At 36.4% G+C, this 103,676-nt stretch overlaps 2 protein-coding genes and 1 long non-coding RNA gene across 8 annotated transcripts; all 3 read right to left on the bottom strand.

Moving 5' to 3' along the window:
* Positions 1 to 8,011: 8,011 nt before the first annotated feature.
* On the bottom strand, positions 8,012 to 30,548 carry LOC102695202 (U2 snRNP-associated SURP motif-containing protein). 2 transcript variants are annotated; one of them, XM_069193437.1, is made up of 24 exons: positions 30,451 to 30,548; positions 29,078 to 29,162; positions 28,348 to 28,459; positions 27,764 to 27,876; positions 25,541 to 25,608; positions 24,776 to 24,873; positions 22,323 to 22,387; positions 21,423 to 21,588; positions 20,182 to 20,390; positions 19,699 to 19,742; positions 18,468 to 18,572; positions 18,316 to 18,382; positions 17,688 to 17,857; positions 17,139 to 17,301; positions 16,638 to 16,717; positions 15,274 to 15,361; positions 15,003 to 15,131; positions 14,072 to 14,249; positions 13,439 to 13,540; positions 12,946 to 13,009; positions 12,481 to 12,634; positions 10,954 to 11,064; positions 9,048 to 9,289; positions 8,012 to 8,495 (listed from the first exon to the last, which is right to left on the bottom strand). In XM_069193437.1, the coding sequence occupies exons 2-24, from the start codon at positions 29,153 to 29,155 to the stop codon at positions 8,369 to 8,371; spliced, it is 2,733 nt and encodes a 910-aa protein (XP_069049538.1). In that variant the 5' UTR covers positions 29,156 to 29,162; positions 30,451 to 30,548; the 3' UTR covers positions 8,012 to 8,368. The 2 variants fall into 2 exon arrangements, with proteins under 2 accessions (XP_069049538.1, XP_069049539.1); XM_069193438.1 differs by having other exon boundaries at positions 24,818 to 24,873.
* Positions 30,549 to 33,854: 3,306 nt separating this feature from the next.
* Positions 33,855 to 89,036, bottom strand: LOC102688655 (plastin-3). 4 transcript variants are annotated; one of them, XM_015351080.2, is made up of 17 exons: positions 88,931 to 89,036; positions 62,529 to 62,635; positions 60,249 to 60,412; positions 56,681 to 56,810; positions 53,057 to 53,189; positions 51,828 to 51,909; positions 50,858 to 51,023; positions 48,743 to 48,885; positions 45,685 to 45,711; positions 45,296 to 45,391; positions 41,748 to 41,943; positions 39,869 to 39,947; positions 39,141 to 39,255; positions 37,627 to 37,760; positions 35,999 to 36,122; positions 35,334 to 35,458; positions 33,855 to 34,977 (listed from the first exon to the last, which is right to left on the bottom strand). In XM_015351080.2, exons 2-17 carry the CDS (start codon positions 62,587 to 62,589, stop codon positions 34,845 to 34,847), a joined length of 1,908 nt encoding a protein of 635 aa, XP_015206566.1. In that variant the 5' UTR covers positions 62,590 to 62,635; positions 88,931 to 89,036; the 3' UTR covers positions 33,855 to 34,844. The 4 variants fall into 4 exon arrangements, with proteins under 4 accessions (XP_015206566.1, XP_006632667.3, XP_015206567.1 ...); XM_006632604.3 differs by lacking the exon at positions 88,931 to 89,036 and adding an exon at positions 86,017 to 86,156; XM_015351081.2 differs by lacking the exon at positions 88,931 to 89,036 and adding an exon at positions 72,597 to 72,706.
* Positions 89,037 to 91,515: 2,479 nt separating this feature from the next.
* Positions 91,516 to 98,402, bottom strand: LOC107077833 (uncharacterized). Of its 2 annotated transcripts, XR_011190254.1 has the most exons (5): positions 98,375 to 98,402; positions 94,935 to 95,028; positions 92,738 to 92,828; positions 92,113 to 92,221; positions 91,516 to 91,689 (listed from the first exon to the last, which is right to left on the bottom strand). It is a non-coding gene; the product is annotated as an uncharacterized lncRNA (long non-coding RNA). The 2 variants fall into 2 exon arrangements; XR_001478815.2 differs by having other exon boundaries at positions 91,516 to 92,221.
* Between the last annotated feature and the right edge of the window lie 5,274 nt (positions 98,403 to 103,676).

Below are 103,676 nucleotides of genomic sequence, written 5' to 3'. Positions count from 1 at the left end.
TAGTTTCTGAAATCTGACAAAACCAGACAAAAGGTTAACACTGCTGTCTAGGCACTCAAACTTTTAACAATATATCATATTGAAAAAGTAATATATCAATAATGCCTAAATTTCTGCTCAGTTGTGTTTAAGAATGGACTTCTAACTATAAAGATCTTTATAATTAGACAGCATTTTTAGCAAGTGTACTCTGGATTTGTTTTATGAAATAAAGACTGTCTTTGTTAGGGACTCAAGACAAGAGTATTGCAGAACATGTGTGTTAGGTGTTACGCCACATTCTTGGCTAAACTGCCAATTCAACACCCAGCTGTGCAACTAGCAGTCATAGACTCCAAGCTGCAAAGAAAAGGCTTTGATATCAAATTAGATCAGTTGGGATCCCTTGCAGCGCTCTACAAATGTAAAATAGACCTGTAATAACCAGACTCTTTAAAGCAGGACAGATTTTTAATGTTTCCTCTAAATCTGAAATAAGTGGTAATCTGGCTGTTAATTCTTTGCTGAATTGGCATTATTTCTTATTAATTCTAACGTGTATTAAAGAATTGTAATCCTAAGAAACAAAGGCAAAACAATGTATTTTATATAATTTCACTGTTTACAGTTACCCACATCATGAATTTTCTATTGTGATCATCCTATACCGTTGGAATTGATTAGCAGTTGGCATGGAAGATTGCAGCAGAAAGAAATGCAGAAAATTAGTCAGGTATGTTTGCAGTTATTTGCTCTATCATTTTTTGTTACTGTGTTCCGTGTGGTTATGATTGAATAAACTTGAAAAGTTTAATCTAATTTGCATGGTTATTTTATTATTTGATTATGGATTGACACTAAATTATTTTTGTTTAATTATTTCAGGTGGGTAGCTGCGTCTGCATGCGTAGGCTGCAAAGGACTAAGTAATACTGTAGGTTTATTCCATGCTGAAAAGATAATAAAGACAACATGACGTTTCGGCTGTGGAGCCTTCTTCAGGTGTGAAGAAGGCCTGAAGAAGGCTCACACCTGAAGAAGACTCCATGGCCGAAACGTTGTGTTTTCTTAATTATGTTTGGCCTTAATTATGGATGGATTGGCATTCCATCCAGGTTGTACCCCGCTTTGTGTCAGTTGCTTGCTGGGATAGGCACTGGCTCCCCCACCACCCTGAATTGGATGAAGCAGTTAGAAAATAGATGGATGTTGTTTAAATTTATAAGCAACATACCTATCCCATGGTGTCCTACTGACTCAAGCCCACTGACTATCCTCTGAATCATGCATATGAAAAACTAGGAAAGTTACAACACTTTGAGAAAACCATATTTTCCTTGCCTGTGACCATGGCAAACTGCCATAAGGAAGGGTCTGCATGGACAGTGTAATAATCAAGCCCTTTTTTACAGAGTGCTGCACTATATTCATGGAGCTTTCTGCTAACAGATGGCATGGAAAACATCTTTAAACAATGTCCAAAAAAAACAGAAAACAGGAAAACAACAAATCTCAAATCATCTGCACTCTGTCATCTTGGGAATAATGCAATGAGATGACTTTTCTCATCAATCCCTGGTGAGAAAATGACACCGTAAGAACCTCTTTTATACTACTGGTTCCGCTAAATTATCCTGAAATAAATGTGGTAACACTTATGAAGAGGCACTGCTACTACATCAGTACGTTAAGAATTATTGTGTTCTTAAAACACACTGCTAACAATTATAACAGTAGTGAAGTAGTGTAGTAGTAAACTAGAAACATTTATTATTATTATTATTATTATTATTATTATTATTATTATTATTATTATTATTATTATTATTATTGCAACGCTTACGGCCGACAGGCACTGTGTAAGAGCCGGCGTACCAGAGCAGGTGACGTCACCGCCCTTCCCTGCCTTCCCTGATCTCTCTTTGGCTCACCGGGCTGGGTCCCTGCTGAGTGACGTGGGAGTCCCAGGTTTGAGCCCCTGACGGTGGGGGGCCGACCTAATGTGGCAAGGGCGCCTGCCTGAGCCCCTGTTGCGTTACATTATTATTGTTATTATATAAAGCAGGTTTAATCAGTAATGGTTTCTCCAGAGAAAAATGCTTTAAAGATTATTTCTAATGAGCAATCAGTAAGTGCTCTAAGTAATTTTGTGTGACAATTCTGCCATTGCTAAGACATAGGACATTTGTGAGGATTGCTAAGAGATTCTGTGAAAATGCACAGCTGACAAAAATCTGTTTCCAAAAGTGATTAATTTGCTCAAAAAGCATGGACATTTCATCAGATTTTTACAGTATGGAGTTGTATGGAAGAGATGAGCTTGAAGGATCATCAGATTCATCATTTAATGTGTCAGTAAATCTTGATATGTTTCTCAATTATCAAAATAATGCTATTATTCCAATGATGTCTTTATTTGAGAAATGAATTAATAAATCTATCGTTCAAGTAGAAATCTCATAATTTTTTTCATAAATTACAAAACAAAACAGAACCACCCCATGTTACTTCCTTTACTCCATACGTCATCACACTTACAATACTTGATCAATGAATACAAGATTTTTAAAGGTGATACCATTAACAGTTAGCATTAATTCTTAAAGGTTTTGCCATCAACAGTTAGCATCAAAGTGCTTGATCCTTGTTTTTGTTCTATTTTGTCTGTGTTTCTCCCATACTAGTACAATATAGAACATAAAGTTTACAAACAAGGGGAGGTCAGCCTTTTGTCTCATTAATTACTCAAATGTCTCTACTTTAAAGGCATTTTTGGTATAACCAAAATTCCCCTACATGTAAAGTGGAAAATAAAGTTTCCTTGGAAAACTGGACAATATATTCATCTGTAGCAGGCTTTTAAAACATTTCCATTGGAGTTCAATTCATTTATTTTATTAATAGAACCCTTAACACACGTTATCTGTACAATCTTCTAATCAAAGTGACTATGGTAGCTTTTCATCAATGAGTGATGGCAATGTGGTGGTTATGAGAGAATTAGAAAGCACAAACTGGTAATTTATCCAGATGTTATGGAGCTCTATGAGAGATACTGTATGTAATAAAAATTAAAATAAGTTTGATTCCTTTATTTACCCAGATACGTCAAATGAGAATGAATTCTCAATTCAGTGGTTTTGTGAAACCCTAATTAAAATTTAGTTAATACTGAATGGAGAAGGTGTCTTATTGGAATAGAGAACTTTATTAGGGTAACTTTTTTGGCTAAGAATGATGTCCCATCTGTAAAGGAAGAGGCATGAGCCATCCATTTAGATTTAACCAAACTTCTGAATTATAATATTTGGAAAACTATCAGATTTCAAAGTCCATCTTTTATTTGTGACTTCTGCATTTTTTCACTAGCTGCAATGTGTTTCATTACCAATAATTTCAAAGCTCTTATGACTTGATACTGATCAGGCATCGTTGTCATCTGATTGCTACCATTGTCAAAGCAATTACTGCTAAATTACCATAATTACCCCTAGCAGCTGTATTAGGGTTCAGCACTTGGGAGACAGTGATGCATTTTGTATTTGTAAAATGTGTCTGAGAACACTTGGTTAAGAGAGATACTTAACCCTCATTTTAACTATAGATCATTTTAAGTACTTAATACTTAATATTATCATATAGTTTCTTCTTTAAACTTAAGCCAGTACAGTAAAAATATCTACTGTACAGGAGTGAAGGAACAGTCACAGAAGGGGTGATCAAAGAAGTCTACTGTAAGTATGAAAATGTTTACAATACATTAGACATCCACATATTCAAAGATAAACTATATCTATGATGTGTACTGTAGGATTATTAAAGAAAGCCTTACATATAATAATGTGCAACAGTTATTTTAACTAATGGAATAGGCAAAAGTTATTTAATTTCTAAAAGAGTCAGATGCTAAAACAAGAGACAGCTCCACAAGAAAATACGCTTGCTGACTAGTTGGTTCAGCAGTTAAACATTATTGGTAGTAGGAGGTTTCTCATTCAACTTGGCTGTGCCACTGGCTCTCTGAACAGCTTTTGTTCTGTCCTTTTGATGCGTCACACATCCAAGTGCTGTAAGAGACTCCTCTGCTGTTGCTTGTACTTCCTATTAGTCTAAATCATTTTCGAGGAGAACTTGTGCTAAATTACTTTATTGTTGTTATTATTGTCAAAAGCTAACTTGTGATGATAAGTAATACAGCATAAAGTGGAACGTGTGCAGCTATATAATCACTGCAGAGATGGTGTTGAACTGTTTCTTTTCAGGACAATATGTACAACTAAAACTCACATCCACTGAGATATTTTTGACTCAGCGTCCTAAGGGATATATAAAACTGATCCATCTGTTGTATCTATACAAATCCCTTGCTTCAACAGTACTAATTTATCCAACTTCTAGAGCAATAAAGTTGGACCATGGTGGGACCGGATATTGTACTGCAGTCATGGCTTTCCAACTCCTTTTTTGCATTAACCTTGCTGAAAGTCAGCTCCTAATAAATTGACAAAAAAATATTTTTAAGCCTCTGAAGTTTAATATGTTCATAAGGATATCTTACAGTAGAGTGAGTATTCTACTTATTTTTGTCAACTTAAATATGTGAATGTAAATAAAATAAAATATGTTTCCACAGCCCTTTCAATCTTAACTACTTTTAAATGCCCCCCTGCTGTTTCTGTTTTTAATTTAGCTTTGCATTAGATATTGAAGCCACAAATACTGGTGGTGAAGCTGTTTTATATGGAGGCTGCTTGGCAGTTTTACAGTACAGCTAAGCACTACAGAGCTGTGGAATTCAAGACGTTTGTAATTTGAAACCTCATCTAATTGTTAATTAAAAAAAACTAAAAACACTTAAATGCATCAGGCTTGAAATTGCTTCTGAACTATAACATATCCAATGAGCCAAGCTAAACAGAGCACTCTAACTTCTTTCACAGTTGTCAGATGTATTTGTCCTAAGGTTAATTGCTGCATGATTTAAGGTCTAGAGCATTCCAAACCTAATGAGCTTGATACAAAAGCAGTTTTCAGTTTACATGATTTTCTTAATATTTCCTTATATAAGGTAACTGCATAAACTAATGCATCAGCAATGTTTAATTCGTGAAGTGTTCCCCCTTATTCCGAGTGATGGTGATTATGATTGATCTGTATTAGGATTACAGATGTCTTAAACAGCACTTAATTATTGCTGTTAATTTGAAAATAATTAAACTTTTCATATACACACGCTTAAGTATATTGACACTTAAAGTCTATGTTAAGGCTTTCAAACACAAAAGAAGCATGGCAGGCATTCCATGAAATGAATGAAACAAATTTTTCTAAGTAAAATAAACGTAGACCCATCCTGAGCAATGCCGGTAAAGTAATGCTACAGTAAGTGAAATACAAAATTCTTGTTACCTATTTCCTCTGCAATAGTGAATATAAAATTCAAGGGATCTAAGTAGATTATCACATGGTAATGTACTAGTTATGATATCCACAGAGAATTTTAAACATGAGAAAAGTACAAAGTAACATGAGACAGAGTAGTTTTACACTGCTGTAATATACCCCATGCAGTCTGAAACCGTCTGTTTGTACTTAACTCTTCCCAAGTGAGCACAAACCCACGTAATACAATGTGTGAAAAGAATGAGCCATTGGTACTAAATTACACCATGACCATTTCTGGATGTATCCAAAATTATCCAAAGCCAAACTAGAATGCTACAGACAATACTCTGTACCAACCTACAGCAACTGCTTTATATAATTGCGTAATGTTTGTTCTTTAAAAATCACTGTACTTTTTGAACAGAATGTTCAATAAAAAAAACTCATTTTCTAATATAATTACCTCATTTTCCAATAAAGGAAATTGTGAAATCAGACTTGTTTAAGTAATATGACTGCAGTTGGTTTTACATACATTGCTTTCAGCTGAAAGTAGTTAAACTTGATCTACATAATATTTTTATGATGTCCAAAATTTACTCAGCATGTGTTTTCAGGAAGGAAAAAGAACAGGAAAGAAATGAAATGGAGAGTTCTTCGAAAATCTGCAATATTCCTTATGTAGTTGCCGGTGCCAGCTAACTCCTTCTAACATCGTACTGTATGTGAGAAACAGCTTTTTAATAACATAATAATAACAATAAAATAACATTTTTGTAACTATGGGTGATTTCATCTAAAGGAGTGAACAATGTGGTATTGCAAGATTCAATATAATCCCAACAATATAAACTTCTAAAGTTAAAAAGCAAACAGTAGATAATTGAAGGTGTATACTATATGTACTGTTTAATATCAGGTGATATTAACTAAGATTGTTGTGTTTAGAAAACATTCCAAACAAAAAAATGTGCAAATAAATAAATCAGGCCTGATTTCATTTGTACCACCTGCATTTTCACTTACCTGAACATCAGCTGAACTCACATGCTGCTGTGACATGAGCGACTGTAGATTGTGTAGTGAAGTTCGTGAAAAAAATACCCTTTTTTTAGCAGCTAAAATTTTAGAAGACAACTTCTGAAGACAAAGAGATAAAGAAATAGTAAATGATGCCCATGCTTATTATGTAAAGTTCACGATACAGTGTAGTGAAAAAGCTCTATCCCCATAAGATGTTATAGTTCAGCATGTTTAAACACATTTGACCTTTTCATAGTCCACACCACGTTCTAAGAGCAGATAATTTTTTTTCATTTGACAAACAGCAGATTAAAATTCTGTCATTATTTAAAAACAAACTGGCGGCACTCAGTGTCTTCCTGTGAAAAAGTGGACTCCTTGATTCAGTAACTTCTGTCACCCCATTCTTCTGACCAGTCTTTGTATCGCCTTGGAGGTATTTCAGCCCACTGACTACAGGAAAGTGTAAAGACTAAGAGGAATAGTACTAGTCTCGCTGTACACAGGGAATTGAGGAGTGCAGTGCTACAATTCTGAAACAAAAGATGTAAGAGGCAGTAGTACTGTAGTTTCTGCCTCCCAAGGAGGTGCTGGCGAGTTTAATTGATCATCTCTGATTTGTCCATAAGTGTGCACTGTGATGGACTATCATTCAATCCAAGAAATACGCCTGTCTACCAGGAATAAGCAGCTTTGATCACAAATTGGAGAATTTCTAGAAAACTATTGCCAGTGCATTTCAGATTAGATAAGAAAAGAGTCCCTGTGTATTGTGCAATCTTCTTCCATTTAAAAATTTGAATTAAAAACCAATAAGACAGCTATACCATGTTTAGAAACATGCATTAAGTTATTAATGCTTGTAAATATAATTTATTGGTCCAATAATAAGGGGGGAGTTTATCATCCTTCCCTATAAAAGCAATTTTGCACCTTGGCTTGGACTACTCATGTATTGACAAACTCCTAAGCATTTCTTCTTCTTGTGTAATTCAGTTGTCTAATTGAATTTATAAATCTTTATACAATAGGATGACAAGTAAAAAAGTGTGCTTAATTTTCACACATGAGCAGCCGTCTGGATTATTAAAAGAGTGTGCAGAAGTAGGAGTATTGTTTTTGATCTTCATCTGACCGAAGTAATGAAGAAATACCAAGATTGCTAAAGCAATCATAAATTTTAAAAGAGTATTTTAAAACATAAGGAAATGAGGTGCAGTTATCTTCTGGTATAAGGATAACGGGTACATTTCCCATTTTTACACTACATTGCCAACTGCTGAAGGTTAAAATGAAAGCCCCTGTAACCAAGCTAACTTACTCAATTTTTGGGGACTGTAATCCTATTTGCTACACAAATATACATACTCATGAATAATATATTCTATGCATTATAAAACTGACTGCCAGTCATCTTGGATATTGGAATCTCACAAAATAATAATAACAATAATAATACATTTTCTACCAAACATTTTGTTCTGTTGAGTGCTTGGCAAACAAAGAGAAATCTAGTAAAAAAAACTAATCAAAATCTGCACTAAGAAAATGCACTAAATTTAGGTTCATGACTGAATGAGATAGACCTATACACACAGAGAAGCAAAAAAAAAATCATATGAGCTTTGTCCGAGGCATTTGACATCACGAGAGTCATTTATTGTAAAGTTTTACAGACATATCGGAATTCTTGCAATAGCCAGCAAGATTTGAAAAGGGATAAAAAAACCACAAACACTGAAGCTGAATAAAAAAGGGAAGAACCAAACTAAGCATAAAAGGAAACATACAAACAAAAACTTTACAAAACTCATTTACAAAATGTACCAAACCTTTACTTAATCAGTTAAAGCACAGGTGGAACAAAAGTCTTGGAGAACAGAAACAGATTGTACATGTACATTAGAAAACCATGTCATGTTCCAGTCAGTAAAAGAAGTGGAAGGAGCAGTTTATGTACACCAGTTTACTGCCTCTGGGGTCAGTGTTTACTCTTCTTGGACTTTTTGTGGGAGCGGTGAGGCGACCTGGAACTTGACCTCCACGACCTTCGGCTGGGTGACGGTGACCGCGATCTCTTGGATTTCTTAGGGGACTTCGATTTCGCTCTTGGAAAAGAAGAAAATGAGAAAGAAGAATGAGTTACTCCTAACAGCAGAGGATGTCTGAATTGATCTAGTTTCTTAGGATCACAGCTCACAACTTTTATTTTTTCCAAGGTTCCACATAACGTGCAGTTAATAGCTTCATGATAGTTAATGCTAGATTTCACTTTCATGGAAAAAGTAATCAATTGTTCCCCCATTTGAAATCACTGGGGAAGCGAGCAGTAATAATGCAATTCTGACAAAGTGTTTCTTAAATAATGCAATTTTCTAACTAATAATACAGTGGCATTGACAACAGTAGGACCAGGAACTGAAATACAATGAACCAGTTTTGATTATCTAATTATTGCTGCAATTTGTCAGAGCTCTTCTTCTCTACAGAACACTACAGAGGTTTCAAAAGTAAAGTTAATACTCTTTCATTCACAAGGGCTAGTTTCCATGCGCCATCTAGTGGACATTGGTGGTGTTCTGATGTTGGCTACAACATTTTCAATCTAAGATTTATGTCATTTCAAGCAACTCAAAATGTTACTGAACACATTTTCTTACTTTGAAGGGGATGAGTAGCTGCCTCCTCGGTATCTGTCGGTGCGATCCCTGTTTTTCTCCTCATCCTCACTTCTCCCTCTGTTCTTTTCCCGGTCTTGAACCATTTCCTTACTCCTCTTTTTGTCTTTATCCTTCGATTTAGTCCTTTCTTCTGCTTTGTCCTTCTTTTCCTCTTTCTTGTTTCTCTCTTTTGTTTTTTGCATACCTTTTTCTCTTCTTTCCTGCTCATCTTTTTCACACTCCTGAAAAAGACACACTCTTTAAGATGACTCAAACATTGCTCTGTTAGCATTCTAGTGCATCTTGGGCAGAATTTCTGAAAGTGACTGACTGCAAAAAAGAAAATAAATTGTGGAAAGGGGTTGAAGGTTTCTGTAAATAAGTCAAATGTAATCACAGAAGTGACAGAAAACCTATGTGGATAACTTGGAAAATTAATTATATTATTTCCATGCATAAGAAAAAATATATATATTTTGGCATAGTCAGTAACATGCATTATTGTGTTACTTGTTGCACAAACTGATGCAAAAGTAAGACTAGTATCTTGTTCCTGTGCAGTGTGTTATCACTTGCTGGAAATGTGTCTCAAAGGTGCAGTTATAATTATTTTTAGGTGTGTGAACTTTATAAAAGGTCATCAGATAGCAAAATATGTGCCCTACAAGTTCTCTGTTTAGGTAACGCTGATAGAGACATTAGCACAAATTTAACAGATGCCCTCAATGCATGTCACTCCTCTAAATATAATGATTTTCTACACACATTTCCAAAAATGACAACAAAAGAATAAAGTGTCCACATTAAAGCAGCCACCTGCTTCAAATATTAAAACTCTTGGAAAAAAAATAGACAGAAGATACCCAGGCAAAAGTAATTACCATTAAATTACATTTTTTAATTGAAGATGAGTACATTTTACAAGCTTGAGCCTCGTTTTACACTGTCTAACAGGACGCTTAGGTCTGATACTGTTCTTCTAGAAATGTACAGTGTTGTATCATCTTAAATATCACTATCATTACAACTATTGCTATAAAATATTCTGCAGCAGCTATGTTTGATAAGTGTACAGTAGTATATACAAAATTATAGTATAGTAGAAACTGCTGGATTAGATCCTCAGATCAATTACCTGCTAGCAACCAAACAGGCTAAATGGGCCAAATGGCTTTCTTTGGCTTGTTCTCTGGCCTTTCCCTTCCCATTTCTTAATACTAAATCTTGATTGGGAAATCACTGGCTATCAGTATAACATAGAACAAAAACATCTGAAATGGCAAACTCTAATACTAAACAATTTGGTAAGACATGCACATTCCATGTGTTGGCAGTGTTGTACCCACTGATGCCAAGAAAACAAATGAAAAAGAAAAAAAAACTTCAGGAATTTCAAGTGCTGGACAAAGCCTTATTATAATGAATAAGACTGCACTTGCCAGAACATTGTTGTGAACTTTTGCCAAAGCACGAGAGCGTTTCAACAGACTTTCCTGTATTGCAACGAGCATAAGAATAGAAACACGCAGGAGGATATTTGGAACCTCTTCCTTATTTCCCAATTCCTGAATTCTCTTACTCAGTCATTCCTTTAAGTAATGAAAATTTGTAATGCATTTCAAACATCTTGTACAACAAAGTCTCTCCTATTTTCACAATCCCGACAACTGCTTGACTTTTATAATAACCATCCATTCCTTTCACTATGTTTGAGCTATGCAGCAGACCAGTTAAAGGAAGTAACCTAAATTTAGTATTGAACAGTAAAGGCTTCAAGGAAGTTAATTTATATATTTATGATCCTGAAATGTCTGGGAAAAAGTCAACTCTGATTACTATTTTAGGGCCATAAAAAGGTTGAAAGTGGAAACTTAAATCAAGGAAGACATATTACACAATGGTATACCTTCTGTATGAGTTTATTTCTGTAATGCTCCACTTGTTGCTGAACCGTCATGCCTGACTTCTTAGGCCTGTGCCCAGATTCAAGTTCATCTTGGAATTTCATGACTTTTAACTGCAAAGAAAACACAACAAGCCACTCACATAACATACATTTTCATTTGGGTATTCATCCTGATTGATTATAAAGTTGTATCTTATAAGTTTCGTAATTTTCTAAACTTACTTGGCAGATATCTTTATACCAGGCAACTTGCAAACAAAACAATAGTGCAAAAATATTTAAATATACCTAAAAAACACTTAGCAGTTCTCTATCTTGTGAATCCAAAACTATAAAATAGAACTGAAAACATCACAATTAATAATAATATTTTTTCAAGAAGAGTTCCAAAGCGCCTGAAGCTCTCCTAGCCTAAAAAAAAGAGTTGTGGGTCAGGAAATATAATAGCTCATGAAGAACTCCATCATCGTGAATCAAACTTTACTCTTTTATAATAAGAAGGTATGGTATTATCATATCTGATATACATAGATGTTAAAGCATGTAAATATAATCCAGTTAGACAAAGCTATAGCCTATACCCTACTATCGAGACTGCTGTATCAGGTTTTTTATCCATTACCAAAGAAATCTACATAAAAGGTAATCCTTTCCAAGTTCTTTGAATAGCTCTAAGAACATTTTTTGCTCCAGTTGTATTTTTTTCCATTGACACCAATTGTTTAGAGATCCATGTATAAAAATGCCAAAGCAATAGTTCAATATGAATAAATATTCCATACATTGCAGGCACAGATATGCTTTGCTGAAAGTCTGAAGAAAATGAAAAAAACAAGCTCAAATCTCAGTTATTGTACACTAAATCTAGTTTATTGCTATGAATATACTACGCAAAAGAACAAGCTTTTACTTTCTAAGCTATTTTCACATCTCATATACCGAGTCACTTAAATAAGAACCTGCTCATTGATAATGACACTCTCAGTATAAAGACTTATGTCGCACGTTAACACACACCGACGAAAAGCCACAATTTCATTGTCCATTAGTGATTCAGATTTCCTGGGAACACTCCAAGTAGCTTCCTGTAGTTAAACATAAGTAGAAGCCAGCCTCTACATCATAGATGTAGATGTTCCCCCATAAATAAGGACTGCTTAGGATTCTTCTTAAAAGAAACATAAAAATAGATTAAATATAAACCTTTCCTAGGATAATTTAACTGCATTTGTCACAATCTTCATATGGAATATAGACCCTGCATGTTTTTTTAAATGTTCAGTCAAACAGCACCAGACAGTGACCCCATGAGATTACTTCCACGAGTATAGTGCATAAGAGAGGATGAAAAGAAAATGTTTTCAGAAATTCACTACTTGTCATTTACACAGCCTCAAATTCTGTTGCATCTTCTTGGGTACCTTCCACCATGAAATCTAAACAATTAACAAATTAGATTACACTAATAATGCCGGCACAATGTACATTTTTGTTGCCAATATCAATACCATGATACGAGTGACTTGCCTCTAACTCCCGTAGTTTAGCTCTCTTTCCCTCCGATATGTCAAAACTGCTCAGGGATGTCTTTAAGTCAGCTGCATCATACTTGGAGGGACTGGAGGAGTCCATATCACTGCTGTCTTCCTCCGAATCCTCAGCAGCTTCCTTCGTGTCCTGGCTAAACACAGAGGGAAAATTTAACCATGAGACATCACAACCTTCACTTAAGAAAGTGTTACGACAAGGTAAGAAAACAACAGAACTGTTGTGAACTATACCAACTGTAAGCAAGCAACAATTCAAATACATTTACTAAAAACTCAAATTCATTCAATGGATAGCCTCTGGAAATCTATTTCTTTATTCTCAGAAAACTGAAGTTCTTGCCATATATGTGAGGTGCGCATTACTTTCTGACTGAAGGCAAAGGTAAAATTATATTCAGAAGTTGCAAAGACATTTTCAACAAGGCACATAAAAAGCCCTTACCCAACAATCGCATCTTCGTCTGAATTTTGATCCTCAAGATTATCCCATTTTGATTCAGTGTTTACTGTTGGAAAGAGGGACATTTAAGCTGGTAAAGGAGCTTCAAATAAGAGCGCGACAATTACAAATATTTCTAAGACTTCCGACTATATATATTTAGCAAACTACCACCTGAAAAACTTACATTCATCTGCAAGTGATTTTGAATTTTTACCTAATAAAATGCGATGTTAATATTTATGAAATACTAAAGATTTGTTGTTCTAACCTTTTTTAATGGACAGAAGCCTACCACTTAAAAATAGAAAGCCTATTATTTGTTTGCAAAATGATTTACCAATAATAATCACATAATATTTTCCACTTTCTAGAAATTAAGAGCACTATGGTATAAACATGCAAATTATGGTTATTTGCTGTGTTTAGATAAGGTTATCAGTTCTTTATGACACCTGACAACCTTACAGAGCATGAAAAGAGGTGTTCTCTTTACCCTGAGGGATAACCTCTGTGTCTTCAACAAGTTCCCACTTTGACAGAGTCAGTCTGGCATGAGGCAGTTTTTTCTCTTTTTCCGAAACTGACGATTCTTGCACTGAGAATAAAAAAATAAATAAATGGAACTTTCCCTTACGCCAAACAAAATGTACTTAAATGTAATGTTTCATAATACATTTCTGTCTTTCCAAGATCTCAACTGCTTGTCTGGGTCACATTAAATGAATATGGAACAAGAATATATTTATGACATTACAAATATTTATAATTTATTCCCTTAAATATGAATTCCAAAAAGACAAGAAAGCAAAAGCCAGAACGAAATCAATATCTCGAAAGCATGAGCAAAAGGAGTCCTTAACACCTGTTCCAGTAGTCTGACTTCAAAGAGTGGGGCCTTCTGGTCCTTTCTGAGACCCATGACATTCCAACATACAAATAACGCAAGTTAGAAACAGAGATCGATCATATAAAATATAAAACCACTCAAGTGACAGATGGTGAAAGTTTTCAGATTTAAATGGAAGAACACTGCCCCTTTCATTCACAAATCCTTAATTGATGAAAGACCTGATACTAGAAGGGTTAAAACCTTTTGAAGAGTAATCATTGTTAGAATGCAACCTACAAGGCATTCCATCGATGTCATCTACTGATGGAGCCAGCGGTACCCCATCAATATCATCAACTGGAGTCCCATCCAGTGAAGCCGGGTCCCATGGCAGGTTGGGCATGGGTGACCCATCCACATTCTCCAGGGGAACCCCATCTACGTCTTCAAGAGGTGCACCATCGAGGTCTGGGGACTGTGCCCAAACAACAGACTAGGTCATTTTGTACAGGACACTCACTGGAATATCTTTACACACCTTAACACACTCAATCCACAAAATACTAGAGGTCCCTAAGGAGACCTCAGAGTACAATTACTTCTCAATCTAATATCTTTACATTACAATGCAATGAGGAATCCCTTGTCAATCTTTTGCAATACAACCTATTCTCTTAATATACAAGTTATTTTTGTCTTCAGTTGCAGCACAAAAGCTGATCCACAATGTGCAGATTCTGTGTATAAAAAACAACTTCAGCCATAGGTGAGCTTTAGAAGAACCTACATGGTAGGTTCCACATGGGGATATCCACACTGTTTTCCTTTCTTTTTCCCAATTGTTCAATTGTTTGAGGAGTTTAAATCATTTACATAGCTATAAAGCTGTTAAAGTATCACCACTCAATTCATATTATCTTAGGAAAGAAATGGAGCACATAAACAAATAAGAAGTTAAATAAAAGTAAATGTTTTAACCATTGTCATAACCCTCCTCAGATGACCTTTTAGATCACACAAAAAATAGCACACAATATACACCACACATCACTTTCCCTACATTTTTATTTTGTTCCTGAAAACTACAGCTATCAAGTGGGAGCTTATGAAAAGCATAAATCTGGAAGTTATATTTTTGGATTATTTTACTGTGGTGTGTGCCTTCCAAATAAGACAGGCTAAAGTTTAAATTATTCAGGAAATCAAGATCCTGTAAGGAAACACGAACCTCAGACCTGTCCAACACTTCTTCTCCTGGCTTCACCAAGCCAAGGAAAATATTCTGCAAATGAATCAGATATGATTCAGGATAGATGGCCCAGTCTTCCCAAGCTCTGAAGCAAGACATTATCTTTTGCTGTGAAGAAAAGAAAAGTTGAGAATTAACATGCAATGTAAATATATGCGTACATGCATATAGAGAACTCTTCAACTATGACTCAACAGCCAGGCATGCAAACAAATATGTAGTCAAATTATTCAGTGTTGTACCATCTCACCTTGAACTGTTCAGCTTGAAGTCTGGCTTGTATGTTTCTGTACGCTTCACCAATATCACCAAATATCTGGGGAAGTTTTGCTTCAAAGCTAAAAATAAGGACAAACCCTTTTGAGCTTTACACAAGAAAAATTAATGTGAAACCTATTGCAGAAGTTTATTTACATAAACTTCTGCAATGTATACATTATATACAAAGAACCTTTTCTAAAAAGAAAAATCTGGTTATTGTTCATTCTACACCCCAATATCAAAAATATCAGAATCCCCCGAATGAATAACACATTAGTCTTCTGCAAAAAGCAAAATCTACTTAAACACGTCACAATATTTTTAAATATTTACATCCCAAACCCAGCCTGTGTTAAGAAGAGAATCTCTATTTTTGAGACTGCCACATACTTTATTACATTCTTATACTCATATTTACCTAGCACTTATGCTCCTTAAAGCTGTATAAAATGTTAAAGGTTCTAACAGTTTAAAAGCTGAAAGCAATTAAGATGACTTAAATTACTTAGATTTCGATTTATTTGAGAGTACAGCTGGAACAAAAAAGTCTAACAGACTCATTGGGGAGAACAGGTGGAACCAGTAGCATGTGCATTTCCAGATTATACACTATTAACCTCATTACAACCTCAAGTGAAGGTGATCCTATGACATAAAAAGGCATCAACAGGGATTCAGATATTTTAAACTTAAGTGGAAGACAATCGAGGAGCAGATATTTATTCACTAATTGAGATCTCAGCAATAGGGGTCCTGAAAAAGTCTATCAAGCCTCTTTGCATGGCAATGCTACAAGACAAACAGCGGAGCAAAGTATCTGACGAATGACTAAGTCTCATTGATAACTTTGCAAGTCAACAGTACCCACACCTTTATCTGTAATGAAGTAGATTTATGAACTGAAATGCACTCCAGTCCCAGTTGTGAACCATTTCCCAAAAGCTTTCTTTTGCAGTCAGTTAATGAAAGCGGTGACCTCTGAACTAACTTGTTCCCCAAAAGAAAAGGCGTGTAAGTTATTGGTTAAGTCAATTACAATTTTTAACTAATAGAAAGTTTTAGGGTTGAGCTGAGCCTCACTATTATAGCCTAACTATTGAAATACTTATGAATGTTCAGTGATCAGGATGAACTGAAAGAACTAAAAACCAGGATATAAGATTGCATGAGACAGACTCAATTCTACAATATAATCCATAATATAAAATGGTAACTGGTAATTGGCTAAGATCTGACCAATACACTCTGTAAATGTCTAATTTTAAAGTATATACATTTCTGATTTCAAAGTATATCTAACAGGGCAGATCACACATTTCATACCCATAAAAATATAGGAGAAACACTACTTACTATTTTCTGTAGTATGATGCATTGGCAACTTTGGCACAGGAGTTATATAAAATATCTGAAACCAAATATAATCTCGCAATCTGTAAGAAAGAGAAAAATATTAAATTTGAATAATTTAAAACATAGAGAATAACAACTTGGTGAAAAAACTTGAATTCAATTATATTGACTTTAAAAATTGATCATATCCTGAACACACAGTTAAGCAAATAAACTGCCACCTTTTGTGCTTCTTAAAGAATTGTACCTTCTTTAAAAAAAAAGATACAGCCAAATGTAATAATGTAATGCATAGTTAAGCCAAGCCCCAGTATGGAAAAGAGGGGTGTACTGTTTCACAAGCAAACCAGATTTTATTAAACTTTAGTTTAGGTCAACCGTAATCTTTAAGCATTTTCCTTCATAAAAGCTTTCCTATGAAACAATAGCTAAGAATCCAAAAGTTTCTTTTTCAGTGCAAATTAATTTATCTAAGCTGGAAATGCTGGAAGCTGTGTCAACCTTCTTTTGCAGAGGGGTCTGCAAGATGGACAGGGACTCTGCGATACACCCCACCACCTCCTCTGCTGCTTCTGCCCTCTCCAGACAGAAGACCATGGCATTGCCAATGTCCTCCTTGCGAGCCACCAGACCTCTCAAGGTATTTTCAAGCCTGTCTCTGTGTCTGTTGGAAAAAAAGAAACATGTGGGCACAGACCAACTTGGATATATATATATATGGAGCTGTGAATAATGTGGTTAAGATATACGTCATAAGAACTGTTGAACAGCTTGCAGACCTTGCTGTGCAAACCTTTCATTCTATCCTTAATAAACCAGAATTATTCTTGGCTGCATTAATAAGATTTCTATGATTCTACTGGACATCTGATAACCTACCACATGGTGAATGGAAAAAGATGAGATTTGGGGGAACACCTGCAGCAACTGTAATTTAGGAAACTGGGAGGCATGCTGCAGAGTGACTGTATCCGAAGCACATTATAAAAGGGCTCTGGGAGATAACTTTCCAGTTTATGAGAGATTTGCCTTTTCATGACTATGTCTTACTCTGCTTTCAGCTGTCCCTTCTTTATCTCCTCCTCCTGAGAAGGTGAAGAAGGCTCTTCTCTCTCATCCTCATCTCCATGGAGATAAGGTTTTAACAGTGGTGGTCGCCACAATGAACCCCCTCGAAACATTCGAAAGTCCGCCGTCCTCCACTCATTTGGGGGGTCTCCCTGTAGCACATAAAACAGATAAAGCTGAAGTTTAGCCTTAATGCACAAACATACGCACATGTACACCAAGCGACTGGTTTGTAATCACTGACCTTCTTAAAGAACTTTAATTCCACTCTGGTTGCAATAACTGCTTGTTTGCCTGGTACACCCTATTTAGAAACAGCACACCGTTTTCCACTATTAATTTTCTACTTTGCCTGTGTTGCAGGGTAACCTGTAGTTTTATGGTCTTCATGTTTTTAAACAATAGGAATTACCCTGTCATTTTGAAAAGATGATTTATGTAACTCCAAATGTTAGTCAGCTCGGTTGGCATTCTCTTAGTAGAAACAGTAGTGTAGGGTGTTCTTTAATAGGCTGATTCCCTGACTTGATTTAATATATTATTAATATCTGAGTCTGATATTATACCATACACTACATTCATTACAACAGTGTATCCAGAGGGATCTTACCTGGAGAATTGAGTAAAGTTTCCACCGGTAATACACGTGTTCTTGACTCTTGTTTTCAAACAGGAATCTGAAACAGTTCACACATGCCATGAATGACAAATATTCTGCACAAACACAAACACCAAGTTCATAAATTAGGCCTAAATCCTCACCTGAATTCAGGATTACTTTTCTCCCTGTTCATAATAATGGCTTCAAACATGGGTCCTTCACGCACCACAAATTCTATCATTCTGTGGATAAGGCCTAAAAGGTTCCTAGTAAAAAACAAGGAGAAACACAGGACATATTAATACCTCTCAAGCATTAGGTCCTACGGCCTTGACCTTTTTTTATTTCTCATACTGCTTGAGATCACACTGATGCTATGCTGGGTGTCTGCGACACTTAAAAAACAGCAGAAAACAAGGAGACCAGTACTCTAAAGAGGCTTTCTTTTGCTTAGCTTAAAGTGCTGCAAGGGTTCATGCAGTGTTTCGGAAACGAGGGCCATGTCACAAATAGTGCAGAAATTCAATCCCACAGAAAACTAAAAAATGAAAGCTGTAAAGAACTACTATGAATAGCATTACTTACTACTATTAGCTACTACAGGCTTTCATCTAAGCTGTAAAATCCCTTAACCCCTTTCCAAGTCACAGCCTCTCACAAAAATTGAAAAACTAAACAAAAAAGACTTCCAAATAAGTAAGGCAACCACTCTAGAAAACATGTTCCTGACTGAAATATGCCTGCGTTGTGTTTTGTTTGTACCTCGAGTTGGTAGAAATTATAGTACATAGCTAAACCCAAAGAAAAGGCATGAACTGTTCTTCAGTTACAATTTGCTGCTACATTTGAGTTTACCTAGACTCATTTGTTACAAAATAAATGGAAGGATGTTTTTCTTTATAGTAATTTATGTCAATGTAAGGTGTTCTGCAGGCCCAAGCGACATCTTAAATCTTCCCAGATCTTTTCAACCATCGGAGAATCAAAATCCCACTCAAGTAATATAGCTATCAACTCCATTTAATAAAAACAAACTATTCTTAACAGATCTTAATAGTAGAAGTCCCCAATTCTCTGAGCAAGTTCTTTTATTCATATTTTATAAGGCTTTTGACAATTAACATACACAATAAATAGCACAAAAAAACACCCAGGCAAACTTGAAAAACTCAAAGAAGGGAAAAAAGAAACAGGGATTTAGTATTTCATGTTTAGCAATTAATACCTTCCTTATCAGTCAGCTCTTAGCTGATTTGCTCGTAGGACTGGGGTGCTTCCTGTTTTTACATTCGTAAACTTGAATACAGGGCCTTTTTTCTTCTAAACTTTGTGTTGTAAGAATTGCTGGTCAGTCGTAGTAGCAGTAGTAGTAAGAATGGATTGAAAGTGTACCTTTCTGTTGGGATAACCACTTTGACTACGGCTTCGGACAGAGTCTGTACGTGAAGTCAAATCAAATAGTAAAAATATAAAGAAAGTGAGTATATACAGATGAAACACTGCAGGATATATACAGCATCATATACAGCAGAGATTTATAGTTAAAGTAAATTAACAAAATGTTATAATCTGAAAACAATCTGATATGTATCAAATGTTACATAAATTCTGTTTTAACTCTGCAGCTTAATGTACATATTGGAACTGCATTCGTTTTTTTAAAAACTTTTTTTTTAATGCCCTGTTCTAAACATATAATTGTCAAGTGAAGTACACTTGAAATAAAATTAGCAGTAAACTCTTCTGAACATTACCTTCACACAACTATAACAAGACCAATGTAAATCTAAGTCTTACTACTACTATCCTGTCCTCTAAAACTGAAAACAAAATAAACCATGCACACACCTCATTGCTATAATCGGGAAACATTACCTTTTCAAATTCTTCCTTGGATCTGTTAAAGGGCTTTGAGAAGTCTTGGTTTCTAAACCTCTCTCGTGGCTGGGCATTGAAAGGCAAACCAGACGGAGGAGGTGGTGTGGTCATTTTAAGCACGCCGATGGGAGTGTACAGCGGTTGTGGAGGAATACGCACCGCTTTTCCCCAACCCAACTTCATTTCAAAGCCCATTACTGTTTTACCTATATTTTAAAACAAAGGAAGATAGTCAGTAAAAAAAAAATGTTTAACTGACAACAAGAGTACAAAGGTAATCAGGACAATAACATATACAAATAAACTGTATAGGCAAAAAAAGAAGGTGAGGGATTATCTTATACTACCAATCCAGGTTTTCCTAAACACTCCTAAAAAAACCCCGGTAGTTTCCATGCCAGAGGAGTTCTTTTCTGCTTATTCGGTTAATTTTTAACATTGGGTTTCAGAACTCCCCCCACATAGCTGTTGTCCGACTCCATATAACAGATATCCACGATTGGAGGCAGTATTAGGAGGCGTGTTGTGTGCTAGATCTAATACACCAATGCCTCACTTAACACTACTCTATTAGCAATGATTCACCCTGGCACTCTTGTGCCTGTCATTATTTTAATTACTCCAAAAACACCGATTTTAAAAGCAGAATGTCTGGCATTATTAAGACTCAAAACCACATTTAGGGAATTTGCATATTTGTACAACTATTTGCTTCCTTTTTAAATACAAATTTGCCTCCTCCATTGCATCAGACTAGAGGACAAGCTTACCTGAGTATAATTAGTTCCACGAAAGAAGTCTTATACTTACAATAATTTGTCCATTTCTGAGTGCATTAGGGTCATTTGCTCTAGGGAGTGCAACATGTGACATGCAAGAACTACTGTCCTGAATATTAGTTTGTGTGATGTCTGAAGTTTTTTGTTATCCTTATCGCTTAAGTTAATTTTTATTTTTACAACACCAACATGCTCATGGAAAAGTAAACATGCAATATTTGTGCATAGTGTCAGGACTACTATTTTCAGTGAAAGAACTGACAATATTTAAGCTCTAACTACCAAATGTATTATTTTGTCAATATCCCTCTTCTTAACTTAAGCGCTAGATGAAATAATCAATGCTTTATTTGATCGGCCAAATCCTCAATACAGGTAGTTATATGATTTCTATGTTCTGTGATAAACAAATAATCCTAAAAACAGCTACCTTTGCAATGAAACCAATTAGTTACTTACCATCAAGTGCCTGTAATGCTCTTTCTGCATCTTTGCGGTTCATGAAAGCTACAAATCCCCGGTTAGTAACCCTTGTTCTTTCCTCGTCAGTTCGTGGCCACATTATCTTTACGCTGGCTAAAGGACCGTACTTGCCAAATTCCTTGCAAAGCATCTCTTCATTCATCTGGAGAAAAAAATAATCTAATATTGTTACCAGTTAAGAGCAGTTAAAAAACACAACACATAAAAACATAAAGGGCCGTTATGAATCACTCCTTTTCCCTGAGCACTAAAGTGGAACTCAGTGGTGCACTGACTTTACAAACTTGAGTTAATAACAAACTGTTCAATTACACAACTTTGAAAAACTGACCAGAAAGAATTTACCATGTTTTTCTTTTTGTATCTTAAGTGTTGTTTCTTTAGAATGCAGGTAAATTAAAAATTATAACTGAGTCACACAAAGCTCCTATCATTATAGGACAGTCTGATCTATTTCAAGTACATAATCTGTCCTTGATGTATGCAGTGGAAGTTAACTTTTGCCTTGGAAAAGGCACATGACAGCTCCACGCATCATTAGCCGCAGACATATTGTACAGTTGCTATATTAAGTTCCATGACAAGCCAGCAATCTTGGAAACATGATTTATTGTCCTCTCTAAATACACAGTATAGTTCACTGCTAACAAGATTCTGTCCTAACAATAGCCCAAAAATGCATATGTAAAGGCTGACAAAATAATACCTGAGGATTATTAGACGTTTGTTTGTTTTTAATATTTTGTCCACAAGATATTCCACTTACAGCCCCATCAGCATCTGATGGCAAATACTTATACTGAACAGTGCCCCAGTAGAAAATGTGAATGCAGATGTAGACGAAGTTTTTTAATAATAATGAACTTCTGATGTTACCTTTGGGTTAATGCATCCTATGTACAAATTAGTGGTCTGTGGTGCCCCTGTATCGTCATCAAACACTAGGAGAAAAACAAACATCAAATGTTTTTAAGCGGCAGATAAAACAACATTTTTAAAAGAATTTTGAAAATATATACAATGCCAACAATAAAAGTTTGAACCCAATGTAATTATGGGTATTATATGTTCTTACCCTTATAATCAAACCACAATGGAATATGAAGTACAAAAATTGAAAAAAATAAAGAACCGGTATATATAAAATAAGTTAGTCCCTAGTTTACTGAACACAATTACGGGGATAATTAGAATTAGGTAGATAAATAATGAAGTAACAAGTGAACAAGGACTGAGTTTGGACAGCTATGTTTTATATGGTGGTGAGAAACTGTGAACTTGGCCTTCATTATTCAGATTTATGGCAACATCAAGTCACAGTCAAAAGATTTCAGGGGGCCTCAGAAAAAGAGTAGTTCAAGATCATCAGTGTGGTAGAGGGTTCCATCTATTGTCAGAGAGTCTACAAATGAAAATATTCAGTTTTTTACCAGGGACCAAGGATTACTACCAAGATCGCCCCAAGACCCGTATGACTTCCTAGTTGATTTTTCATAACTTCAGGATTTAGGAACTAAGGATCAGCAGGCCTCTCTTACAGCAGTGTTCATTCTTCAAAAATCAGGAAAAGACTAAACAGGAATGGTTTTCATAAGAGGATATCCGGGATGAAACCATTGCTTTCTAAAAATCACTGCTGCCCATGTCAGGTTTACCAACGAGCATCCGGAAGACTCACAAGACTAATGAAAGAATGTTCTCTAGACCGTCAAATTAAATAAAAAATGTTTTTTTTGCAGCAAAAGATAACACTGCCTTCCAACAGGAGAACCTCATCCCAACTGTCAAGCACAGTGGTAGGAATATCATGCTTTGGGGCCATTCGCTGCCTCAAGAACCAGATGGCTTGGCATATTTTATAGAATCATAAATTTGGCATTGTATCAGCAAGTTCTGGAGAATGTCGGGTTATCCATTTGTCAGCTGAAGCAAAGATGAAAGTAGGTCATGCAGCTAGACATTGTAGGAGCGGATCTACAACAGAATGGCTAAAGAATACATTTCACATTTTTGGACTGTATAAGTCAAAGTCCAGGCCTAAACCCTGAAAGTAAGCTATTCACTTAAGCAAACCATCAAATGTCATTAACTTGAAGCAATTTTGAAAGGATGAATGGGCCAATATCCATAAAAGCTTATGCAAAACTGATAAAACAGCTACAGAAAACATTTACTACATAACTTTGGTGCTCAGGAAGGTGCCAAGAGTTACTGAATCTAAGGGTTTAAATACTTATTCTTAAGGATATTTATTGATGTTTCATTTTGTTAATAACACAAATCTTGTTTTTGTTATGCTTTTTTGTCATGAGGTAGGCTTCAGCTTTTTATTAAGACTTTCGTGAATATTTGCTTTTTAGATCTGAACAGTACGAGAACACCGACTACCGTAGCTCGTTCACAACATTTTTCTTGGCACTGAAAACATGCATTTTTGCTTGCAGGGTCTATTCCTGGGACCTCTGTCTATCTGATGTCCTACTCTGCCACTGGAAAACACCAACTATTGGCACTTTCATCAGATAAAAGTATGGACAAAGGTGTTTCTCAAGGAGCTATGAATGAAGACTGATCATAGCCTTGAGGACACACACTTAACCAAATGCAAGCTAATGTCTTCAGTTCAAGGTTAGTGTCATGCTCTTAAAGCCTATAAATCTGAAAACTTAACGGGATACAAAAAATTAAAGAGTATTGAAGCAACACTGAGGCCAAACCACTATTCTCAACTGCCCCAAAGGTGAGGAATGGCACTGCAAAAAAACAAATGTTTTCTTTCAATGGGTGCCATTTGTTTCTTGTGTCTGAAACTTAATATGTGGGTACTCCAGCAAAAACGTGCAATAATGTAAGATTTCAGATAAAAGAATATATTAAGCATTAGTAACAAGATGTGTGTGAGTACCAACAATAGAAAAGCCACCTGTTGTAACAGTGATGACAGCTACTATCAATATTTCAGTGTATTACTTCAAATTCAATTTAGCAATCTGTTATCATTTCTAAACGAATTATTATGGAACATATATATTTTCCTCATTTTAAAGAATGGCATTCCTCATCTTGTGAAATGTAAGTTTATCCTAGTTTACCACTTTCTTTTGATATGCCTATAGTAAGCAGTCCAGAAAGTCCGAATCATAATAGCATGTTGTATCAAACAACTTATTTTATCAGCTTGATTATGATTTTGTTTTCAGAACAAGCTTGAGCCAACCAATTACAATTATTAATCATTTCAATACTGATCAGATTTTAGAAGGAATAACTGAATTATTGGCATGCTTGACATGTTACAAAATTATCACAGAGGGCAAATGTATTCTTACATGACCGTCGAGACTGCAGTGTATCTATGTCTCCATAACCACCTGGCTCATTCGTTAATTTTTTCCTTTTGTATCTTTCCTCCCGCTCCTCCTGTATCCTAAAAAATAAAATCAAGATTCATAATTGTACACAACTAAACATTGGACCATGTGCACAAAGGATTCTACTCAACATAAAGATTGGGGCAAAACTATAAAGGTTGTGGGAGTACAGATCAGATTTTAAAGCTGATATCCTGGCTTCTTTTAAGAAATGGAAAGATGAGATCCTCAGATCAATTCACTAACTACTAAACAAGCAAGATAAGCTCAATAGCCTCCTCTCTTTTGTAACCTTTCTTATGTTCTTACGCCACTTGCTCACTAGCCTTAAAATCCAGATATCACTGGATCAAAGTTCCATCATAAACTGACTGTCCAAAATTTCTCAATTATAACAATTTGCCAACTTTTTCCACGGTTAAAAGTTGCATAAGACAGCTGCCCAGAGATGGGCAACGTATTCTTTGTCATGTAACTGCAATCCAGCCAGGATTTGAAGAGTCAGTGAGAGATGCATATTTCTTCCATTCCACACTAACTTTGCTATAAGGCACCATACAGCTCACAGGGCATAAAACGGTAACTCGGTCAACAATAAGCATTTTGAAACCTTTTAAAGCCCTCACACAGGGTTACAATGGTGAGCCGTGAATATTTAAATACCAAAACTGGAAAGGCACAAAAAGAAAAACTGGAGACAAAATATTTTATAAAAAAACATACTGCTTTAACTCTTCCTTGAAAAGCTCAAGGTTGCTCTTCTTCTTCTCTTCTGCTTTCTTTTTAAAGCCCTGTGAATCAGAAATTACTTTGGTTACTTTGCAGAATGGTAATGTCATACTTTGCCCTTTGCTCCATATTAAAATGGATGGTTACACAGACTACTAAATTTGATTCCAATTGCAAAAAAACACTTGTGCCTCCAGGCAAAGTTCCTATTACTCCACTGTGAACACCCAGACACAAAGTTCTATATTAAAGAATATTAGCACAGAAGATTCAGAGGTATTACAGATATTAGAGATACTTAAGATAAATATCTAGGGCCTTATAGTATTCTACCAATTCTATGTAAGGAAACAAGAACTGTTTTTCATAGGACATTTACAAAACTCTTCTAACGGTCTCTTGGGACAGGGATTATACAGCATAGATATTTGCTAATGTAGCTCCACTCCATAAAAAGAGTAACAAAAGCAATGAAAGTGATTCGACAAGTCTTACTTCTATCACACACCAGGTAATGGAACCAACAGAACTAAATCAGAGGATCAGCTGTACAGAAATAAAATTCTAATCGACAGTCAACATGGATTTAGACAAGGTAGATTTTTCCTTAAGATTCTCTGAACCAGTAAAAGTGTTATACAAACTGAGCACGCGATATGATGCATTTAAAATTTAAGAAGGCTTTTGATAAAGGTCCTCAAAATTATATAAATAAAATGCAGGTGAAAGGCATTTAAGATAATGCATTACTTGGATTAAGAACTATTTAGGACAGGAAATGGAGTAGGTAAGAGGAAAATGCTCAAACTGGGGAAACTTTTATTATGTGATGCATCTATACAATAACTTATTAAAACAATTTTAAAGATTCCACCATATGTTTTAATTTAAGTCTAAAAAGTATTTTCAGGAGGAGGATGCAGATAAATTATACCCAACAACATTTATGGATTGTAATCATTTAACTCAGATGATTTTTCCATTAAATGGTGAAAGTATCACAGAATCTATATTAGGACCACTAATCTTTTCAATTTGCATTATTGTGTTAGTAAACTAACAAAGTTTCCAGATGGTACCCAAGTAGGAAGACACGCAAATACCTTGAGGAAGGAATAAAATAGGCAATCAGAAATTAAAACTAAGGAAGGTTATGTTAAACTCACAAAAATGCAGTAAGTAAGAATGCACTCATTTAGAATACTCTGTCATAGAAATGCTATTGCTGCTTAGGAAACCAAATTTGAGCAACCCAGTATATTGATGAGCTTAAAGAACTATCCTACACTGAAATGATAAAAGAATTGAATTTTACTAGTTTTGGACAGAGAAGACTATAAAGGAATCTGAGTTAAATTTCATATTTCTCAAACTGTTTAAAAAAAAGACTAAGACTTCTCTGAACTAGATATTCAATAGGACTGTTGAAACTGATACCTTGGCTTTATCCAAGAAAGGGTTAGATGAGAACATTAATATGCATACATCCCTAGCACCAAGTAGGAATGTTTTTAAGTTATCTTTCAAATGGAGAAATTCAAGAGAAGATGATAATATCACTGCCAGCTCTGTGAAGTACAGGTTGGTAACCTCATAGCATCAACGGCCTTAATAACATGATGGATTAGGATAAGAACCCAAGTGGATAACTAAGATTTTTTTTTAAGTTAAAAACAACGAGCCCCATAAACAGGCTATGACTAGAAATAGATCGATGGATGGACAGATATTGGTTAATAAAAGGCTACAAAATATTTCCATATTCCACACAATATGAATATATCTTGTATGTTAATTTCAGTCAAGCACCTCATTACTAACAGACACGGCATTATCAGTGAGCAAAAGCTAGGGCAGGATTTCCAGGATAACACTGAAGCGTTACTGTAGACAACAGCAGACGTAACACCTTCTGTGTCTACTGGATTCTCAGCCTTGAAAAGCCTGTTTTTAGTTTGTAAGACAAATTAATTGGGAGATAATAATACACAGGGAAACTGATACATAAACAAAACCATGTACAGTTTTTCTTCCATACATCTTTTTACCTCTAGAGACTGGTAGTCAAAAAGATTAAGAAATGTTCCTATGAAGATAAAATCTACTCAACTAAATGTCTGAAAACAGAGTATTACTTCACTTCACACTTTACCAGTCTTATAATCTTCATATAAACAGTCAGTTTTCATTTATAAGAGAACACATTTTTGTACATACAGGCTTCTTAGCTTCAGGCGGCGCTGGTGTAGATAAAACATTCTGTGGTGCTGGTACAAATTTTGTAGCTGGGCGGTAGACTTTACTCTTCTTGACTTCAGCAGCTTCTTCCTCTGAACGAAGAAAATCAAAAGACAAAGGCAGGAGCAGGGTTATAAAAATAAGTTTTATTTTCAAGGAACACCTAATCCTAGCCTCTCTGTGGACTGTATACTGACCCTTATTATTAAAGGTTTAAAATGACCTTTGAAGGTTTGCACAGCCCTATCTGCACTTGTACTCGAGCTAAGCAGTTCATACAACAGCAACTGAAGTGATTACCATTCTATAGCTGAGGAGCATACAGCAGCAGTTTTCTCCAACAACAGGTTGTCATCAGTTGTCAAGGAATGTCTATGGAAATTAACGATCTAAGGCCAGTTTTAACAACATCTTACCACTGTCCTAACCTCATACATTGAGAAACAAATAAGCCTCTTGTATCTCAGTTTTGGGATTCATAACTGATCCTCCCAAAGAGTAGATGGTCTACAAAACGATACTGAAAACGATACCTGGTTAACTACAGTTTGTGAACCACGTACCTTTAGTTGCATTTACAATGCCACCTCGCACAAAGGTCTTGACACCACTTTTATCATTGCTGTCAAATGATGCTAAAAACTCTTCAAAAACTTCAGCTGCTTTCTCCTCCTCCTGCAATGGAAAGGAACAGTCCACATTACACTTGCTGCAGTGAGTGACAATAATATGTTAAAGATTTCACATTTCACACACTTTGATAGCCTAGCTGATGCACAAGCAGGAATTAGTGCTGCATAAGTTGAATAAACTGCCTTTGAATGACTGAAAATTGTCAGTATGAGCTCTAAATTGTATTATGTATTATAATGTAATGTATTATAAACCAACAGATATGACAGTCTCACTTATTTGAATGTACACCTCTTTTCTAGTAAACAGCAAACTAATTGAACCCCGTACATTCAACATTGTTGCTAAACATAACAGTAGCTGTTAAAAGCAATGGTCTTGATTCTCCCTGTAGGCAATATTCCTACAGACTCACATGCATACAAAATTAAACAAATTGATACAGTCGCCTAGATGGAAAATTAGGGCCTTCAAATTCAAATTTCAAAAAGCATTACCCTCAATTACTGTATAAGCAATTCTAAAGTTCTCTTTGAATGTAGCTAAAGGGTCACACATGCCCCTGTGGCACCAATTTTGCAGTTTTTGTCACTACAAAAGAGGTAGTTGGCTTAAAGGTTGCAGATCCTGTGCTGGATAGTCAAGTTGAATGAAACATACCTTTTTCTTCAGTTCCTCTTGTTCCTTCTTACTTAGTGGCCTTTTGGCTCCTAAAGTTTTCACCTTTCTGTCAGTCATTTTTCCACTGCAAAAACAAAAAGGACAGACATATTAATCAGTAATATCTGGAAGGTAAAGAGCTGAGAGAAGGATATTTAATATTGTATATTAAAAAAACTCCAGCTTGTCCATGCTTGGTGGAAACGTTTGATGATTATTATGAAGTAACGGTTTAATTTTAGCACACAGAAGATATATTAGGTTAAAAAGAGAACTGGAGTACTGTACTAATGAACAGCACAGGAAAAGAATCAAACAAGGGAAGCATAAATGTATATGTAACATTTTATTGAGAACATGGGGAGCAGAACCTAGATGGGACTCCAGACCACTGCAGGGCACAGAGACACAAGGCGTCAATTCAGAGACACCAGTTATCCCAGACAGCATGTCTGTGGGAGTGAATGTCCTGGAGAAGACGCAGACACCTGGAGAACGCCTCATATAAATCTCCAAAAAATGAAAATGAGTAAAAAATAATCACGTCTTAAAACCTTGCAACTAGTTAAAAAGACTGGGTTCTCTTAATGTTTTACGTAGAGTACCAACAATATACAACACATTGTTACCACACACTATATACATGTGTTAAAACGCTGCGATATCAACACCGGTCAAAAAAAGATATTTACCAATACGTTTATTGATGATGGCCAGTAGGTTTACTTGCGATCACTTACATAATAACAAAAGACCCAATAAAGTAGTGTATAAACTCGTTTTCCATTCGTTAAATAGAATATCCTTGGTCAGGATTCAACGGCGCCATTTGTGAACGATACCCTATTGATTGTTCTCAACTCCACTGTAAACACTGCATTTTCAAACCACATCGACGCTACTGAATAGCTTCCCTGTGGTACAACAAACCGGAAGCACTCGGAACGTGAAACTAGCACCTAAAATACAGAAAAAAACTACAGCGTGGTTTTCACGGCAGACCCCACGACGTGTCGCATACCACTTGGACTTTTTTCAGTTCTACTAAATGTATGCTGCAGTCGACCAGTACAGAAGTAATAAGGAGAACTGCATCCGAGTACGATTGAGTGCAGTTCCTTCATGCATTTCGCCCTACAGTAGGTTATTAATTAAAAAGCCATCTGGCAGTTAAATAAAACCGTCTGCTTGCAAACGCAGCTAGTCTACATTTTCATTAGCGCGCCCCCACCCTTTTTGTAATTCAGAAGGCACTGGGCTAAAATACACTTATCAATGCTGGTTACTGCGCTTCAGTCTAAAATATATATACCTCAGGTGTCACCGACTCACGATAGCATATCACCAGGATAAAAGACTGATGTGGAACTTACAGATATATTACTCAAATGTTGCCACCGCACCAGAGATTTTGTTATTGATCCGCCATGTTGAGTTGTCCAAAATGTACCTTGTACGCCGTAACGTGACATCACGCTATTCGCCAACCAATGACTGCCAAGCAAACTCAGCTTCCCAGAATGCACCGCGAAAGGTTGACTGGGGGAATGTTTTCAGAACAAAAATGAAAGTCCCGTTTCAACGTACAAAAAGGGAAATAAAAACTGTAATAATATGTCGTATCTTTAATGTTTGACATGCAGATTGTAAGCGAGCTAAACTTATGAATACAAGTACATTTCTCCCATAAGATCGTTAATATGTTTTTTTTAATTAAGCAGCCATTGTCCCCAATATTGATTTACCGTCCTTACACGAAAACAAATATGATCACATTAAAACAACAGTTTATGCAGAAATTAGATGTCAGTTAATAACATTTGCTGGAGAATTTACTGTGGTGTTTAGTTTCTCCAAGCGTGTGCACCCATAAGAACATTCTGGTTTCACTCAGTGAATGTGTTTTTTGTGTGTAAAAAATTCCACATCATAGTCCACTCAAATCATTTTATTGCCATTGCAAAACAAGTGAATAGTAACTCAATTTCTTTCTGAACAGTGTCATATGCCTATGTTGTGTCAATTGAAGTATTTGAGTAGATTTGTTTTAACTGGTGTATTTATAGTACATTTTTGTAACTACTGTAATGAGTAAGGCTTGTTAAAATATACATTAGTTTAAAGAGAAAAGGCGGGCATGTGGTCTCTCACAAAAACTTGTCTAATGTTTGTTTTCTACTTTTTTATTATTTCCTTTGCTCTCTTGACTTGTACTTTATCAAACATTTGTCCTATACATCCTTTTAAAAGTTATCTTCCCTCCATTTTCTACACATTGTTATGGAAAAAAAACTTTGATTTTCTAATTCGTAGTCCCTTTGTAAACTCACAATTTTGCATAAAAAAGGATTTGCAGAATGTCCAATCCTAAATACATGTATTATAATTGGAAGCATTGTGGTTCTGTATTTATATCCATCCATTTTCCATAACTGCTTTGAATCAAAGCCTAACCCAACAGAAAAAGGGTTCATGGCATAACTACAATTTGGACCAGACACCAATCTATCACAGAGCATCCCCATATGCTTTTATATCCATCCTTTTGCTAACTGTTTTATCCAATATAGGGTTGCAAAGGAGCTGGAGCAAAGGCTGCAAGGCAGGATACACCCTGAGTGGGATGCCAGTCCATTGCAAAGCACACACTGACACAAACACACACTCACACCAGGGATAATATTCTAAGAAGCCAATCAACCTACAAGTAAGTCTTTGGATTGTGGGGAGAAACCAGAGTTTGAACATAGGGAGAACATACAGACTCCACACAGAGAGCACCCCAGGAAATGAACCCAGGGACCCAGCAATGTAACCACAGTGCCACTGTGCCATTCTTCATTCATACATGTGTGCAAATTAGGGTTGAATCAGAGAGTATGTATTCGTATGGACTGTGAGAAGAAACTGAAGTACTTTGACAAAAGATATTCCAGCCTGGAAATGAACATGGGCATCTCCTGCACAATGTGCCTTAACTGTACTTCCGAAAATATCATTTTAATTCTGTCGGAACCAATTTTTTTTTTTTTGCCCAAGAACTGCTGCTTGATGAGTGTTGTTACTATGACTGACGTGACAACCTTTACCAATGAATTCGTGGGACACTACACGGGCGGTGCAGTGGCTCTGTGGCTAAAGTTCTGTGCCTGTGGCTGGAAGGTTGTTGGTTCGTATCCCGTAGCTGGCAGAGGAATCCTACTCTGTTGGGCCCATGAGTAGGGTCCTTAACCCCATCTACTGCAGGGGCACTGTATAAATGGCTGACCCTGCACTCTGACCCCAAGCTTCTCTCCCTGTCTGTGTGTCTAATGGAAAGCAAGTTGGGACATGTGAAAAAAGACAAATTCAATAAATTGTATATGGCTGATAAAGTGATTTTATTGTCTAAAATGATTTAGTGAGAATAAGACTTTCATGTTTCCTGATGTAAAGATAATTATGAGAGTTTTGGACCACAACCCACTGCAGGCCAACTCAGCTTTATGTCCGCAAATATTCAAAAATAAAAACAATACCACACCAAGAGTATAAGTTAATTTAGCTTCCTTCAGCAGTTTTTTGTCCACATTGTTCTGGTGCTGAAACAAATATTGCATATCTAGAATAAAGTGTACTGTGGCTTGACGGGTGGAAAAACTCTAGTAGGACTATCTAAAGGGTTCCAGGGCCTAGAGATTTTTAATGCTTCATAACTTATGTTTAGAGAACTAAACTCAAAATCCTTAAAAAACTGACTTGGGTGCCGTTTTTGTTGTGCACTCCAGACTGGTAAAGCTACTACTAGGCATAATCCAGTTATATAGTTTGGATGTACACATCACGGTACAAGATCACCAGAATAATCAGTCCATTATTCTATGAATTTCCTGGTCTTTTTACAGCCTTTTTTTTTTGCTCATCTAATCGACTCACTGCTAACCTCTGATCAATCGGCACCCTGAATTTTCAGCCAGGCCTGCTTTGACCTTTTAGAGCACTCGTGAAAAATTTGATACAATGACAAGATTTCCTTGAAGCATCAAACACAGCTCCTGTGATGTGGGAGTTCTGTCTGTAAACAGATAAAGAGTGTTGTTAAGAATCAACACTGACTTGAGGTGGTAACATATCATGCTCTAGCCAATGGTTAGTGTGCTTCATACTTGTAGGATCAAGTCACAAAGTGACCAAATAATTTGAAAAAATGATTGTTTCAGTGGGTGAAAATATGAATTTGCCACCAGTTGGCTCTGATCATAATTGACATTGTTTTATATATGGCTTAACAATCCTAACAAGTTCCTAAATGTTTGCTTTGTTAAAAAAAGTTTTGAATAAGAAATCACGTTTCATGTGATGATCACAATGACCAGTTTAGTTTCTTTCACCTTCTTTTATGCGTTAACATGGAAAGTTTAGCTGCACAAAACACTACAAATTTGAACATTTTATTTTAGTACTACAAGATTCCCAAAATATGTATACCCATGTATTATCGTGAATTTTGAACCAAGTTGATGTGTGATTGAATAAATCAATGTACAGAGGAGTATAAGTAAATCTAGCATCCACAAAATCTTTTCTGTCTGTTCACATGCACAGTGGGCAAATTATTCAAAGATAATGAGAGTGGAGAACACCCACAACATAAAGATTTAGGGATTTTGTGAATCACAATGCACACCAAAGTCTCCATCAGTTTTTTATTGCTTCATTTCGACTGCTTATGCTTTTTCTTGATTAAATACACATTTTGAACAAGTATACTGTACCAAAATTAATTGAAACGGACAAGTTATCTGCTGGAAATAGATTTATTCTAGTTAACGAGTTGTCACCAAGTTACAGGTTTTGTTACAATGAAGTTTTTATTCAATAAACTTTTATCCAGAAATTACAAAGCATAATACAGCCACAACCTTTAATTATTTCTCAACAAAGTTTAATTCTGTGAACCAGTGGTGACAGCACCTCTTTCAAGCTGTAAAAATAACCTTGACCCTTAACAGTACAACTTCAACAAATTTCTCACTCCCCATCTTCTGGACATATGGTATTTCTCCTGCCATAAAAGCTTTTTTTCAGAATGGATAATGATTTAAATAAAAATGCTGAGTTTTTCATGCATAGTTCTATATCTCTTAAATTTTTAATGTAAAAAGCATGTCTGAGTATACAGATATGCAAGACACATACTAAAATGCGTTCATAACTGTGGAATGTATTAAAGCTTCTACCTGGAATGGATTTATGGATGTACTTTGTTTTTGGTATACAAGTATAAAAAATAAGAAAATAAGCATTCATTTGAATGGTACAAAAGAAAGCACTGCATAACAGCAATACTGCATTCAGTGAGCCCTGTTTAAGTTCCAAATAATTTGATCGAGATGTATAGTCTAATAAAACAACCCCAAACCTTTCAGATTGCGACTGCAAAACTATAAACCTCCCCTCGAAAATGTTACCCAGATTAATATGCAAATTCTAAAACACACAAGTTCCCTTCCATGGCTTAAACCAACACATGGACATTTGGGTCATAAGATATGAATGCATTTCAATGTGTACCTTAGCAAATCAAACCATTGGAGTGGGAAAAGAGAGGGGAGGGCTTCTAACCTCGAAGAACCCTTATTACAATGCTGTCTTGCTAAGCAAAACTGTTTAGAAATGTAGTGATATTTCAAATGATGGCTGTATTAAATCCTTTAACCAAAAGCCTTTTAACCAGCAAAATGGCTTGTGGGCAAGACGTTTGCTTTGCAGCACCAGGGTGGCAGCGTTACACTTTCTTCATTCCTCTTCCCATCAAGCAGGCGAAGACTGTCATGACCATCTTGGGCTTCACCTCCACTAGGTCTTCAGGGAGGGCATAAACTCGGGCTCCAATTTTCCGGGCCATGGAGATAGCGTACCTACACCAAGAGGACAGGTTAAGTATGGAGGCCATGGCTTGGACTAATAAATATTTGATCATTACATTTATACAGCTTTCTCTGACACAATCTCTGTGCATCACCACACACTGGAGTCACTCAGTGATATTTTACTATCATTCAAATGATGGAACAAATGCTTTAACATTTTATCATGCATCATGAAGATTTTAAAGCGCAAAATTGTGAAAACCCCCTGCAAAATAAGCCTTACAATGAAGCAGGGAAGCTCAGGGAATCAACTCTCTTCTGCAGACTTTGTTGAAAAGAAATGCAGTTAAAAATGTAAAGCTGCATAAAGTGATAGGTTAAGCTTCCTTCTCTAACACACTTACTTGGCATTTTCCAGTTTGTCCTCTTCCGAAAGACTCCCCGTCTTTACCAAATCATAATTGATTGAGCTGGGTTGGATGGCATCAATCAAGTCCAAAACGGGCAAACTGGAACTAATTTCTTTGTCCTAAAAATAAAGTACAGTTTAAACATATTGCTTTTGGTCCCATGTTGCCATTGGACAGTTGCTGTTACTGTACATGACATCCTAAATATGTTAGACAATAGTGTTGATCTGATATAAACCACTGCCTGGGTATATGGTCTCTGTAAATATGATGGACTGGATTAAAAGCTTTTCTATGTACACGGCTTCTCTTTTCACTACTTGTGCAGTAAGCTACTTTCTACTGTGGAGATATAAATGCTCTAGATAAGAAAAGCCTAGGCAGTGAGATTTTGGAAGTTATTCCATTAAGGCAGTAAACTAGATATCAATTCTGAGGAGCAGTAAAAAAAACAAATCCATATTATTGCAGAGAGTTTTCATTGCACAAGGTTTTTGTTTTACTTTGTAGTATTTTTAATAATTTTGAAATGCAAATACATTAGTCCTGACTAGCTTACAACAGCTGTTATAACTTATAAATTGGACCTCCTAAGTAATACCGGTGCATTACAAATGGACAGCAAAAGATGCAACTTTTTCAAGAATCTGGAAACCGACCTTGAAGCTCTGGATTTTGGTTTTCTTGCCAGCCTCCGATAGTGCCTTATTGACCCACTTAACAATGATTTCATCTGTGGCCTTCTCTCCATCTCCCAAGTGTTCCAATACATTAAGTGTGTACCTAGAGATCAAGAATCAACAAGAAAATGTTTTGCATTTAGATTTTTAACCAGACGTTATGACTTCTGAAGAAGCTCCAGAAGAGCTGTTATAACTTCATTTTGATACAATTTAAAGGTAAATCACACTAAGGAGTGAGCAGGAGTGAACACCTCTAGCCCTCCAGGGCAAGAATCTAGCAGGTTTCTAGTTCTCTTTAAATGATCACCAGTTCACTTTTGTAAAGTGTTAAATTGGTAAACTAATGATTAGCTCATTAGGTTATTAAGAGAAGACCCTGACCTGGCCCTCCTTTATCACAACCAGCACCAACACTATTATATTGACATAACTCTTAATAATTTTTTATTAAGTCAGTACAAAATAGCTGAGGTAGTTTTACCAGCAGGCTGAGTGCAACTGAACTTCCAGTAGGGCACATGCTCCAAGACCCACTTTTATAATTTTAGAATCTGATTAAAGCAATAATTAAGGAGGTTCATGAAGCATGCCCCCAGTCATAGTCGTAAACTGTGATCCATAACTAATAAAGGATGATAATGATGTCACTTTTAACTGTTTTCAGTAGTGTTCCTGCTTAAACTAACAATTCCAAACAAAATAAAAAATAAAAAAATGGACTTGATTAAACATTGCACATCTGCATATTAACTTCAAAACAACACACTGAAGTCTTAATTTCTCTTGAAATATTCTATTTAACCATTTTGCACATTTTCTTTGGAGAATCGTTATTTTAAAGAGTTCAATTGTAAAAGGGGTGAGTGCTGATAAATGAGTGTTATGCCGTGAATACTAAAAACTATGAAGCAGGTGTCTCAAACTCAGTTCCTGAATACCCTGATGTGAACAACTTCATGTTACACCCCAACAGTTATTTGTGCAGTTGCTCCACTTATGTATGAATCTAAATAATAAAAACTGCTTTACAGGAAACTGTAAGACAATTTATATGTATAACTGTTATTAGGTCATTTTTGTAGGCTTATTCAAGTAGGAACAAACTCCAGAACACACCATGTTCTCCAGGAATTCAGTTAGGGACCTCAGCTATTTAATAAAAAAACACAATGAGAAGATAGAACAATACAACCACATATTATAATGGTAAATAGACGCATAATATTTTTTGTTTTATCATTTTAGGTGCCCAATTGTTTTGACTTTTTTTTGGAAATAAAAGCTTTATACAAAACATATAAACCACATTTTATTCTTGAACTTGCAATTCCAGTCTCAGCTGAGACAGTACTGTATATATTACATTAATTATGATTGATTTAATCATAATTACATAGAACAAGAAAGAGCAAAGGACTTTTGCAGTTAAAGGTGTTTCCTCTCTCTGACATTAAATTATCGGCTTAACACACTATAGAACACAATATAATACAATATAACACCTTTAATTGCCAGAGACCTTTGTTTTTTCTCATAAAAGCCATCTGCTTTACAGCACTGGATCTTTGTGCATATCAGACAAGGAGGTGCATCATTCCCCTTACCTCCTCATCAGCTGCCATACCACGGCCAACGTCAGAGTAGGATTGCCATCGTTCAGGTCCTGTCCACCAATCCCCACCAGGGAGAATTTAGCATCTTTTTTACCCAGGTCCACCGCATAGTTGCAGTTCTCCAGCTGTAGAAGACAAAAGGAATCTGTTTTATGGAAAAAAAGCCAGGTGGCTATATTGGGAAAAATGCTTGCCCAAGTACAGGTAAAGCATCATGACCACGGGTTCGAGCCTGGTTCAAGCCTGACATTAAGTGGGATTCCCCAAGCAGTGGCATACAACTGGCTGATTAGTTGGCTAGAGTTCTCTTAAAAAAAGTAATAGGTTTATTCCATGCTGAAAAAAAGAAGAAAGAGAACAACGTTTCGGCCGTGGAGCCTTCTTCAGGTGTGAGAGAGACAGGGCAGTCAAGAGTTCTCTTGGTTTGGCAGAGAAAACTCAGTAGCCTCCTGAGGTGCCTGCAGGCAGGTAGTGATGTTCGTGAAGATCTAGGCCCCTCCTTCGACAAGCACAGGGCCTTGGGCTTTAAAGGCTGTTCCCTGTGACATGTTAAAAGACGAATGGCTCAAGGTCTGCCTACACTTCTTCATCCTAACACTGGATGGGTATAACGGTCAAATTTAAATTGATAAAAAAAACACACATGGTCAGAGTAAGAGAAATCTGAAACCTGCCCCAGAAGACTAGGGCACAACACAAGGGAATCATATATAAATCATACATATAGCTGTCAAACTAATAACAAAATACCTATTAATAAATAAAATATTTAATTTGTATATTAATATCTCTTTATAAACAAGCATAGAACATTACAAAACGCAGTGTATTCCAATGTATATGAGGGATATGTGGTTTGCTAACAAATGCAAACAGGTAAAACACAATTCGGCAAATTAGAACATTTTAGTTGTAAATTAAGTAGCATTGAATACATCAGATACTATCTTTCTCTTTGTTCTTCCATTGTGTTTACATGTATTGCTGTTTGTCAGGCCACACTTTATAACTATGAAGCTCCTTTACAGCAGGAACTGTAGCATACAGTCTATTTTTAAGATTCAGTTTTTGGTAGGACATACCCAGGCAGTGGTTTATATCACAACCTCTTGATTACTAATAAATGAGTAATAAATTACTCATTTATTTGGTGGATAAGTTTATCCAAACATTTTATAATAAAATGCCATTTTTAAACTTTGTATGTTAAAGAACAAATAAACTGGATAAAATCTGATCCAGATGAAGACAAGAGAAAACCTGAATGGTATACAATTTCAGGAATTTCATTTACATGAAAAAGCAGGATTCAATTTCCTGGGTTTTTCTACGTTTGTAAACTTTGTTTTAAAAAAATATTTTTTTCCATTACCAAATAAAAGAAGCGAATGGGCTGGCAGCAGAACCTGGATTTAATAGCTTTCCAGACTGAAAAAACAGTACTGAAAAATGCATTATCAGAAAGACCTCTAAACACCCAAACTGTGGATGTCTTGTGATCTTACCTTTTTCATATTGGTCCCAATCTTAGGATATGGTGGTTTATTCACTCTATTCCAGTCGACCCGAACCTTAATATTTTCGTAAAGCTGAAGAATAACCAGGGCATCTTGCAGGTCACTAAAAAAAAAAGCATTAGGACGATGCTTGTTAATGAATGTTTAGGAGCTCAAGTGGCTCTAAGTCAGTACATAGAAATATCTAAAGCCCGTTAATAACAGTGTGCATAGAACTGTGAATGAAACATAACTTAAAATATATTAAAAACAAGGTGGCACAGTGGTTAGAAATGTCATCCTGTAGTGCTGTGGTCCTGAGTTCAATTCCAGACCCAGGTTGCTATCTTTACAGAGTTTGTATATCACGTGGGTTTCCTCGGGGTGCTCAGATTTCCTCCCACAGTCAAACTGGTACTGGCCATACTGGTAGTTTAATTGGCTTCTAGGAAAATTGGCCCTGTTGTAAGTGTGTGCATGCCTCTCCCTGGGTATGCACTGTGATGAACGGGCGTCCCATTCAGGGTGTACCCTGCCTTACGCCCCTTGCTCGCCGGAATAGGCTTTGACCCCCTGAATTGGAAAAAGCGGTTAAAAAATGGATGTATGAGTAGGTGTTTTAAAAATGAACAAATCAAGTTAAGGACACGTACTGTAAAAAAAGCAAGATAATGAGCATAATATCATAACTAATTGATTAAACAAAGTGAACACAGGAGAGTAAAGTTCGTGCTTACGCAAACAAGTGATTGACGTGGGGGTTCACACCCAAAGAATTCATCCAGTTCCGGAAGGTTCTTTCCTCCCTTGTCTCACCTGGAAATAAACAATACCTGGATGAGTCAAAAGGTGGAGCTACTGTACAGTTGCACACAACTACCCCTGGTACAGTATGTATACGCCTCTTTGTACAGAATTAATTACACTGTATGGACTGGATGAGATCCTTGGATCAATTAACTACTTTCCAATGGGCTAGATAGACAAAATGGCAATCTCTTCTTTGTAAGCTTTGTTACAAAAATTTACATTTTTACATTTCTAAATAAAGTAAGCAATTGGGTTGGAAGGAGTGCCTACATTTATTAAAACTTTGGTTTGAAAGTGTTTGGCATGCATAACAGAAGGTATTCCAATAATAGGATTCGACTTGCAAAACACTCATAAAAACTAATAACAAATCTTCCAGAATACTGCCATAATGTTGGTCCATCAAAATATTGGATCAAATGGTTAATATTTTTTCTGAGAACTTTCTAAAAATGCCCAGAATACTATTTAAATGAAAATCCTCTTTCCACCCTGTCAATATATATATATGACATGCACATAAAATATAAGACCTCATTTTTAGAACTAAAGCAAAACTCTAAGACAGTTCACTATAAAAACGTTTTCAAACAAATATAGAAACTGCCAGTCTATAATATATCCTAAATTAGAAGGTTCATTCTCTGATTAACCTTTCCATGAACAATAATGGAAACTGCAACCAATAGATGGCGCTCTCAATACAGCACAAATTCTAGGATGTTGTTGAAGTCAACACTGATGATACACTGAAATGGTCCAAAAATCAACCTCAGAGAATGACATTATATTCCCAAGGCCACAGACATTACCAGCTTTTCCTATAAAATAGAAAAGATGGCTTTATTTCAAATAGAAAGTAAAGAAAGAGATCAAAGCTCTTTCCTAAACAATCAAACGCCTCTGCCATCAGTCAATATCAGTTCTGCAAAGATAAATGTACTGTATTCACTTTAAACATTTATTACTTTATTCATTACTTTCATTTTCCAGCCCTTCTCAAAGGGCAGTGTCCAGGGGCCACCCTATACACCTGGATTCTTCATAGAGTTGGGCTGAAGAACTGGTGATCAAGTGACATGCAGTTCAAAAACTACAGCCACTTCTATAAATAATGCTTAACAGCAGCTGTCCTCTGTCACCTTCTTAACTAACAGAAATGTAGGGCCAGGTGTAAACAGCCTTAAAGTACAGCTACAATTCTACCAACCAAGGTGAAACGCCACATATTCTCATCTGCATTTACACACTAATTTATACACATTTAGAAAACATTTCGCTTACCTGCACAAGAGCAAATTGCACTTATATTACAATTTTATATTCTTAATCTTAAACATAATTAATGTTTGATATTTGACTTTTCTAAAAAGATGCCAGTGGACTATTGTTGTAACCACTGCACTGGTCAATTAAGCTGTTTCAAACAGAACATTTAGTATTTTATTTTTGGTGTAAGGTCTCCAAATAAAATCTGGCTGTAATTCCTAAACTATGGCTCAAAAAAAATAAAACAAGCTGCACTTGAAGAGGCTTTTTATTGCCCAGTGACACTTACCTCTCTTCCCAAGGGCAACCTACCATCAGATTCTGGGTGGCACAGTGTCAAATCTGCAGTTCACAGGTGGGTCAAAGATTTGATTTAACCTAAATGTGTCGTAATGCAATTCAGTTTATCTGTATAACTTTTTGGGACTCTCTGATTCATTTACCACCTTTGGTTACAGTACATGTACAAATTAAGCTCTGAGGCAAATAGTTTTGAGGGGGTGGGAGAGTAGGTTTAGCTCAGTGAAACCAACTGACCTTCCAGCAGCCCCCAGTCGATGTCCTGGTTCTCTGGCTTTATCAGTGCTGGGTACTTATTGAACAAGTTGGCAACAAAAGCCAAATTCAGCTTGGGGTTCCCACTGACCACATCTGATGGGGTGACAAACTGTCGGCAGCCCAGTTTCTCTGCCTCCTGTAGCATTAACTCTGCTCTCTTCAAGTCGTCTTTCTCCTGCCAAAATGAAGTACACGCAGGGATTCAGTCACAGGTATGTGAAGGAGAGCAGGGAAACAACCTCTCAGAGAAGTAAATTATAAAACCTACACTCATTATAATTTAAACTTTATGTATGCTTCCATTTCCATGACAGTCATTCTTATTAAGAAGCATGTGGCTCTTATTACTACAATCAGTTGTGACCTTATCAAAAGGTTTCAGATTTCACAATTTCTATGTGCACACAACTGGCCATAACAGTCCTGGTTCTTCAATAAACTAGAAGCCTAAAGTGTTAGTTTCACTTAGAATAATGGCCACTAACAAGTCTAATAGCTTACGTGTCATATTTCAACACTGACTTCACTTGAGGCAAACAGATCTAAAATGAGAAAAAGAAACTACAGACAAAAACCTCATGTTTTTGTGTTCATCAAGAAATCTAAAAACTGATGGCATTCAACGTTTGAGATCTTGGAACTCCTGAGTGTCTCCACTGCTAAACGTACCCACTTAGAGCAAACTTTGAGGCCTACAGTCCAGACACCTGGTTCATTAGCCCATATGAGCATAATTCCCCGAGTGGATGCACACTACCATCAGAAAACCACCAGGAATATGCAAATCTGAGCTGGCCGTAAAATGACTCTTGGACCTTGCCAAGTCGTGGCAGTGTGTCAGAATTTAGAGAACAAAACGTATTTCTTCCCAATTATGTTGCCATATGTCTGTCAAATTGATTAAGGGTAGCCAGTTCAAAATAAGGTACACACTAAATAGCTTCTGATTCCAAATGTTTAAGAATGTGACCAACAGTTTAATAAAGTGAAATGACTTAGAACTAGGTTAGGACTTCTTAGTGTATGTCAATTATGGGAATATTTCATACTACTCATTCAAGTTAAAAAACTAAAGAAGCAGAAACTTCGAAATTAAAATGCAAATAAATATCATGCTCACCAAAACATACAATGCCGATTAATGGTAAAGCCCAGAGAATTTTGAAAACTGGTGACCTTAATGTCTCCCAAAATTAAATAAGATGTTTTTGTCTCTGGCTTAAGTGTCTAGTGTTTGGTTTTGATGTTTCAAATGTGACTCACTTCAAATACCAAAGGAGAATAGAGAAATAGATGCTGAAAGGCATTACAAGAATCCCATTGAACATACAAGATTCCTTCTGCCAAGGGCTTTACATGTTCATTAACTGTTCTTCATGCCACATTAATTACTCACATTAGAACATACATTCATTTATTCTGCAAATGATTACCATTTACAGTGGACAAATACACAGCATGTAAAGCTATTCTAACACTCTTGATAGAAAAACATTTAAAGCTAGGAGCTGACTACTACAAAAGTGACTTGTACAGTATTAACAGAGTACATGCCTAGAAGGCAATTAGGTGTGCGTGAAAATGACAAAAGCAACCTTCACCTCCCATTAGCATTTTGACTGAAATCTGTTATCATAGCTGTAATACCACTTCAATGACAGGAAAAGTGCTCAAGTATAAGCATATGAGATTATGCAAAGAATGTCATGCAGTGATTTTCTTTTTTCTAAAGCTATCCCTTTGACTCTTGTTATTAGTCGCTTCTAGTGATTACACAAGAACAAGTACGTATACATCAGAGGATTCATACATCATGATGCACTTCTTTAGCCCAATGAATGGCTTCCATATGTTTGACAGAATGAGTGTAAATTGATAAATCTCCACTGGCTACAGTTATTCCAGTGAAATTTACAGCATTCAGACGGGATCAATATGCCCACCATCATCTCAATGGGGGGTTTCTTCTACAACTGTCCATTCATCACTCAAAGAATTTATCTACTCTTTATACCTAGACAGTTTGCCACAGAGTTCCAATCCAGTCGTCAGTGACCCTCCCCATGATTAGACAAACCTGGGCCCCACATATTCTTAAAAAATCCAACAACCCAGTACTGCTTGAAAGAAGACTACTCACAAGAAGAAAATAACACTTTCACAAAGACTCAATTTTTCCATCAGACATGGAAATCTGAAATTCCTTCATTTATATTAAATTAAAAGTTACGGGATCAAATGCAAGCGTTTTGAGCTCTTAACGAACTTGGTTATATCAAAGAACTGAGAAGAAAAACACTGTTAGCATCATCTGAACTGCACATATTCCGTGTCTTCATCTGAAGGAATTTAATCCAAATATTTTACTGCTATAGACTTACTGTAGGTCAATTCTCACCGTTTTAAGTGAAATAAGAAGAGGAACTACAGTTCTCTCCCACGGCTTTTGGTACAGCTGGCTGCTATCTAAAGTAGTTAAGCCAGCTCCCTGTGCACTCAATTTTCACATTGAACTTTCAGAGGGCAGTCAGCCGAATTAAATACATGCTGTTGTGCAGCTCCTGCTCCATGGAATGGAATGCTCCCAGACACATTGAAACCTTCCCAAAACAGATGTTCAGTGAACAAGCAGGATGCCTTTTTTCTTCCATGATACATTTTCAAACATTTTACATATTAATGTCTTGTATGTATGCACCGAGACTGGTCTCCTTTATTAGGCATGTTACGACAGTCATAATAGGTCACTCGGTAGATTACAAGGAAACATTAATGCCACTAACGATGTTACAGGTAACGTCATATGTACAGGTAAAGAAAATTCTAGAGTATATACGTATATCACAGATGATTACAGAAGTGACATCACACTCCCCTGAAATCTAGACAGTGTAAAACTCTGCAGTGACAGAGGACCTGGCGTTTTGGCGTGAAGGAATTATTTATTGTCTAGGGAGCAGCACTCTGTGTGCTTGGAGCACGGAAATTACCAGATCAAATCCTGGCAGGGGCAGGGAGAGCCAAATATTTTACAGATATACTGCCATCCTTTCAATATCTATGTTTAATCAGCAAAGGACCAATTTTAATGAAGTCCTCCTAATAACATTCAGTCATTGTACTGTTTCCTACAGGCTTTTTTGGAGACTTATAAAAATGGATGAAATTAGAAATCTGTTTTATTCTGTCCATGGATATTCAATAGAAACATGAAACAACTAAAACTATAATTCTGGGAATATTAATTTTCGGCATTTGGCTTAATTTGAGGCTCAATCTTAATTTCAGATAAAACAAAAGAGGTAAATATTCTCAAATTACTTTCGAAGATTTGTTCACAAATTACCTCTCTTTTCGGTACTAATTTAGAATTTTTTAAATATAGTAGCACAGAAAATTCCTATATCCTAGCATGAACATTTTAGCAGGTGAGAAAAGATCACCCATTTAAATAGAACACGTCCAGCAATGAAATGTAAAGATTCCATTCTCAAATCAGTTTTACTTTGGACTGAAAATGTACTTACATTAAACCCAGACATATTGATGTCAATGCGTGTCTCGCCTTCTTTGGTCCCTTTAGGCGCTATCTGGTTCAGGAGATGGAAATAGGCCCTTGAATCCTATAAAAGGACAAGCAATAGAAATAAATCAGGATAACAATTAAAACATAAGTTGTCTCTTTCAACCATTTCGAGCTTTCTAAATTCAAAGAATTTCTGTCATTAACCTTAACAAGCAGGATGATTGAGCATAAAAAATGGGATATGGGATGACTTTTTTATGGAAAAAATAAATCACCTGGAATTTTTTTAACGTCAATGCAATAAATGTGGTGGACACTGGAACACAAGTGACTTCAGTGTGGACAGAGGCAACAAAAACTATACAAGACCAAGTAACAAAAGAAAAGTACCTTTACTGAATTACTGAAGTCTGCTAGCTGGTGTACAAGAAAAGACAAGCGCAGAATCAGAAATACCACAGAATACGTCCAGAGACAGCATTTTCAAAGAGCAGAAGAAAACACAAAAGGAAGAAATTATTCAACAGTTCATACAGTAAAGCTGAGCAGAGGGGTGAAAGACAGGCATTTCATGAACAGCCTTAGCATAATTGTACTTTCAAAAATGGAGTAGAACAAATATATTTTTCTTCCAATCATTTGCTTTTTTTGTTTAATGAGGATTTTCATTAACAACATTTTTTGTTCAAAAGTGGGGAAAAACGAGACTTTAAAAGACTCCAGAACTGCCTGTCCATGCCATACGTGACTCAAAATTTTTCAAAGCAGGAAGTAAAAGAACAGAGAAAATCCACGAAGTGAGAGAGAGAGCAATAAGAAGTTTATTGTATTTATCCTTTGGATTAACAAACATTTATTGAAGAGACTACAATTTATAAAGTCCAGACCTGGAATATATTTCAAATAGGAGAAGAAAGTAAACTGGTATATAAGGAAATATATGAACTTTCCACAATATTTCATGTATACTTTGAACTAAAAGTAGACCAGGAGTTTGTCAGGAGTTTGCCATGAATACTTAAAATATTTTTGTGTACCGACACAAAAGCTTTTGTTCTCTGACCAATGAATGGATGGATTCTGTCTTGCATGGTATGTCTATCATAAGTACGGATCCCTGGGGCTAGAGAGACAGACAGGCTCTAAAATCAGGTTTTAAATCAGAAGGTTTAAAACGGCACTGCTTTGACTTTCATCATAATACATCTGAGATTATCTTTTAACTAAAATACACCGTAATACACTTTCACCAAAAATGGAATCTGGTTTAAATTCTAATGAAGCCTCCGATTATAAACAACCCCAAAAAATATATTATAATCTATAACATGAATGACCAAATGCACTGGCACAGCAGTTTGAGACAATTGGATCATAGATGGTTTCCTGGTATGGGCTTGAACCTTTCATTACTGAGAAAAAAACAATGAACTCCTATTTTGCCAATTCAAACATGCCCCGGGATGATGCACTGCATAATGAAGGCCACTCATTTCTGCTAGGATCTGGCTGACTGTGGTTCATGAACAATAATCCTTTACCTTGCAGGCAGCTGGCACATGGCCCATCATTACAAATAAAAACCTAGTGATAGGGCAGTATGGTGGCGTAGTGGTTTGCAGCGCTGGGGACCTTGGTTCAATTCCAGACCTTGCAAACTCCAAACTCCCCCGGGTTTCCTCAAGGTTCATCAGTTTTCTCCCACAGTCCAAAAACATATTGGCAGATTAATTGGCTTCTGGGAAAATGCGCCCTAGGTGTGAGTGTGTGTGCCTACGTGTCTGCCCTATAGACTGGTGTCCTGGCAAGGATGTACTCTGCCTTACACCTGTTACTTGCTGGGATACACTGTGGCCCCTCCAAGATCCTGAATTGGAACAAGTAGCTAGGAAAAGGGTTGAATGGATGAATGGATAACCTCCATTAGATGTACGTACAAGTACATCTACGTACTTGTACATAGTTAAAAAAATAATTGGAATGATCCCTATATTATGTTAAATGTAAAATACCAGATAGGTCTTTTTTTCTGGACAGTTCTGCTGGGATGACATGGAAATGGTAAACTGATAATCTGTATGTGTATCTGTGTGCTGTCCAGTCACTGAAATTGAAAGGAGTGGAGAGGATATGACACTGAATTCAAGGAGATTGCATTTTGTATTAGGTCATTTATCATGCATTTTCTAGAATACACCTTTCTCAAAATGTGAAATCTTCAGCAGGATGCTTAAATTCTAAATATTTATCCAAGTAAAATTCAGAATACTTATTGAAAGCTTACGACTGTATCTGCTTTCTGAAAAAGCAGAATTCATATGTCTAGAGACACATCTGGAATGTGCAACTATCTTTCCTTTTACTCTCTAAGCCTTTAAAAGTCTGGGAAGTAACATTACAAATGTTTATTTTCCTATTTAGGATTTGTGAGTATGAAATGTTGACAGTTTGAATTTCTCATTCAATATTAAGCATAGGTATAAGCTTTTCAAAATGACTTGGTTTGCCCGTCTTAAAATGTATTCATACTAACAAAGAATTTCTTGGCCCCCTGACTCCCTTATACACAAAATAGCATCTCGTTATTAATAAAGGCTTAATTAACAGTAAGACTGTTCTTTTGCATTGCACTCCTGCTAGTGAAGTTAGTTACTGTTTTCAACGTCCAGTGAAATCTCCTATCAATACTTCATTCATCTTAACAGAACTTTTCATTACACATTATTGTGCTAGAAACATTGCAGTGACTTAGTTAATACTTCTGAAATTCTTCTATATGACAAAATCTGTCATATTTTTTAAATTGGTAAATTTCAGTGCAAGGAATTTATAAAAAACATTGATTAAAAAACTTTTTCCCCACCTAGTAGCTTTCATTGTTTTGGGGCTTAACTGATTTATAGCTGGAAGAACACAAACAAAAACTCCCAGGCTGCCTGTGTGACACACAAGCAACCATATTCATCCCAGTGTGGAACTGGTCCATGCAGCATGTAGTCTTGTGTCCCCAAGCATTTTAAAATAAGAACCAATTTGTCCTAAAGAAAGAAATAGGATCTAGCATTTGAAACAAGCAAAAAACAAGCAAATAAAGGATACGTAACCTGAGAACAACCTGTAGTTATACACCTCAACAAGCTTCGGCCTTTATTTAACCACTGTTCACACTATGTGAAGTTATTTTAAATTTAAAGTCCACCCACAGCACATTCAAGATGTGAGTTCATGAGGCTGCAGGTTAGCAGAGTAATATCTCCTCAAAGATGCTGCAGATTCAATACCACTCAAAACTACACCTGACGATAATCTGAACATCAAGATAAAATTGTAAATTTAAAGAATTGCAGCAGCATGCGAGTGATACACAAGTAGAAGTGTTGCTTGTTCTTAAACTGCTTTCAGTAGCACTGAAGAGGTATCACTGAGGACAGGAGAACTGCTATATTACCTTAATGTCGGAGCTAAAGTTGTTGATTTTGTTCCAGCCAGCATTCTCCAGATGGAAGTTGGCCCACCTCAAGAGCAGCTCTTCAGGAGACAGCTTCATCAGGTCCTCCAGAGTCTCTCCATCGCGCAGCAAGGCAGCCAAAGCTAGAGGGATGACAGGTGGGTCAGACGGCCTCAATCTTTCACTCCCGGTTTTAATGCTTTGAAAAATACCTGGCAGTTCCAAAATATTTTTTCAATCCTAGTCATTTTTATATTAGTGAAAATGTCAGCTGACATGTGAGACCACGACCAGGACAGCTGTTCCTGCCAGCTACCCCCACTTAACAGGTAATCATCTAATCATCTCCAAATTACTTAAACCCTGTCCTCCCCATGGTCAGACGCTCTGTCATTGAGGTTCCTACAGACATAGGGAGGTGCTCCTTGTACTAACTAGCCCATCAGAGAAACAAGGAACCAGTTCAACTACTCAATCCGGAGTTCATGACAAATCTGCACAGCCAACTGGATCCCCAACCACCCAATAACTGCTAAACCTCAGCAACACCCTTGTTCTCCAGACCTGCTCTGCTCAGCTGCACCTGCCTTCTCTGGTCTATTTAGCCCAGATGCACAGCACATCCCCTATTTTGTTTGTCTCCTGTCTGCCTGTAAGCCCCAAGCTCTTGCCTCTCTGCTTGCCTTCACCTGGACCACGCAAGTGGACTCCTGAACCTGTCATAAAGACGCGGCAGCTCAGAGCAACGCTTTAACAGATCAATTTCAGGTTTGACATGCTGTAGGCACATGAAGTTGAATTGCTGTAGCAAAAAAAACAGTATATTTAATACATGAAATTTACACATCTGCCTCTGTGAATGTACTCAAAGAAACAAGAGGTCTCCAGAATCTGGTTAAATAAAAGAAAAACCTGCTGCTTAAAACAATAAAATGAAACTGGCTGCCCAACAGTGATAAATATATACGTTTTCCCATACTGTTGTCAAACGTCTTATTCCAAACTTGTTTTTCAACGCATCAGGTTCTGCAATCAAGCTAAGCTACATTCTACTGAAACCTGACGATTTTTTGAATGTTCAACAGATGTGAGCATGTTTGCTTTACTGGAAAAAAGGTCTGTAATATGCCAGAGGAATTAGTCAGCATAGTAATAGAAAATCCAGGTTGAGACTTTATGTGACGACTATTTAATTGGTTTGTTGTTGCAAAGGAAAACATAGAAGAAAGTAATTTGGGGTGGGAATATTTTAGGATCAAAAGATCAGATGCTCTGCCTGGAACACGCTACTTTAAAAACAGCTAAATACAGAAAGGGATCGTTTCAAAACTAAATCATTTAGTATTTTTTTTTAATTTAATGGAGATTTATCCAGCATGAAGGTTAGTGACTAAACAGAAACCAGCAATTGAATACACCCTATCCCTAGTTTACATAAGATCCAACTTACAAAAACTTGACTTGGTGTCAAAACCTCCCAGGGGCCCCATCATAAAATCTAGTTACTTAAAATTGTGAGTAACTCATACTGCAATCACTTCAGAGAAGCACCTACTGTAAGTGATTTAGTTTTTATCGCTTGCTGTGTATTTTATTTTTTAATTAGCAGTACAGTGCTGGGTAATAAAATGCACAGTATTTACAGATGCATTAAAACAATCGTTTATCATACTGTATATGTATGCAAGATGTATAATTATGTTTTTTAAATTTCATCCATCACTCATGGACTGCTAGATGTTGCTATGGTCTCCCTTTTGCTCTCTAGCCTCCCTTTGTGATTAACACACACACCTGCTAGCCATTTAAGGACAATAAACCCTTGTGAGGCTGCAATTCTGCTCTCCTGTCCCTCCCTCCATCCTTACTCTCCCACACAGCTAGGGAAAATAAGGGAGGGGGTCATGAATGGTCACCTTCTACGTATTCGCAGCTAAGTCACTTCGGCTGACATGAAATTTAGGTTACATAAAGACATGCAGAGTAGAGCCACCACGTAGCCGGATTGAGTAAAAAGTGTTTAATTAGGCAAATTAGATCAATTATGCCAGCAAACAGGGTTAGTGGAAGACCAGAGCTGAGAAATCCCACACTAAGGCAGATCACATGACGCACCTTCATTCTTGCTCAGCTCAATGTCGGCAAACAGACCAATCTTGATGATCTGCCACAGTAGCCCCAGCACCAGGTGAGGCTTTCCTTCTCGTAGGTCCTGAGCTCCAATGTTGACAACGTGGCAACCGATAGCAGAGGCGGAGTTCAGGGCCAAATTCAGGTTTTCCTACACGGAGAGACGCGTGGCGTAAGGGTAGGGCAAATGCCATGCGTTTGGCAACTTTTTACTTCTAATTTTGTTCATGTGTGACTTGTCCTACATGAAAGTAGCCAAATTCAAACAAGAAATAACAGCCATGGCAAAAAAGGAAAGGAGAAATATCTTGCATATGATAGCATGTCCAGAACAAAAATGCTAAAGGAGCAAGCTCTGTTTGTGACCAAAGAATGACCAAAATGAAATAGAATGTGCAGTTCCAATTTAGATCAAGGCACACATAAGAGTGCAGATAATCACTGTGTGAATGCTTACATTTTCAAATGTTTCAGTTCAGATTCACAAAACTATCCCATTCTTGAAAGCAAATGTATTCATCAGATGATGGAGAATCATTGTGCATTTTGTCTAGCTAATACATATAGTGTCTCCATGTTCCATGACACCTCCCAGAGTTTGTGTGAGATTCAACTCTGAGAATGTAGGACACTGTATGGCATTAAAACATAACAAACATATGGAAATTACTCAGCATGTGGATACATTTCTCTGTCCATGTACCATCCAGTCTAGGACACTGGAAAGCAGGCATTACGTACATTCTAGAGGGAAAAGTGTAAAACCACTCGCAAAACTATTCTAGTGATATGTGAAGGTGCTGTTATATAAATGGGTGACTGTCCCTCTTCATACTATATATTCTTTACTGGAAGTTTTGATCTACAAATAGCCACAAGTTAAGCTGGCAAAGCATCTTATCATCAGCACGACTTTGCTTATTTTATAAAGTTTCAGAAAGTGGAAAACGTTTACCTGTGTCGTAAAAGGCGTCAGCTTCTTCTTATTTATTGTCCTTTCATCAATTGTATCCGGTACTGACAGATTGATCATTTTGCTTCAGCACAGAAAAGAGCAATTGTTTTAAACCAGTCATTAGCAACAGTCTTCAAATCAAATCAAAGTTTATTTATCAAATGCACAACAATACGGCGTGCAGCAGTAGTTGCTGGCAATGAAATGTCTTTTTCTGCGAGCTCACAAAAATTACAAGAATCACAAAAATTCACAAAAACACAAAAATCACAAAATTGAGGTTACATTTTTTTAATTGAATAAAACTCAATGTGAGAAGAGCTGTTATGTGACCATGGTGTATGCAATATATACATGTAGTGCAGTTATGCTGAATATAGTGAGAATTGTGTCCATGTAGCCACTACAGGTGATTTGCTAAGGAGCTACAGGTTGGCTATTTAGCAGTCTTATGGCCTGGAGGTAGAAGCTGTTCCGTAGTCTGTTGGACTTGGACCGAATGCTTTGGTACCGTTTACCGGACTGTAGGAGGGAATGTTCCTTTATTGCTTCAGACACTGACACTGTCCTTAAAATCAAGATTCAGCTAATTAAGCTGATTATGTTTTTTCAGCAACTACATTTCTCCTGTTGTTTTTTTAAAAATCACCTGCTCAGGAATTTGAGAGCTCATCTGTTAAAGTTAGAAATGGAGACTCCTTACATTCTGTAGCATATTTATAAATGCAAGAACAAGATACATAATTTTATTGGAAAAAAAGTGCCGATTATCCATTATTTTTCTAGGGACCTGTTTAAACATTTTAAGAAGACATTTTGCACCTACAAATAAAGTAGAGCAAACCCTTTCATTAAACATCTAGGGATGAAACCATTTCTAAAGCAATTCTCTCAACAGGGTAAATTCACATTGTCATGCAATATACAAATTCTCTTTGATTAGGGAAGATTTTCAGTCTTTTTAACTCTACCCTATATCTTTATCTTTAACTCTATACTATAACTCTAACACTATACTGGATGTTTATATCACAAAAGAGAAAATAAAAGAAAACCTAAAGTTTCTCGTGAGCTCCACACACACGGCCAAACCCTAGACAGCAGATAACTCCATCGCACCATAAGACTCAGTCCTTTGTCACAGCAGAGTTTACACCATCTAGACTTCAGAGGGGGTTATATCCCTTCTGTAGCTAGCTCATGCATGAACACGGTTACGTTGTTCTTACCACAACACGATTCCATCTCCAACAGCTTTGAACAGAGAGTTTGAATTGGGATCCATAGGAACAACATGCTTGCAGTCAGGGTCATTCTCCAGTGCTTTGTTTACCCAGTTTACAAAGGCAAACCTTTCTTCCTCTGTAATAGAAAGTACATGAAATCTGAGCAAATACCAATTAAGCCCGACCTACAAAATACTGAACATACTACCTTAGTTTAGAAACTGGTATTAGCTAAGTGTTCCACCCTCAGGTGTTTAATTACATAACTTATATACTTATATTTACATTTGGCCTAATCCATTTCCCTTTGAAATCACTCAAAATTTACCAATTACAAAAGAAGGTGAGCTCATTTTCTCTGAGCTCTTTTCCAGATCAGTTTCCTCAAGCAGAGCTTGTAGGTCAGGTTGATCGGTCAGGAAAGCACATTTCACATGCAGTAATCCCTCACTATACATCTTTTTGCATATATGAGATGTACAGTAGTAATTACTACCTGTTTATTTAACAAGAAGATGGGTTCATGTATAAAGTACTGCTGAATTATTTTTTTCTGGAACTTACTTTTTAATTTTACTACATTTTAAGTTTTTATAATAAAGGCTTGTGAGTGCACATACTGTAGTACCAGATAGTACCTACTGTCTATGCATATGCTAACGACTGTACTTTAAGGGAGCGTTGTTATTTTTTTCCCTATATATTGTTTATGCATAAAACTTATAGTACTCTCAATAAAATAGTTTTTTTACATTACTATGACAAACCACCATTCCTGAATTTGCAGCAGATTCATGGATGAAAAGAACACAAGACTAAGCTAAGAATAGCCTCCTGTTAAAAAGCCTTTAAAAAGTTTGTGGAGTACCTCGGCTTCTCTGCTCATGGTTTTCCACCATCTTACAAAGGACTTCAGCCTGCACTTGAAATCTTTGTTTTAAAATGATAAAAATTATGTATCATTACGACTAATGCAGTGCTCTTCTTAGTGAACCTTGAGATGCTATGAATATGATTGGCTGCTTGTAAAAACGTTCAAGTAGGTAGTTGTGTCAAGGTGCGTATCCTGCAAAGGAACAGGTCAAGTTTTGTACCAAGCTGAAAGGAAAGGAAAAGAGACCACATTTCTGCTGTACAGGATTCTTCAGGTGTCTGAAGAAGGCTCTGCAGACTTCTTCAGACACGGAAGGCTTGCTTGTGGAAAAGCTCATTGAATAAATCCTTGGATCACTCGGGGACAGAGGAAGAGGTAAAATTTGATCAAGGGTTTTTTCCTTCTTCTTACCCTTAAGCCATGGATTGTGTCCTAGAGAACAACTGCAATAAACCAGGTTTTCCTTTTGTTTGTTTTGTACTGTGCAATTAAAGAGGTATACAAATAACTGAGTTCAGGTTCAGGTCAGGCATGTTGGTTAAATGAGACAGAAAACCTCTGTTGTTCGTGTGTGCGCAATTCAACTTTATGGTGGTAACCACCAAAAATATCAGCCAACCAAAACTTAAATCATATGGTTAGTTTTAAATCTTTATTTTACTTTACTGTCTTCAGTAGAGACACCTACATGAATCTTATGGCTTTTGATACCAGTGTAGTTGTCCTACAAATAATACATTTCATGAATATAGTTTTTTTCAACCCAAAAGAGTCCAAAGCACTTAAAATGCAGTATAGCAAGGGAGCCAAATCACCCACTGCTGAAGAGCGGCTGCCATTATGACCAAGCTACCCCACTACTCAGTACCTGCTTCACCAGTAGAATTAAGGGGGAACTTTAGGAAGGCCAGACTGTACAAGACCATAGTGGATTTAAGTCAGGATCCCTCAAGGTTGATGCTTCCTCAAGACCTACAGCCCATAGTTATCCAACTACCAAACCTATGTGCCATTTTCTACATGGTTGTATTTCTTCAACAGGCCTCAGTACTGACTGAATACCTTTGATGCATGGGGTTGGCTCTCTGTCTCTGATCCCTACTTCCCCTTGCAGAGATCTTTGAAGTTATACAAGGGCACTTGTCGACCATGTGCCTCCAGTTCTCTCCCACATAAGTGACACATTTTGTCAACTTGCAGTCTCCTCAGTGGGACTTGGGCTTAGAGTCCACCTTTAGTAGTTTCCTACATCTCCATTGGACGTCTGATAAAAAGGTCATTAATGAAAGCACAAAGCAGAAGACCCCTTCTATAGATTTTAATATGCCCCAGGTTTATTCCTTCTTTTCCAACACACCACCTTTCAGGAGAAAAGAGCTCTATATGGAGTTCGCCAGCCTAACAGCCCCTATGCTTTTGAACACTACTATGCCAACATTCTTGTACCACCTGGTGCATTTTAACGCAAAGACAATAGGGAAAATCACTGTTCAATTTCTCAATGTAGGAACATTTGTTCAATATTAAGCTTTACCATACTTCTGTAAATATCTTTAAAGACTGGAATGATATTCACATATTGACTATTTTTAATGCTATTACACCAATACTGGTCTTCACTTCATACTAAAAATATTTAACAAATCTGCATTTTGAAAAATTCTTATAACTATGCTAAAAGCTTATTTTTAAAAACTTAAATACTTCTACCTGTCTTCACATTGTGATTATTCAAAGACTACTTCACAAATATTGGAACATTTATTTAAAAAAGCACTGGGGAAGTTGCAGGTTTCACACATTTAAATATGCATAAGTCAAACTATTGCACCATTCTGGCAAACAATTCCTGAAGTGTCCCACGAATATTTAAAGGATATTTTGGGTGGACTTGTACTTGAATCAGACCATCAAACTGGTTTAAATTAATTGCATTCAATCTACACAGTTAAGACTCTGAACACATTGGAAAAAATAAAAAATGATTTCTTTGTAGACATCATTTACAATCAATGCAACATAACCATTTTTTTTAATTCAATCCCACAGATTTTTGGGAGAAGACCACATGGAATTCTAGAAAATAAAACTATCATACAATTACCAGAATGCAATTTAAACAAAATGGTCAGGTGGTTCCAACCATGAAAAATAATGTCTTAATAACAGGGGAGACTTCTCACAATTACCTTCAGTTCTAGAAATCTACACACTCAAGTTTCAACTCTGGGCAAGCAAAAATAGACCAGGACAGACTGTAATTGGCTCACCTGATAAAACTGTATGACCACAGATTATATATTGTTTCTAGCCTCTATCAATCAGAAATTCATTTAGACCACAACCTCTAAATCTGCATGATCTGACTCAAATATTAATATTTAACATTATGCACACCTATTCCATCAACCAGGTAAAAAGTTAATTAATCTCTTTGTGTGGCTTTTCAAACATAAGGCAACTGCTACAAAAAGGAATAACATGCAAGGAAATGACTTAAATTAGAAATACTCAAAGCAACAAACTTTATACTTAGACTGTACTCCTTTAGAAAGAAAGAGTCTCATGAATTAGTGTTTGATAGAGAAATCTGTTTGACAACACACAAGATATGTGGTATTTTCACTTACACTAGATTCCGTTATAAATGACATTTTGCTAAAGCGCAATAAAATATTTCAATTGAAAAGTTTGAAAAAGGAAAAATAAAAAATGTATCAAAATGGATCTCTGATTGGCCTCTTACAGCGTACCTGAGAAAGAATGCTGTGTTCCTTCACTGGAAAGCTCTGAAGTGCCACCGATAGCCAAAATTCCTTCCTTCCTGTTGATGGCTTTCCGGAAGCTCTTGGCAATGTCGCTGCTTTTCAATTCTTGAAAAATCTGAAAGGCAAGGGCAATAATAAATTGAGATGATTTTTTTGTGAACATCAGCTGTTCGCCCAGTCAATATTAAAAACGTTTATATTGATAGTCTATTTAATTCATATTCATTCATTTTCATTTCAGTCAACAACACTGCTAATATAACCGCATTTAATGTACAAAAACTTAAAATTCCAATTTGAATAAGCTTTGGATAAATATAACCTACTGATCGTTAACATATAACATATATCAAATTAAAACTAATTCGAATTGCCACAGAATTATAACAAACATAGGCCTCTAGACAATAAACTGGAGCACTAGAGTGCAAGCTGACTATTTCCATGGCATGAGTTTGTGAAGCATTCAAGTCTGTTTTCTACATCCTCTCCCAGACAAGTGCTCTGTCTGTGGTATTCAATGTTGGTCATTTTTGCCATGAAAATGGCTAAGATCCATCTATAATTACGTAAGCGAAAGAAAGTATGAATCACAGAAATAATAAAAAGATCATATTAAACTAAAATCCTGTTTGTAAAAGTACAGATTTTTTGGAGCAATAAATTACAAATGCGATTTTACCTTCACTCTTAAGCTTTGAAAATCTGTTTGTTCACTCCAGTGTTGCATACTTGTCCAACCAAGAAATCCTTTAAATATATCTTCTGGCAACTCATAACCATAAAACAGCTAGCAATATTGCAATCAGGAACTCAAAGGCATGGGATTGTGTGTTCAAAATTAAAAACAAAACCAATTGAGGAATCTCTAGTTGTTCATGTTGCTTTTCTTATTATACTATATTTTTACAGGTGTATGTGGAGTCTATGGCCTGCTCTGACCTAGCTGCTGGCCTTACAGCAGTAAAAAAGAACGAGCCATTTCAATTTATTGATGAAATTTGTAAACCCTAAAAATATAAATATAAAATTTCAAAACAGCTTGTCTGGAGTGCTGTACTTTACACAGCACATTCTGCCCGTTTCAGTGCTAATGATACGTTTGCAAACTTCGCCAACAGCCTTATAGGCGTAGAAAGGAAAATTTGTAACCTGACTACAAGGGATTAAAGAGAAAAAACTCTATGAGGTTGATTTGCATCACTTCCTTAAGATGAATAATAGTGACTCCTTGCCAACTAAGGCTCAGTAGAGAAAGAACTGAATTAGCTTTGCCCTCTGGGGCACTAATTCTTTAAGATCAAACATTCTCTACCTGTGTCTTTGCCTTCTCCACTCCCTATAGAAGGTCCTGTACTATGAATCTGAAGGACCCATGTGAAGCATAGTATCACTCACAGGACTAATCCAGTATTTCTTATCCTCCCCCCTAGACATTGTACTATATTCACCTAAAGAAGGCTCCACGGCCGAAACATTGTGTTTTCTTTCTTCTCTTTTCAGCATGGAATAAACCTATTACTTGCTCCTTGGTAGCCTACGCATGCTGACGCAGCTACCCACCTGAACTATATTCAACTTGTCAGGCTTATATATAATAAATCAAGTTTGCTATGGAAATAAAACACCATAGAAATGTGCAGTTGATTGGGCTTTAATGGGGAGCAGTCATGTAGCACTCAGCCATGGATTTTAATTAACATAAAGCAACAGTATCGATGCATTCTGAAAGCTGAATTAGTTTGGTTTGTTCCAGTAAGCAATAAATGCTTAAGTCCATAATAATTATAAGGCATTTACTCCTGTTCTGGCTTTGTTGTTGCCATCAGGTTTTAAGATTATTTCAGCATACAGCTTTCATCTTACTAAGTTTTGAAGGGCTGTCAGTTGATGTTGCCCTACTGTGTATTCCCAACCCTAGCTAGTGTTATGTTGGTGTTAGATGTTGGCCTATATACTCAAGCCACAGAATGCACCACCTCTACAATATCTTGGAGTCTGTGATTACATTTAAGTATCTAGTACATTCAAGGTGTTAACCTGTATTTAGTTATGATGTATGCTCTTAAAACACTATCCTTATTTATAATACACAATTGTATGCTGAAATTAAAGATGCAAACTGAAAGCAATTTCTTGATAAAAGGCCTGAAGAAGACAAGGAAATTGAGAATGCTCACTATCATTCGGTAAATAACTCCCCTTAACATTACAGTGTGCATCCTTTTTAATTATCCTGCTGTTTCTGTAATAGTAAAGTAAAGTTTACAAGAAAGCTGATTTCACCAGCTGCTGAAGTCTGGTAGGATCCATTCCAACAACGGATTTGTTATAAATTCATCTAGGATACACAGTGCTTATACTGTAGTATGTTTTTGAAAAGAGGTTTAAGAAATAATCTGAAATTTATGTTGCAAGTGTTTTCAGCAGCAGTTAAGAAAATTAATTGTGACCTTCTTGAAATACCAATGAACCACAGTGCAGCAATGATTTGCTAAGCCATATGGAATGGGTTGTGAATTACACTATGCCACAGCAACAATAAAACCCCACCTCACACAAGTTTGTCTGGTTCACTGTCTAGTACAAAAACAAATGACAACTGTGTTTATGGTACAGCTGAAGCCCTGTAATAACACTAAGAAACATCTGAACATTCAGGAACAATGGGTCGACTACTTTTTGAAGATAAATGACACATTCTCTCTTTAAAGCATAGCTGAAATGAACTGTAAAATCCCCATCATATACTTTTCACATTTAGGTGAATGTGGAAACTACGTTCTTAGATAATCTTTATTGTCAAAGGAGAAAATGTCATAAAAAAGAGGGCTTTAATGCTTGGAAAATCAGTGTAACATCTACAGTACAATTGGGATACAAGCTGGGCTTTCAGTTTATATACTACTGCAACAGAGCTTTGTCTTTGGGAGTTAAAGCAAACTTTTTAAACTATAAACCAAATAAGATTACAAACACACTGAAATACAAATGAACAACATGAACACAAAAGAGCCACCCAAACAAGTATTTAAGAACACACTTGTGATTAAATCAAGAATTAAAATTGAATCTTAAGAGTCAAAGGGGCATTTCAACAAAATCAGTTTTATTACACTATAACCTTCAGCAGGTGTAAAATGAAGAGGAGAAAAAATGTCAAGACATTTGTTCCAATCTGTATATTCACAAACCCAGTACTGCTGAACTGTGTATTTCACCAGTGTGTACTACTGAAAAACAATCCTGCAAATATGTGGCTAATATGTAATAACATCATGCCCCAATGACTCATAACAATTAGAATGCTAGCAGTGCATATCTTACTTTTTAGACCTATGACCCAAATTTACTGACTGTTGTACTGGTCTGCCTTAGGACAATCAATTGAGAGTGTAACAGTTATTGACTTTCTGCATTGAATCTAATGACACATTATACATACACTTTGCCAGGTTTCATAGCATAAAATAAAAAAATAATGTGCTTCCTAAAATACAGGTCACTTATTTCACCCTTTAACAAACATTTTCCTCAATATCAATATACTTACAGAAACAAACTCATCAAAGCTGATCCTGTTATCCTTGTCTTTGTCGCCCTCCTCCATAAGCCTCTGAATTATTTCCCGCACTTTGTAGCCAGGGAGAGGAAGATTAGCCTCCTTGAATAACTCGTGTAGCTCATAGTCACAGATGTAGCCATTCCCATTGAGATCTACAATGAAACAATGATAAAATAAACCAAACAGAATGCTCACAGAAATGTGCATTTTAGATTTTAATCTATGAGACCTGTACAAGATACTATATATGCCCCAGGTTTTTTTTCTGCTTAAATTTCTTTCCTTCCAGGGTTAATATGTCTTGGTATTAACACTGACATAAGGAGGTGATTTCGACTTGTTTCTGAGAATGATAATTGCTGCCGCACACTGTTTTGCAGAGTCTGGATCATTAAACCTAACTTTAAAAACTCAATGAGAGGAGATCTGGACAATTTTATCATGCCTTTTTTAAAATATTTGTTCATTTGAGGCAGAGCTTAATCAAAAACCAGAAGGGCCAGGTGGGTACCCAAGACAGCTTCTGCAGACTCCTGGATAATAGGAAGTAAGTATTTAAGTATTTACTTAAAATCGAATGAATTAGCCCTCCAAAAGTGTACCACTACAACTCTATTCAGCAGGTTTTATATGTAGCCCTTAGATCAGTCATTTCAAAAGGTCTCAAACAACTTAACTGATCAGTTAGAACAGGTGATTTTCTTTTTAAATAAATATCCTTTAGCCATCTAAAACCTGAGTTCCCTTAATTGAAAAAAAAAATTAAATGGATAAGCAACTCTCAAATGTACCTAAATTTTTTTTTTAAAAAAGATGATTCTGGGTGGCCTGTATAAACCGGACTTGAGCTCTGGAGGTACAGGGTAGCAGACCCCTGCTATAGCAAGTTTTTTCTGGATACCAAAAAGGGTGTAAATCATGCCTTGCTTGAATAATGATCTAAAGAGGAGTAATAAAATACTTTGTTTTATCTAAATAACATTTTTGTTCATGGTAAAAGAGATAGTAAATATAACACATTAATGTATTACTTCTAAATATTTTATTTGTGTGTAGAGTTAATGGATATAAAATAAAATTAATAATATCAAATCATATTTCTGGAAACTGACACTCTATAATCGTTCAAAAATTGGTTGTGTGATTTTCCTGGGCTGATAGACATCAAATGATTAGGCCATCCTTGTAAAAAAAGAACCCAATTTAAGAGAAAATAAATGTGCTACCTTTATCAGTTAATGCAGTAATCTATTTGAAGTCTCCGTTGCCATGTGTCTGATTCAGGACACTGCAGTAAGTAATCACTCAAATGCTTGTATAAATGAGCTCAGCTAATTTTAATTAATTATAATAAAAAATGAATGACAAAATGCAGTTTAAGCAAAGAGGGGAATTAAACTTTCTACTTTAAAACAAAAAGAGGCAAATGTTAAGCAAGAACTATGGTAATCTAAAAATACTAAAGAAATTAAGTCCTCTTAGACGTAACAATTAACTTGCTCTTAATCGAGCCATTTAGCATCTGATTACCACAGTAGGGAACATATCAGCTCCCGGTAGACTGTAGTTACAACCATTTCTGTGTCTTCCTGTTTTAATACAGCTATCAAACAAAGCTCAACAATTTACAGACTATCAAGGCTGCCAGTTGCTGAAAAGAAGGCCATTCAAAGGAATGGAAACAAGAGGAAGCTTCACGGAAGTGCATGAACTGAGAATAAGAGGCAAGTTTTTATCTAAGGATTGTATGGACAAGCTACCCAGCAATGTAACTGAAGTTGATAATTAATCAATTATCAATAAGCTACTAAGTACCAAAAAGGCCAGATGGGTCGATTGGCCTCCTCTTGTTTGGAACCCTTCTTAATTAGTCCCATTTGCAATGGAGGAAAAGGGAAATTATCATCATGGCCTAAAATGGCTGCAGTTGCGACAAAAAAAATCAGAAAGCTCAGAAACACAGGAAACTAGCAGTATTTAAAATATGTTTCAGTTCCAATAGAAACTGATTCAACCATCAAATTCGAAGCCAAATAACCAGATGAAAATTTCAACTGGGTTTTAATCAAAAAGTCTATGATACAGAGCCAAGCAGGAACAATCAGAATTTGTTAGATATATTTAAGATGCTTTCTAATCAGAAGACCTGCTCATACAGATAAACCTACGCTAGAAGGCAAAGATTGTAGGGTGTGAGCAGGAATTTTTAGGTTCAAGGCTGTACTGAGGCAGGAATCCACAATTAGTCAAAGGCTGAGAGACACCCACCAACTTTTTCAAAAGCCTCCCTTAGCTCCTCGAGCTCGTCCTTCGAGATCTTGCCCGCCATCTCCCTCTGAGATCCTTCCGGTTCTGCTCCAAGACTGTTACCGGTTCTGTGAGGAGAAAGAAATCAGCAACAGGCTTCTAAAAAAACTAAAAGAGAAAGAACTGAATAAACATCACAGAGGAGCTGGCATTTTTAAAGTCTAACTTTGGCCTCCCTAAAAAGACTCTGAAGAACCCGAGAAATCATAAACCAAACAAAGGAGATGAGAAATGACCAGGGTAAGTCTCCCAAAACAACTGCAAAACCATGCCTTTATGTCCTGTGCTGCATTTCTGAAGAAAACTACGAGATTTGTTTTTTAACTAATACTCAAAACGTGTAAAATAGGGCTTTACTACATACTCCAAGTAAAAGTGGAATCCCTTATAAAAACCTCCTTAGTGTTGTGAACAGTAGCCAATCAGCAGTGCTGCACCGTAGGTTTAAAATAGGAGAGCCTTGACGCTGGCAATCCCAGACAGCACAAGCTCAAGGCTGAGAGAAGGAAGCCACAACACCCAGGGGCGATGACTGAGAGGATTCCAGAGCAGCCTGGAGCCCACAAGGGACAATACACAAGCAAGTGGGAGATTTTCTGGGAAGTATTTGCACTCTGAAATTCCATAGACAACTTCCAGATACACTGCACACACAGTTTAAAAAAAGCTACACAAGTGATTCTTATATCCTCAATCTCTATTTTTCATCTTATGTGCAAGCAGAAATGTGTAATTAAAACAACAGAAAAGAGAGAATGAGTGGAAGAGTGAATGTATAACATGGCACAAACTTTATTACATTCCTGAACACATATTTTCAAGGCACAGACCAATGAATGCAGTGAGTCAATCTTCCTTAGAAACATCAAAGTACTACTTGTCTAAACTCTGGATTGGAAAGCTCTTCTGAAGTTACCAAGGGCTCAGGGGCGACTAGCTTTTTAAAATGCATATCCCTTTATTTCAGACCGCAGTACCGCACGAATGACAAAATCCTACTGTCAGCTCAGTTAAGCAAAATAATACTGATGCTCCTATTGAGTCTCACGCAGGTGTGGGAAAGAGAAGAGATATAATCAAGAACTATTGTATGTGAGGACTGTCCAACTGGTTAAACATCCTGAATATGTAAATGTCTGATATATACAGTATATACAGCTATAGACTAAGAAAAGACACTCACACCTCACTTCTACAAATTTCCCTACTTCATAGTAATCAAGCAGCAGAGTGATAAAAACATGGCTGGGTGTCACCACAGAAACTGTGTAGGTAACAGAAATGACTGGATAAATAGAACCTTGACTATTGTATCAACTATCCTCTCTGAAGCATCAATAAGATGTTCAATGATAAATTACTTCTGAAAGCAAGCAGCCCGTAGCACAGCAGGGTATGGTACAATTTCCATTTGTTTCTAAACAAATCTGAAGCATCATGGAAAGGACGTATCAGCTCCAAAACCTGCAAAAACACACACAGTTGACATCACATATGTAATGAGATTTTTTTCTAGGAACATTTTTTTCCATGTATAAAAGCACTGTAATTATAATGCATCTGTGCTACACTTGCAGTTTACAGTCTTTAGTATAGAAACATTGATTCATTGACAGAAACAGGTTTCAGCGGTTTCAGTTCTGCAATTTAGCCATCCGCTGTGACCCGATTATGAAAATTATTCTGAATTGAGACAAATTAATCCCAACAGTTTAATTACAGAATAACACCTTTGAATTTCACAAAATAAACTACATTATGAATTTGTAAAATAAATGGTTTATACAATCCAAGAGGATGGCAGACAAGAACTTGTTTCAGACCGTGTCAGAAACGGGGATCTGAATGATTGTAAAGAGGAAGTGTTCTGTGGGAAGCATGGCAAGGTTCAGAGGTCAGATTAGAAAATATTATTATAGTGTATTCGTTTCTGGATGACAGCAATGCAATATTTCTTAATAGTAACAATAATAAATAAAATGATATCACAGGGCTGTTCTATAGCTGTCATCTCAAATGCTAGCTGTAGAAAAAAAAAACACTTCTGCTATGGGGTTGTAAATTAGATGACCAAAGGCTGCTTATCCACATGCAGCACAAAGCGGAACAAGCTGTTTTTTCAAAGATCGGCCAGGACTTTATCCCTGAACCCCATAATAACCATAATAACCTTATTACTGTATGTTCTTGACTCTTTTGTGTGATAGTACTTTAAAAAAGTGTAGCTGTGTTATCATAGCAGTTGGTAATACCCTTATCAAGCTTCAGAGTTAACAGAACAAAAAAGCAGTCTTCACTGTCACAACACAGTGGTTGCACTGTCTGTTGCAGTGCTTTCACTCAACCCAAGCTTTCAGTTACATGATCAGTCTACTTTTCTGAGTAACTGGATAGCTTTACAAACTCTCGCCAAGCCCCAGATGAATCTGCAGAGGCTATCCAATTCTGATCTTTAAGTGCTCCTGTGTCTAGTATAAATTCCACTGCAGCTATCAATTGCACATTCCAACTACCTTACTGGCCTAACTGGGCCAGTTTAAAAAACTGCTCAGGTCATTTGAGAATTCAAACAAATCTGTACATCCTTCTCGTCGACAATACAGCACGATCTAGTCCCTCGTTTCTAGGTTCTACAATTTAAATCAATTGTCATTTATCAACCAGCTGAGCTTAACAAAACTTTTAAATTTGTGTTTTGTTCAAGGGGATTAGAATGAGAGGAAAAAAAGAAGGTACTGAAACTTAAAATTACAGACAAATCACAATAGTTTGTAATATTTCTTCAGCAGTTTGGGGGAAGAAATGAATGGGACCAGCTCATCTGATAAGGAATACGCAGGGTGTGTGTGTTTTTATTGCATGACCTAATCACATAAAAATCATTTTTAATTAAAGAAATTTACTTGATTGTACAGTAGAAGAATCTCGGCACAGGTATACAGAAAAATTAGCATGCAGTGCTGGTATGTAACCTTTTTCATGGCGTCCTATTAGCCATCAGCTGAATGAGGCAATGAAAACAATCAAACGCTTCCCACTTTGCATATAATTAAGTTAATAAGCTAAATCTGAAACAAATGTCAAAAGACCAGTGGACACTGCACACTGTCTGAAAGCAGTTTTGCAGAGGTAAACCTTTTCCTTGCCACACCAGAAAATGAAATGCGTAATTGACGCCTACACTCTAGAAAGAACTATTACTGCCCTCAAGTCACATCTCTGCTTGCAGCCTCAAAGAACCAAGCCAAGCAAATTAAAGTCAAACTGCACAAAGTTCATTATTTCAGCATTGATACAAGCAGGGAGTTGAAATAAAACTAGTTGACACTGCATGCTGAATACCAAAGCCTCCCTGGCAACAGTCTTGAAATAAGGAACACGCACATTCTTTCACAAGAAAACAATCATGGGGTTTCTTTAAGGTCTGGTACAATTCTGATTAACTCAATTGAGAGAGTTGTATGAGCTGTATACCCAAATAACCTGAATAAGAAAGTTCGAGGTCTGCTGTGGTTGTCTCTTTTGTACTCTAGTTTAAAGTGGCTATCAAAAGTATTCATCCTCCTTGGACTTTTCACATTTGTCTGTGTTATAATATAGAACCGCAATGTATTTATTTGGAATTGTTTCCTATTGATCAACACAAAACACTCTATAATGTCAAATTGAAAGCAGAATTCTCCTAAACAAACAGAAAACAGAAAATAAGTGATTGCATGAAAATTCACCTCCTTTTACTATGAAACACGCCTCAAGACATTTAATTACACCAGAAGTCACATAATTTGTGGAATGGACGTGTTCACGTTAAATATACCCATTTCTGGCAGGTTCCACAGTTGATTTATACAGCTCAAAACAAAAACTGCATCATGAAGACAAAGGAACTTTCAAAGAAAATCTGGGATAGGGTTATTGAAAAGCACCAATCAAGGTAAGGTATATAAAATCCAAGGCATTACATATGCCCCAAAGCACAGTAAAGTCCAAATGTAGAAAATATGGCACTGTGAAGAACTTGGTATCCTCAAAACTGAGTATCCAAGCAAACTAGACAGGGAGGCCACCAAGAGGTCTATGACAGCTCTAAAGGAATTACAGTCCTTCGTGGCTGAAATGGAAGAAACTGTGCTTATGACAACCGCTTGTGTGCATCTCAAATTTAGGCTTCATGGGAGAGTGAAAAAATAAATCAAATCTTGACTATACTTTGGCAGAAGGCCTGTGAAGATTCTATGGTCTGAGAACTAATATTTGACCTTTTTGGCCTCAATGGTAAGTGTCATGTTTGGTGTAAGCATAACAGTGAGCATCATCTTGAGAACATCATCTCTACTGTGAAACCTGGTGGTACCAGTATCATGTTATGGGGAAGCTTCATTGCATCAGGGCCTGGAAGACTTGTGAAGATAGAAGGAAAAATGAATGCAGCAAAGTACAGAGAAAATCCATAAGGAAAGCCTGCCACAGTCTACAAGATACAAGGAACTTGGGAGAAGATTCTTTTTGCAGTAGGACCCAAAAACATACAGCCGAAGCCACACTGGAGTGGATTAAAAAGAAAATGGCAATTTTATGGAGTGGCCCAGTGAAAGCACAGACCTCAATCCAATCACGGATCTGTGGCAGGTGTTGAAAAGTACTGTTCACCGAATTCTACCCTTCAGCCCGAGAGAATCTGCAAAGAAGAATGGGCAACAATTGCAGTGTTCAAAGCTGGTAGAAAGTTATCTCTGCTGACTCATACTGTAATTTCTGCCAAACATGCCTCTACCAAACACTGACTCAAAGGGTTGTGAATGCATACTGTATGCAATTAGTTATCTGTTTTATAATTATAATTAATTTTGGGGGGGTCTGTAGAATCGTTTTCACTGACATTATAGAGTGCTTTCGGTTCATCAATGGCAAAAACTCCCAGTAAAATATATTCTGATTCAATATATTATATTGAAGTCCAAGGGGGGTGAATACTTTTGATAGCCAATGTACATCTGAAAAATGCGTGCCAGTGAAATTCATTTGTCTCTCATGCAAATACTGCATGACGTATATTACATAAAATGCAAAGCTCTACCTAGAAAGGATTTCTGTTCCACATATAGAACCTGCACAGCTTAATTTCAGCACTCAGTGCATTAACAGTACTCCAGGTTTTTGATTGAACCTGAAGCAATTTAAACATATGTAATCACCAGATTTTCAAAAGAAGCAGGCATTGCTTTGAACAAAATCCTGAATCAATGTAAGCAATATCGAGAAACAGCTAGTTCTCAGTCTCTGTTCCTTAAAAGAGCATAAAAATCCTTATGAGTAACAACCAAACCAACAAATCTCTAAGGGCTCTAAACCAAAGCTTATCTACCAAATGATGAACCTGGGAACCTGTAGAAAAGACCCCACTTTTTTATCTGCAACTCTTTAAGAAGGATGCAATAATCCTAAAGGCTTGTTGCTAAGTCTTGACTCCAGTACCAGAAGGTTTAGCCAGAGAAAGATTTGCAGCACCCTGTACATGAAGGACAGTGGACATTGTGAACATCCCAACCAACACACCTGCCCTGGAGAGATTATCAGCCTCAGCGTGATACCAGAAACATGACCTTATCATCCCCACCTTCTAGGTGCCTAGCAACAGAGGTGGGACAATGTTAGCAACCTGTGGCGGCTCAAATGAGTCTTGTCTTGGTTGATTCAAATTTAAAGAAAACTTAGGGGATCCATCAGTGACAGAGTTACTCCTCACAGGGGTTCAGCTCAGATTTTACAATGAAATCTGCTGACAGGGTTATCTTCATTCGTATGTACAGATGTATTCCAAAAAGATGAATGTCTGAAAAGGAGTCAGGTTCCTGGGCAATGCAAGAGACATCATTAATGTACTAAGACTTGTTTAGACAGCTATAGTCAGGAATTGTTTAATTGTTTGGGACATCATGAACAATATTCCATTTTCCTAAACGTTCAGGTAAACAACACACTTCTGAAGCAAAGAACAGGCAGGGTAATTAAAGAAACAAAATCACTTAAAGAAAACAATTCAACTGAGGACTGAAGCAATCCAAATACACCTTTATTATAAAATGCAAAGGAACAAGTAATAGGTTTATTCCATGCTGAAAAAAAGAAGAAAGAGAACACAACGTTTCGGCTGTGGAGCCTCCACAGCCGAAACGTTATGTTCTCTTTCTTCTTTTTTTCAGCATGGAATAAACCTATTACTTGTTCCTTTGCAGCCTACGCATGCTGATGCAGCTACCCACCTTTATTATAAAATGCTTACTATTATTTGAGTATGCCTATTTTAATAAAAGGATCTTGTGTTAAATAATAATAATTCTTTAGTGACCTTGTTGTTTTAAACACAACCCACCTAAAACTACCAGAGAACATAAGCAAGTTTATTATCACAATCTAAGGTCATTCCCTTCAACAAATCTCAGATTTATCACAAGCGAAATAGAACTCTTGAGATCTACCTTTAATAGATCTACAATGTTGCATCATCCAGCCACAGAAACTTGAAAACTGTATGGAGTGGTTCTAAATTAAAACTATATTGTTTAACACGGATTTTGTTGTTTTGTTAGTCCTGTACACAGAAGTTAAGGGATCTAGTGCAGTCGCCTTCTTCACCTGAATCAAAAACTGGGGATCACAATCCACAGAAGTCAATCAAATCCGACCTGCGTGTCTTTAACAAAGGAGGAAACTAAGGAATCCATAAAATACCCTCAAGAACACAACTCAGACAGGCATTAAAGGAAGCAATCTAACCAATGAGTTGTGAGGCAGCAGTGCTAACAAGAGGGTCACTGTTCAACCTGTGTAACACTATGAGCAGGTTACAAGGAGCCTCTTATGGCCACAACACTTCCATTAATTCTCAGAGGTATTCAAATGCCCCCACAAAAGAAATCCAAGTCTTGGACTGAAAAGGATGTAGCCAGTATATGTATATGTCAGTATATGTATATATATATGTCAGTATATGTCAATGCTACTTCTCACAGCATATGGAACAGTCATGCTGTGAATATGTAGACTGCTAAGCATTAATTAAGATTCCTGCAGTGTTGAGAGGAAAACACATAATAAACTAGCAACAGTTACACAATTCCAACTGGATCTCAAGTGTTCGAACCCACCACATCAGGGACTAGCTTAATGACTCAACACAACTGACGTTTGACTATACTCTTTACCGTCAGAGTGTGTGTGAGACATGTAATTCTGATATTCAGTTTGTACTAACCCAGTAAAAGGTTTCACTGTATATGGAAAAATGAAATGCTAAATTCAAAGAGGTAATTTTTGCTTAATATCACAGGTCACAGGTCAGGGAGAGCACTCCGGTTATGCAATATTTAATGTCCGTTTTTAAAGATTTTAAAATTGCTTTTCTTGCTATGCCCCCAATTTTAAATCTAGTAGATTCAACCATTAATCAGATGAGGTCACAGGTACGAGCTGTGTACTAGCATGGGAAAGAGTGACCACTGTGAACAGTTGTATTCCAAAATACCAACATGTGAGAAGCATATTTTACATATAGCCAGTTCTAAAGTGTTTTGCAGGTGAGTAATTGCACTCAATGACAACCTCATATCCTGGCCAAGTTAAATCCAACCAACCATACTGGTGTTCAGCTAATAGTGTGTAACCAATTTGGAAATTGGCATCATGGTCAACTTCTGCACCATCATCCAGATTAGAGAGATCAAACTGCCTGACAGTCAGAAACCTTTACCAATTAAGCTACTCATGAGGCCCAACAAAGGACATGGAAAGGACAAAAGATGTGTAGTCTCTATAATCTATAATGTTGCTACAAGTATTTATGTAGCCTGTAATTCATATTCTTCACTGCCTGGTAAATTGTTAAAAAAAAGGCTCCAGGTCTCTCCAAAACCCAGATGAAAGCCTTTCTAACAGCTCTGAGTGGCAGACTGCATCAGCTTTGAGCACACATTGCTGTGCCAAATGAAACTCTTAGTAAGATAGCCCAATCAACATATAAAGTTTAATTTTAAAAATACACCCTATTGTGAGCAATAAAAATAAGACTTTTACAGGCCACATCAACTTTGTCCTTTTTCAGAACTCTATTTGTTAACAGCAGTAAATTACATAGAAGCAGGAAGTTGGTGGCTGAATCAATAAAACTTTATAAACAACCTGACTGGCCTAGTTCAGTTGATTTGTAAATGTTAGTTGACACAAAAGATTTTTCTTTGATAGAAGTCCAAGTGGGGGATATAGGATATAGACTGGAACTACGAGAACTGACCTCACCTGCCATGGGGATATACAGAAATTTTTTTTTTAGATATACATTCTCCTATAACAAAATCAAAATCACAAAGCAAGGTAAAATGATCTGGTAGTTAAATAGCACCTGGAGTGTGTGCCCAGAGCTCGTTTAAAATGAACCTCCTTTCCTGGTGTATTCCCATGAGCATAAACTTAACATCAACTCAGATACAGTACTGCAGAACATAAAAGACTCTTAAGTAGTTACGACTGCATTTCCCGAACGTAAACGCTTTGTTTTCAGAACTGCATTTGCATCGGGTCAGATTGGTTCTTGCCTTTCTGGTAAAGAGGTTCAAGTTAAAGGAACGCAGCTAAGAGTCCTTAATGAGTCCTTAATGTATTGGTTGAAAGGACAAAAAGCAATGTGACACACCAATGCTCCTCAATACCACTGACACCAATTCAATACATTTTTCAAATGATGAACTGGTTTAATATTCTTTATCAGAGAGGGGAAAAGCAGATCAGGTGCAAGGATATTTGACTTTTTTTGAAGATGTTCAACAAAGTTCTGATACTTTGATGTTTAAATTCCTCCTAACAAACTGCAGTAATAAACAGTGTGATATTTTACATGCACCATAAATCATATCCACTTTATACTTGCTAAACAAAATCTAGCAGGAAAGAGAGATTTCATTTCAAATAATCCTCTGACAGGCTGAAACTGATATCATCTGACCTACTATTGTAGCCCTTCCCCCTAGCACACAAGCACCACCAGCCTATGTTGATTTAAAAGCTGACCTTCAAAGTAGCATAGCAGTAGCTAAGAACTACAGTCTGGCTGGAATGCATGTGACAAAACTCCCATTTGCATGGCCATGACAAACGATTTTCAATTCTAAAGCTAAATGTATACCTCATCAGTCAACTATGCCACACGTTAGCGTTTCAAAATCCGTATACAACCACAAACTGGGCCACATTGCTGACACAAACTAGCTACCTCAAAGCTTGGCAGCCTTAGTTCAAGGCCCTGCTACCGTGCTGTTCCTGTCTAAGTACACTGAGGAGGGCAAGGAAAACATCCAATATGATTTTCCTTCCCCACCTCCTGGAACACCCTTACTTTTTTTCCCTGGCTAAAATTCACAGCAAATGTTCAAGAAACTTGCCGTACTCTTTCATGTTTAACAGAAGGTAGAACAAACAAAAGATACAAATATACCCAAATTAATTATACTATCCAAAGAGAAGAATGTTTCAAAACCACATCTCATTATGCTATAGAAACAGGCACAAAGTTAATAAAGGTGAATTTCCCGATTATTAGTTTGCCTTTGAATAAATAAAAAAGGTAATGAAATCGCGATTTACCTTCAGTTTTTATTAAGTTACAAAAATGATCCAGGCTCCATTCATTCTATATTGCTATAGAATTCTAGACTATATTGCTTCGGCATATCACCCCTCAACTGATATCTGCCCAAAAAATGCCCCAAAAATACCACCATTCTGAACTTAATTACTTTCATATGCGTGCAAAACAAATACAACCATGTCACAACTGACCAACTGCTCAGACCTCAGCACCGGAAAGTTACAATGCAGTAAGAGAAAAGCACAGGGCAGAAAATATTCCACTTTTAAATGCAGAAACGCAAAAAGTTATTAAATTCAAACAACCCCTCCACCCCGTCGTAAACATTTATGGGAAAGTTCTCACTTTAACAAAGTATTAGAAAAAAAGAAGCCAAAATAAGACCAGACCTGCAGCTGCAGTTCCTTTTAAAAGACTCGGGCAGATGCAGTGATCCCCTCCACGCCCTTCGTGCTAATCTGGAAACCCAGCATTCCTGTCTGACTTACAAAGACTTCAGTCGGCAAGTCACAACACTTCCTGCCAGCGAATGAGAGCAGCCTTCTGTGCGATCTTTTTTTTCCCTCCGCTCTCCTCCCAGAAGAGTAAAACCTACTCACTCATCTTCCAGTCTATACATACAATTTACACAAAGTCTCAGTTTCTCCATTCTCCTGCAAATGAAACAACAGATGTGGCCAACATTGTTTTTTTTTTGTAACATGGACAGGAATGTTTATAGATGTTTCTCCGACGTACCACATACCAGGTTGAGAAATTAAGATAAAAAGGTCTGCATCTGCTTATGCAGGCTACTTTTCACATAACAAAACAGTTATGGAGAAGCGTTTGTGTGTTTTTCTGGTAAAACACTATATTTGCTACGTCTTCCAGCTGTCAATCACAGATGTGCACAAAGCTGTTTTTGTTTTTAACTGAAAAACTGACCTTGTTTTGCTAAAGGGTATTTGAGTATAATTTTACTAGGAAAGAAGACAAATTAATATTTTGCACATCTATATTTAGCCTCTGAACACGAACAAGGGAAAAAAGGCAAGGAAAAGACATTCGTTCCCAAGGTTCATCTTCAAGGTCAGTACCAAAGAAGCTATGCTTTACACAGTTCACATTTTTTAAACCTTAAAGAACCTGTAGTTTTGCCAACTGAAATTTATTCTCAATGTTTCAAAACTATCAAAGTTTAAGTCTTAAAACTACGGTACCAGAACTCATATGTTACAAGAAAAAAATATTCAAGCAGCACATGGTGAGATCAGTACTTCTTCATTCTGGTTCTCAGTGAAACTGCAGTTCTATCCAGTCCTCTGCGTTCTGAGTTCACATTCACAATGTAAATTCTGGTCCCCAGAGGGCTTGGAGCATTACTACTTGTGTAATAAAGCAGAAGAAAGCTTTAAAGAGCAGAGAAACCAAGCAGTCAATGCACAGTACAAAGACTTAATAAAATGTAGCAGCAATGAAAACTGAAATGCCTTCCAATTACTGGAAAAACAGGAGTTTTGTTCAGATGATCTCCTATTACATGTGTAGTGCTTTATATTTTTAGTTTGTTTTGCAGCTGCCCATCTCTCTTCAAGCACTTTTCTATTCCCTTATAGTACAACAGGGAACAAAATTTTAATTTACAATGATGGCCTGCAATTAGCAATTACAGAGTTTCCGCTGGATCCCTAACTTCTGAAAAAGTACAAGATTTACCACAGAGTGCTCTTCACAAAGACATGTTTGTCAAAGTGAAACAAAGTGATCAAAAGAGGTTTCAGAGGACCTTAGAAGTTGTCAATTTTCTTAAGTCTGGAAAGCCTTTCTGAAGACTTCTAAGCCAGATAGTGTACAAATGGAAGAAATTCAGTTCCATTTCTGCTCTCCCCAGGAGTGGTCATCCAACAAAAATCACGTCCGAGCACGCCATACAATGCTCAAGGAGGTGACAAAGAACCCTAGCTTAATAGCTAAGGATCTGCAGCTGTCTCTTGCTCTGGCTAATGTCTGTGTTCTTGAGTCCACAATAAGAAAAACACTGGACAAGAGTGGTGTGCATGGGAGGATACCACAGAGGAAACCACTGCTCTTAAAAAAAGCATTGCTGCCTATCTCAAGTTTGCCAAAGACCACCTGGATATTCCATACTACTGGAACAATGTTCTGTGGACAGACAAAGTGGAACTTTTTTGGCATAAATTTGTAATATTGTGTTTGGAGGAAACAAAACACTGCATACCAACACAATAACCTCATCCCAGCTATGAAGAATGGTAGGGGAAGCATCATAGTTTGGGGCTGCTTTGCCACCTCAGGGAGCGGATGGCTTGCAATAGTTTCAAAATAGTTTCAGCAACCTACAGGAACATATCAGGGTATCTGCCCATGATCTACAGCTTAATAGAATCCTATACACAGAAGTAAATCTACAGAATGGCTTAAACAAAGGAAATTTTGGATTTTGGAATGGTCAAGTCAGACTCCTGACCTTAAACCAATTGAAAATTTTGTGGAATGACCTGAAGCAGGGTGTTCATGCAAGACATCCCAAACATATCAATTAAATGAAAAAGTTCTGTAATCAGGAATGGGCCAAAATACATCCACACTGATACGCAGGACTGATCAGAAGCTACAGTTTGGTTGAGGTCATTGCTGCTAAAGGAATTCACATACTTTCTCCAGCACTGACAGTGAATATTTAAAGAATGTGTTCTATACAGTTGATGCGTTATTATGACTAAGAATGACTAAGATGAAGATCAGATCACACTTTAGGAGCAATTAATCCAGGAATCATTTCTATTGAACCAAGGGTTCACCAACTTTCTCAACTGTAAAACCCAACATTTCAAAGCACTGACATACTGTATCTTTGTGGTACATTATTCACATTTTAAATTAGATGGCTACTATGATCTAGCCTTTACCTGTTGAAACTTTGTGAAGTCATGATTTATGCCCAACTTAACGATGATTACAATGTGACATTTACACTGAACTAAATTCATATTTGAACTTTTACATCATACTGTAAATGTGATTGTTTCTTAACATTTATGTTTAAAATGCCAAACATCCAACAGATGTTTAGCACATCACTATCCTTTAGATCATAATCCCTTTTTGCAACCCAAAAAACACACAAATTGCACATTAAAAGACTATAGTTTTACTACAGCTTGGTTCAAGGTCTTTACTGTCCTTTGGAATCGTATGTCTCCATGTATAACAACAATATGCCCTATCACCCACCCAGCACAGCTGTGATCTGAGAACACAAAGTACAGAGTCTGCAGTCTGTAAGATACACTAAGAAGTACTTTTCTGTAGGAGGATGAAGTCAACCGATGCAAGGCTGTATAAATCAGCAACATTTTAAAGTCCTGTGTAAATTCCACTGGTAGGCAACAAAAGTTATTTTACCTTCCTTGTGTCAAGTTTCACACATTCAAATGCATTACACTCTCCAGCGACTTGGCAGGACTTTCAGGTTTCCTCATGCTTATACAGCTCTTCACCAATTTTACATCCTTTAATTTACTGTACTTCAGCTGACATTCCTTCAGAGCTTGTTCATAAAACAATTCAGTTAAAAATAACAGTGTTTCTTGGTATTGATATATCTATGACATAATTTGACAATTTCACCTTTTCTTTAAAAAAACCTCAAAGAAATCTGTATTTTATAAGGAACTAAAAGCACAAGAACGTGTTTATTATAATGGCCTAATACAAAATGCAGTATAAATGACCAACATTCTTCATGGACATAATGTAAAAAATGTTTTGTAAAAGAGGCTGTGCTCCTTTCAAGAAAATAAAACAATCACTGCTTTACACACTATTTAAGTACAGAAAAGCAGTCAGTAAACAGCAGAACAATGTATAACCTGACACTATTTCTTAATGTATACTACAAATCCTCATCTGTACAAAATCCAGACAATGTGCCAACTTAGCTATATTTGTCCATCGCTTATCTAAAGTTTTTCTTCCTGGAAAACAAAAGTGCACTTTGCTGAATTAGATCAGCTCTCACGATCAAACAAGTACCGTGAGCCAAATGGCCTTCTCTCATCTTGTTTTGCATTTTTAGTTTCCTAATTGCTACCACTTTCTGGTTAAATTTAACACAGGCTCAGATGCGACAATAAACAAGGAAGACATAAATGTCTCACAATTAAATTTCTATGTTTTTCCATCAGACAGATTTGAATCTGAACTTGACATCTGAAAGCAAGCAAACATTAAAAAGGTCTGACATCCCCCAAGCTCTTTAGAATTTCCTAGCACAACTAGTCAGAAGATAACTCTTCTAATTAGTGCATTTAGTGCATGCAAAAGTGCATTCCTTACTGATGAGGCCTTTGCAGTGTCATGGGTGGTGGTGGGGTGGAGTCTTGAGCGAGTTTTGTTAATCACAGGTGAGACACCCTGGTCTCACATACAACACTGCTATGTTTCCATGCAACAGTATGGAGGTCTTTAAGAAAACGGGCAACAGTTGAACTGAGATTTTCCATGAGTTCCAAGTTCAAATTAATTTCTGAGCTAATATGCCTAGAAGCTTGCAATTAAGTACAAGCCTACTCTCAAATGAAGAGAAAAAATCTTTATTACAAAAGCGTTAAGAGTTCATTCAAGCAACCTAATTTTATTATAATTAAAATGCCACTGTCTGTTCTGACTTGCTGGAGTACACAAGAAAGAACCTTAGATCTCATTCCTTTTTGCAATTCCTTCTGGTAATGTTCTGACACACAATGCATTGCATCCAAAACAAGAAGAAGCCTGACTGAAGATGGTAGCTTGCCAGTCCCGTATCAGGCTGTAGTCCAACATTCCCTTCTTTGCTTCTGGGATCGGCCTGGGGAGTTTCTCTGACCCTACTCAGTGCTAAGCAGCAGCTAATGGATAGATATATACATACTGTAAATTCATTTATAACTGGCAAAACTGGCAAAGTATTGTGTGAGTATAAAACAGGCTGCCCAGCCTAGATTTTGAAATTGATACATTAGAATTTCTTAAGAAATGGCCTAATGTGATCATTGACTCAATAAGCTACTACCAAATGGTCAAGATGAGCTGATCGGCCTCGTCTTGTTTGTAAAATGTCCTATATACTTCAGTGGACAAACTGTCTTAAATATCTGAAATACTGAAGAGAAAACAAACAGCAACACATGCAGGTTTGTAAAACTCTGTCATTACACTATTAAGCCACTTCTACATTTAATACAGCAGGGTCAGCAGACATCGTCCCTCCACTCACCCAACGCTTCATATCTTTCTTCTTGCCTTTTGGATGACTGTGAAAATACCCCAAGAATGCAACTGCCAGCTCCACAAGAAACTTTCACAAGAAGCTTGCTTTCTTTTGAAGAATGCCAAAATGGTCAAATGATCTTTCTAGCTGGATGTGGGATGGGTGGATATTACAGGTTAGTATCACCCCCACACAAAACAGACGTACTAGGAAACATTTCTCAAGAGGAAACATTCTTGTGTAACCCAACCCAGTCTCCCTCTTACCATTTAAGAATCCGTTTTAAGGGTTGCAGTGATCATCTTTCTTCCCCGCCAAAAGCAAGGCCTAATGGAAAGCAAATTCTGTCTTATGGGGTACAGAAGCAATCCTGTAGTTTCATGGCATGAAAACCTTACCCTGCTTAACAGCAGCAATGTTGGTGTTGCCTGCTGCAACCATGATGAGAACACAGATGGAGACTCGTGTACACATTCCGTCCTATTATTTTACTAAAGGTTGCATATCAGAACAAGATTCTGTTGATGTCCTAAATTTTCCACAGCAACCAATAAGACAAAAGGTTGAAAAGAACATGAAGTTATGCTCTGCTCAGGAACCATTCTAGTACAAAAGCACTGAGTGGACCCATAAATCTAAGACTTAAAAATAAACAGAGTTTAACGACAGGAAATTGATTCCAGTCAATTCAGTAAAGGTAATAAAGGTACTACACAAATACTACACGTATGTCTCCAACACAACTATACACAGAGCCAGATTAAAAAATCCACTGATACAAGCTGAGAATTTCACCAAAGTAGGAGAAAACGCAATCTGTATACAGTCTGGAAAGAAATAATAACAGATAGCTGAAACTGCTCATATCTTATCCTAATGACAAACAAAAGAGCACATAAGCCAAATAAGTTGTTTCATTTCAACTTGACCTTCTTAGAAGAAATGCAGCCATTATTTTCCTGTACTTTTTTTGAATTCACCATGGGTTCTTTCTCCTCCCAATCCGAGGTGTTCAAAAATTCCAGAGGAAACAAACTAAATTCAATTAACTCCACAATCACATCACGAGTGTAAATAAGTGTGTCACTTGCAAAAACACTTAGTTAAAAAAAACAGTACAGTAAAACAAAAAGTGCACAATATCTGTGGTTCATTCACTGTTAAAGGGATATCACAAACAAGTGTAATTTTTCTCACTCCTCTATTGTTAAGTTTTATTAAGGTTAAGAACTGTTATATTACAGACTTCTGAAAACTTACTCCCAGAGTACAATAAAGCAAATACCCTTCCTAGATCTATGGTAGAGTGTCCCACTTTCAAATGGATTTACATTGAAATTAATACAGATTCACAACTGCTAGTATTGTTTTACAAGACGACTTTGATATTATGCCTCATTAGAAGAATTAATCACAGAAAAGGTCACTAGAAAGTATTTAGATTAGTGTGACCGCACATAAAGCTCAGTTTACTAATTCTGAATAAAGTATATCCTAAAATAAATAATTTCCTTGCAATGTACAACAGTATACCAATACTTATTATACAACAAGGGTAGCCACTAGTAAATAAAGCAATTTTATATAACAAAGCATGTTACATAAACTGTGCATTCCCATTTAAATATAACTTAAGTTTTTATTTTCATTATTTTTGTCATTTTGTTGAATATTTTCATTAGTGCTTCATATTTGCTAATTCTGCTACAAAACTAGTTGCAGAGGTTCTTAATCTCAATGCTCTAGAGCCCCACATCTGCCTTTGTTTTTATCAGCAAGCTATGGTTAGAAACACACTGAAAAAATACAATCTGCCTTTACATTACCAATTATTGATAATATATAAGAAAGGGTCCCTCACCAAATTACTACAATGTCCTATTTAGAAACATTGCAAGGTTTCTGGAAGAGTAAGTGTTTAACGTTATAATTATAATTTCAGTCACCAATCAATCTTATTAATCAACAGTTATTGGTGTTTATTTGTGTTTAGTGGTGTTTAATTTGACGTGAAAATGAATACAATTTAATTGTATTAGTTTAAAAATAAAAAAACTGCATCCACAATTGGCAATTAAGAACGTAATTCAGCATCCAATACAGAAGTACAGATACATTCTTATAGATTTTATCATAAGACTGAGTGGTACTCAGAAAGCCATAGAATCATTAAAATAGCACAAAAACAACTTGCAATGCACATATCTTAATTCCACTTCTCTTATTCTGTTGTTTTCAGATGTTTAAGGTCAAACTTACAAAAATTTAAAGCCATTTAAATGGCACTAATGTCATATCCGAGTGCTGACTGAAGCTTCTTTTAATATCTGTTTGGCACAAAGCATGGTTTATAAGAAGTGACTATTTCCCTTATCCGGTAAGACTGTTGAACTCTAAGCTCTTTGAATACAACAAAACGTAGATATTTAGATATGAATAACTTAGTCTATATTATTCTAAGCACAAAGACACCTTAAATTTCAAACACCTACATGTGCAGAAACATCACAAATCAATAATTTTATTGTAAAGCTTATTGAAGAACCATGGAATCACCTTTGGAATTAGCCAATGTTTAGGACAAGACTCAATTGTTATTTATAGGACAATGTCCAGGAAATAGCCAAAAATCCCAATGACAAAATTGCAGAGAATGTGAATTTACAGTAGAACTGTAGAACTAGAGGCACAGTAGAACTGAAGTGTGTTAGCTATTTTGAGTAATCCAAAGCCATAAATCAGCTTCAATTACTATTTACCAAGAACTCAATTCAAATCTCTTCATAAACTACCTTCATTCTAAGCAAGCCTCTTAATATTAGTTTAAACATTTTAGGATTAAAATGTGCAATTTTTCTGAATACCATATCCTCAGTTGCTTTTTTCAGCACCAGACTGACCAGTTCTTACACACCCTTCCATTTTCAAACAGAAATTTACCAACATCTGTAGCTCAGTGAATCACACCCACGTAAATACTTCCCCAGTATTCAACAACATTAAGATTTTAATTTGTTCTATTCGGTACTTCTGTGATCTTTAATGACCAACACATTAGAATAGATTATCCAGATTATCCAAAGGATTGCATCTTCTACATCAGTTGCCCTAGTTACCATACTGGTCCATCAGCATCACAGTTTTCCATAGAAAACTCCCACCCTAATCCTGACCAGGCCCAGCATTGTTTAGCTTCCAAGATCCAAGTACATACATATTACACGTAAACGTCCTAGAGAGATTAAACCTGCTATCACATCGAAACCAAATTTATTTTAATTACACAAAATGACATTCCACCCCGTTACATTTTTATATACCAGTCCACAACTTTAATCTGTAATTAAATTAGTCTCTGCTCTAAATGTGCAACATCCCTGGATCTAATCAATCACTGATCATTACAGAGATCCATGTGATCTATTCAGTCTACTGCAGGTTAGGGCACTGTTGTAAACTATTCCAAATTGTTTGTGGAGCACATGATATTTTTTAAGTTTTCTTTCAAACTTGCCTTTCCCCACTTTTAATAGTTTAATGTAAGCTTTATTTCTGCCTCAGTGTCTTTTTAATAAGTTAAATACATATTATATGTTCACACATTCAATATCGACTATGCCTCGATCGTTCAAATGTTTTATGTGATGCACTTAAACTTCTGACAGTTTCTTTTCTCACAATACTATTACGGTGCTGTCAATACAGCTGCTGGAAAGACTGCTGCAGGGCTTTTAGCTGTGAGCGTCATTAAGACAATACATCTGTCTGAACACAACAATGTGGATTTATTGAGGCATCTTACAGTATTTATATGCTCAATTTTGTAAGCACTTAGTATTCAACACAAACTAAAAGAAAATGGTAAATCTCATAAGATACTCTGACAAAAGAGTTTGCACACTGTAGTCTGGATAAACATTAGGTAAAAATAAAGGGCTCTAGGGCTCCACGCCTAGTAGCAGCGCCACCTAGTTGCATCCTAATGGATGACGGCTAAATAATATCTCAACATCTAAATTCTCAGTTAGCTGCTGCTACCAGATGAAAACGGCAAAGTAGTTATGATATGTTAAGGGTGTCTCAAAGCCTCAGACAAACCCATATTGAAGAAGAGCTACACAAATTATTTAAAAACTGAATTAAGGGGCTGACTGCAACAAAAGGCAACAGACAAAGGAGGGGTGCTGGGATGAGGACTAGCCTAAGGAAGAGCATAATCACATACCACGTCCCACTTAGACCAGCAATGTTGATGCCACGAAGACAGACTATAGACCTTTAAATGCAGGCTGCAAATGATGTCCTAGGAGTTCCCAGATATTATAGGCTGTGTGTTTACAACTGATTGTTTCGTGGGTGTCAGATACGTGCTTGTCATTTACCATAGGTACTTCTTCTCTTCCATTAAATTAATGACAGTCAAGGGTGGCCCAAACCTATCTCTGCAAAGCTTCTATCAAGCAGCCTGGTTTTTGACCAATTTAGCAAGCGAGTCCTTCAATTACCAACTGAATAAGTATTATTAGACACAGGACAACAATACAGAAAGACGTATAAATTTTCAGTTTTGGATTATTATAATACTGAAAAGGAATAAGTAAAGGTTTATTCCATGCTGAAAAGAGAAGAAAAGAAACATTTTGGCTGTGGAGCCTTCTTCAGGTGTTCATTCTGCATCAGGGATATGAATATATTTGAAGGCTACTGTACACACCTACTTTTGTACCCACACAGACTTTAGATAATAACTCATTATGTTAGTTGGCTGATGTCCAAAAAGTAGGGAAGCCAGAATTTAATGCTTAATGAGCACAGATGGCAAGTGGCTTATTTAACAATCCGTTAATATCTTAATTGAAGTATCTCGAGCCTAAAAATGTACCAGATGCTGGCTGGGGGAAGATGACAAAAAAATCATTTAAAACTTAGTTCTAATAAGGATAAAGACAGATCAGACAGACCATGAGCCAATACCAGTCTCATTATCCCCACAGTGTACACTCTCCTCCTTTTTGCAATTCACATAGAAAAAACGTTTGATGACACAATACAGGTAAAAAGCACCTCATGATAGAGTAACAGCATATATCTGGAAATGTTCTGTTCCTGGTATGGTCCTGTCAAAGACCCTTACAGCAACAAACAGAACAAAAATGATTACTGTAATAAAAAATAAGTAAAATAAAGAATTGTAGCAAAATAAGAATTAGTATCATTAGTATTGATAAACATTTACTGAGTAAAAGAACAGAACCTTTGGTTATCAACAGCAAAATTATGTACTTTTATATTTGGATTTTCTGTAGGGAAAATTATATGTATTTAGATATTCATCGTTTTCCAAAAGCAATAAAAACAGCCACAAAGCTTCTCACTCACGCTGTTAGCCACGAGTCACATTTCTGCCAGCTGTAATTGCTCCTAAAAAACAAATGTTTTTGCTTTCTCCGTTCCCTGATTTATCTATAAAAGTGTTTGTTCCAAAATTGTATTTTTACCCACCAGTAACAACTTCACATCATTTAACAATGTCAAATGAGAAAAACATACTGCTAAAAATTATACATTTTTACAAAACTCTTTAAAACATCTTACAACTCCCAGCAGCAAACCACTGTTGCTGGTCATCTTTATCAATAAAAAAAATAGTCAAAAGTCAAAATATAAAAGTTCAAAAGTCTCTCATCTCAGATGTTTTTATCGTGCATTTTTGCTAGTGACAGCTAGGAGTCAACACCTCTTAGGGTTAATACAGTACTGCTAATGGTGTAAATTAACAATAACTACTGCAGTCACAATTTATGATGCCATTAACGGTCCAAAGACCAAAACAAAATGACAGTGGCAGGATGTGGAAAAGACAAGTCTGGGTTTAACCCAAAGACGTTTTAAAACAACAAAAATAACCATATACAAAGCGATGTGTATTGAATGTGTATTTAGGTATAGCTCAATCACATACCTGCCTTTCTGGCCAGTCTAGACATGCCTCTCACATTAAGTTTAATCTGAGAAAACCAAGAACATCATGCACATACAGTAATTGGGTCCTAACATGAAGAGCAACAAAATAAACTCGATAATTACAGAAAAGAGTTCCTGGACGAATCGTTGCATGATACCAATGCCAAAATGTAACAAGGATGTCTTAACTTCTTAATACAGCATCTAAAATCCACATTTAGTTTTTGTGTAAGACCCAGGTTCTGCAGTCATGGTCATTTGAATTACCGCTAATCAATTAAAAAAATAGAGCATAACATGAACTCAGTGTAAATGAGAATTCATAACACTTCTAAATTTATACAAGAATATAATACATTCATGCTTAAGGAAAAGAATGCTTTCAAGACAGAAAAAATAATCGGGAATCCTAAGAATTTCCCCTTTACTTCCTTTACATTGTACTAAAAAAAAGCAACTAGCCTTTCTGGACAAAAAACAGGGCCTACAACCACAGTTTCTCTTTTGAAGTGCTTTAATAAAATGCTATAGATATATTATATGACTAAGTATTTGTCCAGAACACAAGATCTCTAGGCTTTGTAAGGTAATAACAGGCCACTAACATTACATCAGCTTCTCCCTGCATATGTATTAGTAATGATTATACTGTAGGATGATTTGTACTGGATATTAATAGCAACCATTTCCCTACAATAAATCTGCTTTCTAAACACCACCCTAAAAACATAATAAAAAGAAAAACATAATCAAACTCTAAAGAGAAAAATCTACTGAATATTAATTATGAAAAAATAATTAGTAGTTAGGCAACATGCAGTTTTAATTGGTAGATCAGTGTTAACTTTTAGAAACCATTTTAATTGGGTTAATACAAATATTTAAAAACTGTTTAACACCAAACTTTTTTTTAACTCCAACATAGTAGTTTTATAATGAGTTTATGCTTTAATTACATTGTTTATATTACTTGCATGTTTCAGTTCCCTTTATGAGTTTTAAATTCCAGTTCAAATCCCTTCAATATGAGATCCTTCCAGTGTACTGCACAGGACACAATGCACACAGTTGCAGAACTTAACACAAAATTATTTAAGTTTAGTAAATATTGGTGGATAAACTATACAATTACGTCAACAATGACTCTTCCACATTTATTGAAAACTACTTCACCCTAACAAATAGCCATGGTTTTCATCTCTAGGAGAAAGAAAATGAATATTAATACAGAGTGAAAATGTCTGCCATTGTACTTCAGCTTTTTACACATAACCTAAAGCAGCACCCTTTTCCGAGGGTGTTTAGATCGATATACCTGTACCTTTCTGAGCTGCAGTGTCAGGAGGACTATGATAAAAAAGATCACAAAAGCTGCTGAGGTACCTGCATTAACTAACTAGTACACTAACTTTACCAAGACAAATTCTTAGGATCAGTCTCTGCAGCATTAAGCATAGAGAAATAATGCTTCTTGTGCCCTCAATATAGTATACGTACAGATACTGTTATCTGAATAACAATATAGCAGGACAACAAAAACTTTGCTGAAAATTCATACCGTATAAAGGACGCACTTATTGTTGAGGCTCAAGTCTCTTTTTCAAAGTTTGGTGCACAGCTGAGGTGCTTAACTTTATTTAAAGCTTGACCTCGACATACTCAACATGAAATACATTTGTCATGGTATGAAAAAGTCTCAAAATTACAAGAGCCAAACTGACAATTTATCAAGTCTAACAGGATCAACTTTAGAGTACTCTCTTTAGAGTTTTGTTTGTAAAACAATATGCAGCAAGCTTAACTATCTTTCCTGTTGCCAACTGGGTGCATATAAAGATTTAAAGGTATTAAGAGATTATACAGAAAGCACACCAAACATTTCTTTTTTGAATTTGTCTTAGGAAAAAAATCAATTCATTAAAATTAAATAAAACCTTGTATGACGATAACCACCAAATGTTTTTGCCAGTCATTTCAACAAGTTATCATCTTTCTACAACACAGCTCTCCTGGACAGCTGGAGTATTCACAGGTTTTCACAGTCACAGCAGCGACTGATGAGCTGAGAGAAATGGCAAACTTGGACCGAAATAAGCTTGTAATAAACTAATTTAATTAATTAAGCAATGAGCTGTAATGAATACTTGCACACCAGCCTTCTTCAACCTAGGAGTCAACAGTTAATACAAGTTATAAAAATAGGTTCATCATCTCAGAAAAAAAAAAACATGTTTGGGTAGAAAAATCTTAGGAATGCCGCATGCCTCAGGATGTGGCAATGGCAGAGTATAGTGTAGTTCAATTATTCATTAGGCAAGCGCATTAGCTCAAACCAGTCCACATCTCTTCAATCTTCCGAGGAGCCATTTGTAAAATGCAACACAGAATATTGAAGGCTGCTCTACATAATTTGTGCCCATTTATTTTAAAAACTAACAATTATAGACAGAAAACTTAACACTCCTGTAAGAAAAAAAATTAAAGATTATGTAGTACAAAGGAATGTACCTTTACATATAACAGAAAGACTCCATACATTTAATTTGAAAAAACTTCACTATATATCCACCATGGAATGAAAAATGACATACCTTATACCTGAAAAGTTAGAACACCACTCGGAAAGAGCAACACTGAATGTTTTGGAATCCAGCCAAGTACCCTTAAAGGCGGATTTACTGGGCTTGTTTGATTCATAGCACGTTGAACCTTCCATTTGAATGCCAAGGTCATACAACACATCTACTTCCACAAATTACTGTAATGTTACTTATGGAAGCTGGAACTGCAGGGCTATTCGTTATTGTTTGCTGTAGAAGAGGCTGCAGAGCTTCAGATACAATTCCTTCTGCTCACTAAAAGCCACACACCTAGAAGATCACATCAGTCACATCACAGAGAAGTCCTTTAAATGTAGAAGCAGCAGGGGAAAAAAAACATGGCCACACCCATGCCTGAGGCATTTAAAAAAACATGTACAGAACTCATTTATAGTCATGTCAGTACCACACCCAAAGTGGTATATTCGGCTATATTTAGTATTATGCCAGGACAAGGGCTAATTTTCTTCTGAAAACTCCTAAGAGAAATTCAGAGTGGCATTGTCCATTTTGCTGACAATATTAAAAAAAAGATCATTTTTAAGCTCCAAAATATGGATGTAGTTGTTAAATATACAATCTGGCCATCCTTGCCTAACCACAGCAAAGAGGTGAAACGGTTAATACAATGGTTATCAAAACTAAATTGTGTCTATTCTTTTAGCAAAAGCTAACATATTACTTGACACCAGGATCTGAACTTGCCTTATAAACATTCAACCAAATGGAAGCATTTAGATTTGACTATGAAACAGTACAATGGTCCCAGACACCTATATACAAATGTTAATATTTTGGCTGACTATTTCATGGATAATGTAACACTGGAATCAGTTTTCTTGACAGCAGATTTTAGCCATTCCTAAGTGAATTTTAGAGAATAGAAAAGAATTCTAAGCCCTGCTAGAGCACTGAAGCCAGTGGAAATCCATCTTTAAGACTTTGTCACTTCAAAACAAAGGCCTACTGGCAAACAGGACAGGACTCCAACAAAGTTTACAAATACATGGCTCTGAAGATCTTGTACAGAACTTCCACTCAGTCTTTTATTCTGGCATCATGCCAGGAAAAAACCCATAAAAGCACCACATTCTGTAATGTTTATTTGCGTTTAATACCCCCCAAGTACACTTCTTATTTTTGACATACCAGTTAGGACCTGCTTCTATTCAGATGCACTTTCCAACAAGAATGTACAGTGCGATGTCACACTGGGGCATCCACAGACTCTGAAGATTGAAATCCTAATTCCTCACGCAATTGAAAGAAAAAACTAAGTAACTAAGTGTATGACAATTACCAGATGGCTATACTCTTTGATCTGAAAGGTTGTTTAGTTTCCTAAGCTATCACTGCTTACTATTAGAAGGATATTTTCATTAAAAAAATCAAATATCATAAACCCGATAATGCACAGAAAATGAGTATACTAGTGCTGACCACCTATGAGAAACCATATCACTTTCCCGAGCTTGCTGGACAAAGGTGCTCTTGTCCAGAGACAGCTGTTAAGGCCGCCTGTTACAAAGAAATGTGTTCCTTGAGGTTATCAATACCTGACTATCAAGAATCCAACTAATTCTTGTAGATCGAGTTGGTAGCTGAGTCAGCATGCGTAGGCTGTATAGGAACAGGTAAAGGTTTATTCCATGCTGAAAAGAGAAGAAACAACGTTTGGTGGAGACCGACACACCCGTAAAAGGCTCCACAGCCGAAACGGTGTGTTTCTTTTCTTCTAACTACGGAATAAACCTTTACTGGTTCATCGTAACAACGCTGGCGTTTATGTTACTCGTGATATACAAGCCCTTTAAACGACGATTCAGTACACTAGTAACAATGCAAGGAAACATACTTATATTTCAGACTGAATTAGTACTCTGAATGAAGTACAGTACCTCTTCATGTAAAATATAACTAAGGACATACATAATCTATTCCGATTGAAGCCTGGAGCCTGACAAGTTCTTCTTAAACCTCTGAAACAAATGCGTATAAAATAAGATTAAAGTTTTCAAAATTTGTGAACATCTTTATTTCAGACTAACAGCGTTACACATCTTTTAGCCTGAGGCTTTTAAATGAGTTTTCCTAAAATCCCAAAACACGTTCGGAAAGGGATATCCAACTAACAGACCACGCTGCCTCAGCTAGGTCAAACACACGAACTGTGTCGTTTCTTGGCTCAGTTTGCTTCTGAACTGAATGTATCCAAACTGCACCTAAACCAAGCTCCTTCTGCTACAAAGATAATTGCTGTAAAAGTACTGCACGCTGTAAAAACTCAATCTTTTTTCGACTGTCAACGTCTCGCTTAAAATGGGAAGCAGTGCTGTAACAGAGACTGAGATTGGGAGTACAATGTGGCACACCCCTAACAGCTCCAGACCCAGCTCTCTGCAGTTACACCTTAGAAACCAAAACATAATACGCTTTTAAAGTATCCAAATGAGAGGAGCAAATTTGGCACAACGTCTAAGAAATTTTGGTTGATAAAAGATGTGAACGCTACTAATAACGCAATGCACCCTAATTAACGCGTGTACTTATACTTTATTGCAAATTAAAAAAACCTCGCACCGTTTGTACCAGTTGCATCCAGGTACATATCCCTCATTGTTAAAAAAATAAACAATGCAAAATTCTTCCTTAGAAAATGTCTCTTTAATTATTCTAACACGGTTCAAAGCAAATTAGTGTCTTGGCGCTACACAAACCGTTTTACATCCGATCTTTGGGAAAAGAAGACAACAGCTGCAGACGTACTTTCTGTTCTTATTGACAACGGAAAGAAAAAAAAACTTAAGATACAATTTGTAGATAAGACCAACCCATTTTACAATACCTAATCATACGTGCAACAAATGCATAATAAAGTGCAGTTGCAATGAAGCATAAATCTTACTTTTTTCCCCCTTTTACTGAATAATTCCGGTAACGTCCACCGCCTGCTTTCTCAACCAGTAACTCCGACTCCCCAACACAAGTGTAAATGGGAGGGGGGATTTCCTCCCAGCCCAGTCGTAGGGCAGGGCTCCACAATCCTACAATATTATTGGGCAGCCGAGTGCCGATCTGATCTCAGGAATTTTCATGTTTGCCTCTGGGAAAAGGAAACACAGTCTCGGACCTCCTCCTTGGATTGCATCACCTTTTTTTTCTCCGCTGGCTCTGGCAGGAGCTACTATTCGGCTGTAAATTATTGCTTGTATAGTAAATTAGTCTTGAGTAGTGTTCGCATTGGTATACCGTAATCACGTTCATTTCTATCAATAAAGGAATTGTTTAACTTTTTTTTTAACTACGAGTTTCTTAATTCACTTTTCATTTACATTTTCTTGTTGAAATGCATTGAAATGCAAGTAATTCAGTTACAGACAACCAAACCAGATTATCATTGGTCCTAAATTTAACTTGTAAGGTTCCACGATAGACTTTTATCTTTAATTGTTTTCGTCCATCAGATATGAACCATATATTTTTATTATTTACCAGATTTCAGCTCTGTTTTCCCTGAGATAATGTGGGTATATAAATTCTGTTTGCGTTTGCAAAACATTTTTTTCCACATATACTATGGACAAATAGCGACGATTTACAATGCAGAAAAGTTAATATCCTTTAAAGTTTTTATTTCTACACTACATATTTTTTATTATATTTATACAAAAATCGAAAGTTAAATCTGTTTTGGCGTTAGCATTTCAGCCGTACTTAAAAAATGCGTTTGTTGTCCTTGTGTACAGTATGTGAACTCCTATGTAGCAGACTCAGCTTGTGCTACATTTTGAAAACTGCCAATTGTTATCGATGAGTACAGCCTCAACAGCAAACCGGGCCAAACTGTTCAAAGGAGGCCGCCTTGCAAATTAGTATGTACTTAGGCTGATAAGGGCAATGTATGCACTTAATTACTAAACTTTATACACCTTACCTGAGATAAAATGCATATTTAGTGTTGTACCAAGCCAAGACCTTCAAGGCTGTTAACTTTCTTCCATCCCTTATGTACTGAGATTGTTTCTTTACCGATATACTGTATATGGGGATACACAGCCTCTTTCATATTTTCTTCAGATACTCCCTTGAGTGTGACAGTTGACATACAGTAAGAGCACCACCAGACAGAATCCAAAATTACTTCAGTCAGGATGAGGAGCAACAGGTTTGCAGACTGAAGCGCTGGTTTTACCTGTCTTCTAATTGTTCAATGAAATGTTGTACAGTGAGCTTGATGAGAATGAGAGCGGAGAGTGAGAACAGCTTGTATCAGTGAGCTTGTATCAGTGAAATAATTAAAACTGATGGGAAAATGCAGAAAAAAATGCCATAAACTGAATTTTATGGCAGGTGTCAATATAATTTTGATTATCATCTTCTGTGTAGGGCTGCACAGTAGAACATTGGAAGCATTTCTGCCTTGCAACAATGGGGCTTGGGTTCGAATCCCGGGGTGCTATCTGCATGGAATTTGTATGTTCTCCCAGTGTTTATGTGGGTTTCCTCCCACAGATCAAAGAGATACTGGTAGGTTAATTGGCTTCTGGGAAAACTGGTCCTGGTGTGAATGTGTTTGTGTCTGTGTGTGCCCTGGAGTGGACTGTTATCCCATACAGTGTGTATCCTGCTTTGCGCACATTACTTGCTGAGATAGGTTGTAGATAGGCTCTGAGGTCCTCGTGACTGTGTATTCGATAAAGTGGTTAGAAAAGGGATGGATAGAATTTATATCTATTTTATATACATACTGTATATGTTAATCACAAATGAATAAATGTGTTTATTTGTAAACACAGTATGTTCTCTTTAGTACTTTGTATTTGTACTTTGTATTTTTAAATTGGGAACAATGGTCAGGATGTGTTGTAATGAGTTCCAAATTAACCCCACTGTGAGAACTCTTTGACAAAGCCAGTAGCCCTGGTATGACCCCATCACATCAGCACAGCATAAATGTTTAAGAGCTCCACTGTCCCATACAATCTTGTGTATCAGGTCATGTGTGTCATAAAGTCCTTTAGTCCTGTAGCTGTGTGTGGAAGTGCTTTGGGATTGCTTGAGTCAATGAGTCTGTAAAAGGAAAGAGATATTATCTTCTGTCAGGTTCTAAGAAAAGGGAATACAACTAAAACTACATTTTAAATAGTATCAAAACCCCTAACACATAATCAAACATGTTATATTTGACACAGTTCTAGCAGTATCTCATGATTTAATAAAGTATACTGTTGTAGCCTACCTGTTGTAACATGGTAAAATCGTAGCCTAGAGTGATATTTCTTTGACACTTAGTATGTTATGTTAACAAAAAAGAGTATGATGAGAAAAACACAGAAATGCTTCATTTATTACGTTTTACCACTTACAAATTAGTAAAGAAACATAAAAAGACTAACTACCAAAAATAATACATATCATTAGGTATTGTTTCTGAATGGAAATATGCAGTAATATAGTGCTCATTCTCAAACAAAAACACCAGTCACTGTAAAGGATCACTTTATTTGCCAAGTACATTACATGTACTAGGAATTTGACCTGGTGCAAAAACATATGCATTGACAGTGCATATACACTTCACACAAAGAACATGCACAGGTGCACATTCATGTTTGTTCTGTGATTTTGTCCTGTTCACCTTTGTCGGGGTGCTTTAGTATAGATCTGTATATTTAAAGCAGAAAGAAAATGATGACCACACAAAACAGCAAACTTCAGAGTTCTTGGATAATGTTAAATTGTTTTTAATCATTTGTTGATTTCATATCCAGTGCTGAGGCAGATTTTCACTTAATCCAATTTTATCCTTCACCCCCAATGCTGGTGGTTTGGATGGTTGGCATAGATTAGCTCAATACTTTCTCACACCTAGTCAACCCTAAATATAACCCCAATTTAATTCTAAATCTTCCCAAACCCTTAATTATGATACAAACACATGATAGGTATATACAATGTGTGAGAGCTATAGATATTCAGAAGCTCCTGGAGAGTTTAAAGTAGATGAGTTGCCAACCTGCAATCCCATGTCTATTAATCTAGCCTGTATAATTAGCGTCATGTGCTTTTTTACAGTAGGAAACTAACCTTGACTACAGTATATTATTTTGAGGTGCACAGAGTCATGCTGGCTCTGTGAGGCTGTATGTTTTATTTTCCACAAAGTCTTGGCATTTCTGCTGAAAGGTGGAAACAACTGTAAAAAAGTAAAAATCTTTTTCAGAATGTAGGGTCTTGTTTTTTCAAAGACTATGTTTCTGTTCTGGTTCTTATAGACCGTATACTGTATATCAAATGTGACAGACAAAATGTTCAAGGAAGAGTGACCTGATTGGTTCCTTTTCTGATAGCTTGTTACAGACTGAGGTTAAAAGAAAAGTCCCTGTTTAGTCCTTGAATAGACTTGATAGGGAGGATATTTGATCCAATTATTAAAAATCCTGAACTCACTGCAAAAAGGTAAAGCAAAAGATTAGTTTAAAGCTCAAACAATGTAAGGAAGCTTAAACAGAATGTGGTTGAAACCAGTGGTGAAAACTATACGTAGACTTTTCAAGAAATACCTGTTTCTTTTAATATAGAAGATTATCATCTCAGTAAACATCTACCTTCAGTACCAAAGAAGTAAGATCAGACTTCATCAGTCAAATACCCTCTTCTTGTTTCTGATATTTTCTCAGTTTCTTGATCAGAAGCAGGTGACAATACAAACCTTTGGACAAAGAGACCTCAAAATTCTTGTCTTCCAGAAGATTGTCCTATTATTCACCATTCTTTTTCTCCAATTTTCTGTCTTGTCCTCTCTGTTGTTGTGACAATATATCATTAGCCAAATCTTATTTAATTAAAGAACATGTTTCTGTTATTTTACCTGGTCTGATTGTTAATACTATTTCCTGTTTGTTTTCAAAAATCAAAAAGAACATTATCTGAGATAGATCCCTATATTATGTTTTCCTTCTGTCTGTAAATATCATAAGCAGAAGGGAATTTTATGATACAATGTGTTTTTGTGGTCATTACCTGCTCCTTAAACAAGGAGGTTGCTGTAATAGCTGGATATTTCCTTTGCTAAATAAAAGGAAATACCAAGGTTCTGGACAAAAAAATATGTTTTAGAGATCAATGTCAGGGAAAGAGAGCCTTCAGAATAAATGTCTATTATTTACCATTCTAAAATGTTCTCTTCCACAACAGGTTTCACATCTATCCACATTCTAACATATCACTACTTCACTGCTTTATTTTCAGTCCAGTAACCTTCCCTTAGCAGAACATTTTTTTTTCAAGGCGTGGACTTAATACCCGCTTAATTATGATCATATTGTTAGTATTACCTAACTACAGGAAGTCTGTGACTTTTTTCAGTTCTGATCCATCTAGTATTACTTTTATTCAATCCTTTATTGAGAACAAATTATTTTAAAATGAGAACCTAGAGACCCATTTATATAGCAAGTCATTTATACTTCAGATAAGACCTTAAGAACTCTGAGAAGAATTCAGACTAAAATATTCTGAACTGATGTATTCTAGGCAACACTGCTCAAAAGTACCATACCTTCTTAAACACAATAATACACATTCGATAGTGAAAGAATATAGAAAATTGAAAAAAAAAAACATTTTTCAATTTTGAGAACATTTCTTTTAGCAAATGTATATTTTATAATGCTACTCTAAAGAAAATATAATACAGTATGTAGGTTTTCAGTTGTTGTCAGTGTATTTCAATAACAATTAAAATGTTTCAATAAAGATTGCATAATATGTAACAACAAAGGTAAACCAAATTAGAAATACTGTATGTTACAATATATTGCATGTCACAATGTATTTCTAATGTCTACCTAGTAACACACCAGCTTATGTACTGAACACTTTTGCATGATGTGCTACATCCAAAATGTTTCCAGGGCAGCATTTCAACCTGCAATCACTGACAAGTTTTGGACGTTTTTTGTCCTCCAGAAATTCTTTTCATGTTAACAATCCAATTTTTTTGGGGTACGCTGGTGTCCTCTGGAGTTCTGGTACTGGTAGGTTAATTGGCTTCTGGGAAAACTGGCCCTGATGTGAGTGTGGTCGTGTTTGTATCTGTGTGTGCCCTGAGATGGACTGGTGTCCCATCCAGGGTGTACCCCACCTTGCACCAATTGTTTGCCAGGATAGACTCTGGCGTACCTGCTAGAAGATGGATTGATGGATTTTGAAAGATTTTTACTCTTGGAAAAAACTTGTTCCCTCTCTTTTCTTCCACCAAACACCTTCTTAACATTTTGCTGCATTTATGCCTTCTCTATCTAGATTTGAGACTTTTGAATAAGATACAATTTCTTCCAGAAAGTAGGGAGAATTTAGGGGTCCACTTGAACATTGAACTGTATCTGGAAAATCGATCCACCAACTAGAAGGAATCCCTGTGATGTTTAGTCCAAACACTTTAACCAAAACTTTTTTTTTTGCTTTCTGGGGTTCCTCCAGTATGGTTTGCTCTTAGTAACAGTAGTTATTTGTATTTATTTTGGACCAGGGCGTTGAACAGTAATGGTTGTGTGCTGTGGGCGTACAGTATGCAATGCAATTAGAATGTGAGTGCATTGATAACATCTTGCTAGTAGAAAGAATGCATTTCAATGTAGCTCACCTCTATCTGGAGACAGTAGATGACATACAATGGACACACCTTTAGATGCTGGGTGTGTGTTACTTTATGCATTAATGTACAGTTCAGTAACATTCTTCTGAACTGCAATTAATCCCTACTATTGAGCTGATATATAATTATTTCATAAAAAATACATTGCAACAATATACTGTAAATGAATTAGTTGTTATTCTCGTTTTTTTTTTATTTAAAGGTCATGTCTAAATTGTACTGCTAGGACCAAGTCAAAATGGTATCTCACCCACACATGACAAATTCTACATCCAGAACGTGATGACAACTCTTCAACTGGATCTTCTTCACAGAGAGCCTCCATCAGACCCCATGTTTGGGATCTGTAATTGGTGGATAGGTCATTGTTTTTATTTAACCCTGACTGCTTCCAAACAAAACAGCACCCTAGATATTTCTTCTCCTCCTCACTTTAAGGTTAAAGTAAAAATTTCATGATCCTTTAAATACATGCTTGAACTAATGTCTGATAACTACTTTAATTTTACTTAATATTTATCTAAATCTATTTCAGTGATATTTGTACACTACACCTCCCACTTTAGATGTGAGTATATTACGTTTTTAAGAACTACTCACAGCTGTTTTAACTTTTGTTTTCTGATAAAGCTTTGAGCTTTCATTACATAGTATTGTGAAAGCTTAGTAGGCCTTAGTAGACCTATATTAAATTCAGCCAGTAGCTCATCTTCATTCCTCTGTATATGACTGTCTGATCTCATAGTCCATTCTCTTTATTTTTGTCTTTATAGAGAAAATAACCATTAGTATTCTACATGTGACCTAGTGAAATTTAATTAAGGAACTTTCTTTTATTCCTCTTCCACAGAAGATACATTAAAAACATAAGTAGTATGCAGAAAGTTTACAAAAGTTGTTAAGACTCACAATATAATGTTATTCATATTTATCAAATATTAACAGTTCCATCTGGCCCAGAAAGGACAGAAAGCAGCTCTCTGTATTGTGCTTGCTATGATGAAATTTCATCAGTCCCACACAGATCCTTATACAATAGTTGTGAATCATAAGACACCAACCAAGAGTGTTCAGTGAGGAGTAGAATTAATCAATTTCCCTTTGGGATCAATAAAGTCTTATCCTATACCTCCACACAAACGTATAATAACAGTGGGCTTTGACATTGACAGCCTATGAGCACAGTACCACCAGTGTACAGTACCACCCTGTGTCAACTCCATTCGTTAATTTTATTTAAACAAGTTCCTGTCACCTTGTTCTTATTCAGCTCTCACCTGTGCAATAAAAACATGAAACTAAACAGGATGACATAAAAAAGTACCATCCTTTTTCAAATGGATTACTTCAGTTCCGTTCAATTCACTTTATTGTCATTCTTCACTTATACAGATGTACAAGAGAGAACGAAATATAGTTTCTCCTGGCCAGAGATGCACAATACACTAGAAACAGTCAGCATAATGTCATAGTACAACACAAAAGATCACACACGAGGGGGGGGGGGGGGGGGGCTGAGAATCATTAGCAATTATTGAGGTAGTATTGGTATATAAGTAAAAAAAAGTGTAAACAAGCATTCTGAAATACAGGGGGGGAGAGCAGGAGTCAAGTGCAGACAATAGTGCAGGACATAGTCTTAACAAGACACGACAATGAGACAGTGTAGATGGCACAGCAGTGGGTGGTTGTTCAACAGGATAAATAGAGAGAGCAGCACATATTGCCTATGTAACCACTATACCTAGAATTTCATGTAAGAGATTTGCAATGGTTCGTATTATACATGCCAATGATATGCCACAAGGTAAGTTGTAAGTAAAAACTTGTAAGTATTGAATGTAACATGGTGTCTCGATGAATCATCCAATTTCAGATGCTGGTAGGCATGATTCATGTCCGACCTGGAATATAACTTGCCTCATGCTAAGTCAGCAAAGAGATCATCAAACATGAAAACTGGGTTTGAATGAAAAATTGTTTACTCTTAATTTCTGGTCACCACATAACCATTATGATCTGGTTTGGTTTGACAACTGGACTCTGAAAAGTGCAAGGGTTGGATTATTCCAAGATTTTCCAATCTGCTCAATCCAGTTTCTACTTTCCCCCAAGTGCCAAGATTAAAACACTGGTCTACAACAACTTCCTTGAAGAAGCAGGGACTGTCAGTTTTAGCTTGCTTGCCTTATGATTTGTCAGGCTCCTCCAAGAAAACACATCATGTAACGGTAAAAGTATTTTGCTTCAACTGTATGCTAACTGAAAGATGAAAGATGAGAGGTGGTATAGTTTGATGGTTGGCAAGAGTTGGGTGTGGTGGATTTCATTTCCTCTGTCTTTTTGTTTGCTTTGTCATTCCCAGCTATGGTCCCCACCCTAGAGTTGTCAAATCCTGAATCTTCTAATTGATGGCTACCTAGGAAAAACAATGTGAAGATTGCTGTCCCCTAATTTATTTTCCAGGTCTAAGTCCACTCCCTGACTGTGTGGGAATAGACAAGAGCCTTTGACAACTGTTGTCAGTAGATTAATTAAATACAAAGGCCAGACCTCCTAAATATAAGAAGCAGCTGTATAGACATTTTCTAATTGAGCCTTTCCAGAGCAGGAAGCACACAGTAGTTGGATTTTCATTCCCTGGGACAAGCTGCTGTACTTTGGCATACTGGTTTTCAGTTGAGCAGTGCAAGGATCTAAAAGGGGGGTGTCTTTTTCCTCCCTGGTTCTGGTTCTGCCTGGTTAAGCGAAATGTCATTGACATTAGAGATTATTTTTCAGCTTCCCGCACTATGCACATCTCCTAGTTTCATGTACGGTATGTTGTTTTAATATTTGAACTGTTTTGTTTGTATGTGTTAACTTACCATTGCTGTTAGAAATAGATCTTGCTGGCTTAAATGATGTGTCCTTCTGTCATTGACATTACAGTTGCTCATTGGACTTCTGTCTAGTTATATTTTATTTTTGTGTACAAAAACATAGCTCAAAAGGCTTGTCCTTTCCTTTTCTACAGGCTGAACTGACAACTGGGCATATTGCGCACAGGGGCATCACTAACACATTTGACTCAAATGAATTTCTATACAGTGTCTCAATAATGGTATTGTGTTTGTGGCTAATATCCAAGTTTGAGGAAATGAAATACGTACTGACTCACAACAGCAGTTGAAGCACCTGTTCAAATTTCCATCTTCACCTTTTTTCTGTTCCCTTGTAGTATAAAAGCCATAAAATCAGATTTGAAAAGCATTCATTTATAAAATAGGAATTCAATTCATTGCTGTGTACCGTTTCCTTTGACCCAGTTACTGTATGTGAATCTCTGTTTTGTTATGTATCGCTTTTTTTGCACCACCTCACCTGATGTCCTTTCTTATAACATGGAACATCACTTTCAAACACAGAACTGTTTATATAAGTACAAAGTGATTTTAAAATAGCTAGAGTAAGACATACAATTGTGAATTAGGGCAGTAACATTTATTCATAGGACAGATCCTATAAATACAGTATACAGGTAGGTATATTATACCTAGCTATGTTAAAGACATAAAGAATTGGGAAAAATAATAAGTTTAACATTTTTAATAATGAATTGTGTAATTTAAATTCAGTCGGGTTAATGACTTGGAGTAAATAAGTGTAATTAAAACTGTTAATTAAATAATTAAAAAATATTAAACTGACCTTTTAGAATGTCTTTTTGTCTTCTTTTGTTGAACTGGTTTGGCAGTAGCACTATGTCTTTGCTCCCTGGATTTGTTATAGTTGCTGTGTCCACAGCAGGACACAGGACACAGGTCATGTAAATATGAATGAGTGTTGAATTTGTATTGTAAACATGAGAGTTTGACCCACCCACCAGTATTTGTAAATTATAAACCCAGTATTTAGTTTACTGATTGCCAGAGGCTCCATGCTTCAACCCAGTGGAAACCCTATCTAATAAGGGGTTTGTAATTATCAACTGGGTTCTGATTTAGTGCAGGCCTGGATTACACACAGTTCCAAAAGGCCATTAGGGAATGTTCCCAAACCAATCCTTGGGATAGTTTGCTTATATTTTCCAGCTGTGTTCTCAGCTGCTTCACCAAACGAATGTAGAATTTGTAATTCTAATTTAAAATTACACAGATTATTTTAATTATTTAAATAGCCTAATTAAGAATTCTGTTGGAATCAAAAATCAGGGTTAGTAGATAAAACTTTCCATACATTGCTATCTTCTGTAACTTTTTATTTATTAAATCACAGAGCTTTTCTTAACCTGCGGTATAATTCAATTTCTTCTTAATGAATGTTTTTATCACCTTGTAGTCCATAGGTCTCCAGCCTTGATCTTCATGGGTTATCTTAATATTAAATCATCAATAGTTTAAAACCTGTATAGAATGGTTCAATTGATGATGATTATATATATATAATATTATATATTTATATATATAACACTTTTGTGGACATTGCACTTAAAGAACTTTACAGGTAATGGGGACTCCACTCTAACACCACCAATGTGCAGCCCCACCTGGATGATGCGACGGCAGCCTTAGTGCACCAGTACGCTCACCAACAACCAACTATGTGTGGGGAGGAGAACAGTGTGAGGAAGCCAATTCATAGAGGGGGATTATTAGGAAGCCATGATTAGCAAAGGGCAATAGGAAACTTGGCCAGGACACTGGGGTAAACACCCCTACTTTTTTTAGTACACGACGGGTATTTTTAATGACCACAGAGAGTCTCACCCGAAGGACGGTGTCTTTTTACAGTATAGTGTCCCTGTCACTATACTGGAGCATTAGGACCCACACAGACTGCAGGGTGAGCACCCCCTACTGGCCCCACTAACACCACTCCCAGAAGCATCCTTAGTTTTTCCCAGGAGGTCTCACATCCAAGTACTGGCCAGGCTTACACCTGCTTAGCTTCAGTGGGTTGTCAGTTGTGAGTTGCAGGGTAATAGAGCTGACAAAACAATGTTAATTAAAAAAACCTAGAACACTGGATTGAGAACAAAAACAAATCAACAAATGCAAACCCAGCAATGCAATGTTTGATTTCCTCCGATTTATATTTTCTTTGATTTTAATAAAGGACTAGGTTTGGAACACATTACTGTAATCCCAGGCTACTCAAGATGCAGCCCTTCCAATCCATTATTCCAGTCCTGCAGTACGACTAGGCCTCTAATTGTTACATCAGTACTGCCAATTACAGAAAAGAGGAGGTGAATGTTACAAACTTCTCCAAAGCCTAGTGGCAAGGCTGTAGAATGAGTAACTCTGAGGTAACTTGCTCCAGTTTTCTCCAGTCCCTGTTTGAAGTTAAATTCCCCAATACAGTAATTATGTAACCTCTTTTGCATTGACACTGGTCTTTAACCTCTTCTACATGGACACTGGTCAGGGATCCCATACCTTGGATTAGAAGAGCTGCTCTGTTGATATACCTTTGGAGACAATTAGAGTCATGTTATTAGAAAATATAAGTGCCAGACTCCATGGTGACAAGCTTATAGTACCATCTAACATTTGTTCCAAACCAGCGCTCAGCTACTTCAGTGGATTAACTCAAAGAATTGAATGTCCATTGTGATGATTTGTTAAAAAGGCTATGTAGCTTATTAATGTGTCAGGACTGAACAGACTGTCAGCTATCAAGTGTAAAAAAATAAGTACTATAAATGTTTAAGTCTAATTTACATGGTTGACATGGTTGTATAACTACTGTGTGTCTACTGTGTGATCCAGATATTTCTATCCAATAATTATGTGTTGTTTACGGGTTAATTTTGTCTTGACAAGGTTGTATTTTAAAGGTTTAATACTAAGTTGTGAACTGGACTGGAATGGGTGTTACAGTTTGAAATAACATGACTATCTCTTTGTTAAGCTTTGCCAATGTTTCGGTGACACCCCAATTAAACATGGGTGGGTTACTGTAGTTTAACAATCATTTTTAGAAATGTAGTTTTTTTCAATGCCTAATATGTGTACAAGGTTCAAGTTCAAATAGTCTTGATACAGTGAAGAAAAAAAAGATTTGAAGGCAAACGGATTATACATGCTGTAGCAGTAATAAATCCTCCTTACAGTATCAGAAGCTATGGTATTTGACCAGGTATTATACAATTAAAGACATAATAAACTGAAAAAAAACTTTATTTTCATTCACTGTTCATATATTGCATAGCTTGACTTTCTGAGCCTACAGCAGTAAGCTCACCTGGAACAAGCACACATTTAATTTAAATCACTTTTGATTTTTAAAGAAAGAAGGATAAATAAGGGCTTTTAATAAATTTAAGTATGTTACTATTCATAATGCAAATATACACAACTATTGAATAAAATGCTGATATTCTAAATTGCATGTTTGTTCCTTCTTTGCTGATTTTGTCTGTACTGGACCTTGCTCTATTTTTGTGCTTCACTGTGTGAGTTATTACATTGAGAATTTACTGTATGTGTCCTGCACTTTGTTGACAGCTCTAATGTAGTGCTATTGTATATATTTCATACTCATTATATGAGTTTATAACATTCGGTCATTATGCATAATTATAACATAATATAAAAATGATGGAGTCAGCCAAATTAGAAAGTAACAATAACATATTAATACAGCACTGAGAACCGGTTTAAGCTGGTTATTATCCCCAAGAACTTAACATTATTGTATATTGTTCACTTCTAGTACTGCAGATAAAAAAATAAACTCTTCACTTGTGTTTTCTCTAGCTTCTGACAGCAACTGGAATCTGTTCTTTTTTCAGTTGTTTATCTTCCTTCATTGTTTTCTGCAGATGTTCTGCTGTGGGAGATAGTTATAATGTAATTTCAAACACCGATTTAGTAATACTTTCTATTAAAAGCAAATTTATTGCACATTGCAAAACACTAGTTTTACACTATTTATCCCAAGGTTATATCCTCCCAGGGTTTGCAATGCTGACTAGGAATACCATTTCTGAAATTGTTGCTGAGGCAAAAACAGTCTTCCTCCTCACAACCTCAGTCCTCACCACAAACATCCTCGGTTTTCCTGAGTCATCTCATGCAGAACATTCTTGCAAACAAGCAGAGTCCATGGGAGGTGTTGTGTGGGGAAGACCTTGAAACTCAGCAAAGGCTTTGAGACAAGACTACTACTAACCACACAGAGAATGTTTTCATCTTCTCTCTGCTTAGTAGCTGTGACTGTAATTCACAACACATCTCACTGTTTTGAAGCCAGTCAAGGCCTGGGGTTCTCCCTTTTAAATGACAAATTTATACAAACGTGTATACAAATATCTTTTATTTTTTCATTAGGTCAATTTTTTTGCTTTTGAAAATGTAACACATTCTGTGAAAGGAAATCACATATGGTCTACATCTTTGGCCATTTAAAGATTCATTTGTTTTAGTTAATTTCAATTACACTATATTTGCCAAACCTTCTTTCTAATTGCTTAACAGTAAACATTACATGCCCTTGTAGTTGTTTGTTGATCTATTTAACTACCAGCACCTAACCAGGAAAACAAGATTACTGTAAATATTCATTAAACTAGTTTCTGAAAACAAGTTTGTATTAAGGGTCTCTACATATAAAAATAGACTCAGTACAAATAGTATGTAACTTTGCAATGCACCTGTACAATAAATATTGAAAACTCATAGCAACCTTATTTTTAAATTTTATGTGTGTTATACATTACAGAAATAATGAGTGAGAACCTTTTTAATTTACATAAACCTTTTAACATCTAGTTAATGTTTGTGAATACATCACTAGCATTACAATTATGTTGTTCAAGCTTGTGACAAGAACAACAAGTGACATCTTTAAAGATGCTCCACTCCAGACTTATGTCTCTCAGTAAACTTTGTTGAAAAATATGGTCCTATTCCTCAAAATATGAAGTTCTAATGTGATCACCTTAAGAACAGATTTCCTACTATACAGCACAATAGCTGGCATTGGAATAAGAATGAATATTTGAGCTACAGCTGGTTTCTTCACCACCGATACACCTTTGCATTTCACCTGTGGAGAAATGTAAACCTACTATAAAACTATTTAAGATAGACATTGCTATATTAAAAATGTCTTGAGAAACAGATTGCCAGCAGCCATATCACTCTGCAACTCACAACTAGCAACCCACTGAAGCTAAGCAGGTGTGAGCCTGGTCAGTACCTGGATGGGAGACCTCCTGGGAAAAACTAACGTTGCTGCTGGAAGAGGTGTTAGTGGGGCCAGCAGGGGGTTCTCACCCTATGGTCCATGTGGTTCTAATGCCCCAGTATAGTGATGGGGACACTATACTGTAAAAGGGCGCTGTCTTTCGGATGAGACGTAAAACCGAGGTCCTGACTTTCTGTAGTCATTAAAAATCCCAGGGCGTTTCTCGAAAAGAGTAGGAGTGTAACCCTGGCGTCCTGGCCAAATTTCCCATTGGCCCTTACCAATCATGGCCTCCTCATAATCCCCATCTATGAATTGGCTTCATTACTATGCTCTCCTCCCCACTGATAGCTAGTGTGTGGTGAGAGTTCTGGCACACTAGGGTTGCCGAAGCATTATCCAGGTGGATGCTGAACATTGGTGGTGGTGGAGGGGAGTCCCCATTACCTGTAAAGCGCTTTGAGTGGAGTGTCCAGAAAACCGCTATATAAGCAATTATTATTATTATTATTTTTATTATCCAATACCATGTAGTGTTACCATAAAGAAACCCATGTAGATAAAACTGCTTTAATTTTATTCTGAACATGAAGCAAACTCTCCAGAATGACCAAATAATTAAAAACCAATGTTACTGAATAGACGTATGGAATGGAAGAGATATTGCCATAGCAGTCTTACACCAATTGGTGACTTAGGATGACAGGTCACTCCCCATGTGTTTCAAGGAAATGTAGTTCAGAGCACAGCCGCCATCTTGTTTAAACCTATTGTCCTCTCACAGAATTATTCTTATAGTTAACATTCCCACTCACTG

The sequence above is a fragment of the Lepisosteus oculatus genome, chromosome 8 (assembly GCF_040954835.1).
Source record: "Lepisosteus oculatus isolate fLepOcu1 chromosome 8, fLepOcu1.hap2, whole genome shotgun sequence".
Taxonomy (NCBI): domain Eukaryota; kingdom Metazoa; phylum Chordata; class Actinopteri; order Semionotiformes; family Lepisosteidae; genus Lepisosteus; species Lepisosteus oculatus.
The sequence above is the reverse complement of the archived record's forward strand: the minus strand, read 5'-3'. Positions and strand labels throughout refer to the sequence as shown.

Excerpts from the sequence above, each read along its gene's own strand:
- LOC102695202 (XM_069193437.1), bottom strand. The coding sequence starts at position 29,155 with ATGACTGACAGAAAGGTGAAAACTTTAGGAGCCAAAAGGCCACTAAGT. Across the intron at positions 28,460-29,077 it reads AAGAGGAACTGAAGAAAAAG|GAGGAGGAGAAAGCAGCTGA; the intron begins GTATGTTTCATT and ends TTTCCATTGCAG. Across the intron at positions 24,874-25,540 it reads TTCAAGGAAGAGTTAAAGCA|GATACAGGAGGAGCGGGAGG; the intron begins GTATGTTTTTTT and ends TTTATTTTTTAG.
- LOC102688655 (XM_006632604.3), bottom strand. The coding sequence starts at position 86,141 with ATGGAAGGTTCAACGTGCTATGAATCAAACAAGCCCAGTAAATCCGCC. Across the intron at positions 60,413-62,528 it reads GGAGGCTTTTGAAAAAGTTG|ATCTCAATGGGAATGGCTAC; the intron begins GTGGGTGTCTCT and ends GTTTCATTGTAG. Across the intron at positions 36,123-37,626 it reads GTATGGCAGCTGATGAGGAG|GTACACACTTAATGTATTGG; the intron begins GTAAGGGGAATG and ends CTTGATCTCTAG.